This window comes from Kogia breviceps, chromosome 2 (genome assembly GCF_026419965.1).
Source record: "Kogia breviceps isolate mKogBre1 chromosome 2, mKogBre1 haplotype 1, whole genome shotgun sequence".
Lineage (NCBI taxonomy): Eukaryota > Metazoa > Chordata > Mammalia > Artiodactyla > Physeteridae > Kogia > Kogia breviceps.
In genome coordinates, this window is record NC_081311.1 from 197,910,824 (window position 1) to 198,035,000 (window position 124,177).

At 48.6% G+C, this 124,177-nt stretch overlaps 1 long non-coding RNA gene and 1 pseudogene across 2 annotated transcripts; both read left to right on the forward strand.

Annotated features, from left to right (window-relative positions):
- The first annotated feature begins 14,475 nt into the window (after window positions 1-14,475).
- Window positions 14,476-39,680, forward strand: LOC131750107 (uncharacterized). 2 transcript variants are annotated; one of them, XR_010839255.1, is made up of 5 exons: window positions 14,476-14,547; window positions 14,825-15,028; window positions 38,214-38,312; window positions 38,815-38,952; window positions 39,408-39,680. It is a non-coding gene; the product is annotated as an uncharacterized lncRNA (long non-coding RNA). The 2 variants fall into 2 exon arrangements; XR_010839254.1 differs by lacking the exon at window positions 14,476-14,547 and having other exon boundaries at window positions 14,561-15,028.
- A 52,950-nt stretch (window positions 39,681-92,630) lies between these two features.
- On the forward strand, window positions 92,631-93,345 carry LOC131750461 (disks large homolog 3 pseudogene; annotated as a pseudogene).
- Window positions 93,346-124,177: the final 30,832 nt, after the last annotated feature.

Below are 124,177 nucleotides of genomic sequence, written 5' to 3' on the forward strand. Positions count from 1 at the left end.
GTGTGTCTCTTCTCTATGTATAAGGACACTGATTGTCTTTGTGCACGTGGCTGTAACAAAGTACCAAAGACTGGCTGGCTTATGAACAGCAGATTTACCTCAGTTGTGGCGGCTGGAATCCTGAAATCAGGATGCCAGCAGGGTTGGTTGGGTTCTGGGGAGCACCCACTCCCGGCTTACAGATGGCCAGCTTCGCATTGTATCTTCGTGTGGCAGGAAGAGAGCCACCTAGTTTCCCACCTCTTCTTATAAGGGCACTAATCCCATTCATAGAGGCTCCACCCTCATGACCTCTTTCCCTCCCAAAGCCCCCACCTCCAAATACCATCACCTTGGGATCAGGATTTCAGCATATGAATTTTGGGGGGACAAATCATTCAGTCCATAACACCAGCCATATTGGATTGGGGGCTCACCCTAATGTAACATGACCTCAACTTAACCTGATTACATCTGCAAAGACTCTTATTTACAAATAAGGTCACATTCAGAGGTTCTGGGTGGACATGAATTTTTGAGGGACACTGTTCAGCCCAGTACACATGGACCTGGCCATCCAGGACCTTTGGTCACTCCTGGATGAGACTGGGTGAGATGATGCCTAGAGAGCTCTGAGCTCTGCCTGGCACACGGGGAGTTCAGTAAACTCCCTCTGATTCCGACAGCACCACCAAGAGCTTCACCTGGAAGAACATAGCCATTCATTGGTTAAATGGCCTTGGCATTGAGGGGTGGCCGATAACGACAAAGGAAACACAAACGTGTAGACCCCAAAGAGGTCTACCACAAGGAGATGAGCATTGTCTGTGGGTGGGTGCGAAGCCAGTGAATGCATTCTTACACCCACTCAACAATACTTACTGAATGCCTGCTGTATTCCAGGCACGGTGTCAGGGGCTGGGATGCAAAATGAGGGTGATACGGTGAGTGTCCTACAAACGGGGAGCAGTGCATTCTGCCTGGCAGACCCGGGACGGTCTCAGCAGAGGTCTCCAGGGAGCCGAGAGTGCAGGAAGGGGAGGCAGGCCAGGTGGATGACCAAGAGGCTGCGCAGAGACCTTCCGTCCAGGTCGCTGTGTGACCACGGCGAGGGGGTGCCTCAGGGTGCGTTCAGGCTGTGGCACGTGCTTTCCTGTGCTGCTCATGGAGGAACGGTGGAAGCAGACTCAGGGCCCGGAGCTGGGACACCAGCCCCAACAGAGGATGACCGAGGTGGCAGGTTGACAAAGACGTCAGCGACAGAAAATCGCTGGAAGCAGCCCAAACGTTCAACATGGAAGGAACGGTGAGGCAATCTCGGATGTGTCCCTACAGGGAAGCGCTCGGCTGCCGTGAAGAAGAGTGAGTGAATTTATACGTGCAGACACGACAGGAACCCCAACCCATACTGTTGCCCGGAAACAGCGAGTGGCAAAGCATAACCCGTGGGTGACACGTATGCAGAGAAGAAGCAAACAAACCGCATGTATAGTTCAAAGGCACTAGCATGTGTCCAGCGTAGTTTTTGGTGTTTCTATGCTCAGAGCTGGAAAGATCTGGAAAGACAAAACAAAAAATAAAGGTAACACAGAAAGATAAAACAAAACATGAAGCACTAAAGGTATTAGTGCTTCTTTCTGGGCAGTGGAAGGATTGTGGCTGGCATGGCTTTGGGAACTTACTCTATTGTCTACAGAGAGGCTGTCTTCATCTCTTTATTCCTATGCTATGACCAGCGTGTGAGCAAAGTACAGCACAAACCCAAGGCTCGAGAATATGCTTTGCTGAGGGGTTGGCAAGGGTGCACAGAGGCTGTCACCCCCCCCAATTACATTTTGATTGTGCCCTTTCAGTCCTCCCAAACTCAGCTTTCTGGTGATACTCTTCTTTGTCTCTAGTAAATGGCATGCCCTTAATTACCGGTGTCTGTTTTCTGCTGGCAGGGCTGGTGAGTGTGCTGGGCGGCCGGCTGCAGCTCCCAGGACTGATAAGGCAGGCTTCACCGATCTTTGTTGGAAGCCAGCATCCTGATTAGCATGCTCTTTGCCTCCATGCATCTTCCATGGAATCCGCCTGGGAGGGTTTTGCCTGGTACCCTAATGCTCATGGAATGTGCACGCCAGAGGGCTGCTGTCTGGGTCTCCAGATAGAGGAAGGCGAGGAGATGCATTAACCACTTCTTGCTTGGCAAGAAGCTGGCGCTGCCTTGGGAGGACAGACGAGGAGGGTGGTAGGCATCCGATTGCAGGACCTTTGAATGCACGTCTCTGCAGGACATTCCTGCGAGACGGGAGACCTGGGCTTGGAATGATCTGCGTGGAGATCTTGTTGAAGTTTCTACTTTCACACACACACACAAAATAGAAGAAATACTTTTCCGATGACAGATAGCTAAGGAGTCTGTGAATGTGCTGGATGTATAGTCAGGGAGGAATACTGGAGCATATCTAAAAAGATGGAGTTTCATAAGCACAATTAACTTGGCTTCAAGAAAACCAGTTGCGTAGGTACAGAGATGTGTCTGAATGAGGGCAGGTGTGTGAGAGGCTGGTGATTTGGGAGGATGATGTAATGAAGTCAAGGGGTGAGCGATTCAGCTTCCGTCTGCATTCACACACCTGTAGATCGTGGAATAAAGACACAGAACAAGCCCCTGGGACAGTGCGTTCATCCCCGGGCAGCAGCCTTTCTCCAAACTGGTTGAAAGAAGTAGTATAATTTCCAAGGAGTCCTTAAAACTTTCTAAGAGTGAGCTGTCCAAGGATAAATGGGCTTCCTTGGGTCAGAGTGAGGTCCCTGTGTCTGGACGCTGCAGGGAGCCTCATGGCCGGAGCTCCACAAGGCCAGGCAGTAGGGCTGTCCTTGTCACCTCTGTCCCCTGCATCAGCACCATGCCCCGCTGAGATATGCTGTGTAACATTTGCCCAATTAGTGAATTAATGAATATTAGCAATCCGGTGGCGTATTAGATAGCCCACGTTGTGCCTTCCAGGCCTGGATACTCTGGCTCCCTGAAATCCGCACTTGAGGGAAAAGGTATGTATTAGTTTCCAGTAGCTGCTGTAACACACTCCGCAAACTTAGTGAGTTAAAACAACACGCACTTATTTGCTTATAGTTTGAGAAGTCAGAAGTCCGAAATTGATTTCACTGGGCTAAAGGCAGGGTACTGGTAGGACTGGTTCCTTCTGGAGGCTTTTAGGGGAGGATCGGTCTCCTTGCCTTTCCCGTTTCTAGAGGCCGCCTGTGTTTCTTGGCTTGTGGTGCCTTCTGCCACCTTCGGAGTACGTGCGACCTCTGCTTCAGTCATCACACTGCCTTCTCTCTCCTGTGGTCAGACCTCCCTCTGACGCCTTCTCTTTTTTTTTGAAATATATTTAGCTTATTGTGTGTATGTTGAAGAAAATCATGTGCGTACATGCAATTTGCTTTTTCTCCTTTTAAGCTTGTATTAAAATAACATCTCTTGTTTCTTCCTTTGAGCCTTTGTTGACATATTTCGTGTTCTAGATAGCCAATAAATAGCAAAGAAAACGTGGTCTTTCCTCCTAGGATTATAGAATCCTCTGTTCTCAGTTAGGACGTGTGGATAGATTTGGGTTTTTTTTTTTTTTTTTTAGGTTTTATTGTGAGGTTGGAGTAATCAGAGAATTTTTTAACAGACTTATTATAAGAATATCTGTGATTAAGTTTAGGACCCAACCCAGATAATCCAGGAGAATCTCTGCATCTCAGGAGACATCTCTCCGACTTACTCATATCCACAAGGTCCCTTCTGCTACATAAGGAAACGGCAACAGCTTACAGGGATTTGGACGTGGGCATCTTTCTTGACTTTTTCACTGTAGTATCCTCAGCGCCTAGAACCGTGCCTGGCATAGAGTCGGTGCCCAGTAAGGGTTTGTTGAATGGATGAATAAATGAGGACATTGTTAGTGACGGGGCAGGAGCTGTGTGGGTAGTCTTGGGTCAGCATCTCCCCGAGGCTGGGCTCTGTAAATCCCTGTGGGAAGCTGAGATGCGGGCTTGCTGTGACCTGTGCCAGGAATGAGAACGGGGCCCAAAGAGCCGGCCACTCCACCTGCTGTGTTTCAGGGGCTCGGGGCCGCCGTCAGAGTGTGAGCTTTGTGTAAGGTGGCATTGAACCCAGAGAAAAGGTGCAGGCACGTGGGCTAGAATACTGATGGAGATTCGGCCTGCCGAGCTGAGAGCACAGCGAAGTTCAAGGCTTTGGGTTTTGTCCCACTTTCTGAAGGAGACAAAGTGAGACTTAGAAAGCAGCGTGCATTCATTTCTAGAATCCAAGGAATAGATTTCACGCCAACAAACAAGCTCTTCATTATTCAGAAAATTTCTCCTTTTTCCCAAACTTTCCGGCTTCTGAGACAGAACCAAAATGTTCCAGCTTTCCAGCTGTAACCCAAGACTTGCAGCTGATGAAAGGCACGACCTGTCCTGCTTGCTGCCTCCGGCAGACGGAGGCCGGCTTTCCTTGCTGTTTGCTCGCTGGAGCTGCTGGAACGCTCCACGTGTAATTATGCACACCTGCAAACTCACGTGGAGTGAAGCGGTTGGCATTGCCTTAAGTGGACGCCACGGCGGGCAGGATGCACGTTCTCCCCGAAGAACATTCAAGGGCTTTGAGGCTCGCGCAGACCAGAGGATGCTGTGAAGCCCAGACCTCCTTAAATTCCTCTGCTGGGTCTGTAACATGCACATGTCAGCTTCCTGTTAGGGGCTTTGATGTTGGATTTCTTAGAATTCAGAGACAGTGATTCATTTTTCAGAGACTGCAAGTTAGGGCACAATAAGCTCTCTGCAAGGCTCTGTGTTTACTCTGAGGGTAGGAGCCCCCAGGCTGTAGGTTCATTCCCTGAATTAATCATTTGTTCGTTTATCCAGGAGCTAGGGGTGTCTGCCCCGTGCCAGGCACAGTGAATACAGAGGCGGAAAGGGCTTGTTCTCTGTTGGCTGGAGTGGGTGACAGAGAGGCAAACAGCCTCCCTCGGGCTCCGCGCAGGAGACAGGTCTGCATAACGCACTCGGGTGCACAGAGGATGGAGTGACCGTCAACTGGGGGTGAGGGCAGGATGCCGCCTTGGTGGGGTCTCGGAGGAGGAAGAGGAGTGGTCTGGTTTTCCAGGTAAAGAAGTAAGGAACAAGAGGAGCAGTGGGTCCAGGGGGAGGGAAAGAGCAGTTCTGACCCCTGCCTGAGAGTTTGTTCATGTGTCAATTGAGGGCGCCAGATGGGCAGGGCAGAGGGTGGGGAGGAGAAACAGCTGGGACAGAGGGTGAAGAGACATAAATCTTTTTCTCCTGCAAGTAACAGGGTTACGACAGTGATGTTTAAACACAAGAGCAGCATGGCACCGGGGCGGGGTGGCAGGTGGATTAGGGAGCTGAGGGCGGGGGGCCTGGGAGGTGGGGAATTGTTCCTGCTGCCGGGAGCTACTGCAAAAAGGACCATTGTTGAACAGAGGGGCTGGGGGCAGAGAAGCGTTTTGTGGGGTGCTCAGTGAGGGGGTATGTTCTGGGCTGAACCGGGCCCCTCATAATTTGTATGCCGAAGTCCTAACCCCAGTACCTTAGACCGTATGTGGAGACGATCCTTAAAGAGGCAATTAAGTTACAGCGAGGTCTTTATGGTGGTCCTGATCCAATCTGACTGGTGTCCTTATAAGAAGAGGAGGTTAGGACACAGACATCCAGAGGGAAGAATGCGAGGTCCCAGGGAGAAGGTGGCTGTCTGTGGGTCAAGGAGGGAGGCCCCGGAGGGATTCAACCCTGCGGACACTTTGACCGGGGCCTCCTGCAGTCCAGGACTGTGAGAAAGTAAATTTCTGTTTAAGCTGCCTGGGCCGTGGTGCTGTGCTACAGCAGCCCGAGCAGACGGGGACGGGGTCGGAGGGTGGAAGTGGGCTCTGCCTGGAGGCCCTGGGCTGCCTCTGCAACGTCATTCAGACGGCGAAGGGCTTTGTCATTGTCCCAGGGACACAGGGGGGAAAGAGTAGGGTTTAGCGGGGATTCGGGGAGGCGGTGAAAGACCGGAGAAATGAACCAAGGAGGAAAAATCTAAGCGGTTAGGAGAGACTCCAGAAGAGGAGGGGTTGCAGAGGGGATGGGGAATCATGGAGGCAGGTGGGGGGGGTGGCGCCCGTCGTGTCAGAGGCCGTGAGTCTCGCTGCTTGAGGATAGAGAACGGCTGTGAATTGTCAGGGACATGGAGTGACCCGCTGAGGACGGCAGATCCAGGAGTGGAGGGGAGAAGTGCGGCCAGGGGAGCATCCTCCTCTTTTCAAAGAAGAGAAAGGGGAGGAACAAGAGCTTTGGAGGCTACTGGTCTGGGCGAGAGTCAGGCCGAGATGTGTGTCTCCGCCCATTTGCGGCTGGTGCCTCTACTTTGTCCGCAGGGTTGCAGGGTTGCTCAGCTTGGGGCCCTCCCACCCCCAGCCTGTGCAGGTGCTGTTACCTCTTCCTCCACCATCACCCCGTCCTCTCTTCTATGCGGCACATGGGGCCGAGTAGAGTCGACGTGAATCTTGAATCCCTTCTCTGTCTGGATGCAGAATCGACCCGAAGAGAACGGAGTCGCACCTCTGGCTGGGGTACGGGGTACGGGGCGTGCGTTTTCCCAGGCATAGGTCTGAGGTCTGTCTGCTTCCCCTGAGACACTGGCAGTCACCCAGCACAGGTCACACTCCCAGGGATGCACCTGCTCCTCCCCTGGACGCCGCCAGTTTTATATTCCTAACCGTAACGGCCCACATCACCTCTCACGTCTGACACAGGATAGGCCTTGCGGCGGGAAGTTCACGAGCGGGCTCTCACTCTGCAGAGTGACCGCGGACGGATATGGCAACGCCAGCCCCGTTCAACACACGCGCCGAGTGGGTGCGGGGCGGTTGGGCGGGGTGGCCCCAGGGCGCACGGGGGGTGGGGGGACTGGAGAGCTGCTGTGGGAATCCACACCCGAACTCCGGCCCCTCCCACTGAGTCACGCAGCCTCAGGAGATTCCGCTATTTAGCACCTAGTGGGTGCTCACCACACATGGACAAGATGGGTGGATGGATTTGGAGACGGGACAGATCCTGGCTGAACGAGCCGCGGGCACCCGACTGGCTCACAAGGCGCGCCTGGTGTCCGCAAGCTCACAGGCAGAGACCAGGGTTAAGTCGGTTCCTTCTCAGAGACCAGGTAGCTCAGGGTCAAGGGAGGGGGCAGCACCTCTGCCCCAGCAGGACCCAGTGCTACCTTTGGGCAAAGTCTTTGTTGGCCTGGAAGGGATTTCATCTCATAGGGATTCGCCACCGAAGGTGCTGGGAGCTTTGTCCTGCGAGGTGGGAGTCCTGGGGGGTGGCAGTGGGCCACCTGGCAGGGCCGTCCAGGGGCTCCTGGAAGAAGAAGAGCTGAGGGTACAGACCCTCCTTCCCCGGTTTCCTCCTGACCTTGCCTTTAAACTTAGTATGAAAACAATAAGTAGAAAATAGTATGCACAAAAACAGAAGGGAAAAATAAACTAAAAAGGAAAACCATGGTTGAGGCCGAGTGAAAGCTAGGAAGAAAGGATGAACTTCAATCATCTAAGATGATCTAAGGGCAGCACTTAGCTTTTGGGGCCCCGAGGCCTCAGCCTGGGGTCGAGGGCTTACAACTGGGTCTCCAGGGCCCCAGAGCTGTGCGCTCAGCCTCGGCTCCTTTCCAGTCGTGGGACAGGCAGCCAGGACTCAGCCTCCGCTCTTGGCCCCTCAGGGGCCCTCCTCCTCCCTGGTGGCTGGTGGGTCTGATGGCTCTGGCTGGGATGCAAAGCCAGCACCCTCTGGCCCAAGTGCCCCAGGGCAGGGCCTGCTGACCCTGCCCTCTTCCTAGCTGCCCAGCCAGTGATCAGGGACATGGATGCAAATTTGGATGACGTGTTGAATAAAACTGCAAATGACAAGAGGCTGTGTGTCACCTTAAGTTTGCTGGAAACAAACTCCGGATCCGAAAAGACACCATGGGCTGGACTCAGCAGTGAACAGAGCTGAGGGTGCCGAGATGTGGCCCTGACGGGCCTGCCTCTGCACCCCAGTGCGAGTGCCAGACGGGTTAGACCCCTTCACGTGCTTTCGGAGGGGGGCCTGGCACGAGCGTCCACTCTGCGGGCAGCAGGACAGAACGCCGCTCCCCGCTTTTGTCGTTTCCTAGCTCGGGGCCCTCATGGCATCCTGCCCGTTTGTTAACAATCGGGAAACCAATCACCAGCGGGACCAGGCTTCCTGACCTTGATTTCCCTCTAATAATTTCCAGCTTTTTAATCCAATTCACCAGCCACTCTAGAGTGAGCACTTAATGCAGCCCAGGGAAAGAGCTGGCGAGAATAATGAAAGTGAGAGGAAGGAGAGAGGAGCGGAGACAGAGAGTTCTAAAGCGCAAGGCTTTAGAGAATTCAAGCAAACCAGGAATGAACAGAAGTGGTGGGGAGGGCCCGGGGATGGGGGCGGGGAGAAAGGTGAACTTGGGGCACTTCCCCCCGGCCCCCACCCTCATTTCAGCATGCCCTCCTCGTCCAGCCTCCAGCTGAAACGCAGTCAGAGGCTTCTCTTAAGTCCCCGGGGAACCTGCCGTCCACAGCTCAGAAACCAGCCGCCTACCTCGCTGGCCCCTTGGCTGGATCCGTCTCCCCTGCGGAAAGAGTGCGGGCCTGTGAATAAAGGCCTGTGGGAGGGGCGGCCCCCTGTTCTCAGGACCCACTAATGTGGCATGGCCTGGGTGCCCACCGTTACAGACATCTGAGCCTTTTAGACAACAGGGTCATTTGTCACCGTCATCGATTTCCAGGAAAGCACCCTCGAGGCGGGGGCCCCCTTCTCTATGGGGGTGCCAGGCTCTCAGCGCCTCTGTCTCAATAAGGAAGCACCCAGAGTGGGCAGGACGGGGGCGGGGGGCAGCCCCGGGGCGTCACTCAGGGAATCTGGCCCGCTCCCGAAAACGGGGCCTGCCCGGTGGAGGGTCTTGGTACAGCCAGCCTCCCAGCTGAAGTCAGGGCCGCGAGGCCCGCGGAGTAAAACGAGATCCCAGCCGTTGGACTGAATTTCCCGCTGGGGCCCACAGACCCCGATGTTTCCCAGACGGGCCTCAGGGATCGCGGGAAGGCTGGGCTGGGGTACAGGGTCCCACCCCACCCAGAGAGAGCCCCTTGGGTCAGCTTTACTCGTGGCAATTCAATGTAAGATTTTGGGGGGGCGGTCAGGGAAAGGCTTTCTTTTGCTTAAGAAACATTGTGACCATCCGTGTAGCAGATAGGCATTGAAGGCCCGTCCTGGATGTGCCCTGCTTTGGGCTTCTTTACCGAGGACCAGTGGGCACCTGTGTGTTTATTCAGGGCCCGTCCCCCCACCGGACTCAAGCTTCCAAGGGTAGGAGCTTCTGTGCATTTGCTCATTGCCTTACCCCATCCCTAAGCTGTGCTGGCTCCCGTCAGCCCTCGATAAATGTTTGTTAAATGAATGCGTGAGCACAGGGGCAGGAGTCAGGAGACCCAGGCACAGAGCTGACCCTGCCGCGTGACCCGGGTAAAATGGTTCGTCTTTGAGCCTCAGCTTTCTTATTTGTAAAATGAGTGCAGCAGGAGCGCCAACGACCTTCACGTGCGAACAGTATGTCCCCAGTGCCCTGGATCCCCAAACACTCGGGTGTGAACTTCTCCCTCAAGTTCAGTTCAGTGTCACGGAAGAAGAACCACATAACTAAGTAATCAACATGGGAGAGATATCATGGGCAGGGCCAGTAAGTTTCTCCTGTCCCTTTGTTTCCCAGGAGCGTCCTTAGGAGCCAGGCCGGTCCCTGTGCCTGTAGGGTCACTGCCTGCCCAGTGAACCGGGAGGGAACTGAGCCGTAAGGGGTGCATGGGGGTAAAGTGAAGCTTAGCATGTGGCCGTGCTCTTTGGGGGAGGTGAAATTGGGGTGTGCAGAGCGGGAGCTGGAGCTGGGGTGAGCTCTTCTGGGGATCAGCTTGCGATGCCAGGATCGGAGGGAAGGGATGATTCAGGTCTGCCTGACCTCTGCCCCCGTGAGCGTGGCTTTCACATGCTCTTCCGGCATGGCCCCACCCCTCCACCTTGAGGTCGGTCCTCCCCTCCCTGCGGGGAGGCAGGGTCACAGAGCATCAGTGGCCAGTGTTGGGTTCGGGGGGTGAAGAGCTTGCACTGCAGTGACATCAGTGGGACCAAGGCGTCAGATCAGCAGCTATGGCCCGAGGCTTTCCCTGTGCTGATGGGCGGCTGCTGGGTCTCAAGGGGCCAGCTGTCAATTAGAAGAGATATGGTGACCGGGTGAGACCCCAGAAAGCAAAGACCTCCAGAGTAGTGTTGAGGAAATATTTGCTGACTTCCTCACCAAACGAGAAATTCCCCTGAGGCTGCTTATTCTGGCCTGTGGCTTCCTGGGGAGATGGGAGAAGGGGGTCCTCAGGAAGGGTTTGTATGATGTGGGCAGGGGGCTGTGACCCAGGCCAATTGACTCACCTAGGACTCTGGGATCAGGGCAGACTTTCTACCAGACTCCGGGGCCCGGCAGGGCTGGAGGGGAGTGTAAACAGCTCGTCCTGATCTGCTGTGACGGTGCTAGTTTAGCACTGGAGTCCTGCGTCCTGGGAGGCCCCGCGATCCTGGGCAGAGACCGGGAGGTTGGTCCTGCCCGGAGGAGGATGGCGAGTGCTGAACACCAGGCTTCTGGATCCAGCGGAGGGGCCTGGGCGAGGGGCTGAGATGGAGTCTCCTACCTGGAGGAAAGCACTTAGGGAAAGAGGCCCCATCCCCACCGGCTGGCCGTGCTGAAGACGGCCTTCGGGCAGCCGGGGCAGTGGGCCGTGCTGGAGGCTGGGCGGTGGAAGGGAGTAAAGAAGATGCGGCCGTGGGATGGGAAAGTTCCAGGAGGGAGTCAGCTGCCCCCGCCCCGAGCCCAGATGCAGAGGGGCCGAAGGGAGCGACAGCAAGACGTCGGCGGCGGGTTCCAGTGCCCTGGGGTTCCCCGGGGACTCCCTGGGGAGGGTCTGTGAGCCCAGAGCGGGGGAGCAGAGCAGGTGATGCACGTGGACAGAGTGTCTGGTGTGTGTAGGACCCACACGGTCCCCGAGGCCTTACAGATCGTGACCTCCTGTACTCTTTTTTTTTTTTTTTTTAAATTGAAGTATAGTTGATTTACAGTGTCATGTTAGTTTCAGGTTACAGCAAAGTGATTCAGTTTTATATATGTATGTATAGATTTTCCTTTTTCAGATTCATTTCTCATATGGGTTATTACAAAATATTGAATATAGTTCCCCATGCTATACAATAGGTCCTTGTGGCTTGTCTAGTTGATATATAGTAGTGTGTATCTGTTAATCCCAAATCCCTAATCTATCCCTCCCCCCCCGCTTCCCCTTTGGTAACCATAGGTTTGTTTTCTATGTCTGTGGGTCTGTTTCTATTTTGTAAATACGTTCATTTGTATTGTTTTTTTAGAGTCCACATGTAAGTGATACCACATGATAATTGTCTTTCTCTGTCTGACTTGCTCATAGTATGACCATCTCTAGGTCCATCCACGTGGCTGCAAATGGCATTATTTCATCCTTTTTTATGGCTGAGTGACATTCCCCTGTATATATGTGCCACACCTTCTTTACGCATGTGTCTATCGATGGACACTTAGGCTACTTCCACGTCTTGGCTACTGTGAATAGTACTGCTGTGAACATTGGGGTGCGTGTCTCTTTTCGAATTATGGTTTTCTCTTCCTCGCCCAGTGGGGCGTCATTATGTCATTTCACAGACGGGGAAATGGAGGAGGCAGGGCAGGCGACATTCCCGGGGCCACGGGGCCAGGGAGCGGTGAAGGCAGTGACAAGGAGGCAGGGCCCCCCCCGGCACCCCCACAGGGTCACACGGCACGGGGGGAGGGTACGCACGGTGCTTGCTTCCTGTGGCCGCCGTGACATGGTACCGGGGGCTTAAAGACAACAGACATTCATTCTCCCAGAGTTCTGGCCAGAAACCGTGAAATCAAGGTGACAGCACACTCCCTCCGAAGGCTCTAGTGCATGGTCCGTCCTGGCCGCTCCCAGCTTCCAGTGGCTCCAGGCTTCCTTAGCTTGTGGCTGCGTGACTCCCGTCTCTGTCTCCGTGGTCCCATGGCCTCCCCCTGTAAGTTTGTCTCCTTTTTATGAGAACACCAGTCCCACTGGATCAGGGCCCACAACGATCCCATATGTCCTCATCTCAGTTGAACTAATTACAGCTGCAAAAAGGCCCTATTTCCAAATAACATCACATTCTGAGGTTCTGGGTGGATGTGAATTTGGCCGGTGCAGGCGGGGGGGCGGTCCCTGTTCGGCCCGGTGCACCCACCCTGCTCCCTCATGACAGGCTCCGTGGTCCTTAGCTCGCTCGGAGGACTCAGGTAAGAAACAAACCTGTTTGACTTAATTCCTCCCCGAGTTTTCCAGACTTTTCGTGGAAACGGAGCCCTTTATTTGTGCAAGTTCTGCCCGTGCCTGCACGGCCAGCCTTTGAGCACCGCACAGACCCAAGCTCTGTAAACGGGACAGTCTCCTGCGACAATCATAGTCTGGGAGAGAGCCAGGGGTGGGGCGGGGCAGCGATGCCGGCCTGCAGTGCCGCCAGGGGAGGCCTGGGACAGCTGTGCTCAGGGACCACGGTGGAGGTGGTGGGGAGGGCCCAGTGCCATCTCTGGAGACTTGACCTTGATGTTTCCAGAGTGACCTGGGAGGAAAGGACCTTGTTCGGACATGAGATTTCTTCGGTCCCTCACACCACTGTCCTCTGATCCCCGCAGGTGGCTGCTGGGGGCGGAGCCACCTTTTGAGTCTGGCTGGACTTAAAGAAACCGAGTGCATTTGTTCCCTGGGGCTGCCATAATGAATCACCACAAACTGGGCGGCTCAGACGACAGGTGTTTGTCTGCTTGCACTTCTGGAGGCCGCAAGTCCGAAATCAAGGTGTCCGCACGGCTGTGCTCCCTCCAGAGGCCCTGGGCCCGATTCCCGTGGCAGCGTCTTGCGGCTTCCAGCGGCGCCCGGCGTTCCTTGGCTTGTGGCTGCCCTCCCCAGCCTCTGCTCTGTCTTCACGTGCCTTTCTCCTCCTCCTCCTGTGTCTCCTCTCCTGTCCCTTCTAAGGACACTTGTAGTTGGATTTAGGGCCACCCGGCTCATCCAGGGTGATCTTATCTCAAGATCCGTAATTTGATGAAATATGCAAAGGCGTGTTTCCCTATCAGGTCACATTTACAGGTTCCGGGATGTGGAGTATCTTTTGGGGGAGGCCACCATTCAACCACCACACTTACCCTGACATGCGCGGATATGGCCTCTGCCGAGCCGCCTGAGCTGGGATTTGTTCCAATGAGCCGGCGGACGTGGCGGCAACTCCGTATCCGGTGCTGCCCTGCCTACCGTTTCCAGAATCCAGGCTGGAGGGATCCCCAGCTGAGCCTCAGCCTGGCAGTGGTGTGTTTTCCGGTGACTCAGAGCCCAGCACAGGGAAGTCATTCTGCGGAGGTCTGAGACTGGCTGTTTGTCTGGTGACGCCACGATCTTAGGTACTTTCCTAAACCAGCATCGCTGGGCAGGGGGGACGATTCTTGCTTCGAACCTCGGAGTTCAGCAGTCAGGCCGTGTGGTGTGTGCAAGGGGGCCTGCCCATGTGTTCAGGGGCCAGAGGTTTGGGCCCTGAGCTCCCCCTCCTCAGCTGCAGCGTACGGGGTGGCGAGCAGGGCCCCCGAGGTCACCTCTGTTGCTGCAGTCTGCAGCCTCACCCTGCTCAGGGAACACCGTCAGGGCGACGAGCCAGCCGTCCACGGGGCCCTTTGGCGGGAAGGAGGCCTCGTGCACCACGGGTCCCAGTCTCTCGGAGAGGGAATTCGCCAGATGTCTCTTGACTGCCGTGTACAATGCCCCTCACTTCACAGAGATCCATCAAGCGCAGTCCAGCACCCCAACACGAGGCTGTGACACGTCTCCGGCGGGAGCAGGTCCTCGCCACTTTCACGTGTCCTCTTTTGGGGCAAACAGCTGTGCGATGCTACTTTTATTCCTGGGCGCGGTGGTGCCAGGCCTGGTGTCCCCATTCAAGTCTCCCACAGCCGCTATTGTTTCGGGGGGTGTTTCTCTCGCCCTTTTTGTGCAATGTCTTCCTTGACAGATATTTGTCTTTACTCCAATAAATTATGCTTTTCCCACCATTTTTTACCTTTTTTGATAAGTGCTCTAATTATCACCAAGAAAGGGATTTTTTTCTTTTTATAATTGGACGAGAGGGATGTTTCAGAGCAAAGATGGGACTGAGGGCTGAGTGCCATTGTCTTATTTTCTCCCTTTCTGTTTCCTATTCAGAGTCTTTTTCTCTCTGGATTCTTCCTTCGACTGCAGCTTCCACCCACAAAGGCACAGAACTCACCATCCTTCACCTCCGCGTGGAGCTTTCAAATTCACCTTTTATTTTCTACCAGCAGCAGAAAAAGAAACATTTGCTTCAAAACGTATTCTTAGAATCTTTCTGGAACTCAGGATACGTGAGAAGGGTAGAAAGGTGCCTTTTTTTTTTTTTTTTTAATGGGCTATCTCGGCTGACTTACGGTGGAGCTAAAACCTGAGCCCTTTTTGCAGGTTGGAAGAATGACAGCCATGTGGTTGGTTTGGGAAAGGACTGAAACACGTACGCTGTTGGCTTAACCATATCTTTAAGAAATGAGGGGATAACGAGCGTCTTGCCCCGTGCCAGACGCAGCGCTTGGCTCTTCAAAGCCCTTATCTTACTTAATCCCTGCAACCCTGTGACATGGCGTCTTTTATCTGGGGTTTTACAGGGAAGGAGGCTCTGCTGTAGGTACGTTTTCTGGAAGTCCTGTTTCAGATCCCCGTCTAGCTGGCCCCGGAACTCACCGTCTTTCCCTGATGTTTAACTACGGACAACATCATTCCTTCATCCCTTCAGTAAATGTTAATGAGCTTCTGGGCCCTGGATCTACTGGATGAGGCACATGTGATCCCCGCTGACTAGGGGCTGACAGGTGAGTGGGGACGTGGCCAGCAAGCAGGACCTCTCAAGTGAGAAGGACGACTAGGGCTGCGACAAAACCCCGCGTTGGAGGGGGCACCTGCTCCCCACGTGGGCAGGGCAGCCCGCTCTGAGGAGGGGACGGTTTAGAGGAGACTTGAAGGGTCAGGTATATCGGGGTCGGGGGAGGGCAGGCAGCAAAGGTGGAGTTTGGGGTGTCCGGGGGACGGAAGGGGTCCAGTGTGGCTGGTCCGCGGCGAGAGGAAGGAGGGAGGGGAGTGAAATAAATTTGGGGGCAGGCAGGGCCAGACCCAGCAGGGTCTTTTAGATCAGGGTGAGGACTCTGGGTTTCTTTCCAAGGGCAAGGAGAAGCATGGGACAGTTTGGGGGGCCCTTGTGCCTGCAGGGCTGGGATCAGTGAGGCAGAGGAAGCTGGGTGAGAGCAACTGCATCTCTACCGCTCAACCTCACAACCAAGAGGCCCTGGTGATGCTGGAATCTGATCTTGGCCGGGAGACCAGGTTTCAGACTACGGAGAAGTTCTCTCTGTGCTTTGCCCTTCTGAGTGTGTGGGGATTTTAAGGAGTCTCATCAGCTGTTTGGTAGGACAGCCCTCACTCGGGGCTTGTCTGTCCTTGTGTCTCATGGCTGGACTGGGGTTGTGGGTTTGGGGTGGTGCAGCCCACAGAGCTGAAGGTCCCTTCATCACATCATATCAGAGGTACAGGCTGTCAACAGGATGTGTCCCTGGGGAGGGGCAGGAGGCTTTGCCCCTAAATCTGTGCCATATAGAGTGATGGGCTCTGGGGATTTGGAAAGGCACGAGACAGGTCTCTCTCAAGGAGCTCCCAGCCATGGTGCAGAGGGGTGGAGGCCTGCAAAAAGTGAACGAGCCCGACATGCGTGGTGTGAGACCGCCCCAGCAGGCGAGGGCAGCGTAGATGAGCTGACCTTGTGGGGCAGGGGGCGTTCAGAGAAGGCTCCATAGCTACGATCCACGAAAGCATTTTTCAAGGATGCAGTTGATCAGGAAGATGATGGGGAGAAGGGCGGTGCTGGCCGGGGGCCAGCAGATGAACAGGTGCAGAGCCTTGAGGCAGCGTGGAGGGCAGGAATGCGGCGGTTTGCATTTCTAGGATGTGGTGTGGGTAAGACAGCGGGCGATGGGCTTGCAGACGGCCTATGGGTCACGCCGAGGGTCCTCCTCCTGTGGGCTTAGAGGCTGGGAAGGCGTTCAGGTGGGTCCCTGACCACCTGGGTGCACCGTGGATGGGGGACTCAGTGGAGACGTGGGCGGTGAGACAGTGGTCAAGGGCTTCCTGTGAAAGGCTCCAAAGAGGGGAGGACCTCAGCTAGGGTGGGGAGATGGGGAGAAAAGGATCAAATGAGTTAAGACATTAGGAGGGGAAGACAAAGAGGGGATTAAGTGGAGACCGCGGGCCAGCCTGACACCCCAGGGAAGGTGACATCCTCCTTACGTCAGGCTGAAAGGATGGCGGGGTTGATATCCCCGCCAGGAGCTGAGGCTGGAAGAGGAGGTTTGCAGCTGAGGGGGAACAGAAGGGGATCTGCTCTGTTTGGACAGCTGAGGGAGTTGGGATGGAGATTAGGATGTGCAAGTCATCAGTCTGGACATGGTGAGGGCTGGGTGAGACGCCTGGAAAATGGCCCCATGGCATGAGCAGAGGAGATTGTCAGGAGCAGGATCCATGGGGCATCAGTGGTGGAAACCTAACCAGATCTATAAATGTGGACTCACACCAGCAATATTAGAGTATTTTGGGTAAATATCATTACCATGTCTGTGAAATTCTGGAGCGTTTATTTCATAGTATTAGAAGCTCACTCCAACCAGTTGCAAACCAATTTCTGGGCTCTGCTTTTTCACGCTGGGGCATCTTTGCAGAAGAAGCTGCACCATGAACCCCGAGTTCTGTGTGACACCACTCAGCCCGAGCATCTCTAACCTGACACCCATGCTAGGATCTGCACCAGCACATTCGGAGACCAGCTACTGGTTTTGGGAGAAAGCAAAATCCTCAGCTGGTGTTGATTAAAGCCAGAGGGAAACTTGGCAACTCTCTTAGTGGGAAACCCATTTTGGGGGTGTATTGGGGTGATCTGAGTCAGGAGCGCGGCTTCTACCAGCAGCCTGGCCTGAGGAGCAGGATGACTTCCGCTGTCTCCTGATTTCTCTGGCCTGTGTCCTCATGTCCAGTATCGGGATCGGACGGTCAACTACTGAGTGCTCTTTGCACACGAGAAATGCCTCTCCTTCTTTGTTTCCCTGTCATTCTCATTCTAGCTCTAAATTACAGGTGAAGGATTATGAATTTGGCAGGTTAATTAACTTTCCATATTTTCGTCTCTCTCTCACTTCCCTCTTCCTCTACGTGGCAAGTGTACTCTGATGAATCTGTCCTGCTAGTGTCACATTTTCTACTTTAATTCCTTCAGTCTTGGATCAGTGATCTGGAGATCTCGGATGTCTCTTCCTAGATTTCTGTAATTTTTTCAGAGGCTGGTTCGGGTGCCTTCTCTCCAAGCATCAGGCGCACCTCACCGGGGGCAGCGAAGCACAGCCCCGGGGCGCTTGTGACAGCTGACATATTCCCCACAAGCTGCGGAATGATTCGCATTAAATGAGGATTTATGATCAATCCTCATAAATTAAGGCTGCCTTGTGAGCCCCAGGTGAGACCCTCGCCTGTGAGTCTTGGTTAATTAACACGGGAAGCGTCCTTGCTTATTCAGGGATAAAAGCCAGTGAGTGTGTTCGCTAAAATGGCATCTTTCTATTTCATGGTACTGTCACTGGGGCCAATGTCACAGACCCTGGCTGTGAGGGTGGGTGCCTGCCGGAGGCCATGCCACGGATGGGTGGTCTACAGTCTATGGATAGACAGAGACTATTCAAGCGCCCTGGTTCTAGAAGGATCAAAACCAATGCCATCTGGCGACTAAACTTTGCCTTGCGTGTCATCACCCAAAGGAGTTCTCTTTCTCCTTCTTTAGAACAAACACTCAGACTCACGCCCGCGCATAACAGCTCTGTGTTCTGCTTTTTGCCAATTTTGTACCCTTACCAGTTACTGCACTTTTCCTCCTATATCCTCATCTCTGAAATAGGGGCAACGTGGTGATCCCCTTGTAGTGGGTATAATAGTGACCCCCCAAGCCCGGGTACCTGTGAAGGTGACCTTATTTGGAAATAGAGCCTTTGAAGATGTAATTAGCTAAGAATCTTGAGAAGAGATTATTCTGGGTTCATGTGGACCCTGCCGACTGAAAAAAAAAAAAAAAAAAAGCACAACCTAAAAGTTGAGAGTTATGTTTTATTTGGTGGGCTTGCTGAGGACTTAAGCCCAGGAGGCAGCCTCTCAGAAAAGTGCTGAGGGACTCCTCCAAAGAGGAATGGGAGGAGCCAGGATCTATAGGAATTTTTGCAACAAAACCCAGGTAGTTGAAATATCAAAAGATTACTGTTAATGAAAGAAAAACCAGACATCTCAAGTTAATAAATTTAGCACTTTTCTATATGGGAAAATGCGAGTCTGGGCTTCTTAGGTACAAATTACTGTACATAAAATAAACAAGGTCCTACTGTAGAGCACGGGGAACTGGATTCAATAACCTGTAATAAAGTATAGTGGAAAAGAATCTGCAAAAGAACATATATTTATGTATAACTGAATCACTTTGCTGTACAGCAGAAATAAACACAACATTGTAAATCAACTATACTTCAATTAAAAAAATTTAAAAATTTGAAATCATTCCTTTGATATGCACCTTAACTCTCTACGGCTAGTATCCTGTTTTTCTCCATCCTGACTCCCCTCAGGGTGCACAGCTGGGGAAGGCTACAGTGGCTGCCGTCTCGATGGCCGCAGCATCCTTTATTTACGGATATGGCAGGTGACATTTTTCGTCCACAACCGTCAATTGTGGTCCTCCTGAGAAGAGCAGAGGACAAAGGGACAACTGGTGTCCTTCTGAGAAGAGAAGAGGACAAAAGGGAGACACGCAGAGAAGACGGCCATGCGAGGACACAGGCAGAGACTGAGTGACGCTGCCATAAGCTGGGGAACACCCGGAGCCCCCAGCCGCTGGGAGACCCAGGAAGGAGCCTCCCTCAGCACCTGTAGAGAGAGCGTGTGTGGCCCTGCCTTGATTTTGGACTTCTGGCCTCTACAACTGGGTGAGAAAATTACTGTGGTTTTAATCCATCCAGTTTGTGGTACTTTGGGGCAACAGGCACGGGAAGCTGGCATACACGGTCCCCTCCCCCCATGGGGATGATGAGAAGGTAAAGTGAGACAGTAGGTCTGGCTCGGTGCCTGGACCAGATATTATTCTTTTTTTTTTTTTTTGCGGTACGCGGGCCTCTCGCGGCTGCGGCCCCTCCCGTTGCGGAGCACAGGCTCCGGACGCGCAGGCCCAGCGGCCACGGCTCACGGGCCCAGCCGCTCCGCGGCACGTGGGATCCTCCCGGACCGGGGCACGAACCCGCGTCCCCTGCATCGGCAGGCGGACTCTCAACCACTGCGCCACCAGGGAAGCCCACCAGATATTATTCTCTATCTTCCCTCCCCTCCCCTCCCAATCAGTGCTTTCCCCCTTCCGGGGGCTTTATGGAGGACACCTCAAGACCCAGGCTGGGGGCCGCTTTCCGGTATTTGCCACGGGGACCTCGCTCGCTCAGACTCGCCTGCAGCCAGTCTTCCCCTGACCCTCTGAGCCAGGAAGGAGAAAACCATTTGCAATTCTTGAGTATTTTAACGTTCTATTACAAAAAAATCTGGGAGGAGGGTGACAAGCCACGCTGACTCTTTGTGGGCTGCACTGGGTGTACATAGATTCATAGGGTGATGAATTCAGCCCCAAGACTAGCAGGCGGTTTAAAACAACACACCACAGGCACCTTGACCTCAGCCCCTGTCCTGCTGATGTGACACAGTGACATGGCTCCAAGGAAGGCCAGAAGACCCCCTGGAGGTTGGCACAATCTTTCCTGGCACCTTTTATCACAGGATGGCCTGGGGTTCCCATCCCCGGTTGGACAACGGGACATTTTAAAAACTGTGGACTCCTGAGTCCCACCACACCAAGTGAATCAGAGTCTTCTGGAAAGGGCCTTTCAAACGCTTTCTGGGGCTGTTTGAGAGCTACTGGAGTGGCCTAGGTGAAGTTCACAATGAAATCAGTTCACAGGAGCTCTCTAGGGCTGCCGCGGCCAAGGGCCCCGACATGGATTGGTAGTTAATGTCCCGACGTGCAAAGGGGCATCCACGTGCCCACGTTTCCGCCGCCCGGGGGACCCTGGTTCAGCGGGGGCTCCAGCGCGGGGAGTGCAGTGCTTCCCACGTGGCAGGGCAGACGCTGACTAATGTCAAAATAGAGAAGGGGGCTGCAGGCCTGCTTGGTCACTTCCTAATCTACTGGTCATGTGCGAGCCTGCAGGGCAGGAGGGAGACTTCCGCTGTGAAAAGTTCTTTGGCAAACTGGAGCCTCGTAGAGAAACCTTCAAGTAAAAAATGAATGTAAGTGGGGATCTGAGCAGTTTCGGATCAAAGTCCGCCCGATTTTTTTCAGATAGTCGCCAGGTTTTAAACAGAATGATTTCAGCTCAGTGGCCTGGGATCATCGGAGCCTAGAAGAGGGAGCATCCAGGTCAGAATAACATAGAGTCCACCGCTGGTGCCTTGGTGAGGAGTCACAAGGAGGTCCTGCGTGTGTACACACGTGCACGCACGTGTGCGTGTGTGATGGCTACATTATCGATCTCGTGTAAGCACACACATTTATCCTTCTCATGTGATGGCTCGTTCTTTCTCAACAGATCCTTCTGTAAGCCCCAGAAAATCCTGCGTTCAAAAAGGGCCCCCAGAAAGCATTTTCTGGGAGTGTGTTTGGAGAAGATTCTCAGGCTGTGCAAAATGCCGTCTGTAAGATGTTTCTTTACGACATGAGCCACGGGGCCACGCCAGGCCTCTGCTCCGGGCCCTCCTCCAGGGCCTGAATCCGAAGCACAGACTCGGCCCAGGAAAGCATCTTCTCCGCGAAGTGGGCGGCATGAGAGGAGGAAGCGTGTCAGGAGGGCAGCGTGCCCCTGGCCCCTGGCCCCAGGCCCAGAGTTCGACAGGCCGCCGAGTCTGTCTCAGCTGCATCCTTTCCACGGAGGAAGCACGGGGACTAGCGCTTTCGCCAGGAGCAATCGTGATGCGTGTGGGCCAGTGATCCGGTCTCGGCACTGGGGACGGTGCCCGTCTTAGCTGAGGCCCTGTCCATCCACCATCGCATCCGCAGTGCATCCTGGAGCCCTGCATCCTTGGTGTCCACCGTCCTCGCGGCCCCGCCCCCTGGAGTGCTCCACCTCTTTTCCCCACCCGGCCGCGTACATTCCTCCTCTCTCCATCTCCTTTGTGAGGTCCCCTCTCCTCCTCGCCCCCGGTGGCTCCATCCTTACCCTCTTCCCTTCTCCCCTGCCCTCGCTGCCACAGCCTCCGTGCTCACAGACATGCCAAGCCCGCTCTTGCTGTCGAGGATGCCCTGTCCCCTGAGCTCCATCCCACGTTGTCCCTACGATGTCTTCACTGGCAAGACCCACAGTCGCCTCAAACCCACCTTTTCCAACGTGAGACTCCTGTCGCGAAGCCAGAAGCCCCGGGAGTGATGTGGACAGAATCCTTTCCAGCTGCACCTCCTTCCCTCCTCGCCAGGGCCAGTGTCGGCCCCTCCAGCGGGGTTCTCAGATTCACAGCGCACCCTCCTTTTTCACCTTCTTAAAGCCGATTGCGGGGTCCCCTTCTCAGCATGTGTTTTAGTTGCACCAAGTGTGCAAGGTCACTCCCGAGCCCAGTTCTCCAGTGCACCCTCTAATCATCCTTCGATACCCTGTGCAAATGGACTTTGGAGAGCTTTCCTGAGGCCCTAGTAGAACCCATTGCCCCCGCCACTCCCAGCTTGACCTTCTATCGCAGCAGCTGCCCCTGGGCCAGCATCGTCTCCCTCCCTGCGTTTCTCCTCCCGAAGGCTGCGTGTACCTCCTGCAAAGACTCTTTTCACGTGTCTGCTTGTGCATGGCCTCTCCCCGCTGTCTCACTCTAGCACCAGGAACGTCCAGCCAGCCCGGCTTGGTAGCCACCTGGACAACGTTGCTGAAACCAAACCAATGGCTACAAGGCAGGGCTTCAAGCCAGCGACGAGGAGGATTCTTCTCAGAGCCAAAAGTAGTTTTCCACCCCGAAGTGGGGACGGCCGCCCCGGTTACTCTTGCAGTACCGTTATATTTTCTTTTCTTTCTTTCTTCAATTTGACTGTTTCCTTTCTCTCCATCTGAGTCGCAGGCAAAAGGGGAAAAAGTCATGGTCGGTGTGGTGCCTGGTTGGTTGGAACATGAGAAGGAGGAAGAGAATGGTTGATGTTCTTGTCTTCTTACCTTGTTAAGTTAAAAAAAATTGAGCTACAATTCACATACTATAAAATTTACCCTTTCAAAACATACCATTTGGTCTTTTCTTTTCTTTTTTAATATTCACAGAGTTGTGCGAATATCACCACTCTGATTCCAGAACATTCTCATCACACCAAAAAAGAAAGCCATTAGCAATCACTCTTCAATTACTTCTCTTTCACTCTAACTTCTAATTATAGCATCTTTAAAATTTTGGGGGGTTGAGATGGCATAAAATTAAAAAGGAATTTTACTTCTAGTGAATTTTAAATTACAGGGAGAAGCCCAGGTTCACACTTACCACTTCCATGGTTAAGCTTCTGTAACTCGGGGACATGTATATCACATGAGTTAATGTTTGTAGTGTTCAGAACAGTACCTGGCACAGAGTAAACATGTACTATAAACATGTTTGCTAACCGACTAAATAAATGGCAGTGTTATTGGGGGAGGTAGGATTTCACAGTTGATGCCAGACACACAGAATTTTTCTCTAAAAAGAGCTAATGGAAAATCCCATCTGTTCAACTGAGGTCAAGTACCAGGTTTGAAACACAAGGATGTCCTTAACAAGGAGATGATTCCTATTAAATGCTGAAAAATATTCCTAACTTCCCTCCAGAGAGAAGCCATGGAAAAAGACCAGTTTCCAGAAAAATGCAGTCAACTAAAAGTGGAGTTACAAAGTTTTGCTGTAATAATTTCAAGTAATTCTTTACATTTGTTATTAATTGTATTCCCATCGGACGCCTCAATATAGATGGTGTTTTTTTCCTTATTGGAGTCAGTATTCATGAGGAACTCTGGACCTGCTTGGCAGTCCTGCAGTGGCAGGGATGCCCCACCCTCTCCTCTTCAGGATGGAGAAGTTATAACCCTGAAGGCATTTCATAAAAAGTATTTAGAATAAATTTTAAAATTAATAAACTCTAATTTGGCTTTTGGCATTCATTTCTTGATTGCTAACATGATGCATTTTGTAAGAAGAGTTCGCTTTACAGACACTAAGGACATTAGCAAGAGACAGACCATCAGGTGCTGTTGGAAAGCGATGCTGTGTTCAGATGGCAGGGTGGTCTGGCAGAGTCAGTGTTGGGAGGGGGAACATGTACAATAGGAGGCTCTGGACCCAGGTGGGAATCTGGGCCAGTAGGTGGAGAGGCTGAGGCTTCCTGGAAGAGAGCCAGCAGGCAGGAGAAAGGTCCAGGTGCAGGGCAGAGCACCGAAAAGATTCTAGTACCAAGGAACTCACAATGCAGACCAATCTTGGGGGGGGGGGGGTCCAGTTTCCAGGGGCGGGTAAAGTGATGACTTGGCCAGAACAGGGAGGAAGCAGCATCCTTCCTGGGGTCCAGGTAGGCGGAAGACCTTCAGCCTTCTCTGCATCCTGCAGCTCCGTGATGTAGGAGCTGGGAGGATGAGGCTGCAGGGGGCGCTGCCTGTGGAGGAGAGTCTGGGAAGGGCACCTGACTGGTCTTTGCAGTGACGAGATTGTGAGTTTCACATCCCTGGACCACTCCTCTCTGGGTATGTTACCATTTGGTTTCTAAGGAAGGTACACAGGACTGGGTGTGGTGCATCAGCAGTGACTAGACTGGTAAGAAGTCGTTTGATGCTGACTTCAGCATGTGGCACTTGGGATGAGGAAGCTGTGGGTTCAAATCCCAGCTTTACCACTAGCCAATAGCATGGCCTTGGGGTTGTTACTAACCCCTCTGGGACAGGGTTAATAATAAACACATTATAGGGATGCATGAACTAATGTCTGCAAAACATATCTATGGTTATAATGGAGGAAGCGTGGGAAAGTCATTCTCACTGCCCGCATTGGCTGGTACAATCCACTCAGTGCCCGTGACAATCTGCTCATCCATTAGTTTCCCGGCCCTCACATTAGGGTTCCTAACTTAACAAAAATTTTGAGTCACAAACTCCTTTCAAAATCTGCTGAAAGTTCTGTATGCTCCCCTCCTCAAAAAGTCCACTCAGACATTTTGCAAGAAATTTCAGAGTGTTTCCAGACACCCCAGTTGAGAATCTCTGCTCCTGTGACTGTCATTTTTTCCATCACTGTGCCATCTGCAAGGTAATCCTACACAAATGCTTTAAAATTCTAATTTGCGAAGCTGACTTTATTCACCAGATCTGCACTGCATCCTATCTGTTGATTAAGCCGCTGTGTAGGACCTTGTCCTCCACTCACTTCTGGCAGCTATCTGGGACCCCTTCTGAGCCTGCAAGGAACCTCACTGCTTGGACATTATGGGAACCCTTTCTCCTATTTGTCCTATAGAAGCCTCTCCTTCCACACGGAGGGCATGCTGTATTGGATTCTATCACAGGTAGGCCTCAAGTTACTCTTCTGGACCTGACCTACCCCTATTTACCACCTTCTCTTGTCTCTCTTCTAACCTCTGCTTTTCTCAACTTCGTCAACCCCCATTTTCTCCTTCTCAGCTGATGTGTGTGAGGCAATGAAATGGGATGGATTGACAATCAATGAAATAATGTGAATCAGTAAAATTAATAATAAGGAGATTGTTAAGAATTGATATAATATGATTTCCAGGATATATGGTTAAGTGGGGATGTTAAGGTCCAAAAAACTGTTAAAGGGAACAAATAAAAATATAGGATTATGTTTGCATATTTATGAAAAAAAGAGACACAGAAAAGATAAAGTAGAATGTAGTAAAAGTGCCGACCTACAGGGACTGGATAAAAATAAGGTAGAGAGTAAGGAGGGAAGAAAGGATTGTTTGAGTACAATTTTCTTATAGAATTGTGATCATTGTGCCATATATATTTTATTACTCAAAACAAGGTTTAAAACAGGAGAACCAAATACTAGTATTGAATAAAAACTTAAAGAAATAAATGTAGCTGTGTGTCAAATTGATAATCTTAATTGTACAGGAGAAAAGAATTAATTCAAGTAACTTTGAACTTTGCTAAGTAGATTTGTTATTGAGAGTGGCATGGCTGCTATATAGAATTCTGCAATTTTAAAATTACTTTCTGAATATTGTAGGAGAGGTCAAGTAAGTAAATGTGTTCATCTTGTTGGGCTCCAGGGCTCTCACTGTGGGAGAAGAGAGACACAAATATGGAATGGTGGAGGTGAGGAAGAACCCCTGGTGTTGGCTTTGACTTAGAGATATCAGACAGGAACACAAATGTATTTATTACCCGTCACCAACAGTACCAAGAGGCGATGGCATCGCAGGTCCAATGAGCACACCTAGCACCCACACCTTGGTCTCTAAATACCGTTCTCCACTAAAGGGAATCAGGGATCTTTGGAGGCATGACTGATGCAGGTAGGGCGGCACAATTTGCACCTGGATCACTGGATTTCAGAACCAAGGGAGCATTCTTGGGCTGATGGGAAAAATGCAAACTGACATAGGAGCTGCCTTGAAGGGCCTCCCAGAAGACATACTGTCCATCAAAAAGAATAATTATGTGCTGCAACCAGTTCACCCATGTGGCATTCTTCCCCAGAATGTTAATAACAGGAGACAATCAGGCAGATGCAGAATGCCACATGTTCTTCAAGACAACTAGCCTAGACTGTTCTGTGTCGTGAAAAAAAAAAAAAAACCCACAAAAAGTGGGCAACTGTTCTAAAATAAAATAAAGTAAAAAAATATAAAAACAATAAAATGCAGTGAAAGAAGTTTAACTGGACCCTGGGGTAAAAACTGAAACCTCTATAAAAGGCATGTGGGACAACTGAGGAAGTGTGAAAATGGGCAGTAAAGTAGAAGAGATGTTTACATCCAAGTCTCTGTGCTTAGGTACCATCATGGCACTGCGGGCACCTCAGGAATACTGGGCCTCTACCCACCGTAGTTGAGTGGCTCCCCATCCCCACTAGCTGGGGGGCCTGGGGGCTAGTGAGGAGGGGTCTCATTCGCTGTGTTTACATCCAACTTATTGAAGGGGGAACAGGTCATTTCCCTGGCCTGGCTCCCATGGATGTGATCCATCAATTTTCCCTGTAACATGTGCCCCTCAGATTCCTGGAATTTATGCAAGAAGATTTTACTGGTGTCTTTGAGCCCTCCTGGCCCGGCCACAGCTATTTTCCGAACATGTGGGTTTCTGGCTCATAAACTGCCTTCACAAATGATTGAGTTGTTTTTCTTTTCTCCAAACTAAGCATCCTTTGTTTCTTTGCTTCCTCTGCAGGGACTGGATCAGGTGTGCCAGGACGAGGCGGTGATTCTGAATTCCCATCTTTTTTTTTTTTTTTAAACATCTTTATTGGAGTATAATTGCTTTACAATGGTGTGTTAGTTTCTGCTGTATAACAAAGCGAATCAGTTATACATATACATACGTTCCCATATCTCTTCCCTCTTGCGTCACCCTCCCTCCCACCCTCCCTATCCCACCCCTCTAGGTGGTCACAAACCACCTAGCTGATCTCCCTGTGCTACGCGGCTGCTTCCCACTAGCTATCTATTTTACGTTTGGTAGTGTATATATGTCCCTGCCACTCTCTCACTTTGTCACAGCTTACCCTTCCTCTTCCCCATACCCTCAAGTCCATGCTCTAGTAGGTCTGTGTCTTTATTCCCGTCTTACTCCTAGGTTCTTCATGACATTTTTTTTTCTCAGATTCCATATATATGTGTTACCATACAGTATTTGTTTTTCTCCTTCTGACTTACTTCACTCTGTATGACAGACTCTAGGTCTATCCACCTCACTACAAATAACTCAATTTCGTTTCTTTTTATGGCTGAGTAATATTCCATTGTATATATGTGCCATATCTTCTTTATCCATTCATCTGTTGATGGACACTTAGCTTGCTTCCATGTCCTGGCTATTGTAAATAGAGCTGCAGTGAACATTTTGGTACATGACTCTGTTTGAATTATGGTTTACTCAGGGTATATGCCCAGTAGTGGGATTGCTGGGTCGTATGGTAGTTCTACTTGTAGTTTTTTAAGGAACCTCCATACTGTTCTCCATAGTGGCTGTATCAATTTACATTCCCAGTAACAGTGCAAGAGTGTTCCCTTTTCTCCACACCCTCTCCAGCATTTATTGTTTCTAGATTTTTTGATGATGGTCATTCTGACCAGTGTGAGATGCTATCTCATTGTAGTTTTGATTTGCATTTCTCTAATGATTAATGATTGTTGAGCCTTCTTTCATGTGTTCGTTGGCAATCTGTATATCTTCTTTGGAGAAATGTCTGTTTAGGTCTTCTGCCCATTTTTGGATGGGGTTGTTTGTTTTTTTGTTATTGAGCTGCATAAGCTGCTTATAAATTTTGGAGATTAATCCTTTGTCAGTTGCTTCATTTGCAAATATTTTCTCCCATTCTGAGGGTTGTCTTTTCGTCTTGTTTATGGTTTCCTTTGCTGTGAAAAAGTTTTTAGTTTCATTAGGTCCCATTTGTTTTTATTTCCATTTCTCTAGGAGGTGGGTCAAAAAGGATCTTGCTGTGATTTATGTCATACAGTGTTCTGCCTATGTTTTCCTCTAAGAGTTTGATAGTGTCTGGCCTTACATTTAGGTCTTTAATCCATTTGGAGTTTATTTTTGTGTAGGGTGTGAGGGAGTATTCTAATTTCATACTTTTACATGTAGCTGTCCAGTTTTCCCAGCATGACTTATTGAAGAGGCTGTCTTTTCTCCACTGTATATTCTTGCCTCCTTTATCAAAGATAGGGTGACCATATGTGCGTGGGTTTATCTCTGGGCTTTCTATCCTGTTCCATTGATCTATATTTCTGTTTTTGTGCCAGTATCATACTGTCTTGATTACTGTAGCTTTGTAGTATAGTCTGAAGTCAGGGAGCCTGATTCCTCCAGCTCCATTTTTCATTCTCCAGATTGCTTTGGCTATTCGGGGTCTTTTGTGTTTCCATACAAATTGTGAAATTTTAGGTTCTAGTTCTGTGAAAAATGCCAGTGGTAGTTTGATAGGGATTGCATTGAATCTGTAGATTGCTTTGGGTAGTACAGTCATTTTCACAATATTGATTTTTCCAATCGAAGAACATGGTATATCTCTCCATCTCTTTGTATCATCTTTAATTTCTTTCATCAGTGTCTTATAATTTTCTACATACAGATCTTTTGTCTCCTTAGATAGGTTTAGTCCTAGATATTTTATTCTTTTTGTGGCAGTGGTAAACGGGAGTGTTTTCTTAATTTCACTGTCTGATTTTTCATCACTAGTATATAAGAATGCCAGAGATTTCTGTGCATTAATTTTGTATCCTGCTATGTTACCAAATTCATTGATTAGCTCTAGTGGTTTTCTGGTAGCATCTTTAGGATTCTCTACGTATAATATCATGTCATCTGCAAACAGTGACAGCTTTACTTCTTTTCTGATTTGGATTCCTTTTATTTCTTTTTCTTCTCTGATTGCTGTGGCTAAAACTTCCAAAACTATGTTGAATAAGAGTGGTGAGAGTGGGCAACCTTGTCTTGTTCCTGATCTTAGTGGGAATGATTTCAATTTTTCACCATTGAGGACAATGTTGGCTGTGGGTTTGTCATATATGGCCTTTATTATGTTGAGGAAATTTCCCTCTATGCCTACTTTCTGCAGGGTTTTTATCATAAATGGGTGTTGAATTTTGTTGAAAGCTTTCTCTGCATCCATTGAGATGATCACATGTTTTTTCTCCTTCAATTTGTTAATATGGTGTATCACGTTGATTGATTTGCTTATATTGAAGAATCCTTGCATTCCTGATATAAACCCCGGTTGATCATGGTGTATGATCCTTTTAACGTGCTGTTGGATTCTGTTTGCTAGTATTTTGTTGAGGATTTTTGCATCTATGTTCATCAGTGATATTCGCCTGTAGTTTTCTTTCTTTGTGACATCTTTGCCTGGTTTTGGTATCAGGGTGATGGTGGCCTTGTACAATGAGTTTGGGAGTGTTCCTCCCTCTGCTATATTTTGGAAGAGTTTGAGAAGGATAGGTGTTAACTCTTCTCTAAATGTTGGGTAGAATTTGCCTGTGAATCCATCTGCTCTTGGACTTTTGTTTGTTGGAAGATTTAAAATCACAGTTTCAATTTCAGTGCTTGTGATTGGTCTGTTCATATTTTCTCTTTCTTCTTGGTTCAGTCTCGGCAGGTTGTGCATTTCTAAGAGTTTGTCCATTTCTTCCAGGTTGTCCATTTTATTGGCATAGGGTTGCTTGTAGTAATCTCTCATGATCCTTTGTATTTCTGCAGTGTCAGTTGTTACTTCTCCTTTTTCATTTCTAATTCTATTGATTTGAGTCTTCCCCCTTTTTTTCTTGATGAGTCTAGCTAATCATTTATCAGTTTCGTTTATCTTTTCAAAGAGCCAGCTTTTAGTTTTATTGATCTTTGCTATCGTTTCCTTCATTTCTTTTTCATTTATTTCTGATCTGGTCTTTATGATTTCTTTCCTTCTTCTAACTTTGGGGGTTTTTTGTTTTTCTTTCTCTAATTGCTTTAGGTGCAAGGTTAGGTTGTTTATTTGAGATGTTTCCTGTTTCTTAAGGTATGATTGTATTGCTATAAACTTCCCTCTTAGAACTGCTTTTGCTGTATCCCATAGGGTTTGGGTCGTCGTGTCCCCATTGTCATTTATTTCTAGGTATTTTTTGATTTCCTCTTTGATTTCTTCAGTGATCACTTCATTATTAAGTAGTTTATTGTTCAGCCTCCATATGTTTGTATTTTTTACAGATATTTTCCTGTAATTGATATCCAATCTCATAGCGTTGTCAGAAAACATACTTGATATGATTTCAATTTTCTTAAATTTACCAAGGCTAGATTTGTGACTCAAGATATGATCTATCCTGGAGAATGTTTTATGAGCACTTGAGAAAAATGTGTATTCTATTGTTTTTCGTTCGAATGTCTGATAAATATCAATTAAGTCCATCTTGTTTAATGTATCATTTAAAGCTTGTGTTTCCTTATGTATTTTCATTTTGGATGATTTGTCCATTGGTGAAAGTGGGGTGTTAAAGTCCCCTACTATGATTGTGTTACTGTCGATTTCCCCTTTTATGGCTGTTAGTATTTGCCTTATGTATTGAGGTGCTCCTAATTTGGATGCATAAATATTTAAAATTGTTATATCTTCTTCTTGGATTGGTCCCTTGATCATTATGTAGTGTCCTTCTTTGTCTCTCGTCATAGACTTTAACGTCTATTTTGTTTGATATGAGAATTGCTACTCCAGCTTCCTTCTGATTTCCATTTGCATGGAATATCTTTTTCCATCCCCTCTCTTTCAGTCTGTATGTGTCCCTAGGTGAAGGGGGTCTCTTTTAGACAGCATATATACGGGTCTTGTTTTTGTATCCATTCAGCCAGTCTGTGTCTTTTGGTGGGAGCATTTAATCTATTTACATTGAAGGTAATTATCGATATGTATGTTCCTATTCAATTTTCTTAATTGTTTTGGGTTTGTCATTGTAGGTCTTTTGCTTCTCTTGTGTTTCTTGCCTAGAGAAGTTCCTTTAGCATTTGTTGTAAAGCTGCTTTTGTGGTGCTGAACTCTCTCAGCTTTTGCCTGTCTGTAAAGGTTTTAATTTCTCCATCAAATCTGAGTGAGATCCTTGCTGGGTAGAGTAATCTTGGTTGTAGGTTTTTCTCCTTCATCACTTTAAATATGTCCTGCCACTCCCTTCTGGCTTGCAGAGTTTCTGCTGAAAGATCAGCTGTTAACCTTATGGGGATTCCTTTGCGTGTTATTTGTTGTTTTTCCCTTGCTGCTTTTAATATGTTTTCTTTGTATTGATTTTTTTATAGTTTGATTAATATGTGTCTTGGCATGTTTCTCCTTGGATCTATCCTGTATGGGACTCTCTGTGCTTCCTGGACTTGATTAACTATTTCCTTTCCCATATTAGGGAAGTTTTCAACTATAATCTCTTCAAATATTTTCTCAGTCCCTTTCTTTTTCTCTTCTTCTTCTGGGACCCCTATAATTCGAATGTTGGTGCGTTTAATGTTGTCCCAGAAGTCTCTGAGACTGTCTTCAGTTCTTTTCATTCTTTTTTCTTTATTCTGCTCTGCAGCAGTTATTTCCACTATTTTATCTTCCAGGTCACTTATCCATTCTTCTGCCTCAGTTATTCTGCTATTGATTCCTTCTAGAGTATTTTTAATTTCATTTATTGTGTTGTTCATCATTGCTTGTTTCGTCTTTAGTTCTTCTAGGTCCTTGTTAAATGTTTCTTGCATTTTCTCTATCCTATTTCCAAGATTTTGGATCATCTTTACTATCATTATTCTGAATTCTTTTTCAGGTAGACTGCCTATTTCCTCTTCATTTGTTAGGTCTGGTGTGTTTTTATCTCTTGGCGGTAGCAGCAGCCTGAGTGTCCCATGCCCGTCTCTGGGGTCCGCGCTGATAGCCGTGGCTCGCGCCCGTCTCTGGAGCTCATTTTGGCGGTGCTCTGAATCCCCTCTCCTCGTGCACCCTGAAACAATGGTCTCTTGCCTCTTCGGCAGCTCCAGACTTCTCCCGGCCTCCCTCCCGGCCAGCCGTGGCGCACTAGCCCCTTCAGGCTGTGTTCATGCCGCCAACCCCAGTCCTCTCCCGGCTTCCGTCCGAAGCCCGAGCCTCAGCTCCCGGCCCCCGCCCGCTCTGGTGGGGGAGCAGACAAGCCTCTCGGGCTGGTGAGTGCCGGTCGGTACAGATCCTCTGCGGGAATCTCTCTGCTTTGCCCTCCGCACCCTGTGGCTGCGCTCTCCTCCGCGGCTCTGGAGCTTCCCTCTCCGCCACCCGCAGTCTCCGCCCGCGAAGGGGCTTCTAGTGTGTGGGAACCTTTCCTCCTTCACGGCTCCCTCCCGCTGGTGCAGGGCCCGTCCCTCTTCTTTGTCTCTGTTTTTCCGTTTTTCTTTTGCCCTCCCCAGGTACGTGGGGAGTTTCTTGCCTTTTGGGAGGCCTGAGGTCTTCTGCCAGCGTTCGGTGGGTGTTCTGTAGGAGAAGTTCCACGTGTAGATGTAGTTCTGATGTATCTGTGGGGAGGAAGGTGATCTCCGCGTCTTACTCTTCCGCCATCTTCTCCTGTCTCTGAATTCCCATTTTGGGGTAGATTCTCCCCTAAAACGCTGTGTGCGCGTGTGAGGAGAAATACCTGGGCGTGAGGAGTAGGAGTCTTAGTGAGCTCATTTGGTGACCTGGGCAGAGGATTGAACTCCTGGAGGCAGGTAGGGGGAGGTTGCTTGTCCTGGATGGTCACGCTGGCCCAGTGGACTTAGTGCTTTGCCTGGCAAACCTCCGAGTCACTTGGGGAACACTAAAACAATGAAAACCAAAACCACGCAGACAAAACCATGGCTGCTGTCATTCCTGGCGGCTCTCTGGCAGGTCTGGGTGGGGCCTGAACACACACGTCCTGTTTAGAAAGTTCGCAGAGTCTTCTGACATGTGTGTCTGTTGGAGAATCACTGGACCAGAACGACGTCCAGCAGAGCTCTTTCCAGAGAAGGGGCAGTTAAGTGGCTTCCAAAACATCCCTGAGGTTCAGAAAAACAACGCTGCAGAAACGGGCTCAGTTCTTGGGTCAGGCCCATTCTTCCCGCGTGAGGCTGAGTCACACCAGAGCTTCTGTTCTCCCCCACTCACATCTGGTCCTCCCAGATGTGGCCACCTCCTCCCCCCTGGGGAAAGAATGTTTTCATGTTCGCTGGCTGGCCCTGTGCCTTTCAAAGGGTCAGTTGAACCGGAGTGGAGCACTGAAGGAAAAATAGCCGGTGAGTTGACAAGTGGGTTTGATTTCAGAGAAATCTGTTTTCAGACGAGGAAGGGTGGGCTGAGTTGTGACAGCTCCAGCCACTCGGATTTCACAATCAGCCTCTGGGTTTTCTTGAATCACACCCTTTCCAAGGAAAAGCCTAACCCTGACCTAGCAACGTGGTTTTTGCATCAAACACAAAGCTGATTCTGTTCAAAATATGGGAGTGAACAGCCTTGGACGTGTCACAGGCTGGATTCCCTAAGAATTCCTCAGATGTTAGACCTCAATTCTTCTATGGCTCCATCAGTTTAAAATTCTGTAGCCCAAACAGTTAAAGGCCTCAGAATACATTAATTAAGTACCTAGTTGTCCCCTCCCCAGCGTCTCAAGCAAACACTTAGCACCTTCTCTCTGGGCTCTTTTTTGAGGAGCCCAGGTCAAGGTCAACAGGAAGGGACTCGACACTTGCCTGGGGTCCTGTGTCCTGATGCTCCCATGCCCCTCTAGCCCTCACTGGCTCCCAGGGCCCCTAGAGGGCATATTTCTGGCTACTTGGTCTCCTGAATGATACCACCCAGCCCACCTGGGCCCTCCAGGCACCATCTTTCCACCTCACTCACCCCGAAGACTCAGTCCTCCCAGATCAACCCACAGCCTCTGTTCACCGCCCTGAGAGAGTAGAGAAAAAGTCTTCATTAAAACACTGACAAAGCAGGTGTAGTGTGTTGAACAGGGGTTCTCAGAAAGGTATGCCCACACCAGAATCCCTGGGACCTGTGAATGTTAAGTTAATTAAAATAACAATTTAAAAGTTCATAACAGGTCTTTGTAGTGTCATTAATAAGGGACTCTGAGGTGAGGAAATCATCTAAGATTACCCTGTGAGCCCTAAAGCCAATGACAAGTTTCCTTATAAGAGACACGGAAGAAGAGGCAGAGATTGGAGTGATTCGGCCACAAGCCAAGCAACGCCAGGAGCCCCCCGAGGCTGGAGGAGGCATGGAAGGATCTGTCTCTGGAGCCTTTGTATGGGTCCTTGAACACCTTGATTTCAGGGATCTGGCCTCCAGAACGGTGAGTTTCTGTAGTTAAAAGCCACCCAGTTTGTGGTAATTTTTAATGGCAGGCACAGGAAACTAAGACAGCACACACACACACACACACACACACACACACCCCAGTGAGGGCGCTATAAACACAGAGGCAGAGCTCAGCAGAGGGGCCAGAGGGCAGCTGAAGAGACCTGAGACTTCTGGCCGCAGCACAGAGGCCAGGACCATCTCCTCCAAGCACCCCCCACCTCACTTCCATCTAGGCACTCCGTGTCTGCCCCTCAGGTGCCCACCATCCAGCCTCGGACTCCAGGCCATTGACCTGGAACGTCCTGCTCTCAGTTCTGTGGCTCCACAGACTCCCTTGGCGGGAGCGCTGCTCAGCTGACCTGCCCAGATTCCATCGCCCCGCAGGCAGGCTAGCTCTGTCCTCCCAGCCGTCAGCCACCCCTTCATCTGGCCCCTCCCGTTGCTCCAGGACGTGTCTGCTTCTGGAGCCAGTTCCGCGGGTCTGTTCCGTCCACCCCTTAGCATCCGGGCCGCCCTGAGTGCCTGGACTCCGGCTCAGCGTCACTGATCACACTGTCTCATTGACTGCTCGTCCCCGTCACGCAGCCACGGACTGAGACTTTTTATTTCTTCTCCTTGAAATATATTCTGTGAATCCTTTCTTTACCATTTGGATTAAAAATGTTTTTTAAAAAATTGAAGTATAGTTGAGTTACAAAATTGTGTTAGTTTCAGGTGTACAGCAAAAGTGATTCAGTTATATATATAAATACACATATTCTCTTTTTACATTTTCTTCCATTACATTAGATTATTACAAGATATTGAATATAGTTCCCTGTGCTATACAGTAGGACCTTGTTGTTCTTCTATTTTATATACAGTAGTGTGTACCTGTTAATCCCAAACTCCTAATTTATCCCTCCCCCATTTGGATTTTAAAGATGATTTGAGCCATTTTGGATTTTAATGAAGAAAATCCTGATGGTTTTTTTCTCATCCCCCTTTTGTGTGAGTGTGTTAATTTCGAGACATTGGTTATCTTACAGCATAGGCTGCTGCCGGTTTTTCCTTTCTCACATAAAGGCTTTCAGCACATTAATACTGCTAATAATACAGTATTAACCTTGTTCTGAGAGCAAAAAGTCTAAACTTATTCTGTGTCACTTTTCACTGTGACTGTTAATGTGATCTAGAATACAGATCTAACGTCTAGTTCATGCATTTTTATCAGCATTTTATTTCTTAACCTATAGAATTTGATATTTCCTGAAATGGTGTTTTCTTTCAGTTTGACTTTTTAAAAAAAATAATTAATTTTTTTTTGTTTTTTGGCTGCGTTGGGTCTTTGTTGCTGTGCGCAGGTTTTCTCTAGTTGCGGCAAGCGGGGGCTACTCTTCTTTACTGTGTGCAGACTTATTTTTGTGGCTTCTTTTATTGCAGCATGTGGGCTCAGTAGTTGTGGCTCGTGAGCTCTAGAGTGCAGGCTCAGTAGTTGTGGCACACGGGCTTAGTTGCTCCGCGGCACGTGGGATCTTCCCGGACCAGGGCTCAAACCAGTGTCCCCTGCACTGGCAGGCGGATTCTTAACCACTGAGCCACCAGGGAAGCCCCAGTTCGACTTTTGATAAGACAGTTCAGAGAAAACAAATCTTGACAAAGAATAGAAAGAAGTAGGTAACTCACGACTTCACGAGGGCCCAGGTAACCCATAACTACCTCTTTTCTTCTTTCACGTCAACTCCTGCCATGATGGTTAATTGAGAAGAGCATCCTAGAGTTTTCACTTTTGCTGCTTTTTTGTAGCAGTGAATGAAGTCTAATTTTCCGCAGATTAAATCAGTGTTGGCCTCTTGATGCCCCTACTGTCTGTGGAGCAATGGGGACGCCTTTCATTCCAGCCATTAGAGTATCTTCTGATTTTCTGTGTACATTACATGCATGCCCTTCCTCTCCTTCCCATCCGTCATGGTGGAATGCTTCAGTCACAGACTCTGATGAGAAGGGCCAGATGGGACACCTGTTAGACACACTGCTTTTGTCAAACCATAACCAGAAAGAAAATAATTGAAAGAAGACAGACAACAATTCATTACTAATTATACAGCAGGGCCATCTTGGCCTCAGAGGTACAGTTCCAACTAAGTATATTTGGAAACTGAGTAGTATTAAAAAAAGTTTATGTTTACACATTGGACATAGCTCATATGTTCTGCGAGACTTCAGAATTATAAGCCACCAAGGAGGCACTACAAGGGACCCAAAATAATTTCACTTTCCACCATGGGTAGCTTCACTTTCAAAATAAAATCTCCCTAGTCATGATGTCACTTAACTACTAACTAAAGCAATCATAGTCCCATCTTGTGATGCTCTAAAATCTTTATTATTAGAACCCTAAATCTGACAGAATTCACTGCATGCCTTTGGGCTGATGGCAGAGTCCTGAAATGACCACCAAATCTGTCCTCGGAGGCAAACAGAGGTCCACTAATGACAGATCCCCTTTTTGGGGTGGCCTCTGGGACAGGCTGATAGGTACAACCCCCCAAAACAAATACTTCCTCTCCTCCAGACCCTCCCCCATTCTCTAACCCATCCCTGCCCATGGTTAGGGCGCTTTGCTGATACAAGTAGTTTGTGATTTGTTTACTTATGTTTTCACTGCAGCTTTTCGGAAACTCAGAGCTAAGTGTAGTGTTCGCGGGTAATAATTACTTCACAACAGCTTCCTCTGCTCCTTGAAGATGGTCTCTCTTCTGCCTTGATATTTAATTCTGTGTTACATTCTGCAAGCATTGGGGGGCTGCCTGGGCCTGGTTAGGAATTGGCCTCCGTGCTTGGAAAGAAGAGAAGGGAAGCAGGACAAGCTGGTGGCGGAAGGTCTAGAGGGGTGAGGGAGCTGTGCAATGAACGCTATTTCCAAGTCTCCCCAGGACTATCTCCAGTTCTTCCAATATGCCCTCCCTGTTCCCACGGCACCCCTTCAACTCCCCTACACAACTGCCCGCGCTCCTGCCCTCCGGGATTACATATGGAGACAGCTATCACCCTCCCTGCTGAGGGGCTGTCTTGTGTCCCTGATGAATCCTGTCTGGGCTGGACTGGGGTTGAAACCTAAAAAAATGTGTGGTTTCATTATCGAGTTCTTCAACAGTTTTATATGTATTCAGAATGGGAGATAAGGTGAGTAAAATAACCCCTTGCCCATAATTCTTCTGAAACAACTGTTTTCAAAATATTGTTTTACCCAGAGGGTGCCACCTTCAAATAGTTGAAGCAACTTCTAAAAGGGCCAGGCTGTCAACCTCGAATTTAATGCATGAATTGTACTTTAACCCTGCAAACAAGATTCCCTCAATCGCAATTTTTTGCTTCATGTCTGTGTCTCTTAGCTTTTCCCAAGTGTGGTCCAGAACTACTCGCTTTAGAATCATCTAGAAATCTGTGGACTTGCTCCAGAACTACTCACTTAGAAATTCTCCTGGTAGAACCTGAGTTTAACAGGCTCCAAAAAGATACTTAGGCAACATAAAGTTTGAGACCTGCTACATTAGGAGTTGGCAAACGCTTTCTAAGAAGGGCTAGACAGTAAATATTTTAGGATTTGTGGGCCATACATCTCTGTGACAACTACCCAACTCTGCTACAGGCAATGCATAAATTGGATGGCCATTGGCTGCGTTCCAATAAAATTTTATTTAAATAAATAAGTGGTGGGGTGTGTTTGGCCCTCAGGCTATAGTTTGCCAACCCTGGCACTAGATAGTGAGTTTAGACAGGGGAGACTGTATTTACCTTGTTTGCCACTGCGAGAAATAAGCTCAGTCTGTATCATAAAATAGTCACTTGGTAAACACTGATTGAGTACATAAATGAATGGATGCTTACAAAGGACATTGACTTTTAAGGTTATTGTAAAATTTACATAGAGTAAAATGTATTCTTTGTTATTGAACTCAGGTTTGGCTGCTCCTTGCTCAAGAATCCAATACTAAGAGATGAGTGTTCCCTAAAAGGAAAGAAAGCTTTATTGAGGAAGCTGGCACTCCTGGAGAGAAGGTAAACTCATGTCCCAAAGAACCATTTCCCCGCTGCCCGTCAGGGGGCAGGAGCTTTTAATGGGGAGTTTCAGGGGTGTATAGGTGGAGGGAGGGGGCTATATGCAGAGCAGCTCTGACAGTCATCTTGAAATTGATTATGCGTTGTCTGATCAGTATCATCTTGATTGTTTTAAGTACAGTTAATCTTCAACTCTGGGGCTGGTTTGTTCCCATTTCCTTGAGGCCAGTTCTCGGAATTGTGCAAGATGGAGCAGTTACGTCATGCCTACTGTCTGGTCATCATGTAGTTGACTTCTTCCACATGGTGGGGGCTTCAGTATCTGCAAAACAGCTCAAAGGATGTGGCTCAGAATATTATCTATAGTGTAGCCCGTGGAAGGAACTAAAATCCTTGACTTTGTTTAATGGCTGAACTTATTATTTTGTCTTGTTTGATTGCTTTCCTTTGTCTCTGTATCTTCTCATTTCTCTGATTAAATTCTTTGGCTCTTTTCTTATAGACAAGAGGCAGACGGAGGACATGGGGAGCGGTCTGTCATGGGAAGGTCCCACAGAGTCCTGTTCCACTACATTTTTGTTGTACAGTTCTATGGGTTTTGGCAAATGCATAGAGTCATGTGACCACAATTGAAATCAAGGTACAGAGCAGTTCCACCCCACCCCAAAGTCCCTCTAGCTGCCCTTTGTAGTCAAATTGATCTGTTCTCTGTCCCTATATTTGGCCTTCGTCAGAAGGTGAAATTAATAGCATAGTATAGATGGTAGCTTTCTGAGTCTGGCTTCTTTCACTTTGCACAGAGCTTTTGAGATTACTTATGTGGCTTCTTGAATCAGTGGTCTGTCCCTTTTAGTGCTGAGCAGTATCCATTGAACATTTGTGCCACAGTTTATCCATTCCCCAGCTGAGGGAAATTTTGGTTGTTTCCAGTTTTTGGCAATCAGGAATAAAGCTGTTATAAACACTCCTGTGGACATAACATTATCATTTCTCTAGGAGACAATTGCTGAGCTACAAGGAAGTGTATGTTTAACTTTATTAGAAACTGTCAAACTGTTCTTTGTTTTTTTTGTTTTTGTTTTTGTTTTTTTGCAGTATGCGGGCCTCTCACTGCTGTGGCCTCTCCCGTTGCGGAGCACAGGCTCCAGACGCGCAGGCTCAGCGGCCACGGCTCATGGGCCCAGACGCTCCGTGACATGTGAGATCTTCCCGGACCGGGGCACAAACCCGTGTCCCCTGCATCGGTAGGCGGACTCTCAACCACTGAGCCACCAGGGAAGCCCCAAACTGCTCTTTGAAAGCTGTCCTATTTGCATTTCTACAAGCAACGTATTCCAGTTATTCCATATTTGTGCAAACACTTGGTATTGTTGGGTTTTTTTTTTAAAAATTGAAATCATTCCACTAAGCATTTAATAGTATCTCATTGTGGTTTTAATTTGCAGTTTCTTAGTGAGTAATGATGTTGAGCATTTTTTCACGTGCTTATTTGACACCTGTGTATGTCTTTTGTCCATTTCTTAAAAATTAGGTTTTTGTTTTTTGTTGAATTTTGAGAGTTGTTTATATATTCTTAATACAAGTTCATTGTCAGTTATATGATTTGCAAATATTTTCTGTCAGTTGGTGGTTTGTCTTCTCATTCTCTGTCGCAGAACAGATGTTTTGAAGTTTTGATGGTGTCCAATTGATCTATTTTTTCTTTTATGAATTGTGCTTTCATTATCCTATCTTCATCTAACATAAGGTCACAGATATTTTTCCTATGCTTTCTCTAAAAACTTTATAGGTTTACATGCTACAGTCAGGTCTATGATTCACTGAGTTAAATTTCATACAAGAGGGGAGGTATAAGTCAAGGTTTATTTTTTGCATATAGGTGTCTAATTTTTCCAATACCATTTGTTGAAAAGACCATCCTTTCTTCATTGAATTGCCTTTGCACTTTTGTTGAAAATCAATTGACCATATTTGTAGGGGTCTATTTTCAGACTCTCTGTTCTGTTCCATTGATCCATGTGTCTGTATTTACCCCTCTTCCATTCCTGATATTAATAATCGGTGTCTGCCCTCTTTTTTCCTTGATTAGTCTCACTAGAAGTCTATTAACTTTATTGGTATTCCCAAAGAACCAGCTTTTAGTTTCTTCATTTCCTCTATTATTATTTTCCTATTTTAAATTTCATTGATTTACATTCTATTTTTTTTTTTTTTTTTTTTTTTTTTTGCGGTATGCGGGCCTCTCACTGTTGTGGCCTCTCCCGTTGCAGAGCACAGGCTCCGGATGCGCAGGCTCAGCGGCCATGGCTCACGGGCCCAGCCGCTCCACGGCACGTGGGATCTTCCCGGACTGGGGCACAAACCCGCGTCCCCTGCATCGGCAGGCGGACTCTCAACCACTGCACCACCAGGGAAGCCCTACATTCTAATTTTAATTCTTTCCTCTGCTTGCATTTAAGTTTAATTTGCTTTTCTTATTTTCCTAGGTGAAAGTTTAGATTGCTGATTTTAAATATTTCTCTAAATGTGTATTTAATGCTGTAAATTTACCTCTAAGCACTGATTTCACTGCATCCAACATTTTTGTTTTATTTTCATTTTCACTTAGTTAAAAATTATTATTTTAACTTCCTTGAGAGTTCTTCTTTAACTCATGGGTTACTCAGAAGTATATTGTACCATTTCTAAATATTTGGGGATTTTCCAGCTATCTTTCTTATTAATTTCCAACTTAATTTTGTTATGGTCTGAGAATGTACTTTGTATAATTTCTATGAAAAAAAATTGTTAAGATGTGTTTTATGCCCCAGAATGTAGTTTACCTTAGTGAATGTTCCATGTGCCATTGAAAAGAATGTATATTCTGCTATTGTTGGGTGTCAGTTAGGGTATAAATTCATTGATACTGCTCTTCAGGTCATCTATTCCCTTACTCATTTTCTTTCTGCTTTGTCAATTACTTACAGAGGAATGTCGAAATCTCCAACTATACTTGTGGATTTATCTATTTCTCCTTTCAGTTCTACAAGTTTTTGCTCGTGTATTTTGGCATCCTGTTGTCAGGTGCCTGCATGTTTAGGATTGCTGTCCTCTATAAGAATTGACTACTTAATCATTATGTAATGACCCTCTTTATTTTTTTAAACTTTTTATTTTATATTGGAATATAGCCAATTAATAATGTTGTGATAGTTTCAGGTGCACAACAAAGGGACGCAGCCATATATATACATGTATCCATTCTCCCCCAGACTCCCCTCCCATCCAGGCTGCCATGTAACATTGAGCAGAGTTCCCTGTGCTATACAGTAGGTCCTTGTTGGTTACCCTTTTTAAATATAGCAGTGTGTATATGTCAGTCCCAAACCCCCTAACTATCCCTTCCCCCATGTTTCCCCCAAGTAACCATAAGGTCATTCTCTAAGTCTGTGAATCTGTTTCTGTTTTGTAAATAAGTTCGTTTGTATCATTTCTTTTTAGATTCTGCATATAAGGGATATCATACGATATTTCTCTTTCTCTGTCTGACTTACTTCACTCTGTATGACAATCTCTAGGTCCATCCATGTTGCCTCAAATGGCGTTATTTCATTCTTTTTAATGTCTGAGTAATATTCCATTGTATATATGTACCACATCTTCTTTATCCATTCATCTGTTGATGGACATTTGGGTTGCTTCCATGTCTTGGCTATTGTAAACAGTGCTGCAATACAAACTGGGGTGCATGTATCCTTTTGGCCCATGTTTTTCTCCAGATATATGCCCAGGAGTGGGATTGCAGGGTCAGTAAATGATCTTCTTTATCCCTGATAATCTTCCTTGTTCTGAATTCTGCTTTGTACGGGGTTAATATGGCTCCTCCAGCTTCCTTTAGATGAGTATTTGCATAATACCTTCCTTCATCCCTTAACTCAACATATCTGAGTCTTTATATTTAAAATGAGTTCTTATGAATAGCATACAGTTGAGTCTTTTCCTTTTAATCCAATTTGACAATCTCTGTCTTTTAGCTGTTGTGCTTAGACCATTTGTGTTGAAAGTGATTGTTCATATACAGGCAGACCTACAGTAGTGTAGACTGTGGAAGTGAATATGGAAGATGAAACCACACAAAGTGATCTTAATAACCAAAGGGAAAAATTATGATGGTTTCATAACTTTTAACCTTTCATAACAGTTTCCTGCTGTTGGTTTCAGCAGTATAGGAAAATAAAAAAATTGTAAAACGATTATTTATTTAGAAGACTATAATTTAAAACATTAGCAACACTGAGAATTAAAATGTTTCATTCTTGGTAAAAACTACCAAGAGTGTGTGAACAGTGCTTACCTTCTGTTCATTTATATAACTTATAATATGTAGTGAACATCTTTCCTATGCTTCTGCAACTTGTCCTACTCCTTCCTAAATTTGATCAGCCTCCAACATTTTATCCTTTGCTCTCATAATGTCATGAAATATCTCTGAGAGTTCCTTTAATAGGAAGTTTTATCTCACATCACTGGCACTGGAAAACTTCATCGTTTGTCAGAACCACTTTCCTCATTTATGTTGATAAATTTGCCTTCTGTATGTTCCTCTGACTGCTTATGTAGTGTCTTTTGAAAGGTGATAGTGGCATTCTCAGGGTCATCTATTTCTTCTATAAATCCATTTCTGTCCAACTGGAATTTTCCTTGAACGTTATCACTTTTCATTTACTTGATGCACTTTCACGTATCTCGGCCAGTTTCCTCTTCAGTTATCCATTCTTTGTAAACATCACATGGTTTTATCACTGGGAGGCAAGGAGGCAACAAAACTACATGCTTTCCTGTCTGTGAGGGGACTGAATAACAGATGTACAGTGACCAACCACCAGCAGACTTTGAAAGGAGTGATGGAATTGGTGACTGGTCTGATACACATGCATCAGATGTGGACCAAAGAGCCAGCAGTGGAATCTGGGCTTTCTGCAATTCCTCACAGTCAGTGTTCCATGGTACCTGAATGTTGAATGGTGTCGTTGGGGGCATCATTTAACTGGATTGTTCTTGTCTCCCTTCTTGGCTTTGCCCTTCTCAGTCTGCTCTGACAGCAACCCAGCTGTAACCGGGGACCTCATCAACTGGAAAGGAGTGGGGAAGGATCACGTCACACAGCGGTTCTCTTTCACTAGCAGGATGGGATATCTCTGTGCTCTCTGGAAACGTCCTTCCCAGGAGGCAGGCTTTCGTTCTGTAAGCAGGAAGTTCCTGGTTGGGTTATGCAATGGTTACCGCTTTCTTCCTCCTGTAGGGACAGTGGGACGAGGAGGTGTCCCCTCTGCATCCACCCCACTTTTCTCTGTGGGAGTATCTTAGGGCTCCCAGAGGAAAAGCCTGCAGAGGTGGGGGGTCCCTCCAGGTCTACAGCCCCCAGGACCTTCTCACACGACACCCCACACTCAGATTTCAGCAATTCGTCAGAATTCCTACCTTGATGTTCCTGCTGGCTTGTGGCGTCTGGTGGTTTCTACTCCAAGTTAGCAAATTTCAGGTTCTGAATCTCCCCTGTGAACACACACTTCTTCAGATTTGGGGATGATGGGTTGCCCTGAGAACTCAGTTCTCTGATGGATCCAAGAAAAGTTGTTAATATTCAGTTCATCCAGCTTTTCTTACTATATACAAGGATGACAGTGCTGCCTTCCAAGCTCTTCATGTGTCTGAGCTAAAACTAGAAGTCCAGCAAAGCCGTGTTGGAGTTTCCTTCTCGACTTTCTGGCTGTGAGGCCCCCAGAGGGGGGGGAGGCCACCAGCGGAAAGACATTTACTGCAGGTCAGAGCAGCCTGGCTCCCATCAGACCCAGACGGTTTAGGAGTCATTCCATGGGCATGGTCTTGGCATCTTTCACCAAGAGGGCCGGTAGCATCCATAGGACACTTGAGCCAGAGGACAAAATCTTCGGGGACAGAGCAGACCCGTCCTCCAAGTTACTGGGCTTTTTCTGAGTGCCAGACACTGCTCTGTCCTCCACATGGACGAGGCATGTATAATGATCCCAAATCCGAGTTCATCTGCCCTGTTAAACCCCTACAATGACCCAGCCTCTTTGCACCTCACCACATCCACTTTTCCCAAAGTGTACTCTGAAGTGCTGGCTCTGGGAGATGTTAATCAGAGTCATGGGGGATTGGGGCAGAGGGGCTACCATAGGGAAACCAGTTTGGGGAACTGGGCTGTAACTTGAAGAGGACTCTGATTCCAAGGTGCTAATCCTTGTACAGAGCTGGATTCTGGGACTGAAAGAGGAAGGTGGTAAAGTTCATGGGGGCCGGTCTCCTCCAAGCTGTTCACAGGGACGGAAGGGAACAAATTGATTAGAACTAGACCCCCTGGGAGGTGATTCAAAGGGGTTCTGAAGACCGGATTCGTGCAGCCCAGCTAAATACCTGTTTAAAAATCTTGGTGGAGAAAGAATCTAAATTTACACAAGACTGACTGAAACAGATGAAATAATCGATGCCCTTAGAGATCACACAAGAAGCCTCCACCTCGGGAAAGCTTCCCCACAGTCAGAAGGAGGAGGCCACGGCCCCCTGGGAAACGACATGTCCTCCCAGCCGGCATCAGGGAAGAGAAAGCACGTTCACCAAATATCTGGCTTAGAGACAGCCTACCCTGTCATTGTTCAGGAGACTCTTCCAAAGCAAGACAAGATCAGTCACACATGTGGAGGTGTCTCATCTGACACCTGTATCATACAAGCCAAAGTTCTTTCAGGAAAATTCCAAAGAGGCGCTGGCTGTTGTCCAAGGCAGCTTATTCTCCAGGAAAGAAAAGCTCACGATAATGAGCTGAGTGTTCTCTTGGCTGAGAGACACCTGCACAAATGAGTGCTTATCTGAGACCAAAAGTATCAAGGAAGACTTTTAAAGGTTTACAAAATATCCTTACGTTTCAGATTTTGCACATAGACCGTTTGACAGACGTCCGCGAGGGTGACCACCCCGAGGAAGCAGGGGCACCGGGCTGTGGGGGGTGGGTGTCCAGGGTGCAGGGCCCAGAGCCCCTGCAGGCTCAGCCCCTCACTGAGCATGAGAATTTGGGGCCAGCTTTTGATCCAACCCTCCCGCCTCCAGACGAAGTGTCTGGCCTGGGCTCCATCCTCCCCTGTCTGATGTCCCTGGGGCAGCTCCTGGGAAGAGGACTCTCGTCCCCCTCACCCCTCAGATTCCAGAACCCTGGGAAGAGACTGACTTCCCCCCGGGGAGTCTTCCTCATCAGGGGCTCCCCCTCCAGGCACAGCCTCCACCGAGCGCAGGAAAAAGTGTCTCCACCGAGCGCAGGAAAAAGTGTCTCCACCGAGCGCAGGAAAAAGTGTCGTCTCCACCGAGCGCAGGAAAAAGTGTCGTCTCCACTGAGCGCAGGAAAAAGCGTCTCCACCGAGCGCTGTCCACACAGCAGAAAGTGCAGGCAGAAGTGAGTCGCCTTCCTTCCAATGAGGCTGGTTCTGAGGATCCAGAACCACAGCAAGCTGCTTTTCTCTCTACTCAAATGATTTTGTTTTTTCCCTCTTCCTTTTATTGCTGTTAGTTTTTATTGGCCCAGATGGAAACTTGATAGGGTTTTATTATTCTTAGATAATTTTTATAACTGTAGTTTATATAAATCTGACTCATATAAATTAACTGATTTGATTTTATTATATTTGTAAGGAGTGTATTATAGTGTCTTTATTGTTGTTCACAAATCATCCCAAAAGACAGCAAACATTTTATTTTGTCTTTTTCCTAGAATAATTTTGAAATTTTTCTATTTTGGTTTTACCACTATTATTTAAGTAAATATATACATTAACTCCAACGGGGACTTGATAGGAAAATTTTTAGGGCAGTGTTTTATAAATCCACACTTGTAAATGTGAGTCTTATGCATTTGTTGTTTCCACCTTATTTGGTGCAATAGTATATTTGTTATTACTTTTTTTTTTTAGAAATTTATTTATTTATTTTTGGCTTGTTGGGTCTTGGTTGCTGCGCATGGGCTTTCTCTAGTTACGGTGAGCGGGGGCTACTCTTTGTTGCGGTGCACGGGCTTGTCATTGTGGTGGCTTCTCTTGTTGTGGAGCACAGGCTCTAGCGCGGGCTTCAGCAGTTGTGGCACTTGGGCTCAATAGTTGTGGCTTGTGGGCTCAGTAGTTGTGACTCACAGGCTTCATTTCTCTGCGGCATGTGGGATCTTCCTGGACCAGGACTCAAACCCGTGACCATTCCGCCACCAGGGAAGCCCTGGTATTACTATTTACCAGTATCTTCTACTGGTAAATAGTAGACCAAACAGTAAATTTTGGTCTCTCTTCTGAAGTCATATTGAATTTCCTCTCCTTTGATGTCACTGCTGGAGTTAAGTGATTCCACAGATGTTTGGATGGCAGCTCAATACAATTATAATTCTTAGGAGACTATTTTATAAATGTGGCTTATTTAAAAGTGCCTCTCCTGTGTGCATGGTTCCCTTCCCTCTGTCTCTGCTTGGAGGAAGGACAGCATTTCTCTCGTTGCTGTTCAATAAAGCCCATGCATGGGCATCAGGCAGAGGTTTACGTGAGCTGTCTCACAATCACAGGTATTTGGAACTCAAAGTTTATTTCTGTTTACCAAGGGGTGAATTTACTCTAGTTATGAGGTTAACTAAATAAAGTTTGGTCTTAACAAATAGTTTTGGAAACAATGAATATGGCCAAAGACCCCTTACCTCAACGTTCATTCTCAATGTTGACCTGTGGGAAGAGGGGGCTGGGAGGGCTTACGGAGGACCCGACAGAGGATTTCGGCTCACTTCACCAATTTCACCACTAAAACTGAGGAAGAACCACCTGAAAGAGCCCCCAGTGGTCAAAGCTAGAACAATTTTGGCAACAGAAGAGATAACATAATACTGGATTATAACCCAGAGTACAAAATAAACACACATGACTCCATACTGGTTTAAATAAATGATGGAATGAATAAAGGAAGGGGAGAAAAGAATTCCAAATTACATAGGTAGGACTCCCCTCTCCAGGAAGTGGAGCTTAAAATCCTCTACCCTTACGTGTGAGTGGATTTAATGACTAGCTTCCAAGAAACAAAGTACGAAAAAGGAAAAATCCTCATACCACAGTGGAGAGGCCTCACAGATACCACTTTAACCAACTGATGGAGGTTAAGATCTACCAGGATAAGTCGCTCTGATATCTTGTCCCCCTGATATGAGAAGGTCACTGCATCTCTGTGGTTTCTTTCCCCAAATCCATAACCCCAGTCTAATCACAAATAAACATCAGACCAATCCAGATGAAGGGGCACAGTGAGATCTCTGACCAGTACCTGCAATCTATGAGATCGTGAAAATAAGGACACACTGAGAAACTGTCACAAATCAGAGACGACTAAGGAGATGTCATGCCTGAATACAAATGTTGGGTCCTGGAACGGGAAAAGGATATTAGTTGGAAAACCCGTGAAATCCAGTAAGGTCTGGAGTTCGGTGGACAGTAACACACCATGTTAATTTCTTAGTTTTGAGAAATGCACCCTAGTTATGTAAGATGTTAACATTGGGCGAAATTGGACAAAGGGGATACAGGAACTCTCAGCCCTGCCTTTGCAACTTTTCCGTAAATCTAAAATTATTCCAAAATTAAAATTTTATGAAGCTTCCAAGTCATCCTCTCCCTACTTCTCCTGCTAAATTCAACAAAACCCTGGACATAAGACAACAGATAATCCTAAGACAACTCTTAACAGGAAAAGGACTGGCTGGGGACCTCAGGACTGAGGAACAACAGGGCAGTAAGTTCCCTGGCTCTTCTTTTTATGTTCCATATTTTCTAGAGTAGATGCTGGAGGAGGCTGAAACCCAGAACTTCCAACAGAAGCAGACAAGAAAAGCCCCAAGAAAATCCCAGTTTTACTGGCCAAAAGACCGGGAAGGGGACATCCCCGTAGGACAGAAAGGTTTTGACAGCACCCGCGCCCCAACCCAACCCAATGCCACAACACCTCCTCCTCGCCCCACCCCGAGCTGTTGTCAGCGCAGCCTGAGCGGAGAGCGTGGACACCCACCCTGCTCCCCAGCCCTCGGTATATTGAGGACCCAGAGAAGTGCCCCCCTTCCCTGCTGATTCAGTGTCAAGGAAGACAGAGGGGGGACTCTGAGCTTCCCCCCTCCCCACTTGGAGAGCGAGGGAGACTGTCAGATCAGAGGGAGCTGAAGAAAGGGGTTCTCTCCATTTCCATGGAAAGTCCTAGGCAAACTCCAGACCACCTAACTCTGAAACTGACCTGAACGAACGTGCCAGGACTCAGAGCTGGACCGCAGTGTGGAAAACCAGCCGGGCTTTCAGAGTGACCTCTGAGCTGCACACAAAGTTGACAGAATGGCCCGGCGAGGGCCCCAATCCAAATTGTTGTTGGAACTACAGCCCACAAAGATCAGCCAGACGCCGTACATCAAACTTAGACTGAGTGACTGCTGCTAAAATAGATTCATAAAGGATCTGATCACCTGATATACCACCCAGATGTCCGGGGTGCAGTAGAAAATCACTGGTCACATCAAGGGGGTCTCTGGAATGATGCGCCTGGGGTTGTGCACTGCACCGTCTTTCGTGGTGACACAAGTGGCCCTGAGAAAGGGCATCTGTACCTCAGTGCTTCTAAAGTTTCTAGTATTTCTAAAGAACGTTTCTTTGGGCACTTGCTTTGGGTGGGTGTGGAGTAGAGACCCTTAGTGACTTCCTCCCGAAAAGCCTTGAGAGTTGCAGGGGGTCGAGGACTGGGAAGGGGGAGGAGAGGCAGCATGTGTAGGGATGGGGGGTTTGGACCCACTCTCCTGCTGTGTTTGGACCACCACTTTTCCAACAGTATTGAAATAAGAATAGGGCCTTTCCCTGGATCCATCGCATAATTGACTATTTCCCATTGAAAATGCTCTTGACTTGTGTTCGTGGCCAAGAACAATAAACAGACACTTTATCATTACCTGGATGTCTCTTCTGAATTGGAGGAAGGATGAATGATTAGCTATTGCTAAAGAACTAAATTTATAGAGCGCCATATTACGGTTTTAAACTTTACAACAGAATGAAGCCAGGACGCTTTCCTCTCTTGTGTAAAAGCTACAGCTCTTGCTTCTCTGGCTTGGAACACCCATTCTGTGCTGCTGGTTAGCCCCTGCCTAAGCTTTGCCCAAGAAAGGGGCTGTTTGAGAGTCAAAATCTTGTCTATCCTTTCTTTTCAAATGAGCAAACCAGCCAAACGCTTGTAGATCATTAGAAAGCAAAATACCTTGATCACATGACGTCACATATGCACCGCCCCCCCATCCCACCCCCTATGTTTCCAATCAGCTATGAGAACAGAGGGGGCAGTACAAACAGTGGAAATGGAAGACACCTTTCAGTTTAGATCGCCTAAGGTTGGTTAACACCCTTTACAGTTTGCAAAGCCTTTCTCGCTTTAGCAGCATTTGTTTGAACCTTTCGTTAGTCATATGGTGCCCTTTGGATTTGCAGAGAGGTTCATTATCACACCCCTCGTAGGAAGTGGTTTTCCTTCCTTAGACAAGAGTTAAGTCCTTGGGCTTAATGTCAGGAGGTCTTTCTAGATGTATTTGCATGGCACCTTTTGTTTAAAAAGGCCAATCAGGGCTTCCCTGGTGGCGCAGTGGTTGAGAGTCCGCCTGCCGATGCAGGAGACACAGGTTCGTGCCCCGGTCCGGGAAGATCCCACGTGCCGCGGAGCGGCTGGGCCCATGAGCCATGGCCGCTGAGCCTGCGCGTCCGGAGCCTGTGCTCCGCAATGGGAGAGGCCACAACAGTGAGAGGCCCGCGTACAGCAAAAAAAAAAAAGAAAAAGTAAAAAGGCCAATCAGGCACCAAAGTATTTCACTTTTGACTGGCCTTTAGGAAACTCGTTGCTAAATTTAATATTAACTTGTAATAATAAGCTCGTATCGGGATGTTGTAGCATTCACTCCTTCTGCATGTTTAAGATGGTCTCCAATTGTACTACGTTTCATTATGTTCTGTCATACAGTGTCTTTTAGGCAGGTCAGGGATATTGGATTTTATCCAAAGGGCTGTAGGAAGCCATAAAGGGGTTTTGGCGGGGAGTTGACATGACTGAATAAGTTTAAACAGATCATTCTGGCTGTCGTATGTGGAACGGAGTTGAGTGGGGCGAGGAGGGGAGGAGAGAGACCGAACAGGAGATGATTTCACAGGCCTGGAGCAGGGTGGTCACAGAGCAGAAGGAAAGGGGTGGACGGACTCAAGATCATTTTGGAAGTAGAATTGACGGGACTTAGTGATGGTCTGGCAGTGGGGGTGAGTCCAGGGACAGTGGCTGATGGATGTGGCAGGTCAGTAGGGAGGGAGCAGGCTGCAGGAGGAAGTTTGGGGGGAAAAGGGGAGGAACAGTCACGCATGTCCCACTTCACGCAGATATATTAGACTTCTGTTATCTGTGAAGTTGCAGGAAGATCAGGACAGTGACTCAGAATGGGACGGGAGCTTGCATTTCTCAAGGGAATGGGGACACATGCACAGACTGGTGGCCCTTGTCAAGCTTCTCTGGTTACCAGCGTGCACCCCTCTGTGAGGGACAGGGTTTCCTGTCTGCTGAGTCACGGCTGGGCATTCTCCTACTCGTGACCCAGAAAGAAAAGCCTTTCGTGGTGGTGGCAGAGGTGGGGGGCAGGGGTTGCCCTCTGAGGTCGATCTTGGTTGTCACTCACCACTCCCTTCCTTGACCCTCTTGGTGTGAGAAGAGAAGGGGGCCTGTTGATCAGCCTCTTGAACCTCGCCTCCTCCGGCTTATCCCATTTCCCCAGCTTGTGGCCCCTCCCCTGTGACTGGGTCCCCCTCTAATTGTGTAGTAGGACATGGCTTTTTGCTGGAGTTATAGAGTCACCTTCATGATGCTCTGATGTCAGGAGGGCTGCTTCTCTCTGCTTCTCTTTTCTCTACGACCATGCTGCCCATGCCAGTGTCCTTCTGTGGAAGATCCCATCCTGTCTCTTGCCTGGTGTTTGAGTCCAAGGCAGGTGTGTGCCGTCTCATGCCACATCTGGCTGGTTCCCGGGGCAGTGAGGTTGGCTTCCATTAAACAGAGACTCAGAGATACAACGAGGCATAGAGGAAAAGGATATGCTCCAGACTCGAGCATCTCCAGGACGAGGCCACGTGGCACTCACCCAACCGCATTAGTTGGATAAATGTCTGTTTCTATAAGATTCTGTCTTCAGTTTTATGTAGAGAGCTTTTCTAACCTCATTATGTGTGTCAGCTCCATGGCTGTAATCAGTGCTCTTAGGTTAACCTTCACGAACAGGCACATTTCGATGGCTTTATGGGCTGTCTCAGGGAGTCCTTGGGTTACACTAGACAGGACTGATTGCTGCGTGATGGAATTGCACCCAGCAGCCCCGCTGACCCCTAATAGGCACGTTAATGGTGATTGAGCCCTTGGCACCACCTTGCCGTTTGACTCTTGTGTTGCCTGTGTCCATTAAAGTATGGGTAATCGCGGACACGTCTAGCAAATTACAGAGTGACCTGAACTGGTTCCAAGTTATGAGGACTTGGTGAGTTTGCTTAAGAGGGAGTCCAGCAATTAGCGCCGAAGTCATTCTCATATTCCGCCGCTCACCCCTCACCTCCCCACTCCCCAGCCCAGCCCTGGGTTAAGTGAAGGGATTACAAATTAACCCAGTTAGGTTGGCCATCAAGATAAAATCATGCACGATGTCTCCTTGGAAATCCTGAAACATGAAAAGGCACTTGTTCCTTTTATTCACTGTTCTCAGCTGTTTCTCATCTGGGATAAACATAAAGGTGCAACACAAGCGTGAAGGGAGTTTCAAGTCGATTTCATGTTTATATCAAGTTATTTGATGTGTTTAAATATTAAAGGTCTCTTCGGAGCCCGTCTAGGTCATTATGGCTTTTCTTTTATGTTTATGAAGCCCTTTCTCCTCCTGATGGGTCCGGGAGATGCCATTTGCTCAACTTCTCTCTCTCTCTTTGCCCTGGGGAATTCTAGTGGAGGCTATACTTGCAAACCTGGGGTTATCTTTCATCAAAAGTGGTCGTTTATTTTTCAATGTTAAGGAAGCAGTGACCCGAATGTCTCAAGTCAAGCTATGGAGCTTCTTTATTGTTGTTCTTCCTGTTACTAAAGATAAATTATAAGCTCATTTCATGGAGGGAGGTAAAGTAGAACCGGTTGTTTTGGGGAGACATTATCAATATTCAACCACAATAAAACATTAATGGGTAAAAGCAATCCTGATAGACAGTAAAGATTAGCCTCATAGTTTAAGGCAGGATACTCTCTAGTTGAGAAGACTTGAAGAAAAATAAATCACCTTTCCCCCTTCTGGGAGATAAAATCTGGTGGTGTTTGATGTTAGGTACAGTGTGTATTCTTTAGAGTTCAGTGTTTAGAACATTAAGGTTTCCTGCGCTACTTTGTAGCTACACTGTCTCTCTTACAAAAAAAGCAAACTCAGAATTCACTCAGACTCCCCTTCGCCTTGCCCAGAGTCAGATTGTCTGGTTGTCTTGCCAAAAATGTTTTAACCCTTTGGCATTTATGGGACAAGAGTAAATAAGTTTCATCAGAGTCTAAGCCAGGTGGTGTGGCACGGGAGAAGCGGGGGAGGGGGGGGGACTGGTGGTGGCTTGAGCTTGCTTGCCAGAGCTGATGGTTACATTTTCAGGTGCTGGGAGAGCTAGATGACTTCACAATGGTAACTTGAAATTGGTCATGGTGGGAGCATTTACACCATGGCAGTTGGCAAGTGCTGCAAATCAGGGTTGCCCCACCCCGATCACTTGGGAAATTGTTAACATGTATCAGCTCACCACTGCCGAGTCTAGAATACTGCAGATCACAACCTGGTGCAGAGGCCACCTCCACCATCCGACTCACACAGGGAAATGGGTCATTCCTAAGGGAGTGCTTTGGAAAACACTAGGGCTCTGGGGGGTCAGGGACTGAAGGGAGCTGGGTTGTTTTATTAGCAGCCTTTGCATCTGGGATTCTGTCACTCACACCCTGCTTCTGTTAAGTTCTGGGACCAGAGAAGCTTCTCTGCTCTGGGTTGCTTTCCTGGCCTCAGGGTCACCCAGCGTTTCAAATAGAGATGGATGAACTCCTGAGACAGCAGGATGTCCCGAGGGGCAGCAGGTGGTGAGGCGGGTTTGCACTCCTCAGTCCTGACACCCGGACTGGTGTGGCTCTCACAAAGAAGGTCCAGGTAGAAAAGTTGTAGGAATAAAAACAGTTCAGGAATTTGTTTAAAATCTCTCTTTTTAATCCTAGCCACTGACTTTTCCGTATAAAAGACAATCAAGCTAAAAAGATGTTTTTGAGAGGCCTCAGGCAGGCAGTGAGGAAATCATCTCCTTGGCTTTATGTCCAATCTTCCGGGCTCGGAGAAAGAAATTTTACAATGTGTTGGATGTGAATGTCATGTCTCTTCTTCCTGTGGGGTTCCAAGTTAATTGCAAACCAGAATCAGATGCTTTGAAATCTCAGGTCAGGCTTTCCCCTCCATTCTTAACCCAATCCACAATTCTGGCTGTACTACAGCCAGCAATGAGGCATCTGAAAGCTGGCTGTCAATTTTTTAAAAACGTTTCTTGTTTTCACCAGCCAGCCATTTATTTGAGGACGTCTGAGCACCCACTATCTTATTCCATTTAAATTAAACCTTGGCTCTTTTATTTCCTCTTTCTTCCCGCCAGCTGAAATTATAGGAAACCACAATTTGCAGGTGGAAAGAACATTTTGTGAAGTTCAGTTGCTGAGCTGTCTGCTATGAATGCGCTCAGCCAGAAAGGGCAAATCCTCAAGGAATAAGGTTTCAGGAATCTTACCCTCTGCTCTGTTCACCCACTCCCGCTACTCCTTTCATTTCAACATTTTTGCAATTTCATCTTCGCCATCATAACCCTTTCAGGGTTGATTTTATTACTCACTGAGAACTTTCAAAATACCAAGTTGTATTGTTGGCTTGTTTGTTAAATTAGTCTTAGGCTCTTAGTGGTTTCACAATCTGAATTAAGCAGACTATCTGGGAAAAGGTAGGACATTCATGGAATTATTAAGGTTTGAACCTTGCTATTGGAAGCACCCTAATCCAACATTCTACCCTAGTGGGCCTCACCCAAGGTGCCTTTGCCTCTCAAGGGACATTAGCAATGTCTGGGGACATTTTTAGTTGTCACTACCAGGAACAGAGTGCTACTGGCATCTGGTGGGCAGAGGCCAGGGATGCTGCTAAACGTCCTACGAGGCACAGGACAGCCCTAAGGGACAAATTATCAGCTGGCCCATAGTCTGAGATTGAGATACCCAGGTCTACCAATGAATGTATCCCTTCCAGCCTTAGATGGGCAGCTCCAGGGATGGAGCAGTTCAAGAAACTATTCACAGGAGCGTCTCCCACCTGGACCCTCCCCACAGCTTACCTAGCAGGTGGCCAGCTGGGAGAGCAAGAAAGGCCTGGAGACCCTGGCTCTGGGGACAGACCTCTGGGGACCAGGAAGCCTCAGGTGGCTGGCGGCTGTCTTCTGCGCTTGGAAGGGCATATGCAGATTTACGGAAAGAGATTGGACTTGGTCTGTGTGACTTCAGAGGCAGGTTTAGAAACGTTAGGTCGTAGTTATGGTGAGGTCAGATTTGGCTCGGTGAGGATGGGCTTACTAAGTCTACTAAGTCCCAGCTCCCTACTGTTAGTTTCTGTGAAGTTCACGGTTAAGAAAATCTTGAGGTTTCCTTCATGTGCTGCGTTTACTAATGTCTCCAGCCCCCTGCTTCACCTTGTTCTTGTGTAGTTGATATATTGGCCCGGGTGAAGTCCTCATCAGGCTGGGGGGGTGGCGGTGGGAGGACTTGGAGTGATGAAATTCCAGGAGCAGGCCTGCGAGACACTTCAAGTTCACAAGCACAGTCTCCCTGGCTTTCCTCCCGCTGGAACGGCTTCAGTGTCCCATCAGTGGGACAGGCTATCGGGGCCAGACCTGTGAATCTTGCCCAAAAGGGAAAGAGAAAAAGCCAGACATGAAGTTAAAGTTTAGGACACGTGTGGGGAATGAGCGTGTGTGGACGGCTCATAGCATATCACTGGCTCTTCAGCAACTCTGGATCGCCCTGCAATACAAACACCCAGCATCCTGCGCTGGGCTGAGAAGGGCTTTGAGCGTCTCCTGGGGGCGTCTTTGAAAGGCTGCCCAGACCGCAGGCCTGATGGCGGAGGCGCGTGGCTGACAGTTTAGCAGGACTGCTCTCGGTCCTGAGCTCACAGAGTGGAAACCTGGGAATCATTTCCCTCTGGAGGACCGCACTTCCCTCCTTTCCACCTCCTGCCCCACCCCTGCGCAGATGCTGCCTCATCGGGCTAGAGGTTTGTTTGTACAGCAGCCGCAGAGGCTGAATGTCAAGGGCAGAGCTGAGTCTGCTTCTCCGAGGGGTGGGACCCGGGAATGTTGGCACAGGGTGATTGTTGCTGCACTAATACTGTTCGAGATGAATACTGCTGCTTTCATGCAGATCGATTCTTAAGCACTCTACAAGCTTTATCGAGTCATTCAAACAAAGTTTAACTTGTCTATCGTTGAGCGTGGCTTCTGGGTGATTCATGGGGCTTTTCTGAACGCACACAGTAACAGGATATTGATCGTGGACGGCATAGAACCAGGGGTTTCAGCCGAGCTTAAAAGAAGCCAGGCCTTGGTCTGCATTGGAAAAGCACTGACACCGGCATCGTCCTGTTGTACGTGGGGTGAGCCTGTGATGAACAAGGTGAACTTGAAGATAAAGAGGCTGCTGGAGCATCTTACGTGTCCGTGGGTTATTCTTTAAAAAACTGTCTACACAGCCACGTGGGAAGCCAATTTAAAGACAGAAAAACCCTCACAGGAGCGACTGTGGGTCTGGAGAGCAGGGACCTAAGGGGTCCTACAGACAAAGGGGCCTCCAGGACCATCTGAGGGGTTTCTGCTTGGGAGCTGAAAGGTCAGGGGAGGCTGTACCCCTGGTCCCTGCCACCTGCTTCTCACTGGTTTCACATACTGTAATTCTATACGGGGTTTCAGCTGGAGGAAAGGTTCCACTGCTTTTTTTTTTTATACAAATAAAATTTGTATACCTGATGTATTCAGTGCCTGATATTATAGGTGATGAACAGAGAGGTTGTGTGAGTGGTTTGAAGTCACACAGCTAATAATTGGCCAAGCTGAAGCAGGACAGAGCTCTCTGTGCTGCCAGCCCAAGGGGCCACCAATGACAGCACCGATTTCAGAAGGAGGGGCAACCCTCTCAGGCTGCTGGACTGGCCTCGGGTGGGTTTCTAAGGAAGAGCCACTCTTCTTTTCCTTTGAGTTAAAGGATGGCAGATGGGTCATGAGCCATGGGGGAGGGAGGGAGGGCGGGCTTGGTGCCTCTGCTGAGGAACATGCAATGAAGGGGCCTCTGAATTGAATTGGTTGCACCCTCTTTGCCCTGGGACACGGACCTCAGCTGGCCGCACTGGTTGAACGTAGCCTGTGATCGCATTTGCTCAGAGGGGTCTTCACGCGAATGAAAGTTCCCGCAGTCAGGATTTCTGTGTCATCTCATCCCTCCCTGAGAATATGCCTGTGGTGGTGGAATAATTGCCCCCCAAAGATGCCCCTGTCCTTGTCCCTGGAACCAGTGAATGTGTTAGGTTACATGGCAAAGGGCAATTGAGGTTGCTAATCCGTTGACCTTAAAATAGGGAGATTATCTGGCTCGTACGGGTGGGCCTGGTGTCATCCCGGGCCTTGAAAGTGGGAGAGGAGGGCAGAAGAGTCAGCCGGCAGAAAAGCAGACGTGGGAACAGAAGCAGAGGCCAGAACTATACAGCTGTTGGCCACGAGCAAAGGAATGTGGGTGGCCTCTGGAAGCCGGCAACGGCAAGGGAACATGTGACAGGGAAGGCAGCCGTGCTGCCACTTGCCTTCCGTCCAGTGGACCCCGTGTCGGACCTCCAGCCTCCAGAACTGTAAGGTGAGAAGTTGGCGCTGTTGTAAAAGCCACCGAGTGGTCACGTGTTGCAGCAGCGCAAGGAAACTAACAAGATGCCCGCGGCGCCCTTAGGCTGTTGCCGGTTTTCCCCGTGTGTGCAGGCGGCTGAGGGAGTGTAGCTCCTACTGTCTTCGACGGCGTGAGTTTCGCCACGGTGCCCACCTGAACACAGGTGCCCTTGCCTTTGAGAGGCCCCAGGCGTGCGGACTAGACCGGTTCTGGTCGCTGCCACAGCTGACCTCAAGGACGGGCTGGGACGGAGGGAAACCCCTATTCACCACACAACGGGAAGGACCCTGCTGTTCGCTACGCGGGACACGGTCACCTGTGAGTTTCAACCATTCTCCCAACAGATTTGAAGTTTTATAGGTGAATGGCCCAAACGCCAGTGACTGAGGGCTGAGCTGAGGGGTTAGCTCAGGCGCCTGACTCAAAGGCCTGGTGTATTTCTCTATTCAATATCCATTCATTCAGTTGTTTATTCAACAGGTATCGTGTCCCCTACCATGGGCAGGGTATGACACTAGGGGCCAGGGGCCAGGATGCAGAGCACAGCTGCATTCCTACATCTTATAACACACACCCTCTCTCCAAGGGCCACACCTTAGCCAGGCAGGTAACAGGAAGGACTGAATGGCGTAGGAGGGGACTGAGATGTGGACAATGGAGATGTGGCCACCTGTGCCGTGGCTCCTCTGACGAGATCACCATGTAAGGATGCAGGTGCAGGGTTTTTTTTTTTAATCACTTGGCTTTTCAGAGGAAGCCAGATATATGGATTTTTTTAAATGTGAAATATTTAACAAATATTTAAAATTAAAATACATAAAAAATATTGACAACTAATTGAACTTTCAAATAGTGGAACTAATAAGAACCTGCTGTATAAAAAAATAAATAAATTCAAAAAAAATTTAATTTATTAAAAAAAATAGTGGAGACCAACAGAACACTTCTGGGGGCTGGATTCAAACTGTCAGCCTCTAGGTCCAAGCCTCTGGACGGGTCAGAGCTGGTTTTGCTCAAATTGGAGCAAATGACAAATGTGACACGGGCAGGAAGGAGTGAGGGTCTGGAACAATTTGAGGCCACTCAGCACCGGCCCTGATGGAATCCACAGACTGCCCTCTGCAGCTCCTATTTGATGGTGGGAAGTAATTACGTGCAGACAGTGCTGGGTGGCCGAGAAGAGCGCTTCCAGGAGGAATTTCTACATTAACTGATAGAATTGTGTCGCTGTCCTCAGCGGAGAGAAAACAATAACAGGTTAAGACGAAGGCACTCTTCCTCTGATTCTTCACTTCAGCGCTTCTCCTTAGGAAATCAAAGCTGAATCTTCAGTTAACATTAGAGGGCAAGTTTTGCGTGACCTGTGGGTCGCATCCCCGTTTTGAATAAATCTGCAGACTCCAGGACGTGGGCAGCGGGGCTGTGTTCTGGCCCCGCCAACCACATAGGTCAGCATACCTATATTCCCATGCTCTTGGCAGGACCGTAACCCTGCCCACCTGGGGAGACTGCCACTGTCACTCAGATGGAGCCAGCAGCCGGAGGGGAGGCGTGGGCTTGGCTTCCCCTTCTCCATCTACGAGGAGAGGGCGGGGGAAGCTGGGGCTCCTCGGCACAATGCCAAGGGCAGCTCCTCGCGGGGACTCAGGAAGGCTGTGGGGTCGATCGCTGGTGTCCCCTGCCCCCTGCCAAGGTCTGATAGGATTGAACAGGGCGTGTGCTTAGCCCTGACTTGTGTGCAGAAGTTCATCGTGTCCACGTGGGGCATTTATTTGCCCCGGCTTTCTTCCTTGAGCCCAGTTTGAGGTGGTGGCCAGATTCCATCAGCCAGATTCCCTGGGTAACTGAGAGCTTCCAGCTGCCTTTCAGTGGACGTGAGTATAAGTGAGAAATGACTTTGTTATTTAGGCACTGAGATGTGGGGATTGTTTGTTACGTAGCATAACCTAGTTTCTCCTGACAGATACACGGGCCAGCTCTGTCATCCACTGCCCCTCCCTCTTGCTGGTCAATGGTCCATATGATGATAGCCAAGGTCTCACCATTTCCTGGAGCTCCCGACCCTGAACCACTTGTTCAGGCCACCCAGGTGACCTCTTAATAACGAAATCTCAGGAACTCACTCTTTGTCTAGGCTCCTGGCTGCATTCTGGTGGTCCCTGGGGATACGTGTTCCAAGACCACCGTGGAAGTCATTTGCACGGCAGCTGTCAGTCACCCCGAATCAAGTTCAGTGCCTTTGCAGGTCACCTCTGCACATCTTAAGTCCGCTTCTCTCAGGCTTCCTGCCACCCCTGCACCTGGCTTCTCCCCGGCGTGGACATGGCCCCTTCCACAATTACCCAAAGGACAGCAAAGATGGAGCTGTCGCAGCTCATATAACTTGACTGAAGCCCAGGCCAGCAGGGAGATTATGACGTAGAAAAGTCAACTTAACGTGGACTTGCAGCCATTCCTTTCCCAGCGGGGTGCCCCCCGGCTCCACCTGCCCTTAGTTCACCCCCTGTCGCCATGTTTCCGGCACCTTCCTCCTACCTCCTGGCCCGGGGCTGCCAATGTCCGTGCCCTCTTTTTCCAAGTTCCACACCACGCCCCGCCCCGCCCCGCACTCTGATGGGGGACCGGACTTCCTCCTCCCCAAGGTCCCGCTGGTCTCCCCATCACAACAGTTTTCCAAATTACAAATCTGCCAGCAACCAAAACAGCTTTTGATACTCTTGACTGCACACAGCTGAGCTCTTTCTTGAATTTCTCCAACATTCCTATCCTGGAAGAGGATATTGGCTTTCCCTTGCAAAGTGATTATTAGAGTGTTTGATATTATTTGTTTTTTCCAAAACAGAGTAGCAATCCGTCTTCTAGGACAAATCCAAATGGCCAGCTAGAGAGACAGGGACCCTGCCGCCACTTTACATGGCGTCCCCCAATTTTTCCAGCAAGTGAGGCTTCCGAAGCTTGGTACTCAGCCTGACTCAGAGCAGTGTGTTACCTGAGATCTCCACGTGCTCCTTGGCCTCACCACACGTCTGAGCCTGGGACCCATGGTGGATCATCGCACCAGGGTCCCCGTCCCCCAGTGGAGTCCCCTGACCACCAGGAAGGCCGCCCCGCCAGGGAGATGCTGATGGCTTCATAGCACTATTCACTCTCCCTTGCACCAGACTGGTGGCCCTTTGGAGGGCCTGGGTCTTCATGGCATGGGATTCTACCAGCCTGGAGGGGATGTGCAGTGTCATTCCCTATTTCCTTCAGCTCATCCTATTCCATGGCCTGTGAGAGGAATCTTCTGGAGCAGGGATGGAGATGCCCAGAGAGCATCACATTAGACCACCCAGATCTCCTTTCGCAGGCACCTGGGTTGTAGAAAGGCCTGACACCTCTGCTGTCCCAGCACCTGTCTGGACCTGAGGTGGAGCTTCTGACCATTGACAAGGCACCTGCTATACCAAGGCCAGGAGCTTTGCAGAGGGGGTGGTCCCACGGACTCCTGGTTGGATTTTGCTTCCACCCTGCTACACTCACAGCTTCTCAAGAACCTAAAGAAATGTTTGTATCAGCCCTGACCCTGGCCTCCCAATGCAAGGGAGAGGGTGGGGCTTATGGCTGCTAATACAAGGCAGCAATGTACTTTATAAATGTGATGGAACCACAGCAAACAACGCTTAGGAAAAAAAAAAGGACTGAGATTACTGATGAATCTTTGACCTGAGCACACCCATTGTTTTCACTTGTCTGTATTCTCTTCCCATCTATTTTCTTTCTATCATTATATCATTTCACATCACAACCCAAGCACTTTCCATATTAACATAGAGTGTCCCTAACCAGCTTTTTAATGGTTTACAACTTACCACTATTCAACTAATCATTGCAGGTTAAATTGTGTTTCCCCCAGATTCATATATCGGGGCCCTAACCCCCAGGATGTGACCTTATTTGGAGATAGAGTCTTTTTTTTTTTTTTTTTTTTTTTCCGGGCCACGCCGTGCGGCATGCGGGATCTTAGTTCCTTGACCAGGGATTGAACCCATGCCCCCTGCCTTGGGAGCGCAGAGTCTGAACCACTGGACGGCCAGGGAAGTCTAAGATAGGGTCTTTATATTGGAAATCAAGTTAAAATAAGGTCATCAGGGGGACCCTAATCCAATTGTTACCCTCCAGGGTTCTTGGCCTCCCCAAACAATAGAAATTGACTAGAGGCTAGACAAGCAATTCAGGCAAGGCTTTATTGGGGCCCCTGCTGCAACAGGGGAATCGAGAACAAATGGCAGGTTCCCTTGCTTGCTAGCTCCCCGAGGTGGGGCGAGCTTGTTCCTTATATGGGGTGAGGGTGGGGGCGTGTCCAGGGGTCGGGCGGGAGGCGTGGCTTAGGTGTTTTGCCCGCCCCTTTCGTGGAGTGGTGTGCAGGGGCCATGCTCAGCACCCTGCTTTTACTCTCAACACCCTGTTCTTGCTCCGGGCTCCTTCAAAAGTGGGAGTTGGGTTTTTTGGTCTCTTTGAATTTTGGGGTCCAGAATTTGCCCCAACTGCACATGCACACAGTTATTTTTGGTCCCATATAGTTTCTTTGTATTTTGTTGCCGGAGGAGAAGTTTATCCAGATGCAAGCACTGCAGCAAAGGGTCCCAGGTCCCAGTAAGAGGTCCCAGGTCCCAGCCTGTCTCACAATGACTGGTATCCTTATAAAAAGTGGGAAATCTGGACACAGAGACAGAAATGCACAGAGGGAAGATGACATGAAGAGACACAGGGAGAAGACACAGGCCAAGGAGAGAGGCAGGAACAGAGGCCCTGCGGACACCATGATCTCGGACTTCCAGGCTCCAGGGCTGAGAGACAATGAATTTCTGTCGCTTCAAGCCACCTAGTCTATGGTCCTTTGTTACAGCAGCCCTAGCAAACTAACTTTTCACGTGTTTGGCTGTCATACATAATCTATGAGTTATACTCAATATCTTGTAATAACTATAATGGAAAAGAATCTGAAAAAGAATATATATGTGTGTAACTGATTCACTTTGCAGTACACTTGAAACTAGTACACTGTAACTTAATTAGACTGCAATTTCAAAAAGTAATCCATGAGAGAATCTTGTGTAAACAGGAGCGATGCTTCCGCCCCCTGGCAGGACTCCGCTCACGTGTCCCCCCTGCCCCGTAGCCCCTCCACACCCTGTTTGAGGAGGAGCCCGTCTCCGTGCGTCCGGGCCCGCGCACCCCATCACAGAGCTTCTCCAGGGTGCTGTGCCCGCACCGCCCACTTCCTCACCCTCTGCATCCCTCGGTCCCAGCCCCGCTCAGGCGGATGCTCTCAGGTCTCCGCTGACCCAGGGTGTGGGTGGCTGTGATGAGAGTGCTTCCGGGCAGTGGCTGCACTTGGAGGCTGGTGGGGACAGTTTTGGGTTCCAGCTGGTCTTCCCCATGGCACGTGAGCCCTCAAGTGTGTGACCGGATGGGAAGCCGGCAATGCCGGCATCCACTCTGGCCGAAGTGGAGGCTCCAAGGGATAATGGCCGTGAGATGGGACATTCAGCAGGGACTGGATCCAGGGCTACCGGGGGTGGCCAGCAGGGGAGGGCAGAAGACACACGACAAACACGAAGCCCGGCCTGAGTGTGACGGCCCGCCTGGGGCAGGTGCTGCTTTGCTGACAAGGAAGAGTTTAACCGCCTGTTTGTGACAGCAAAGTGGAATTCATGAGCATTGGAGAAATGCTGAAAACCTGCTGCTTCAAATTTTTCGATGTCAGTTTTTGAAATCAACATGGCCGTTTTCTACAAATAATAAAAGGAACAAATGCTTGCTGGGTTGTTAAGTTTCCTCTTAAAAAAAAAAAAAAGAGGTTCATTGAGCAGCAGGGAATTCGAGCCTCTTCCAAGTGGACTAGAGGACTAGAGCTCGCGGTGGGCCCCAGGGTCTAGCTGGACTCTGAAGGCCAAGGTCCAGGCCTGGCGGTTGAACGAGCCTGGCCGAGAACCTCCGGTGTGAGGGTGTGTGTGTGGGTGTGTGTGTGGGTGTGTGTGTGTGTGTGTGTGTGGAGGGGCTCTGCCTGGTGGGGACTCAGGTCTCGGGTCGGGGAGGGCTCACTCAGGGGAAAATTCAGCAGCAGCAATGGTTCAAGGCCCCGTCTGCTAGTGGGAAGAGGTGCCCTGGCCTGCTCTGCGGCTGGGCCAGGCCCACCTCTCCTATCCCCGCACAACCTACAGACACAGGGAAAGGGGAGCAAAAGCAGGGAGAGTAGATGCTTCTTGCCTAATAACCTGAGTACTCTGGACCTGACGGCATCCCGTAAACAAGCCCCTCTGTGCCCCGAGGCCCCAGAGGGCTCAGCTAGTGACGCCCCTGCTGCCTTGGAGATTCGGGCAGTGACCCCGTCTGTCAGCGTGCCATTTTCCAGGCTGTGTGTAGGGCGAGTTTGTGTGTGCACGTGTGTGTGTACGAGTGTGTGTGAGTGTATGCATTTGAGCACGAGTGTGCCCGGTGTGTGTGCAGACACATATGGGCGTGCACACACGTTTGATTAAGTGCATGAGCCTGTGAGCGTTTGGGTGTGTGTGAACCCGTGTATGCGTCTGTGTAAGTGAATGTGAGTGTGAACATGTGAGTCCATGAGATTGTGCACACGAGTTGAGTGTGTGTGTGTGACCCACGTCCTCCCACCTCCCTTCCACAAGAAGAAAAAGCTTTCCTGACTTGACTCGTACACATTCCTTAAAAGTCCAGATGAGGCTAGAGATCACTGCGCCTTGGCTTTGAAGCCAGAAAGCTCTGACCTTTCTGGAAAAGGATGTGGAAAGAGGGTTGCCTGCTGGGAACAATGAGGTGGTCCCGGTACATTCCTCCGGTAGCCAGGAAACTGGGGATACAGGTTGCTCTGCAGAGCACTTAGTTCTCACAGGGAAATGAAACTAACAACGTCCCGGGAGTAGTTCATCGGTATTCCTGCTGTTGCATCATTGCAAAGCTGATGAGGGATTCGGGTTGGTTATTTAACAGTAAGTGTGATGACACACTAGCTAACGTGCCGAAGAGCAGGCATTCCAAATTGTTCTGTGACCCCTGCCTGGCGTGTACTGGGCGAGTCCCACCAGATGTGATGATGCAGAATACTCAGGAGGGCAGGACCACAGAGGGGGCGTGGGAATCGGCATCTCTAATGAGAGACATTCATCCACAGCCTCTTTAGGGCCGGGTGCCCCGTGCTTGGGGAGCAAAGTCTCCCTCCACCTTACGTCGGTCCCCATGGCAATCCCCTACTTGAGGAGCTGCTGGGATGATCTCGGACAAGTGCCTCAGGAAATCAGGAGAGCTGGGCGTGCTCCCACCCTGCACAGACCTCGGGCAGGTGCCCGGCACTGAGAGGCCCCTCTTCCTCATCCTGACCCTGGGTGGGACTCGGCCCTCTCCTCTCTCCTCTAGCAGGAGGCTGATGCATGCTGACACTAGTAGCTCCGCAGACCTTGTAATCCAGTGGCCTCGGTTCACTGCCTGGTGAGCCGGTAGCTTCACAAATATTCAAGCATCCAACGTTTGTTTTCTCTTGAAGGACAGTGGGGGTCTGCAGACTTCAGAGAGCAGACTGGCCCAAGCCTCGCAGCATGACCCTCGCTCAGACCCCGGTTAAAGCTCAGACTTGCTGTCACAGCCTCTGTCACTTGAGCCTGGAAGAAAAGGAGCTGGTGAAAAGTTGGGTGGAGGCACCGCAGGTCTGGTTGCGTGCCTGGCAATGCACGTGCCAATTCGCACATTTTCCTTGAGGCCATGTTAGTGGGCATTTATTTTCCGTCCTAAGTTTAGTTAGAACATTCGTTACGTCTGCTCATTTGCCAAAAGCACATGTTCAAGGCAAAAGCCCCAAGTGAACTGCTTTGTTGAAATCGTTTTTTGGACCTTTTAGGTTTCCCCATTTACACATCCAGAAAATATGTGACCTATTTTCAATCCAGAGCTTGCTCTCAGGTGATCCCTGCCATCCATCACGGGGAATTTAATCTCCCGGTAAGCGTATCTGGAAACACACCTCAAACTATTTGTTAGGAGTCAAAAATTAAATTAAGTGCTGAATTTAAACACAGGGACACACAAGGGCTGAGCTTTGCTGCGGAACATAGCTGATGGCATTTGCGAACATAAAGGCATTTTCTTTTTCCTGTAAGCAGGTGATGGGGAAAAAACTTCAGACATCGGGTTTGATTAAAAAATGTTGTTCCAAAAACATTTATTCTTGGGTATGAGCGAGGGCTTAAGCAGCAATTTGGGGCTATTTCCTTCCAGGAAGCTGTTCCTTTGGCCCCATCCTCACTTGGAATGCTTTGGAGAAGAGTTGCTATTTGAAGAGGTGTTCGCTGGATCTGTCATTTTACAGATAAGGAAACTGATGTTCACGGAGTGGATTGACTCCCATACAATTGCTAGTTCACGACAGAAATGAGACCAGACTCCAGAAATCCCACTGCAACCTTGGTGGGGATTTTCTCTGCACTCTGCTATCTCCCCTGATTGATATCCTGAAATAGACACAATATTCTGCCTCTTAGTAATGGTAATTCTTCATGTTGTATCTTTATAAAAGCTCCAAATCATAATGCATGCTTCGAGGCCGTGCAAAAGTTTTGAATTTGCAATTCTAAACTTCCTTCTAACTCAAGGAAAATCAGGATTATTTTATAAGAGGTTAGACTTTAAAATACGTCTGATTTGATTGAAGGCAGAGCTTTTTCTGTGATCAACTCATAGAAAGTAGTTATTGTTACCATGCAAAGGCAGTTTAGTCCTGCTGTAATATTTGCTGTGAGAACTTAGAAAAGGGAATCTTGGTTTTTATCCATCTTAGTCAATCGATGTGGGGTTGATTTTGTGGTCTTTAAACCAATTTACGTTCAGTTATATTCACTGCAGGAAAATGCAAACAGGCTGATGGACCTTTATTTTTATTTTGTACTTTCGCTTTCCTCTACAATGCAGCAATTTAAAGAGTAGAACAAATAAATGGAAGATATGGAAATTTAGCTAAAGAGTTGGCTCCAAAGAATAGAACCCTTTCATGTTCTCTTCGGAGTTCTCTATTCATGTATCATGATGCCAAGTTTGGATTAAGTTACAGCCAAGTATGTTGCCTTTGCCCATTCAATTTATTCTTGGCAAACGTCAGAGAGTATTTATAATAAAGTCCCATTTTGAACATTCTATTGCCCCAATGGAATTCTAATAAAACTGGGTATTTATTTAATGTCTAACTCTAGGAGTTCAAAGCACTTTACAGACATTCCTTGACTGATCTTAATATTTCTGCAAGATTTTCCAGATTGGAAAAGTCAGCTGAGGCAGGGAAACTTGCGTGAGATCACCCAGGAAGACTACGGGATACTCCAAGTTAATGTCACCTCCTGACATTTAGAAGTTTCTGTTCCTCAGATGGTGATGCATTCCTAACCTCTTATCTAAATGTTGTCGAATAGACAGTATTTGTTTGTTTCTCCATGGTGATCTTTAACTAAGGAAAGTAGAACCCCCACAGACACTTCTGTTTGTATGTCATAGCATCAATTGGGCAAAGTATCTTTCAAACACTTTGATTCTTTGGAAATGGAGCTGGCATTTGGTAGCAAGAGAATAGACAGTTGGGAGGTGTCCCAATCGGACAACGAAATGGTAGTGATTTTTCCCTGGTCTCCAGAGTAATTCACATTTGTGTGGGGTGTGTATGGGCAGGTGGGTGGATGGCTGGTGGAGAAGCCAGCAAAGAGAGGTGTTCAAATACCTCTGTGGCATCTTCACCTACCTGAAGGGCATCAACCTGAATGTTATTACCACCCAGTGCCCTGCTATCCTAGGGCACTGGCTATAAGATGGTTGTTTAGCATTTTCTTGGCATATTTTATGTTTGCCGAGTTAGACTTCTGTTAAACTTTGTATTTGCCCGAGATGGAGAACGTGCCAGGTGGAGCTTGGAAGTTGAAGATGATTAAAAGGAGGAGTCAATGGCCAAAAAGCACATGAAAAGCTGCTCAGCATCACTAATCATTAGAGAAATGCAAATCAAAACCACAATGAGGTATCACCTCACACCAGTCAGTATGGCCATCATCAGAAAATCTACAAACAACAAATGCTGGAGAGGGTGTGGAGAAAAGGGAACCATCTTGCACTGTTGACGGGAATGTAAATTGATACAGCCACTATGGAGAACAGTATGGAGGTTCCTTAAAAAACTAAAAATAGAACTACCATATGACCCAGCAGTCCCACTGTTGTACATATATCCAGAGAAAACCATAATTCAAAAAGACACATGCACCCCAGTGTTCACTGCAGCACTGTTTACAATAGCTGGGTCATGGAAGCAACCTAAATGTCCATCAACAGACGAATGGATAAAGAAGATTTGGTAAATATATTCAATGGAATATTACTCAGCCATAAAAAGGAATGAAATTGGGTCATTTGTAGAGATGTGGATGGATCTAGAGACTGTCATACAGAGTGAAGTAATCAGAAAGAGAAAAACAAATATCGTATATTAACGCATATATGTGGATTCTAGAAAAATGGTACAGAGGAGCCAGTTTGCAAGGCAGAAATAGAGACACAGATGTAGAGGACAAATGTATGGACACCAAGGGGGGAAAGGGGCAGGGGGGTGGTGGTGTGGGATGGACTGGGAGATTGGGATTGACCTGTACACACTAATATGTATAAAATAGATAACTAATAAGAACCTGCTGCATAAAATGAATAAATAAAATAAAATTTTTTTAAAAAAAAGGGGGAAAAAAACACCCCTTACATGTAAACTGAAAAAAAAGAAAAAGAGAAGTCAAGTTTGGAGTCCAAGCTCTGGACAGCCCTGTGTGCCAGCAGAAAGTGTTCCTGTGTTTTTATGTGCAATGAAGCAGTTATTTTGCCAAATGCTTCTCTGAAGCACCATGTGGAAAGGCCACTTCAGGGACTTTTCCTGATCACTATGGAGGTGGCGTCTCTCCACCAGCCCTAGCACAGAGCTGGAGGGGGTGGGCTCTTACAGAAAAGGCTCTTGTCTCTACAACCTGCTTATCTTATACCCGACAAATGATCCATTCTAAGATTGTTCGTTTGGGCCAGAATTTAAGCTCATGGTACCATTTCCCATGTTCCTCCTACTCAGTCACATGGTGAATCCAGTGCTGGAACATAGAGCAGCTGGGGCCACTTACATACATTGGATTAAAGGCATAAAGGGTGTATTAAGATGCAGACTTGGGCTGGACTGAATTTGATCTGTTGGAGCCCCTCAGCAGCTGTGTGACTGGGAACAGGTCACTTAGCATCTGTGTGCCTTAGCTTCCTCCTCTGTAAAAGGGGAAAAGCCATAATAGTACCAGCCTCATGAAGATTAAATGGATTGATGTATATTAGACACTTAGATAGTTCTTGACACATAATTATTGCCTGATGAGTTTACTAGCTGTTATTATTATTATTCCTATGAACGTCGTGGAGTAAGATTCACTGCTCAGCTTCTCTCTCTCTCTCTCCTTGAAACTGATGGCAAAGATCAACTGTAAGACAGAAATAGTTGGGGGTAAATGTCATCAGCACTGAGAGTAGAGGCTGGAGGCTCCATGGCCAAGAATGCTGGGGACTTCCTGCCAGATGAGGGGGTAGAGATGAGACAAGATGGCAGAGGTCACAGAGGGCCCCTCATCTTTCCCCAGAAAACAGTGAGGGTTGTGGGAATCAGTGGGGGCTATTTTGGGGAGACTCACTGAGCCTCGGGAGGTAGGAGTCAGGAGAGGGAGGGCCAAGGTGGAGACGCCGCTGGGCCTTCCTTTGCCCCTTCCCACAGTGACCTTCAGGGAGGCCAGACGGAAACCTGCTGATGAGGGACTTGTGTCTAAGTCTGACCTCAGCAGGATCATCTGATTTCACCAAGCATGTTTGTGACCCACAGGCTCATTCGAGATGGCAGGACGCCCTCATCCCACTTGGCAGGAGAGGGCCAGCCAAAGCCACTCTGGGTGCTGGAGTGGTGACCTGGTGGACACACAGCCAGACGCGAGCAACTGGGTATCGATGTGAGGGTTTTGCCGATGAGAGAAGATGTCAAGGGCTCACCAAGGTCACACTCACAGCTGTGCCCCTGAGACCCAGCACTGTCGGTGTAAATCTGCAGGGGCTCGCTCTCCAGCTGCAAGTCTGGCAGGGGAGGGAGGGGGTGGCCGTGCCTGGACGGGGGAGCCCAGAGAGCTGTTTTCAGTCAGACAACATCCTGTGATGTGCCAGACCAGCACATGCACCGTGAGAAGATTCTTGGACAAGGAGAAGTAGGCAAACTCATGTTGCAACCAACAGCGAGAAAACAGATTTAAAAAAATTTACTACAGGAAATAAGAGGAACATTTAGACGTCAACCTCTTTCCCCTTTTACAGACTCTGCACAGTAAGATATGAACCAGGAGATGCTAAGACAGAAATGAGAAAGGAAATGCCCCCTTAAGAAGAAATGGTTAGAGAAAAAAATAAAGTGTCACAGAATTTAAAATGGGATTTGGTGAGTTGGAATTAAAAAAATTGAATCAGGTAATTTTTAGCATCTCTTTTAGGATGAAGTAGAAAAAAACTGATTGAAGAGATGAAGAATATTAGAAAAAATACAATAGCTGTGGATGAGAGGTAGTGGTGTTTCCATCAACTATGGTTCTGTTACTAAGCCAAAGCTCATACTTCTCACCGCACAACAGGCCAATAAATCAAGAGATGAGTTTTGGGGGCAAGGAATAGTGACTTTAGTCAGAAAGGCAGCAGACTGAGATGGTGGACTGGTGTCCCAAAGAACTGCCTTCCCTGAATTAGAATTCAGGCTTCTTTTGTACTAAAAGGAGAGGAGGTGTGGTTGGTGTCGGCATCCTCTGTTCTTTCAGCTGTCCAGGTAGGTCAGGTCACGATGTTCCTGTAAACCTCCAACAGGACCAATGTTATTCTCTGTTCTGCAACGTTTTTATCTCTATAGGAATGGAAAAGTGTTATACCTTTAAAGGTCAGAGCCTTGAGAGTGGGCTATCCTGTATATTTCAGGCTCTAGGCAACATTCTTAACTGGAACCCAAAGCAATAGGATACCAAGGTTAAAGTAAAAGAAACAGACCCAATATGGAGTCAGATTTCTTCTTCCTTATTACAATTTTGTTTCTGAAGGAAAATATCTAACACATGAAGAATGCTCTTCAAGCAGATTGTAGAAGACATCTGCCCTGGACCTTCAGGCCAAACTAAACAGCAGCAACAGCAAAACACTCTGACTTGGCGTTAGTGAAAGAGCTTGCCAGAAATAAATTGTAGGGGGATCATTCTTTGGTTTTTAAGAGATCACTTAAGGGAAAAAAAATGAGAGTGAGGGTTTGAATACTATAATTAATAACTTAGGTTTGAGAGGTGAGAGTCCATTGGTATGCTCTCCAACGGGACAATCCAGCACCGTCTTAACCACCCAACAGGACACCTACAAAAATGGACTATATATTTAACTATATTTTTAAAACTCAATAAATTTTAAAGAGAGGAAATAGCGCTATCCACATTCTTTGACCACGATGCAGTAAAACAAGCAAAATGACAAAGATATGTAAACAGGAAACTGTAGCCATCAGAAAAGTAAAACAAACAACGACAAAACAAAACACTTTTACATAATGATTGGGTCAAAGATGAAATCAAACCCCCAATTATAAACTACTAAAGTGTATCATACTGTACAAAAATTCAGCCTAAGGAGGAATGCTGCATATTACAGCCTTGATTACAACAGTGAAAAAGTGGAACGTCAAAATATGCAACAACGAGGAGCCAGTGAAAAACACGATGGCGCGCCCTTGCTCTGACGGTGGAATACCCCGTGGGCACTAAAAGATCTTTATTGACATGGAAGTGTGCCCATGATATGTTGTAAGGAAGAAAGCTAGGTGTACAGAATCACTCCACTTTTAAAAACTGTGGTTATGTTTCATCTGTGGGTGGTGGGGTAATTCACATATTTTTTTTTTTTGCTCATGACTATTTTCTACTTTGTCTCCATGGGCATGTATCAACTAGACTAGGGTGAGGATATGACACGTGATCAGTGAGAGAAGCATCCCATGACTTCATGTGGGTACTTGTGGGTATGGAATTCACCCTGTGGAGCTTTGCCTGTATACAATCTCCAGAGAGTTTACACTTACCACATGCTCATTTAGATACATTCTCATTAGCAACTTTGTGAATTTCCTTGGGACAGGCCCAGTTGATGATTTCCACTATTTGCATAATAACTGAAACCCACTTACTAACTGGTAATGGTTTAAAGATCCTGAAATGAGTTGGTAATGTTTAACTTTATTTCCAGAAATGCAGTGGCATGTGTCAACAAGATGAGTTTCTCTGAGCTGTGTTCTGAATGATGGCTGCAGGGTACGAACCCCCAAATACACCTCGGTCCGGAATCTAATTGCCAGAGATGGTAACTGGTAGAGTAGATGATTCAGATACAGGGAGTTGGAAGCTCTCCTCCAACCGTATTATAATAATCCTTGTCTTGCCCTAGAGTATATCCAAGATGAGAGTGGTGAACACATCATTGAATTCACCCGTAATTCAGCATCCTCTCCCAGATAGCCCGCTTCCACTCTTCCTGGGACCCAGCACCTCGAGCCATGAATGCATGAATGACTGTACCCGGGCTGGCCCCAACCCAGCGGGGCCAGTCAGAGGCTCTCCCCATCATTTGGACCTGGAACCCAGTGAATCTAATTAGTGTTTGGGAGAAGAAGTCACTAAATTTGGAGCTGGGAAAGCCATGAGGTCATTGGAACTGGACTGTGAAGGAGATAATTCTACAGGAATGCAGAGGACCAGTGGTCAGAGAGGACGGGGCCAGCAGGCACGGGAGGAAGTCGGCTGGGCTCCTGTCAAAGCCCCCGTGTACTTGCTGCTGAGTTCCATGAGGCAAACCCGTGCCTCCCAGCAAACCTCCATTTAGGGCAGTTGGGATTCTGTTACATGCAACCAGACAGTTTACAACCAAGCCAAGTATTTTGTGCTTGAAATTTAACAAGCTCAATTTCCACATTAGGAAACACAAAGCAATGTGAAACAGCCTGAATGGGGAAGTGGCACTTTAACCACTCTCAAGTTTTCTCCTTAAAAATATAGCAGCAAACCTGCTGGAAGATTGAAAAACAATTTGTATAAAACAAACAAAAAAACCCAATAATGGCATAAGTCTGTGGGTTTATACCATTCAAAAATGATTTGGACTTGATCACAATTCCAGTTGCGGAAAAGTGATGTCATGAACTAGAAATAGTGAACAACAACAAAACATCCAGGTAGGAAACCATAACACACATGAGGCAGCAGCTGTGAAATGATTCGTCAGTCCTGAAAAGGAGTCATAAAGTGACTGGGTATAGCTCCTCCATCTAGCATTGTCAGATTTAGCAAATAAACATACAGGAAACTCAGTTAAATTTGATTTTCAGATAAACACTGACCAACATTTTTAGTGTAAGTATATCCTAAATATTGCATGAGATATACGAAAAAAAAAATCCATTGATGACCTGAAATTAAAATTGAACTGGGTGTCCTGTATTTTATCTGGTAACCCTACCCCAATCCCAAGAAGCTTAGTTAGTCTTCAAAGGTAATATTCACTGAATTGCCTTTGACTTTCTCTCCACTGAAGACATTCTTGACCTTCATAACTCTGTTTCATGTAATCCCTTTCGTCAAAGAGGCATCATCCTCAGCAATGGGCTTCGTATGGAGAGAAATGCAACTCTATTTGTGTAGAGTGACTTGGCACTGCAAATGACTCTGGTCTGTTGAATGCAAAACACCTGCAATCCAGTTCCCAAATGTTTGGTGTCACCTGTAAATTTCCTTCGGAAGCAGCCTGTGAAGGCATCTTAGGAAGGTGGGTAAGCCAAGGGGAAATTTTGCGGAATACTCTGCCATCCCAACACCAAGTGTTTAAGAACTTCAAACCCAAAAGAGCCTACCCCCTCCAGGAAGGGTATTTATTGAATTTATGTATTTATAGCGTGACCTAAGCCATCTTTAAATTCTCCATTGCTGTTTGGTCCCACGTGGTGGGAAGCCATCACCTTAGTATCTGGCTCCTTTATGAGCCGTTTCAGGGACGGTGAGAAGACTTATCATGTATTTTCCTACTGGAGCCTTGGTCCCCAGGCCCATCATGTGCTGGAAAATCCTAGTAGTGTTAACATTTCTAAGTGGTTCTAGGCTTATTTTATGCAAAGACCTTGTTTCACCTTATTTTCTTGACTGTACCCAAGCTGGCTGAAGGCACGGAGGTGCCAGCTAGGACAGTCAGGGGGGACTGAAAGAACTGTATTCCTGCTGCTTGGCTGAAGGGCAGCAATAAGATGCCCATCTCTAAGCATGGAAGTCCAGTGAAGGAGGTGCTTGGTTTAGGGGATCAGGATACATTGTGTCCCTTCTGTACCTGTGCGTCTATCTAACAGTAGGAGGGGCATAACTTCCCCCGACCTCGGGCTTGCTTACACCTGGGCTGCAGCAAAGATGCCCATAACCCCACCCCCCCAAACCCCACCCCCTGCCAGCCCCTGATGCAGCTCCTTCTCAGGCCTTCCTCCCATCTGAGGTCACCCTTCCATCCGTCAAAGCCCAGCAAAGTAGAACTTAGTCATAAAAAGAAAATGCAAGTTCCCTTTTACTGGGACTCAGCCCACTGCTGCCTCAGGCTGGCAGGAGGGTCTAGGAGGGGGACAGGATGGAGGGTGAAGCTGGCCAGGCAGTGCTGTCCATTTACAGGAGGCTCAAGCTGGATGCTCCTCCCCCAGCACCTTGTCGGTCCTGTACTTGCAATGCAGATGCTGGGCTGGGGGGTGGACTGCGTAGGGCACACCACGGACCTGCATCATCAGGATGGAAATCCATCGCCTGGCTTCTGGGCCGGGGTCTCTTCCAGAGGGAGAAAACCGAGGCTCAGAGGTACAGGGAATACAGCTCCTCACGGGCAGCCCCACTTCTTTCTCTTCCTGTTTCAATCAGCTGGAAGAATCACATATTCCCAGCGATCCCAGGTGTATAGAGCAGGCTGGGACTAAGAAAAAGTGGTCCCTTCCACAGGGTGACACTGCTCAGAGGGTTCGGGTCCAAGGGCAGCCAGCTGTGTTCCCAGAACTCTGCTTTCCAGCTCCATGAGATTTGGGGATTTTCAGTCCAGAAATTTTGTAACTACTGAGCTCATCACAGGATACCGATTAGCTGGAAATTGTTTTTCCCATGCAGTTTGTAGCTAAGAAAATAGATAATCTCTGAGCTGCAGGGCCCACGTTCTCTGATCCCCGAGAGCAGTCACAAGGAGGGTGCTCACTCGTGGGACACCCCGCTCTGGTCCCTCACCTGATCCTGGCGCCAACCCCACGGGCAGCGGTGTTACCTCACTTCACAGGTGAGGACTTGGGTGAGGTGAGCCAAGCAGCTTATCAAGCTTGTATCTGTTGGTGAGAGGATTTGAATCCCATCCCTGTGGCTCTCCACCCTGAGTCAGCTGTACTACTTGATGGAATTTCCAACACCGTCGGGACCCCAGAAACCTGCAAATGGTGCAGTTTTGTTACCGAATGCAAGTTGTATGCCTGACGCACAGTGAGGCCAAACAAACTGAAATGTCGCAGTTTGGAGCAGACCAGGGGCCAAGCGTGGAGACGGGTGGCTCATGCCCCCAAAACCCGGAGCTCCTCAAAGGGTCTCAGCAAAACACTTTCAAAGGCGAGTTGAGGGTGAGGCATGATTGGTTGTTGCAGACTTTTCTTAATGTTGTTATCCTTTGTTCTTGCAGCTGTCCAAGTAGGTCAGGTCATGGGATTCCTGTAAACCTCCAACAGGACAAATGTTATTCTCTGTTCTGCAACTTTTTATCTCTCTATGAATGGATTCTTAAAGGTCAGAGCCCTGAGAATAGGCTATCCTGTATATTTCAGGCTATTTCAGGCTCTAGGCAACATTCTTTTACAAACGGTGCAGAGCCAGCCTGACTCAGCACAGGAAAAGGAGCAGATCTGATATGGAGTCAGATTTCTTCTTCCTTTTTACAGTTTCTGCAAGAGGAAAGTTCTGAGAACAAGCAACTAGAAGACATCAGTGACAGAAATAACCGGGCAAAAGTGTGTTTTTGTGCTGTTCTACTTCTAAAGCTGGCAGACCCTGTTATTTTGGGTTCTCTGATTATCTGGTTTTGATTTACTAGACTTGACTAAGAATAAAGAGGGTGTGGATCCTTTTTGGAAGGGGATCTTATTCTTGTCTCTGTGAACTTGAGAAAGAAAGGAAAGTGAATGCAGAGACACCTTGATTTGCCAATTTCTGAGAAGCCAGCATCTATAAAATAAGTTGGGCTTGCTTCAAAAAGAAAATAAAGCGACTTCGTAAATCCTGGAGCTCCAGGCGGGTGCTTGTCATTGGAGGAACCACTCCGTTCCCTATAAGCCACTTGACGAGCCAGGATGCTCTACTCAGGGAAAATTCTACCTCTCATCGTCCTGTGAGGTGCGTAAGGTTTATCACCCACCTTGGTCTTGCATAAGAGCAAATTAAGACAGAGAAGACCAGCCGAAGGTCGGTCCTGTGTGCCACGACGGGTGGCGCTGGTATGTAACTTTCAGAGTGTTTATCTTCAAAAAAAGTCTCTTTGCCTACAATTAGAGACAAAATGGAAAGCCATTGTGCCGTGCACACTGTACCGGTCTCCGGTTTCTAAACCTTTCGTCATAGTCGTGAAGCTTGTCCATTTCGAGCACCCAAGAGCCCACCTCTCTCTCCCCAGGAGAATAGAATGAGGGTCCTCCCCTGCTGTCATTTCCCTGCTGCGGGGACCACGGTGGCCTGATGACTCAATCTTGTGCTTGTCGTGCTGATGAAAGACCTGGAACTAGGTTTCTAGCATCCGAGGCAGACAGCCTTCTGGTCCCTCCATCTTATAAGAGGCACAAACGTGGGGGCTGCCCTCAGGGAAACACCACGGGCTGTCCACGAGGCTGACTTGTGGGCTGGACCCAGGCTTCTTATCTGGCTGGAATGTACCAGGACTGCCTACCATCCAGCTGCTATTACGTCAGGGCCGTGCCAGGACTGGGCTAGGCAGCCTTTCAGCATCGCCATGGAGCCAGTCTTATTCATGGGTGACAGTGGGGCTCCCCTGCCCACAGTGCTTGCTGGTGTCTGCAGGTCACATACAGAAGTTCTTCTAATCCCATACAGAAGTTTCTTTTCCCTCGGGAGAAAGGCTCAAAATGCAAATGTCTGGTTGAGGCAAAACAATGGCTGCAATACACAAACGTTATGAATCTAGTAGTGGTATTAATAGCTATTAAAAATTGAATTCCTTCTACGTGTCAGACACCATGCCAAAAACCTACAGAATTTTCTCATTTAATCCTTACAGATATCCCAAGAGGCAGACACTGTGATTCTGCTTGACAGAGGAGGAAGACAGAGGTGCTCAGAGAGTTTAGACACCATCCTATGAAGGGAAAGACCTGGGCTCCAAACCCTGGCCCTGAGCTTATCCCAGACCAAGCCACCGGAGCTGGAATTCCCTGCGTGTGGATGGTCTCAGCGTCTTCCTCGTGCTTCCGGCTCTGAGCGAGCCCCGGGGCAGCGAGCGTTTGCAGAGGCTTCCTGCCCATGTCCCCAGGCTGCCGTCCACCCAGCTGCTCCAGCCAAAAACCTCAGACCCTACAACTTCCTCTACTCTCCCACCCCGTGCCCACTCCCAGGTGGATCTGGCACCCTCCACCCTTCTGCCTTCTCCACATGCCCAGGGTGCCTGCAAGAGGCAGTGCTCCCTGCCCCACCCTGGCCCGCCACGTCCTGTCTCTACAAAATAGCTAGGGTGATGCTTTACAAAAATTCCTGTTTTCCTCCTCCTTAAAGCCCTCTAAAATGCCAATGTATATTTAGAATAAAATCCCAACTCCTCACCATGGCCAGTCCCTGCCCCATCAGGCCCTGTCCCCGTTTCTGAGCACCCCATCCTTTCTGTGTCTCTTTTAATCATTGATCATGAAAGCTCTTTCCTGCCCCAGGACCTTTGCACATGTGACTGGTGCTCTGTCTGTATCATTTCCCCCCACTCTATTAGCAGGGCTCACTCCTTATCCTTCAGTTGTCTGCATAAATGTCACCCCTCAGCTGTGGCTGATCAAACGACCTCAGCTGGGCTCCCTGCCCCTTGAGGTTTCTACCATGTGGCTCCTGTCTTTTTTTTTTTTTTTTTTTTTGGCGGTACACGGCCTCTCACTGATGTGGCCTCTCCCGTTGCGGAGCACAGGCTCCGGATGCGCAGGCTCAGCGGCCATGGCTCACGGGCGCAGCCGCTCCACGGCATGTGGGATCTTCCCAGACCGGGGCACGAACCCGCGTCCCCTGCATCAGCAGGCAGACTCTCAACCACTGCGCCACCAGGGAATCCCAACTCCTGTCTTTCTAGCAGATTTGGTCAGTACCTCTCCAGTGAGAGTGGAAGGGCCATGAGGGCAGGGCAGACTGTTCCTGTTCACCACTGTGTCCCAGCCTGCACAGAGCCTGGCACAGAGCAGCAGCTGGTCATTACCTGTAGAGTGATGGGTGTGGCTGAAGCTCACCTTTTCAGCAGGTGGGGTGAGGGCAGCGCTGTGTCCACACTCTGTGTCCGTGGCCCCTTTCCCACCACAGAGACAGTTCTCACCGCCTCACCTCCCCAATCCAGCACCGTTTCCTCTCTCAGCCCCAGTTACTCTTTTATAATTATTTCCAAAATGTCACGCAAAGTGGTCGCCAGGCAGAGGCTGAAACACATGGGTCCTGTGGAAGCAGTGTCCCCACTTTCACTCCACGTGTGTCTGTGTGTGTGTGTGCACGTGCCTGCCACTCTCAGCTGCTAGCTCAGAGTGAGTGTCCCGTTTGGATGATCAGACCAGAGCTTCTTGCGCTAATCCTTATATGAGGCCTGGGCTGGAATGCTGGGCCCCCAGAGGAGGCTGGCCTGAGTGTCGTGGGTGGACATGAACCTGAGATGTGAGCCTCGGGCTGTCTGATGACCTTCCTGGGCCCCACGGCTGCCCTGCTCCATGCTGGCCTTCCTTGACCTGCTGTGGAAGCTCCTCCCCTCCCTCCAGACTCAGATGGGAAGCCGCTTCCAGACAGGAAGAGGGGAAAGGGGGGTCTCTGTGGTCACTCTGGCTTTTCTGGGTGTGTGGGGCTTATCAGCGCTTGGACAGGGGTCCAGGCAACTGGGGTGAACTCACAGGAACTGAGAGTCTCGGGGCAGTGGCCAGAACTGGAAATCAGGGCAGAGGAGGACAGGGTCACGTGGAAGCCTGGTCAGAGCCAGGGCTGGTCCCACGGGGATCCTTGTGGAGAAGGAGAGGAGGGTAAAGTCAGGTTTCCGATGCGGAGTGTCTGGGCTAAAAGGCAGAGAGCACAGAGGACTCGGATGGAAGATTCTGGAACAGAGGGCAGGGAGTCAAGGGTCTGGGTCCCGGTATCCCTTGCCTGGGCAGCAGGCTCGAGCAGGGACGGCCCTGGAGGTTCCAGCCTGCGCCTGGACAGAGATGACATTCTGCTGGTCACTACACACCTGGGAAGTTTAGTGAAAGAAAAACACGGATCTTGCCCTGGACTAGGACGCCTCTCTTTGGGCCTTTGTGTCAGCAAAGCATCAGAGTCTGCACGTCGCGTGTGGATATATACGCAAAGGGGACTGGCGATTTTTTGTTTCTTTCTTGTTGCCGATCTCATGGCATCAGCGCTGTGGGTTTATCGGGGGCCCCGGGCCCTCCCTCTCCTCTTAGCTCCCCCTCTGCAGGCCGATATCTGACCGGATATCTGACTGCTGCTGCCGGCTGCCGCCTGCCCCCTCCTTATCTGGCCTGTTGTCCAGAACACGAGGCCCAGGGGTTGCGGGTGTGTCCCCCACCCCTGTCGCCAGGGCCGGAAGGCTGAGCTTGGCCCTGTCATGAGCACAAGGGAAGCCATCCACGGAGATGAAGCCGCTGGTGGTTCCTTTTGCAAAACGATCAATAAACCTCGAATTTGTCCTGCGATTTGGAGTTTTACTCTTCTCGGGTTTTTCAAGGAGTCAGAGCTGTAATTCGGTTTCTTACAGAGATGACCACAGAAAATACATGCACGCTTTCTCTCCTCCTGTTCCTTCTTCTGTAAAAACAATCACAAGGTCTCCACCTATTTCCAGAGAGTTCCTGAACGCCGTGGGAATAGGGTGATGTTTGGGGAAGTGGTTTCCAGGGCGATGTCTGGGAGGGGAGAGGCTGTGAAATGTTCCTGGAGCGAGGGAGGGCGGGGGGCTGTAGGAAGGACTACACACTGCAGGAGGAAGGAGCCACACCTGATAAGGGGCTGTGTTGCGTTTCTCCTGATGCCACAAGGTGCGTCTCTTGGGTCCGCACAGCTATCCGGCAATGCACCTTCCCCTCCCCCTGCATGACGGGGCCCCAGGGGACTCAGGAGACCTGGGGGTGGACACCAGGGCGGGAGAAGCTCCCTGCCCTGCCCCAGGACCTCGGGTGCTAGGGATGCTCCTCTAGGGGGTCCGTGGGGTCTCCAGGATGAAGGCATGTCATGTTCCCGAGTGGAGAGGGCCCAGGAATGCTGATTTGGGGTCGAACCATTTTGAACTGGTTTGAATTCAAAGGAATGCATTTCCAAAAATGTGACACGCATTCTTGTTCTAAAAATAAACACGAGGAAACCAAGTAGCTCGGGACCACCCGGTAGACAAGCTAAGCTGACAATAGACACTCGGTTCGCTTCCTGATTGGTGCCTCCAATTCTGGGACTGGGGTGGGGGACATTACTTAGAATATTCTACTAAGTAAACTTATTCATCACGAGCCATAAACAATCGTGTGGCCGCTTTACCATCACACGTGTCAGGTGTAATGCGACTAGCTGTGTGCTTGGCCACCTCTGCTGGTCACCTGCCTCTTGGACGTGACATCTCTCAGGTTCCACTCCCCGCTCCCCAGCTGTCGGGGTCACTGTTGACTTGGATCTTGGGTGCTTAGTTTGGAATCTTGAGACCTTGGTGTAGCATCTCGCTGCTTTGGTCAAAACTTCTAATTTAATCTTTTTACACCTGAACCATAAGCAATGCCTAGGAGTTAAAGGAAGGTTTGGAGACGTCCTTGAATCGGGGGATTTCGGGGCAAGTGCTGCTTCCACCACTGAGAGTTTGAGGTGGTCCCATCCCATGTTTCCTCGTGTGTCAAATGTCAGGCTGGAGTAAGTCATTTCCAAGATGGGTTCAGCTGCAAAATGATCTTAGCATCTGTGATCTTTCGCTAACAAGTAGGCCGGTAAGAAGTGGAGGACCTGCCCACCGGAGAGGAGCGCGTGGTATCATGGGAAGCGAATACCCTCCACCTCTCCGAAAGCAAGGAGGTCTCCGGGGTTAGGGGAGGGGCTGACCATGCATTCACTCCTGGAGCGGAAGCCAAATGATACTTTGGGAGGTACTTACAAGGTGGTTAATTACCTGCGGTTTTTTTTCTTTCTTTTTTTTTTTTAGGCAAACATTTATTGAAGGCTGTTGCATGTGAAATGAGACTTCAGTTCAAGACCTTGAAACTCACAAATGCAGGGGCTGGCTATTGCGGGTGAGCACGCCGTCCCTCGGAGCCCAGAGCCCTGGCCAGAGAGAATCCTGTGTGTGTCCTGCCACCCGCTCAGGAGAGCCCAGCAACTCACACGTTCACCACCACCAGTGGACGTTCATTGGACGGTGCTCTCCTCAGGCCACGTTCCTCACTTTCCCCAGTGGCTCTCTGTCCTGGGCTCCTGCAGCTACCACCTGAGGTCTGCTGTGCACTTTCTGTCTTCAGATGGGAAGACAGTGGACCTTATGGGTCGGGGAGCTGGGCTTCTCTCTAAATCGAGTTTTGCACGATGCTTAGGCCTGCCCCTTATGGGTAGATATTATCGTCGGCTCTTAGGGGACCATTTGTTTTCCTTTTTTAATTCCAAGTTTCAAGGGAATGTTCTGCCTCCTTAATTGGCTCTGTGGTTGGAAAAGAGGTTCCTTCCAATTTTGAATCCACTCATCTGTGAACTGTTGTAAGATATATCCTATAGGATTTTTGTCTGAGTTGTAGAAGAGAGTTGAAGATAAACACCACATTAAGATGTAGGGAATCTCTACTTTATATTTGGAGCTTTGGACGGCATAAAGGCAACTTTCGGATTTCATTTGGTCGGACTGCATGCATGCCCCATCAACATTCCCTTCTTCAGCATCTCTTGAAGGAAAAGGAGCCTCAGGGCTGAGGCGTCACGCTGTTGGACTCACTTAGCAGGGGAAGACTTCTCCGTTGTTGACGGCTGGGTTTCAGAACGCCTTGCATGTCTGCCTGCCACCCGGCACAGTGATCCCTGCAGAACTTGTCAGTCAGGACAGTGATTGAAAAAGAGGAATGTTCTCTCTTATCTTGGATTTGAGCCAAGACACAGGAATCCAGCCGTGCCAACCGCATTCACAGGCCATCTTCTGGGGGACTCGTCCCCTCCCCCCGACCATGTACTCCCTCCCCAGTCTCTGCATCCACTTAGGATCCTGGAATGCCATCGGAAAGAGGTCTCAGAAACATCTAGTCCTATAGCCTGTGTTTCCAGATGAGGAAGACGAGCCCCAGGAAAGGAAGAGAGGGCAGGCAGGCCGTGAAACCCTGAACTGGGGTGGGTTTGTTTTTGACATTTGCCCTCGTCCCCACAACCTGTGGAACTATTATTTGCCATTTATAGATAAACCACAGCAACAAAAATGGCAGGGAGCTGGAGCGACTTGCCCACGTTGAAAGGTCGTTATTTTTGGCGTAGGATTCAGAGGAGGTCCCTCCGGTGTGGGCATGCATTCAATCACTCATTCACTCATTCATTCATTCATTTATGTATTCCCTGAGGTCCTTCTCAGGGACAGTGAAATAGACTGTGAGGAAACCTGGGAATTCCCTTCCCTTGAGGACACAGACGGCTGGCCGCTCTCCTGTTCTGAAGGCCCCTGCATGGCAAGGTTTCCTGCAGTTGTGAACTACACTTGTGTTTTTCTTTCTTGCTTTACAGAGTCATCTTCTCTGAGGGACCAGCTCTCAGCCCAGCACAGAACGATGCCCAAAGCCCCACCTTCTTGTACGTTTACCTGATGCGGGAGGGGCCCCCCGGCATGTTGAAACTGAGCTTGTTGGCGCCTCCCCTGTCACACACAGAAAGCATCTGGCCCAGAGTGGAGCATTTAGCAGCATTCTCCTCGCTCCCGTCTCCCCATCTCCGGTCCTGTGCTCACCAGGGACAATGGCATCGCCACGCACCTGCCTCCCTCACCTGGGGTCGGGCTCTGCATCCATCCTCCTTGGTCTCTACTCTTGATCCCACTGATGTCACAGCTCAGAAACGTCCCCTGTCCCAGCCTGTGGTCCCCACTCCCGGGACCGCCGCCCAGTCCTTGCCTCAGGGCTTCCTGGTGGGGAGTGGACCCATCAGCCCTGTGTGGGGAGGATAATCCAGCCCACCTGGACACCTAAGGGATGTCACCAGCCAGGTGAGGCCTCAATCCAGAGATGACCTTTCTTCCTGAGCTCATCCTGGCCTTGTTCAAAAGGAAGGGTTTCCTCTTTTATTGTGTTTGTTCACAGGGGAGGTCTGAAGACTTGAATTTTCCCCTCCTCCATCCCCAAAGCCTGCCCTTCTGAGCCTTGGCATGCCCCTGCTTGAATGAGGCGGGCATGGGACTTCTGCAGCAGCCTCCTGAGCGAGCCGTGGGCCCCGGTGACCCACCGGGCTGGAGGTGGGGAGGCCTCAGCAGAAGGTGAGTGGTGATGACTGCGGCCAGACGGTGGCTGGACGGCCTCTGCCCCGCACGCTGGACGGTCCCTCCAGCGGCCTGAATGCCACCACCGGGCAGCTTCAAACGCGGCAGGTGGAGGAGGGGTTGGAGGCATAGGAGATGCCGGAAAACGATCTCCTGAAGGTGTCAAGTTGCCAGGCAGGGAAGAGGTTGAGAGGGGAACTTGCCGGACAGGAAGGCAGGACTGCGGGAGAGGTAGACACTGTCACCCCGCGTGGACCGGCCGTCCCGTCAGGGCTCCGAGGGTGGCGTTCGGGTGGGCCTGCCGCACGGGCTGACCCGGGATGGGCAGTTACTTCTTGCCTGTGGGAACCTTTGATTCCCCTCCCCCCCGCCATCTCTGCCAGGACACCTGACATTGCGGGGTCTGGAGCAGCAGGTGGCTCAGTGCCCCCAGGGTGTACTCAACCACCAGCCCGGTGCTGCTCCAGGGCCCCTCCGGTGAGGATTTTAGGTCAAGGAAGGCAGTCAGTTTTGAAGAGGGCCGAGAAAAGAAGATCTCATCCTCCTGATGTGAGCTTCATGATCAAGGCAAGGAAAGAGAAAAGGGACGCTCCTAAATGTGAAAAGCATCTTGGGGGAGCATCTCTTTGGGAGGCCCCTGAGGGATCCAGTTCCCCTGCACAGGAGCCCCACAAAGTGCTTGGAGTCCAGAGGGCTCTGAAGGCCCAGAACTGCAGGGGCCGCTGAGAGGCCTGGGGAGGAGGGCTCCGCTCCCTGGCGCTCCGCAGCATCTGACCCCAGCCTTCCTCCCCGAGTCTCCTCCACCCGGACGTCCGGGCACCATCCCGACGTCCCTCAGGCAGAGCAGAGAGCCTACTGGTACCCAGGCCCCACACACCACTGCGGTCACATCTGGGCGCTTAATTCTCTGCATCGTTCACCCGGGCAAACGGCATGGCCAGTGCGAGGAAGGCATGAGATGAAAGTGCATTAACAACTTGCGGAGCTTGGGTACAGGTGGGTCGGTGTCCTCCCTCCCCCAGCCCCTCCCCACACCCCGCCCCTGTGCCGCGTGGCTCCAGCTTAATGGCCTTGACGCCTCTTCTCAACCTCTAAGCCAGGGGTCCTCAAACTATGGCCCTCAGGCCAAGTCTTGCCCTGGCCTCTTTTGTTAATAAAGTTTTATTGGGTCACAGCCATGCCCGTTGTGCATGCTTGTGCATTGTCTGCAGACGTAGGTCTGCTTCCACGCCACACAGCAGAGTTGAGTAGTTGTGACAGAGACAGATGGCCCACAAAGCCTAAAATATGTACTATATGGCCCTTCACAGAGGAAGTTTGCTGATCCCTGCTCTATACCCATAGCATCTGGTATGCCTCCAAATTTGCCATCTTGGCTTTTCTTTCTTTCTTCCTTTCTTTCTTTCTTCCTTCCTTCCTTCCTTCCTTCTTCTCTCTTGGTGGGTGATCTCTTTAACATTATGACACCTTGTTTTTTTTTACCATGTTAATTGCCCCCAAATCTAAACTCTAGTCTTTCTCTCAAAGCCCAGACTTACCTTTATAAGAACTCATTGACTACATTCCACATGTCTAAACTCAAACCCTTTGTCATTTTCCCTGTATCTCCTCGTCTGAATTACCCTATTTTGGATAACAGCAGATCCCGTTCCCAGAGCTCAAACCCTGTAGTCAGTCACCTTTGCTGAGTCCCTTATACTCTCCTGCTTTTTCTGTCTAATCTGATAAAGTCCTCGTCACTGTCTATTCCTGCAGGAGAGGAGATATGTCCTCCTCACAGGGTTGGGAAGTGGAGAGAGAATGGTTTAATGCTTGTAAAATACTCAGCACTAGGTGGGCACAGAGAAAGGACTCTGTTATCCATCTGGATGGACAGATGGATGGATGGATGGATGGGTGGGTGGATGTGTGTGTGGATGGATGGATGTATGGATGGATGGGTGGGTGGATGGGTGGATGGATGGATGGATGGGTGGATGGATGGATGGATGGATGGGTGGGTGGATGGGTGGATGGATGGATGGATGGGTGGATGGATGGGTGGGTGGGTGGGTGAGTGGATGGGTGGGTGGATGGGTGGATGGATGGGTGGATGGGACATGTACACCAGCTACATGGGGTTTGCTATGGGTGGGGATGTCATGAGAACTCTGCTTTGGGAACTCATTTTGGCAGCAGAGTATACAATAGTGTAGAGAGAGACAGTGGGTGGGGAGGAGGATTGGAAGAGTATTTCCATATCCCAGATTAATAACATCCTATCTACTAACCCAGGATGGCAAACGTGTGAATGGAAACAAGAAAAATGAGGCAGGAAGATATCTGGAGCCATGGGCAGTGACCAATGCTTTATCAGGCAGAGTAGAAAAACAAAGCAGGGAGTGAATGCACGACTCAGCAAAGGTGACTCCAGGGTTTCAGCTCTGGAACTGGAGCTGCCATTCACCGGAAGAGGGTAATCCAGAAGAGAAGTAGGTTTGGGGAAAATGATAGAGCTTGAGTTCAGACACGCTGAGTTTAGTAAACGCATTCTTATAAAAGTATCCCATGTTCTACAAAGTGATTTAAGGCAGTTTACAAAACTGCAGGCCATGCAAGTAAAGGAGGTCAGGAAACTGGGCTATTGGGAAACAAGATGAAACTTGTGAGGTTTCTGGAAGTCAGCCTAGGAGCCTCTCCTAGTTTTTCAATAGTCAGAACAAAGGGGAGACCCATCCACCCCACGGGGCTTGCAGGAGCGGGAAGGCATGGGTTCATGCTTGGAGCAGCCCTGGGAGGGCAGAGAAGGCCCATAAACGCTCACTCTTCCTTTACTATTAAATTCTCTTTATTTATTTTTTTTATACATGCATTATCCACCTGATAGAGGGTTAAGATTCTTGAGGGGAGGGGCTGTGTCTCATTGCAAGTGCTCTCTCTCTCTCTCTGTGTCTCCTCCTCCCATCCATCTCCCACCAGGTCTAGCACACACACTGTCACACTTCACTGAATGGAGTAGTTGAGGCTGGAGGATAATTGAAGAAATGACCTGTAACCTCTGAGGTTGGATCCTTCCTGCACATCTGCTTCTGGCACGAAAGGGAAGTCTCTGATGTGATGAGAACCCAGCAACAGTTCGGCTCCAGGCCTAGTCCCCACCCCCATTCATCTCCACCACGCCCCCTCCCCAGTGCAGATGTGCAAACCTCGACACATTGCTGGAAACAGAAATGAATGGGTGTTCTGGGGGCAGAGCAAAGATTTATAAAGTCTGTTGAAGGTTTTATGTAGTGCAAGATAATCTCTCACTTTATTTACTCGAGCTTTTCCTTAGCAGTGAGCACCCAAAGCCATGCTTAATTTAATAATGTATTTGCTTATCAGATGCTGTGAATTCCAATCCTAAAATCTCCTAGAATTGGTACTGCAAGTTGGCAGATGTAAACACATCCTGTGTCATCCCTTCAAAACCAGCAATTCTGGATGTCAGATAGTGGATGTGACGTGAATTTTTAAATTATTACTCTTGCTATCCATGTGGGCATTTTATAATTGAAGATTAGTAAATTTTTTATTTAAAAAGATTTTTAGGTCTTTATACATGCATCTAGTTCTATTTTTAGGTTACTTGAAGACTGATTTTTGAATAGTAAGTACCCGCAATAATTACTAATACTTTTCCAACATTTTTTGAGAGGGTCACAACTTTTGCTGGGGATTCAGCGGAACTGTATTTAACCAGGGTTCTGTTTGTAGATGGAGAGAGTCATCTGCCACCCCAGGAATGAGGCCTGGGTATTCTTACTTGCTCCGCAATGTCCAATTTGGCCTTTGAACTTTTGGGCCACTGTTAATTTTATGGTTTACACAATTCAAAGTGTCAGACAAGTGTGGAGTGCTCGCTCAGGAAAGAAAACCACAGCAGAACTGCCTCTGCTGCCCAGCTGCCCTCCTTAACAAGCCTCTCTAGGGATACAAATATTTGCACAGCAAATTGCACAGCAAATTCTAAGGCTGTGTAATCAACTGAAGTTCTCCTTCTGGGTGCCGGAGACACTCAGGCATCCTGGCTACCTGCCTGGAAAGGCAGAGGTGGGCGATCCATCCTCTTTGACTGGCCTTGAGGTGCTCTGTACAGACCAGGGCAAAAGCACAAAAATATTCTGCTCTCTGTGAGAAGCAGGTAGATCAGTGTCCTTCCTGGGATAATTGGTAGAAGATCTCTAGGGTGATTTGTTGCAGATATATTCCTCGTGTTGTGTGTGTGTGTGTGTGTGTGTGTGTGTGTGTGTGTGTGTAAAATGCACTGCTTCTGCTTTGACCCGAGTTTATTGTGTGTCTAATCTTAAGGGTGGGTCCCTAGAGTCTCAAGGTCCAGGAGGGTACCCACAAGTCCACTAAGGGTTGCTGTTATTATGGTCCTTGTTGTTGTTATTAGAATTTAAAAAAATTTCTTTTTACATTCTCTTTCATTGTAAGTTTTTACAAAGTCCCTGTCTCTTGTGCAGTGTTACGGTGTGGCTGTGACTTTCCCCGGCAACAGACAGTGGATTCCCCACACAGTCTAGGCTGCCCTGCCCTTCAACTTGATAACGATTCTTGCACAGAAGTGGACTGATTCGCTACTCCTTGTCTCTAGTGGTGGTGGGGTCCCACTGGCTTGTGTCCAGATCATTACGGCAAACTGGCTACTCTGGGCGGGCCCAGTGATGGACTAAGGAGCCTGACAGGAGTCCTAAAGACAAATAGAGGGCAGCCTCCATCTAGGCTGTACTTGGACATCTGTCCTCGGGGTAACTCCTGCTGGGGGACCGGTGTGTGATTTGGATAGAAAAACATGTGAGTTGTCAGCAGCGTATAAATTTCCATGCCTTTGATGGGATCATGAATGATTTTGTTGCAGAAGTCTCACGATCTGTGCTGCAAGACAGACACTGTGCGGCCAGCAGGCTATGGACCATGGAATATTAAAGTCCCGGGGGAAGGGCATCTTTTACATTTAATTTTATCTTATTTTTAATTTGATTGAAATATAGTTGATTTACAATGTTGTGTCAGTTTCAGGTATACAGCAAAGTGATTCAGTTATATATATATGTGTGTGTATATATATATATGTATATAGACACACACACATATATATATTCTTTTTTAGATTCTTTTCCATTATAGGTTATTACAAGATAGTGAGGAGAGTTCCCTGTGCGATGCAGTAGGTCCTTGTTGGTGATCGATTTTAGATATAGTGGTGTGTATCTATTAATCCCATACTCCTAATTTATCCCTCCCCCTCCCCCTTCCCCTTTGGTAACTGTAAGTTTGTTTTCTATGTCTGTGAGTCTATTTCTGTTTTGTAAATAAGTTCATCTGCATCATTTTATTTAGATTCCACATATAAGCAATATGGGAAGGGCATCTTTTAAAGCCACAGAGCAGGGGACCACATGCACTTTTCAGGCCAACAGGTGTTCCAGTTGCTGGAATGTAACTCATGAGTGCTTGGGTTCAAGTTCCAGGCACAGAGGAACTCGGAAAGCTGTAGGGAGGGGCTTGGTTGACTGAGGTGAGAGGTAGGCTGGAGCTTCAGAGTGCAGAGGAGGGGAGGGCATGCAAGGACAGAGTAAAAGTGCAGGCATCAAGGCCCGGGACCCTCCCCAGGGGGTTGTCACAGTGCTGGGCTCAGGCAGGGATGGGTGGTCCATGGCAGAGCATCTGTTGAGAGCTTCAAGGCGAGAAGAGATTCAGACACACACTCAGGCTCCAGGGACCCAGGATCCAGGAAGACAGAACCGCTGGTAACTGAGACTGTGGCCCAGGCCATAGACTCGAACTCTGAGGGCTAGTTCTCTGTTCTCTTGCTTAATAGCAAGGGGTTTGATTGCTCTTTGGATCTACTTTAATAATCTAGACTACAAGTCATCTTTCTTTGGAACTCCATGAATGATCCAAATCGTCCCATGCTGTTTCTGTTAGGATATCAATCTTTGGAGCATGGATAATAGAATATGGTTAGAGTTATCTGGGCTTTTTAAGCACTCATTGGCTTTTTGGCTAATATCAGATATGTATTTCTTACTTGAAGCTGCAAGGAGCCTGGCTTTATGAGGACATTTTTAACTGACATTTCACTGGACACCTTCAGGTGTCAAAATGAAACAGAATTAACCTTTCTGTCCTATTCACACATTATAATTACTACCACATTCCAATATTTATGTACATTGCTGGGTTACCATTTCCAGAAGGTCTGAATCCGAAGAAAAAAATACATTTTGCCTCAGGTCTATCAACTGGCCAGTATTTTCCTATTATGCATAGTAATGACATGTACCATTATTAAAGCAAACCTGACCTTTTAAAGGAAGGCCCAATCAAATGTCATATCCAGTATTCCAACATGGCCTTGTAAAAACGCATTCTCACAATGAAAGCAATCTTGGGAGAAGCCATTTCCCAAGACAAGCCAACTCAGGATCCTGTGAAACCTTGATGGGTTTTAGTTTCCTCTATCAGATTACACCCTGGGTTTCCAAGGGGATTACAGATTACAAACCAAAGGGAAGGCCTTTTCTTAGTTGGAAGAAAAACAAATAAAATATGCAAGATGTTTATATTTCCAATAGCTCAAGTATGTATACACATACACACATCCCCACACACCCCCAAGAATGTAAATTTTTAATGAGTGCCTGCAGCCCTCTCTGTTTTCTGTGCACCAGTCCTCAGCATAAAAATCCAGTTGCATCAGGAGCAGTTCAGCAGTGCAGGAGCACAAAGGTCCCTGAAGTCTCTCTGCTTCCTTGAAGCCTGTCCCAGCTCCCTGGGAGTGACCGTGACCTCTTTCCATGCCTGGCCACCCACCTCTTCCTCACTTACCTACCCCAGAAATGCATTTACCTCCTGGTGGTTATACCACGTGAATGCAGGTTTGCCTAGGAAAACAGAAGAAGGAGATGCTTTCCAAAGCTGTGGCCTCAACAGTCCTCAAAGGACAGTGACCCTAACGGACATTTGCATTACACGCTCAGCTTTACAGAGTGACCTCAGGTCCACTGTCGTCTTCCAGTCCTTACTGAAGTCTGAGCTCTTAAGGATACTGAGACGAGTTGTCCTCAGAGTTGGATACAAAGGGAAATGTGACCTCAACCTGTGGACCCCGGCAGATGAGAACCAAGGACCTGTTTCCTAAAACTTCTTCCCTATGGATCTGAGTTGCCGCCCATCTGCCCCCAGCCGGCCATCTTCCTCGGGGATTCTGGATCACGTGGCACTACTGTTCCTGTCCCTATCTTCTGTAGGGCTGACCCTCCTTCCTGCCCCGCACCTCTCTGGTTATTCTGTTCTGCTGATGCCCTGGCTAATGTGAACCTATTTCCTGATTCCCCAGTCAAAACTGATCTCACCCAGGTGAGGGCTGCCTCCTACACCCTCCTCCCTCCCTGCCCAACCAGCCCCTCCCAGCAGAACTCCCCTGCTCCGCAACACCCCACCCCGCGTACTCAATTTTGAGTCACAAGAACATCGATGACTTGAATGCACTCAAACGTTAGGTCCCCGTCTTCCCACACTAGACCGTGAACATCTTGAGGGCATATAATTGTTTAATATTTTGTATCTTGCCTAGACAGCGTGTGATTATAATATTTGCTTGACCTTTATCTGTTGGATAAATAAAGGAAGGTATCAGGCATGCGTGAATCTATGAATCTTGTTCCCATCTCTTAAAAATGTGGGGCAATTTCCATCTCATTAGTTGTAGGTGTAACAACACTCAGACTGTGAGATTCTTCTGATGATGAAATGAAACCACAGGGGCAAAGACCTTGCATAGTAAGTGCTCAGAAAATATCAGTTCCTTCTCCCTGCTTTCTTTAGCATCACGGTGTCTTTATATACAGTGTTTCACTAGCAACTGCAGGTGAGTCTGTATCTTACCTGCAGGAGAGGTATTATGTCCTCTGTGTCTTGGTGTCTTCTTCCTCCCCAGCAAGGACTTCCAGCATAATTTCAGGTGCGTGCAGAAGCACGTGGTTTTTCTGAGCCCGTTTCACCTCTTTCCTCGAGGGCAGTGGGTGCAGCAGGAAGGGGCCCACCTTGTCACTCCTGAGCCACATCTTCCAAGGTTTCACACTGGGACCTGGACCGTGACATGCCTCTGTCCAGCTGCCTAGGGGCTGAGTTTCATGTCCAGGTCTGACTCTCCAACTGGGCTGGGCTGTGGCCATGACCGTGGCCAGGGGCCGTGGAGGTGAGGTCCGGTAGATCATTGCCATTCCCCAGAGGCTGGCTGCTGAGGACTTGAACCTCCACAGGGGAGGAGAGCACGCATAACACCCTGCATGTTGACCTGCCAGACACAGCATCGGTCTGTGGGAACGAGAGCCGTCGCATGCCTGGGAATGGGCTGGGATGCGATAGGGACCCGCCAGGTGCGGAACAGCAGGTTAGAGGGAGCAGGTATGTCTTCAGCTGTGGTTAAGAATAATGTTTATATCCCAACTCAGTACACACACACACACACACACACACACACACACACGAGTGCACACACCTGAAACAAATGTCTTATGAAAAAACATATAAGATGCATTCTGATATTTTCAATTCTTTTTTATTCCACTCCAGGCTAGTCAAGACTGTTCCAGTTTTTTAGATGTTGGCCCAGGGTCTCTCCATTGATTTCACATCAGTTTATATTAGTGGGTTGAGACCTTCATTTGCAAAACAATGTCTTGGGCAATTACCTCCAGGACCAGAGAGAGACTTCAGCCCGGCTTGATGGGCGTGAAGTGAGGGTACACAGGTGGTTGGGCTCATATGGCACAGTGGCCACAGCGGGGCTGGGTCTAGGCTGAGGCAAGGTAGGTGCCTCGTGGAAAAAGGCACAGCATCTAAAGAGGCACCCGCTCTCCATGCCTGCAGGTAGCTCTTTAAATTCTGTGCCCCAGGCACCTGACTCAGCTCCCCTAGCCCAGCCCTAGTCCCTACGTAGCATTTCACAGGTGAGGACTCTGTCACTAAGGGGACAGAAACTGTCGCGGAGGCCACCATGGCTGAGGCGGGATTCCAGCCCAGACCTGGCTGACCTGAGCCGGAGCCGCTTCCCAGGTGTGGTGGGTCCCCTTCCGAGCCCTGTGGGGAGGGTGCAGGCCCAGCCACATCAAAGGGACAGTCGGCCTGTGTGGAGACTCGACTTTCATGCAACCAAATGGGACGGCGTCTGAACAACGCAGCGGTGTGAAGTCGAGAATCCTGGGGAATGTGTTAAGTTTCTGAGCACGGGATTGCATGTCCTGGGTTGGTGGTTTCTTAAACCACACAGCCTATTGCACAGCCTTCGGCTGGGCTGGCTTAGCCCTTCCTGCTTATTACTGGGTCCTTTTCCAGCCACCAAGACATATGAAAGAAAACATGGCCCAGGAGAGCAGCGTACAGGAACAGGGAGTGACATCCAGCACCAGTGACAGTGAAAGCAGTTCCAAAGGACAAGAGGATGCTATTTTGTCCTATGAGCCAGTGACACGGCAAGAAATCCACTACGCAAGGCCTGTCATCATCCTGGGCCCAGTGAAGGACGGAGTCAACGCTGACCTGATCTCGGAGTTCCCGCATAAATTTGGACCCTGTGTACCACGTACTACCCGGCCTCGGCGTGATAGTGAAGTGGATGGACAAGACGACCACTCTGTGGTCTCCCGAGAACAGATGGAGAAGGATATTCAGGACAACAAGTTCGTCGAGGCAGGCCAGTCCAACGATCATCTCTACGGGGCCAGCGTCCAGTCAGTGAGGGCACTTGCAGAGAGGGGCAAGCACTGCATCTTAGATGTTTCTGGCGACGCTATCAAGAGGCTGCAGCAGTCACAACTTTACCCCATTGCCACTTTCATCACGCCCAAGTCCATTGGAGCGCTTATGGAAATAAACCGACGGCAGACATATGAACAAGCAAATAGGATCTGTGACAAAGCCGTGAAACTGGAGCAGGAGTTTGGAGAACCCTTCACAGCCATTGTACAGGGTGACTCACTGGAAGAGATTTATAACAAAATCAAACAAATCATTGAGGACCAGTCTGGGCGCTACATTTGGGTCCCAATCCCCTGAAAAACTCTGAAGAATCCCCTCCAACCAGTCTTTTGTGAACAGAAGAAATCAAGCCCCTTTTCCCTCCTCCCTCTTCATTCCTGTCCCCATGCGGAGAACAGATGACCACTGTTCTTGTCCCCTTTTTTAGATATGTCCAAAAAATTGAGTTTGCTAGTCTTGTTCTGTTTTTTTAAATTTTTGTTTTGTTTTAGTTTATTTTGGGGGATGATGCCATCTCCCTCATCATGTGACTGTGCCCATTCCCGCATGGACCTTTCCCAAGCGCTAGCACAGGTGCAAATCCACCAGAGTCATTGTTTTCATAAAACCAAGTAGAAGCGAAGAGAAGAGAGGAGGACTGATGGAAAGACAGACTGGACAGCTGCGCGGCTTATGAAGCGAGCCCCGCGCACCCCGCGAGGAGAGGCTCCCAGGCTTTGCTACGATCTGTACGCAGATCGTATATGTATGTATATATGATCTGTGTATATATAGATATATATATGTAATTTATATATAGATATATATAGATATATATGGAATTTATATAGATATAGATATAGATGTAATATATATATAGATATATATGTAATTTATATAAAATAAATAGAAATTATTATATATATTATACACTCTCATATTATATATATATATTCACACGCATTTGGACTAGAAAATCTATGGAGACTTCATCAGTGGTACTGTGCTATTAGAGAAATGCTTTAATTTTCATATTCCAATCAGATAGCATCTTATATCCCACCTGGTTGGGGAGGGAGTGAAAGTGGTAGTAAGTGCTGTACCGAGGGCACCGGCATTGGTCATTCGCTTGAGAGCTGGGCTTTTCTTTAGGAGGGGTCAGCCAGAGAACGGTGAGAAAGGGCTTTGGCCCGGGGGCCAGAGGCTTGGAGCTGTGACCCTAGAGCCGATGCTGCCCTTGGGGCATAGTCAGGCCCGCGTGTGGGGAGCAAGAGAATGGCTAACGGTGCTCCCACGGTATTAAATGGCCGATTGTTTTATGCCACCTGATGTGTCTGCATGAGAGGTTTCCTTTCTGTTCATTTTTAAGCTGCTGTTAAACCAAAACCATGCTGTGCTAAAAATATATATATATATTTTATTTAGTATAGTTGATTTACAATGTTGTGTTAATTTCTACTGTACAGTGAAGTGATTCAGTTATACTTATATATTCTTCTTCATATTCTTTTCCATTATGGTTTATCACAAGATATTGAATTTAGTTCCCTGTGCTATACAGTAGGACCTTGTTTTTCCATTCTTTTTTTTAAAAAAAAAGAGAATTTATGTATTTAATTATTTATTTATTATTTATTTTTGGCTGTGTTGGGTCTTTATTGCTGTGCACAGTAGTTGTGGCTCACAGGCTCAGTAGTTGTGGCTCGTGGGCTCTAGAGCGCAGGCTCAGTAGTTGTGGCACAAGGGCTTATTTGCTCCGCGGTATGTGGGGTCTTCCCTGACCAGGGCTCGAACCCGTGTCCCCTGCATTGGCAGGCGGATTCTTAACCACTACGCCACCAGGGAAGCCCCGTTTTTCCATTCTATATCTAATATTTTTTTAATGTATTCGAACTTGCTCGATCTCCTTTGATCACCAATGTCATACTTGCTTTGGGTAAAAAATTTGGAAAATACAGAAAAGTGAACACACACACATATTCACAGACACATACACAACACATGTAGGTACACACAGAGACATCAGCCATAATTCACTGACCAGAGGAAGACACTGTTCATATCTTGTTTTATTACAATTTGTCTCCTTGAATACATTTTTCCTGATGTAAATGAGATCCCGACATAGGTAATTTTAAATATTTGGTTGTTGAAAATTATAATATAAACATTTTTTTTCTGATCTTAAAGATGTTTCATAAACAAACTATTTAAAGTCTGGATAACAGGCCACTGGCTGTTTGCATCATGATCTATTTACCCTGCCCCCTAACGCTGGACATATAGATAGATTTCAGAATTTTAAATACTGACGTGGTTGACATTAGGAGTATATTTTACATCAAATTCTCCCAATATGTTCCTTGAGAAACATTTTAATTAGATCTGATGCTGCTAATAAGAAGGGAGAAATAGGACATTTACAATCTTTCCAGAGAAAATACTTGTTCACACATTGGCCTTTGTCATCTGATGATACGTGGTGACTTCCTGGGCTCTTCCGCTGTTTGCCGTAACGTTTCCACATCTAGGTGAAATGCCAATGTACTAAATCATGGGAAGTAGTGTACTTTTAATAACAACCGTGGTCTGGCACCGTAGGTTGCTGTGTTAATCATCACAACAGCCCTGTGAGATGAGTGCGGTTATCACTTTCACAGATGAGCAAAGAAGATCAGAGACACCTAACAACCCAGCCCAAGTTGCAGAGCTGGTGAGTGGAAGTAAAGTCAGAACAGTTCTCACACACTCCCCGGGGAAATCACCTCCAAAGAAAAGGACCCAAAGCTGGTCACATTGATCCAGCTGCCTTGTCTGATGAGGGAGCTGGGAAGGAGAAAAGTAAGAATGTGTGCAGAGTTTTGTTGCTGGGACTTGGTAAGCTCAAGGGTGCAAGCTTTTCCTATAGCTTTTATGCATTCGCTCACTCTTCTCAGCAGTGACTCATCTAGTTGTTAATGCGATGGACGATTCAGCCTCCTCAAGGTACCAGGCTGGGAAAAGAATGCGGAGCAAAGCAGGCTGTCCCTGGGGACTCCTGGAGAGGCAGACTTTGGATCATGTCACACACACGGCCACACACACACGCACAATCGGGATAACTGCTCTAAGACGCAGAATCTTTCCTGAGGACTCGGAAGATTTCCCTGGGAAAGGAATATTTACTGAAACCTAAGGGAAGAGCATGAATGAGCCAGACAAGAAGAAAGAGGCCACACCAGCAGCAGGAGAGTGCACGGGGCCCAGAGCCGGGAGAGCGGGGTCTGTGCAAGCCCCAGCCGGTAGCCGGCCGTCTGTTTTTGTCCATAAAGTTTTATTGGAACGCAGCCTCACTCATGTGCTTATGTATTATCTGCGGCTGCTTTTGTGCTCCAACAGCAGAGTTGAACAGTTAGGAGAGAGACCCTGTGGGCCACTGAAACGAAAGTGTGTATTATCTGGCCCTTTATAGACTAGGCCTGGCAACCCAGCTCTGGGCACGTGGGACGGGGCGCTGGGGGCCTGGTGAGTGAGGGGCCGCTAATGCTAGAAGGACGGCAGAGGAAGGGCCTGAGGCCTGAGCCTCAGAGTGCATACACGAGGGAGTCTGGTCCTTACCTGAGCCCCAAGAGGGAGACAGTGAAGGTTTTGAGCAGGCCAGGGAGAGAATTAGCTTTATGATTTTAGAAGATTACACTTTCCACGTAACAGTCACTCTAGGCTTGCTTTTCTTGGTTTATAATAGTTGTATAATGAATGCGTGTGTGTGTATGTGTGTGTGTGTGTGTGTGTGTGTGTGTGTGTGTGTGTGTGTGTGTGTGTGTGTATACACAGGATACAGGTTCTGTGTCTCTGAGAATCCTGACTAATAACTGAGTATTTTCATCGATTGTCACTTCCCTCAGCTGACTCTGCATTATTATTTTCTTAATGATTTCCTTTAAATTGACTTATTTTTGTAATACTTTCTGTTCTAAAGGGAACTTGGTATCACTGCTTGAAATTGCAAAGCACTGTCACTTACCCCAGATGAAAGCCAAGAACACTGCCAGCCTTGGGCGTGATGCCTTTGGCAGCCAGCTTGCTTCCTCTGTTGAACAGGGAGATGAGAGAGCACCGGGTGTTAAGGACAGATGAGCGAAAGGAAAAACACAGAGGCAGTAAGGTGTCCACCGCCTGGTGATGATTTGCTGCCTTCTGCTTGCTTCCCACTTGTAGAAGCAGTGCTGACCCCCGCCCTATGAGCTGACCCTCAAGGACGGAGGCCGAGAGACCCTCAAGGACGGAGGCCAAGAGACCCTCAAGGATGGAGGCCGAGAGACCCTCAAGGATGGAGGCCGAGAGAAGGCCAGGCAGTGGTTCTTAAACTTTCTCTTAATAAAAATAACAGGGAAGTTTGCTAGAAAGGCAGTTCCTGGGACTCCCAGCCTCAGAGGTCCTGATCTGGGGAGAGGTTGGGAGCTGACAGAGTTCACAGGCGTTCAGCGTGTTCTGGGCCGTGTGGCCGGTGGCTGCAGTCTGAAAAGCAAGGCTGAGGGTTGATCCATGAAGGTAGTGCTTTGACCACAGTCCTGGATGAAGGGCCTCCAACCAAACAACAATAAATTGCTCTCCACCTACCTGAGACAACATCTGGCTTTGTTCATAAGGACGTGGTTTGGAAAAGTGATCTATACGCTGGAAATGTGCACACAATTCTGTCTACTTGTAACAGTAATTTTGGTTTATTGCCAGATCCTGAGAATGAGACATGGTTAGACATTTGCTTAGAAAAAAGAAGAGATCGGTAAAATATAAAATGCGTTTAAAGCTACTCGTGGGTAAGAGGAGTATATGCCATCGGACTTCTGGATACCCACTCAATTCAGGCAATAAGAACTTAGCAGTTCCTCGGGGGGCCTGACCTATGGTTCATTTCTCCCCCTGCAGTGGGCTGGATGGTGGCCCCAGGAAGATGGGTCCATGTCCTGATTCCAGGAACCTGTGAATATTACCATGTATGCAAAAGGTATGATGAAATTGAGGAGTTTGTCCTAGATCATCCAGCTGGGCCGTAAGTCCAATGACACGTGTCCTTATGCGAGTGAAGCAGAGGGAGGCTACACAGCAGAGAAAAAGCGGCCACGTGAAGACAGAGGCGGAGACTGGGTGACGCTACACAAGGCGTGGAAGGCCCAGGGCCACCGGAAGCTGGAAGAGGCAAAAGGAAGGGTTCTTGGAGGGAGCAGGGCCCTGCCCACCCCTTCAGCACAGGCTTCTGGCCTCCAGAACTGTGAGAGAAGACATTTCTGCTGTGTAAGCCGTCAGAGTTGTGGTCATGGGTTACAGCAGCCTCAGACAACTCATACCGTCCCCAGCGCAGAACTCAGGACTGAAACTCAAAGGGCTGTCTCTCTGGCTCTCTGTGAACAAGGCAGAGCTCTCGGTTTCCCACAAGGAGACTTAGGTGGGTTTGGCGGGGCTGGTAACCCCATCCTGTGGCTTCTTCGTGGCCAGCCCTCCACGGACCCCTCTCCTCTGCCCCCACCTCCCCCCGGGGGAGCCCTCAAACATGCAGGCCCCATTCATACTGGACTCTGAGAGGCTTTGGGGGGGCCAGGAGATGGGCACAGGAAAGGTCCAGAGTGGCGCTGCTCAACAGAAATGCCGCCTGAGCCACACACAGAACCTTAAGCTCAATAGCATCTCTATTTAAAACCTTTTTCTAAAGGTGTAATTAATTTCAATGTTGTATTTTATTTAAGTCAGTATATCCCAAATATTATTATTTCGACATGGACTCAATCTAAAAATTACCAGTGAAATATTTTGCATTCTTTTTTTTTTTTTTTTTTAATATTAAGTCTTCGAAATTTGGTGTGGACTTTATACTGAGAGCGTGTCTCAGTTTGCACCGGGCACATTTTAAGCACTCAATACCCACGTGACTGGTGGTTTCTGTACTGAACAGTGCACGGTTAGGGCTCAGGCAGCTGCGAAGGTGGACCAGAGGCTGCTCTGATCCCTCAGCTCTGCTGTTTCATCCGCGTGACCCCTGACGGCAATCCCTTGCAAGTGTTTCCGCAGAGGCTCATCTGCTCATCTGTGCGTTTACGGGGGGTTGTGGTTTGTGGCTGGGACCACGCAAAGGCAAAGGAAGGAAGACTTCTGAGAAGTCAGAGTCTGAACGAGAGAGCAAAGTAGACACTCAAGTTAAAATGATGACGGTGGTCCAGAGATCCGAAAGTCTCTTCTCTGAGTGAATCCCTGGAGCTACAGGATTGGATCTGGCTTGAAGTCCTGAGTTCTTAAATCATGAAATCTTCGAGACAAGATTCTGTCATGTGGCATCAGTTCTTGAAAGCACTGGGTATCCCAGATCGAAGTATCTTTAGAAAGAAGATAGGAGGGGAAATTGGTTTACTTCATTTTGAAAGGAAAGTTAATTACTTTTTGGAAAGCAAGCTGTTTTCAGCCAGATGAGGACCACAGAGAGAGGAAAAAAAAAAAAAATAGCGTTGCCCTCGGATGGGAGTTTAGCCAAGAGTGACAATAGCCGTTTGCTTTCCTGAGTCTGATGGACATTGAGGGCAACCCAAGTCGGTACCATTGTTTATACTGACAGCTTAACAACAGGCCCAAAAGGAAGAAGAGGTTACGATGGCAGTGGGAGGCCGTAAACACTTAATCCGTCACAGAAACTTCGAGGGAATCAGGCGCCGCAGAGGCCAGACCAAACCCTTAATTTCTGGGTAATTTGCCGTCCCGGGCTGCCCACGCCTCTGCTCCTTTGATGCCAGCACAGCAGTGGGTGTGGGCAAGGGCCGCCTGCCGGAGGGTATGGTGGCATCGCATCAGTCCCCCCGGAGAGACGGGAAATATGACAGATATTCACCTGTCCACAGTGCTTGTCTCATTTATTCCAATTAACCAGTGCCCAGAGCTGGAAAGAAATGGACTCAGACAAAGACGGATTGCAGTAAAAATGGAAATTACAACCTAGAAAACTAATATCATCAGGCCACTGGGATTTTATTAGCTAATCATGGCTGTGACATGAAACTTCTGAAAGTGTTGCTCTGATTGAATTTTCACCTTGTAACCGTAAGGACTTGTCAGGATGCGTGTTTGGTGATGCGAGGGAGGGCCATGGACCGGAATGCGCTGTTTCACACCCTTCTCCTCCCCTGAGGCGTTCGCTCTGTTACTCAGGTACCACAGATTTCTCACAGTTGACGATGCTTAAGGTCATGATAGTAGGCCCAAGCGGCAAGGCAGCAAGTCACCACCCAGGACTTATTCAGATAAGTCAAGCGTTATTCAGATCTCTCAGGGTCTCATACCAGGTGTGAGATGCTGGTGCTTTTTGCATGTCAGGCAGTGAGTACCAGCCTAGGAAAGGAAGCGGCCTGATCATTAACTAGGGATGCTCTAGCAACAGCTGCCAGCATCCTTATCTTGTGAATGCCCTGGACTGCTGGGATTTGGCTTTTCCCCTTGGCTACATCGTTAGGGGTGGCTCAGAGCATCCACCACTGACTATTTTCATTCTCAGCACCGCCATATGCTGTCAGAACCGATCCTAAGCCCCGCCCCCCGCCCCACGGTGCCTCCAGCCCCGGCTTCTGCCAAATGCCTGATTGTCAAGCTAGTAATGCAGAGTGTGGGGAGTTAGTGTCCCCGGGACACCTCTCCGGCCGTGAGGGACCCTTCGCCTGAATCTCTGGAGGGATGATTCCAAGAGACATTCTACGCCCTTCTCAGAGGGTCCCACACAGGACCAAGGCCTCCTTCTCCCTTCTGAGTGGATATCTTAGCAACACACCCTTTATGCTGGCTTTCCTTCCGTCCCTCACCCTCTCCCTGGTCCTTTGCTCCAGTTCCTTCCCGTCATTTCCCTGAAAAGCTTGCTGCCCAAGAGCACTTTTAACAGGTCTCTGCTTTTTGAGGGAAATAGGGGAGATGGGGACCCAGGTCAAAAGCACCTGCCAAATTCCAAGTCTCACCAAAGGCATGAAAAGGACCACAGCTCATAATCATGGCAAACTGCCAAGCTGCCAGGGGCTGTGCAAAGTGCTTGTGTGAATATACCGTCTTTCATTCTCACCAGGATTTTACACGGTAGGACTATCTTTGTGCTCATTTTACAGATGAAGACTGAGCCACAGAGAGGCAACAGAACCTGCCCGGCTGAGTGACGCAGCTTAGACCGGGTAAGACAGAGTTTTTCATTCAGGCAGGCAGAATTCAGTTCCGCTACAGAAAATGCGAAAATAAATGAATTTGCCTGGTGCCCCATGAACCTAGGACTGTGCTTCACCGAATGCTGAGTGGGTCTCTGAGAGCTGCTGTTCTGCCTCTGCCCGGAGATAACAAGGGCCGGAAACGAGGAGCCAGGGATGGACCAAAATTAATATGGAGGAAGGAGTGGTTCATTTGATGCCCTTAGTCCTGTAATTTTTTAGGATAATTGGAAACGGATTGAAAGCCAGACAGCCCAGACTCCCTGCAGGATGTGGCTTCCTCCGCAGGCAGCATGTGAAAGGCCCTCCTGCATTTTCTCCGTGTGATTTGATGATGCGTATACAATCATTTGTCATTGTGTGAGCTGTGCTATCTTATTAGAGAAGAGGACTGCAGGCTCTGAATTTGGTTGATCCTGAGAGGCCTTAATTAGGGCTTCAGAATCTGGGCCTGGGCTTCTGCTGTGAGGTGGGATGGGACTCCATGAGCCTTTTACCCCTCCCTCCCCTTACACCATCAAAAAAATACCAAAAAAAAAAAGGAAAAACTCTGTATCTTCCCTGGAAATTAGAAAGGTGGCCACCAACAGGCTGGGACTCAGAGGACTTTCTGCAGATTGGCTGCACTGAGGCCTCTACAACCTAACCAAGCAGAATTCCCTCCAGGCATGCCCTGAACGCTGGAAATACTGCGTTTACTTCAGAGTCTATATTCATCCCGCAATGTTTCTCCAAGTTTAGCCCGAGGACCACTGCAGCAGAGTCATCTGATTAGAATTGTGACTAATTTCAGGGGTGCTGCACTGAATGCCAGCGTCCTGGCAGGGTGGGGCAGGGGGTGTGCCAGGAATCAGCATTTTCCATCAGCTCCCACGGGTTCTCTGCACACACAGGAAAAGCCTGAGGAACGCGAGGGCACAGATTTTCTCACCCCGCGCTGATGTACAACGTGGGGCGTGGGATCCCCGTATTTGGAGAATGCAGGCTGCCCAAGGCCAGCACTTTGAGCTTCTCTGTTTCACTGACCAGGGCACTGTGGTGACTTAAAACATTTCTGGGCTTCTCCACGATTTTGTTTCTCTCTTGCTGAGGTTCTTGGACCACCAGCATTTGACAGGGGCGTGTGTAGCTGAGATCCCTTTGGCTGGGGTTTACCAGACCAGCCCTGTTGATTTTCAGAACCTCTGGACCAGGTTGCAGGCAGTGGGTGGCTGCGTGCGCCAGGTCCCTCTTGGGGCCTGGTGCTTCTCAGCTGTGAAGCGGGACATGTACAAATATTCCTGGAGGTAAAGGTTTAATCAGAACGGCCTCGGTTGTTGGCATTAATAAGCAAAACCCCACGTTTTCCAAAAAGGGACTATACATTCCACCAGGCCCTTCTCTGCCCCAGTTCCCAGCAAACTTAAAGTTGGGGCTTAAAGTGGGAGGCAATGTCTTACTTGACAAAGAAGGGTCTTCTCAGTGGTCAGGGTCAGGTCAGAGTCAAGGTCATCAGGGCCCAGATTTACAACGCACAGGTGAAGAGGGGCTGTGAGAAGGAGACCTGGTTGGCCCGAGTCTGGAACCAGAGGTCCGGCCTTCGGCCCAGGGCAGTGGGGGCAAGTCAGGGTCAAGGTCAGACCCCTGGCTGGTACCAGGGACACTGAGGGTGAAGTGGGGAGCTGTGTGAGGGGCAAGAGCGCGGGCGGCCTGGGCTAGTCAGACTCTTGGGCCGCAGGAAAAGACCAGTTTGAGCTGGCTGAAAGGAAAGACACATTTTCACTAGGATAGAGTGATGTCCCCAGGACCCCGAGGGTAGGATGCCTCCGGGTCTCGTGGGGAGGGTGAGAGCCAGGAGCAGGAAGACTCTCCCGCTGTCTCTTCTGGCTGCCTCTGTGTCTGTCTGTCTGTGTCTGTCTGTCTCCGTGTGTCTCTGCCTAGATCTCTGTATGTCTCTATGTTTCTGTCTGCCTCTGTCTGTCTGTTTCTGTTTCTGTCTCTGTCTGCGTCTGTGTCTGTCTGTCTGATTCTGACTGTATCTGTCTGTCTGCCTGTGTCTGTCTATCTCTGTGTATGTCTGTCTCAGTGTGTCTCTACCTGTCTGTCTCCGTCTCTGCCTGTCTGACTCTGTGTCTGTCTGTCTATCTCTGTCCATGTCTGTCTCTGTGTGTCTCCCTGCCTGTCCGTCTGTCTGTCTTCCCTCCCCCGCCCCTCTGTCTCTCGGCTCTCCCAGGCTCTCTCAGCTTCTCTGGCCTGCACAGCACAATGTGCTCCTCCTCCGTGGCTGGCTGCTGCACCTGACGCACTTGGACGAGGGGTGACTCTGAAGCAGGGGGTTCTGAGAGCTGGCACACCCCCCAAGGTATCTACCGCCAAGATAGGCTAGGGAGGGACCCCAAGGACATGAAAAGATAAAGCAGCAAAGCTCGTTAGCCCCTGCTCCCACGAGGAATATTTTCCACTGAAACCCAGGAAGTGTCTAGGTGCTATGTCATGGGGGAGGGGGTCCAGTTTCCGCTCAGATGCCCACCCAACAAAGAGCTTTAACGTGCTGTTGCTTCCCCGCAGCCTGAAGGGGGTGGTTTATCCCTCAGAGCGGGTGCAACACCAAGCCAGCGAAGGTAAACACGACAAGTTGGTGGGTGGGAGACAGGTGCAGTGTTTCCCAGACGGTGGGTCACTCATCACCGTTCACAGGTGTGTCTCATTCCTTCCAGCCTTCAGGGTGGCTGGGGGCCGAGGGCTGCAGGAGGGCACCCAGGTCCCCTGTCCCCGCCCCGGGTTTGCAGGACTGACACGTTAGGGGCATTTTAGATAAAAGCACCGTGACCTGGGAATCACTGGGAACGCCCAGTTCTGCTGGAGAACAGGCACGGCGGCGCCATCGGGTCTCGTAACGTGGGGAACCCGGCCGGCAGGCGAGGGGCCCTCACGGGAGAGGCACCGCAGTGCAGAGAAATGCCTGATCCGAGCTTGGAAACGAGGGTTCTTGGAGCAAAAGGGCCAGGGCACAGACCGTGAGCTCCCTGAGAGCAGCCCGGGACCCTGAGTTTCCCAGGGCTGCTGGAGGATATGAGCTCACTATCTCCTGGGCAGAAGGGGTCTCTAGGCCAGAACTTTCCCACACTGGCCCTGGGCAAGCCTGACTCTCAAAGCCAGTGGGTGCTGGTGTTCGATAGGGAAACTTGCCGTCCGCCCTTTACGGTTTGCTTTAAGGGACGCATGTAAGTTCTCAGGATGTCCACAGTTATTACAGAGAAGACTCATCCATCAGTCTCAAAGAGGAACCGCAGCATCAGCAACATTTGGAGACTTGTTACAAATGCAGATTCTCGGGCCCTGCTGGACTTGCTGATGCAGACACCCTGGGGTGCCTGGTCCCCTCCCCAGGTGACCTGGATGCATGGTAGAGACTGAACACCACGGAGGGAGGCCGGGAGACTCCTCTTCTCTCCCGCCACCTCCGCTTCTCCCATACTCAGCCAGCCGCCAGGTTCTACTGGGTCCCATCCTCTTCCTCCAGGCTCCAGGCCACCCGTCCACCGGCGTGCTTGGCGCCTCAATCCTGGCACCACCTCCCTGGGCTGGTCGACTGTCCTCCCTGAAGCGGGCCAGGTCCTCTGGAAAGGAAGGTCTCTCGCCGCCCAAGGGGAGCCAGCAGAAGAGAGGCAGGAAGAAAACACCTCACCACATGTGCCCCCAGTAGATCCCTCCTCAGTGCGCTCTGCTGATTTGTTCCTCGGTGAATTCTGGGGAAAGTCTACAGGTTTTTTTTCCATACATAGGTCAATCCCAGGTATTACAAGTGGTCCAGGGGGAATTCCCTGGTGGTCCAGTGGTTATGACTTCGAGCTTTTACTGCTGAGGGCCTGGCTTCAATCCCAAGCCGCGTGGTGAGGCCAAGAAAAAAAAAAAAGTAAGGGTTGTCCAGTCACCTACCCTTCCGAGAGAGACTCATTTTGATCATTAAAAAAAATCCCAGGGCTTCCCTGGTGGCGCAGTGGTTGAGAATCCGCCTGCGGATGCAGGGGACACGGGTTCGTGCCCCGGTCCGGGAAGATCCCACGTGCCGCGGAGCGGCTGGGCCCGTGAGCCGTGGCCGCTGAGCCTGCGCCTCCGGAGCCTGTGCTCCGCAACGGGAGAGGCCACAATAGTGAGAGGCCTGCGTAACGCAAAAAAAAAAAAAAAAAAAAAAAAAAAAAATCCCATGAGGTGTCAAGTCAAAACTTTGAAATAAATCCAGTTGAAAACTTCTTCCCTCTCTCTAGCTTCCAGCCTCAGGCTTCCTGAGCCAGAGATAGAAAGTGTCAGGGTTGCGCCTTCGCTCCTGCGGCCTGGGTGGGTGATAGGACGTCCCCAGGGGAGGGAAGGGCTGTCTGGGCAGGGATTTGGTGCTCACCGGCTGGTTCACAGCCTTTGGCAATTCTCAGAGGCGGTCTCTACACTCAGGTTTGAGATCAAGTCACGGGCGTTCTTTGCTGAGACCCTCAGGATAGACCCAGTGTGCCCTCCAGGGCCTAGGACACTGACCCTACCTGGCCTCTCAGGCCGTGTCCTTGCCCTGGCCCTGCCCCTGCCAGAGCCAAAGCCAACTCCTTCAGGCCCTCTTTCTCTCACCTGTTACCCTCTCACTTGCTGTTCCTGATGGCTGGAGCACTGCCTGCCCGCATTTTCCTCATCTTCTGGGTGAGACAGCCCATCCCTTCCTGAGGAACCTGCTCACCAGGGCGAGCGGTCTCCTGGGGGCTCCAGCAGCACCCGTGCAACTGCAGCTGCTGTCTGTCCTACCGAACTGGAGGATGTTCGCAGAACCCTGCCAGACACGTCATCACGACAGGAGCCTAAAAAATAGCTGTGGCTTGAATGAGTGAATGAGTGCCGAGATGCTGCAGCCTCCAGCAGCCAGAAGCAGGCAAGCAAGCAGCCGTGCAGAGCTCTGTGCTGATAGGCCTGTGTCTAGCTTGGTCGGCTGCCTTGCAATAGCACCTGCAGTCCTTGATGGCCAGGGTTTGTTGATGCACGTATTCGCCTTCCCAAAAGTCAGTGGGTTCTTTGGAAAAGGTTCATGTCGTGTTTGTCTTAGCAGAGGCAGCCCTTAGGCTAGGGTCCTGGGGCCTCTAAGCTTTCGCTGAAAGAATGAATGGGTGAACGGATGACGGATGGATGGACGGACAGATGATGGAAGGGTAGAAGGATGGTTGGAAGGTGAATGAATGGATGATTAATTAAGTGCAGATAGAAATCCGATCGGGGAACATTCAGCCCATACTTTGGTGTTTGTTAGAACTCAAGTTCTGCTTTGGGTGGAAGGTTATGTATCTTTAATAGATTATATTTTATGTTGGTTTCTTCTGTATTAACCCTCATTCTAAATATAAAGCTATGCATGATTTTTCTTAATCATCCACTTTTTTATTCATTCCACAAATGTTTGTTGAGGGATGCATCTAATCCTTCTATTATTTAATTGAAGAAACCGAACATTTACCTTAAGAAAGATTGGCTCTCATTTGATTGTGTGTTAGGCTTTCTCTATGGAATAAAATTCAGGGGAGGACTCATGGTGCCTTGTAGATCCTCAGAAAAGCACTGCTTTTTGAAAGAGAGTAACTGTCACTCTGATATAACACATTAGATAAGAGAACAAATTTAATTGTTATTTTACTTTTTAAAAAGCATAATGTACCTTTCTCCTTTTATATTTTCCAGGTGTGTATGTGAGTCTATTTATCCATCCGTCCATCTACCTATCTTTCTATCATCTATCCATCCGTCCATCCATCTGACTGCTTGTTCTCCCATTTATATACACAAGTCTTAATCTTTTATACGCTGCATAAAATATTCAAACATATATAATCGTTCTCTATAGGGTACAATACTTAAATGTATAAAATGTATGTATAAAGCATACCGTGTATATACCTTGCATGTTCAAATGTGAATAATGATCTTTTACCAGCGAACCAGTTCTGCTGGATTTAGATGTGTCTCTTCTGAGTGTTTTACTTTGAGCTCACATTTAAGTTTTCAGATGCACATGCACGTGCTCCGGGAGGGCGTGAAGAGTCGTCAGACACCCTGTCAAATTGGATCTGATCCCAGGATGGCAGAAAGCCCCCTCCTGGCCTGGCAGTGCCTCTGCTGTGACTCGTGATGATGTATGGCTGTGCCATGGCTGGTTATGTCACGTCCGTTGATACCTCTGTATAATTAATTTGATGCCATCTGACGCAGCAGCAGGTTAGACGTTTAAGAAATAAAAAGTTGTCCACGCCCCATGGAGCACATCTGTTTAATAGCATAATTCAAATTAATTTCCAACAATTCCGTGAGAGCGCCTGGAACTGTTCTGCATCTCTCTCTGACGTCCCCCAAATACCATGACACAGGCTCTGAAGAGCTGCTCCTGACTCTATTCACATAAAGCACATTTAAACATTTCTTTTCTTTTTAAAAAATTTTAAAACAACAAAATTGTAGAAGGAGTACTCAGAGTTCCTGAACACCCTGCCCCCAACTTCCCCAAATGGCCAGGCCTTATATAATCACACTGCAGTGATCAAAACCAGGAACTTACTGGGGCTACAACCCTGTGAACTAATATATAAACCTGATTAACATCTTCCTGATTGTCCCTTTGTATCCTCTTTCTGGCCCAGGATTTAGTTGTCATGTTCCTCGGTCACCTCTAATCTGGAATATTTCTTTTTATCTTTGTCTTTTATGACCTCATCCCTATTTTTTTTTTTTTTTTTTTTTTTTTTTTTTGCCGTACGCGGGCCTCTCACTGTTGTGGCCTCTCCCGTTGCGGAGCACAGGCTCCGGACGCACAGGCCCAGCGGCCATGGCTCACGGGCTTAGTTGCTCCGCGGCATGTGGGATCCTCCCGGACCAGGGCACGAACCCGTGTCTCCTGCATCGGCAGGCGGATTCTCAACCACTGCGCCACCAGGGAAGCCCGCTCATCCCTATTTTTAAAAGTATTAGCTTATCTTTGTCGTTGTTGCTGGTGTTTGTTTCTTGTAGAGCGTCCTTCAAATCTGGGTTTGTCTAGGTTTCCTCATGATCAGATTAAGATTACGCATTTGGGCAAGAATACCATGAAAGTGCCGTCGTGTCCTTCCCAGTAAATCAGGGCAGGGGTATGTGTCCTGAAAGAGCCTCATGACTGGTGCGGCTAATCTGGACCCCCTGCCCGGTTAAGGGGGTGCCTCCAGCTTTCCCTACTGTCAAGTTATCACTTTTTTCTTTATGGTTCGTAGGGGTCTTGTGGGAAGAGAATTCAAGACTATTCAAAATCCCTTTCTCATTATCCTCTTGCCCATGAATGTCAGCATCCACCAGTGACTCGTGTGTAGAACGAACATCACTGAGGGGCTGCAGATGGTGATTCCTTCCATTTCTGTTCCTCCTACATTTGTTAACTGGAACCCGACTGTAAGGAAGAGCTGTTCCTTCTCCTACTTAATTACTTATTCAATGAGTTCTTCTTTTTCAAATAACGTTTTCAGATAATTATGGCTATTCATCTTTCATACTACACTAAAACTACACAAGTGGTCGTTTCTTAAAGGTCATTTGCAATGTGGAAACTAAAACTTTATCATTAAATATTTTCAGATCGGTTGCTTTAGAATCCATAGGCCCATCTTGTGCATTGGATGAATCTTGTACTAATGCATGATTTTTCAAAGCAATGCATTATTTCACCTAGTTATACAGATCTTAGAGTGTTGACATATTTAATTAAGATGATCAAATAGTAATGTTTGTTAGTATTACCACAGATCCCACTAGAAAAGTTTGTCAGTACTGGGAAGCTATTAAGATTAATTTTCTCTTGAGAGCTTACAGTATATCATGGGCAATAAGTACTGTCTGTTGGTTTTCTAGAAGGGAGCAACTCACATTCATTTTTGAGAAAGTGTATGCCAAACAACTAAGTCTAAATAATCATAGTGTCTCTGTCATTCATTCTAAAGTAAAAATGGCATCCCACAAAAAAGAGGCTAGGTTGGCTCACAAAAATTATTTTCCTTGGGACAGAGTACTTTGGAATGTAACGGAAGTACTCTGTGTCTACTTCCCTTTTCATCCTATAGGATATTCTAAAATGTGGGCTCAAGAATGGTGATTTAATAAACCTAATAATTTTTGATACTACAACCAGGATATTTGTCAGTGAAACTTGATCTCTTATTCTTCAACCAAAAGGTAGTGAAGAGTACAATAACTACTACCGCTGTTGGGTTCAATAGCCTCTATTCCAGCTAAGTTTTCCCGCAGTGCAAATGTCAACAGGGTGAAAGAGGTAAACAAATTCTTGGTAACGTTATGAAAATAGTTTTGACCCCATGGGTCCCGTGAAAGGGTCTCAGCGACTTCAAGGGTTCCACAGACCACCGTTTGAGAACCATTGTTTTAAGTAAACCGGGGAGATTCTACAAACTGGCCCCTACATCTGAGCCTCCTTTCACTGCCCAGAATCCCTCTCCCTGATTTCCTGCTCCATCTCAATTGCTTCTTTATATCAGTATGAACTGACATATTTGCTTTATTCTGGGTGTTATAATGCATTGACATCATTATTTATTTTTTTGCTCCAACTGTTCCAGATTTGGCTACTGAAAGTGCCATCAAGATGGCTACCCTGGTGTTTTGTGTTTCTTTTTGGACAAACTCCCATCATTTTTTCAGCAGTCACATGAAGCCTATGTTGACAGATGAATGGATAAAGGAGATGTGGCACATATATACCATGGAATATTACTCAGCCATAAAAAGAAACAAAATTGAGTGATTTGTAGTGAGGTGGATGGACCTAGAGTCTGTCATACAGAGTGAAGTAAGTCAGAAAGAGAAAAACAAATACCGTGTGCTAACACATATATATGGAATGTAAAGCTGAGACAAAGTGAGAGAGTGGCATGGACATATATACGCTACCAAACGTAAAACAGAGAGCTAGTGGGAAGCAGCCGCATAGCACAGGGGGATCTTCTCGGAGCTTTGTGACCACCTAGAGGGGTGGGATAGGGAGGGAGGGAGGGAGACACAAGAGGGAGGAGATGTGGAGATACATGTTTATGTATAGCTGATTCACTTTGTTATACAGCAGAAACTAACACACCATTGCAAAGCAATCATACTTCAATAAAGTTGTTAAAAAAAAAATCCAAAATCTGTGAAGAGTGCTGCTGTAGGTCTACAATCAATCAAGCTGTGACAATATGGCATTTTTCTTGGACTTTAAACTAAGTTAGATAAAAGTGTTTCTAAATAGCACGTCACTGTGCCTTCTCATTAGGTAATTACTTTTTCGTAGCTGAGAAGCTTTTTTATTGTTGCCCCACTTTGAGTGAAATGGATTCTAGGCTTAGGGTTGTTTTCATATCATTTGTATTCCCGGGATCTAGTGGAGCATCTTACGCGTGGTGGTACCCCATGCTCGTGTATTGAGGGGAGATAAACCAGGGGATCAAGCAGGGCATTGGCACGTGGATGCCCACGTGTAAGAGGGAGCCCAGGGTGGGGTGGCCGAGACTGTAGCTCCTGGGGCACCTCCTCTGCCTTCAGCCTGAACACAAATCACCTGGGGTCTTATTAAAGGACAAACTCTGGTTCGGCGGGCCGGGGTGAGGACCAACACTCTGCTTTCCCAACAAAGTCCCGTGAGACGTGGATTCTGTTGGTGGAGAATCAGACTTTGAGTGGCGAGGTGCCCGGGTTCAGATCTAACATGTCTACTGCCTGCTAACTAGGCAACCTTGTGTGGGTCATTTGATCTTTTTGACCTTAGTTTCATCAACACTAAAGTGGGAACAACCATGATAGTACCTCCCTCAAAGGCTTTTACAAGAATTAAGAAAGATTGTGAACATACCAGCATAGAGTAAGAGCTGATTGATAACTATTGATGCCTATTTATTAGCAACAATAAACAACTGTTATTTCTGCTGTTGTCTGCTTCTCTAAACAGTGGCTTTGATGAGCCCTTTCCCTTCTCCTTCCTTTGGATACTTCTCATGGCCCTGGAATCTGGGGGCTCACAGCTGAGTCCTGGAAAGCAGCTGACCGGCCCTGGGTTCCCGATCCCCGCCAGGTGAGCATGCGTGAAACCATTGAGTCATATCGTCCGGCCCGGTTGCCCACAACACCCAGGGTACAGGCTGCAGAGGCGAGGCAGAGGCCGACCACGCCGCCGGGACCTTGGGGGACGTCAGCGCGGAAGGCACATGCACTTGTCGTGCTTGCTTGGGGGACAGGCTGGAGACCCCTGGGGTTGCAAAGCAGCCAGCTTCCAACTGTTCCTTCCGTGGGCGCGGGGGCTTGGGTATGTGAGGCGGTTCTCTCTGCTGGAGGCTCGCGGGGAAGGAGCGGTCACTGGCTGTCACCTGGCCCGGCAGCTGGGCCCCTTCTCTCTGATGGAGCACAAGCCGCTTACCTGGAAGACCAGGGGAGCCAGAGTACCCGGTTGCTACTTGTGGACCTGCTTCTACCTGGCTTTTCTGAAGGTGGTTTACCCCTGGGGGAGGATGTGGATTGGGTGGCTGTGTCTCGGACCCTAGGCCCTGCGTGGCGTGATCTTCACACACTTCCCCCTGTGGTCCTTACCGTGCCTCTAGGAGGGAGTAATTCCATCACCCACTTAGCAGAGGGGGGAAGTTCCGGCTCTGAGAAGGCGAGGACAGTGTCTGGAGTCACACCCCCTCGAGAGGCAAAGTCAAGATACCTCCAGTGTCACCAGGTGCCCAAAGTCTGCTCTTTCCGCCCCACCCGCTGCCATAGGAAGCAAGTCGCCACACCTGTACCTGTCCTCCAGGTGCTGGGAGACACCCTGGGATATAGCAGGGATTCAGCGCAGTTAGTGCACGACACCCAGAGACGCTACATGAACATCACGGGTAGTAGATCCAATCCTCGGAATGCCCCCGGGCGCCAACGTGAGCTCAGTGTTTTGGGAAACGTGAACTGCCCCATCCAGGCTGCTCGGCATGTGTTGCCCGAATGTCTGTGGTACTTAATCACCAACACTTGTGCAAGGCAGACACGAGGACTAAGGCACCACTCTCGCTCTCGGGGACATGCGTCTGCGTGGGAGCAGCCCCTCCATCTCATTCGGTATGAAATGATTAGAAGCAGGATATTCCCTTACTCTAGGCACGGTCTTCACTGCCAGCATCTCACTGTGCACATTTACTGGGGGGAAACACAGAGTGCCCCAAATGCTGGACCCAAGATCCATGTAGGGGGCACATGGCCTGAATTAGTGCTGCCTCAACTACAGGGGCCCAAGGACCACGGGGAGGGGTGCCTGTAGGTTATACCTCAAAGCCTCAAACACAGAGTAGGAAGCTTGGGAGAGACCAACCTGACCCCCATTTATTTATTGAATAAATATTTAGGTTTCATGGGTTTAACTGTAAACGAGACAAATAAGGCCCAGACCTCCTGTGTGTTTTAGGGTGGGTCAGACAATCGTTAAATAGACATACAGCGGTGATGAAGGAAAAAGAAAAGTGTGATGTGATAGAGAAGTTGGGAGGATTAGACCGGGGCTCAGAGAGGCATCTCTTAGGATGTGACATTTGAGCTTGACCAGCGATGAGAGGACCGGCCACGCAGAGGCCAGGGAGCAGTAGCTTCCCAGCAACGGAGTCAGAGGCCCAGCTCTGTGCACAGCCTGCTGAGCTAAGACCCTGGCTGGTGCCTTCTCTCTGATGGTGCATTTACTTCCATCTATCGACACTCTGTCTGTCTGTCTGATATACTGACCATGTGTTATGCACAGGCAATGTGCCTATGGGCACATGGAGGGATGTCCACTTACTATCTCCATCACTAATGTTTCTGGGTGACTTTGGACAAGTTACTTAATTTCTCAGAGCCTCAACATTCTCATCTCTCAAATGGGAATAATATCATCTTTCTGGCAGAATTTTGAGGAATATAATGATATACGTCCTCAAGCACAACGCCTGCTACACAAAAGATGCTGAACAAATGAAATACCATCCTATCCGCGTATGCTCATTACATATGCATTTATGTATATGTTATGTATACATTAAATATGCATACATTAAATATGTATTATTAAATATGCAGGTGTGTCTAATGCCTTATGCACACATGTGCACACACATCCCTGCTGCTGATAACACCATCAAACCGCAGATTCGACTAGGGTTTACGAAGGAAAAAGGCAAAAGAAGCAAACATTCATTAAAATCTGATCATTCCTAGTTTTCTGCTTAATGCTGTTTCCCTGAGCCATCTGGGAACAATTTACTGAAAACCATAATTGTGCGTTAAATATTGCAATTTGTTCCAGACTCCGTCTACGGAATAAACGATACAGAGGTTGACTGTATAGCCAGCACATTGCGCAGACCGGCAACTTCCCCACTAGACATATTTCTCGGTGTCCACGGGTCCCTCCACCTTTCAGGATCCCATCAGGAAAATAAACGCTGCTTTCAATCAACATAGTGTTCAAGAGGAAACGAACAGCATGAGGAAGACATCTCTGGGTTCAGCGTCAGCGGGGACAGCTCAGGAAGACGTCTGCTGGGAAAGGCATTTTCTCTCTACTCAGGTGGAGGGTCCCGGGGACCCCCAAGAACGCTGCAGCGCCATCCCGGGCAAGGAGAGGTGTGTCTAAATGGCACAGGCATTTGGCCCCCAATTTCCGACCTGATGTTAGGAGAGGGCTTCCCTAGGATGGCTTGTCTGCAGGAGATCTGGTAACTGTCCCTGTTACCCTGTGGGTCCCCAGAATTGGGTGTCCATGGACATGACGGTGGAACAGAAGCAAGGCTGCTGGACTTTGGTTTTCTGTGCTGGATGGACCTGACTGCTGTTGGCCATGTACCCCGGGTTCAGCAGAAGGGAAGTGTTTTTTCAGCCCTGAACTAGCAAAAGGAAATCATCAACACGGAAAACCTGGATTAAAAATAGGGAGAGTAGCTGAAGCTTTGGGGAGACAGGACACAGAGAAGGAAACTAGCAGGGCTTTAAATTACATTAGTTTAGAACCCCCATTTCCATGTGTAGATGCCGGGGTCTTGAGGACGTAAGGAACTTGCTCTAGTTTCCCCACTGGCAAGTCTCAGGGTGGGATTCAAGTTCAGCATCCTGGTTTCAGACGTGGGGTCTCTGGGGTGGGGAGTGGTCTCTCGGGTCCCCTCTCTCTGCTGGCACCCACCTGCCCAGGGTCCCCAGACCCCCTGAGAGCAGGCCTGCTCCTCTCCCCCGCAGCTCCACTCAAAGCCCTAAACACACTCGGATGAGTGAGTAACGGCTGAGCAGTTGTGAGAGCGAGCGAACGAGGGGATGAAGGAACCCAGCCCCCAACATCCACGCCGTCCTTACCGTGGTCCTGTTTGGTGTCAGTGGTCTAGCCAAGCGCGTAGCAGTAAGCAGCTTGTCCCCTCCCCTCTCCTCTCCCATCCTTCCCTTCCCATCACCCTACTTTCCTGGGGTCTACCTTCAACTTGGCATCAGCAAGCAGCGACTTCTGGAATAGAAGACGCAGGAATCTGAACTTGTCTGGTTCCTCTCCGACGCTCCACGTTGCTGTTGTTCTGCTGTGACCTTTGGCCCGTGAACACAGGGCTGAGGACAAACGAAAGGGCAGTTTCTGTGACCTTGGTGGGAAGCCCTTTGGGGAAAGACAAGGCGGTTGTGAGCCGCTTGTTCCGGAGCCACTTCTGTGAGTCCTACTAGCCCTGGAGAAGGAGGATGTGAGGGTCAGTGGACCGAGTGCGCAGCAGGCTTGGACCCCCAGCCTGTGTCCTGGGCGAGGTGTTGGGGAGGGAGCTAAAGGTGGCACCTGCTTCCGCTTGTCGAGGCTGGAGAAAGCCTCAGAGCTGAAGGAAACAGAATCCTGCGGCTGGGGAGGAAACGTGTCCGGAGAGGAGGGGCCAGCTGGGTGGGGATGTGGCAGCATGCAGGGTGTGGGAGCTGGGACGGCACGGTCCCTGCGGAATATGAAGGACCTGGTGAGGCATGGGAGAGGGGCTTGCACCTGGACGAGCTTAGCAGACCCCGGGAGCCCCGCTTCCTGCTCCTCCCACACCCGCTGGCACCACAGATTCTGGAGCCGGTGGGATTCCAGTCGGTGGGGTGGGCGGATGCATCTCCACTGCACTTACCCTGAAGTGCATGTAAATCCTGCCCCGATGCTGTTAGGGTTTCCAGACCTTCCCTGAGCTCGAGGTCTTCACCTCGTGCAAGTGTGTAGTCACTGTGTGCTGGACCTGAAGGACAGCAGGGTCGAGGGAGATGTCTCTATTTTGTAAAATGTACATATTTAGGGCTTCCTTGGTGGCGCAGTGGTTAAGAATCCGCCTGCCAATGCAAGGGACACGGGTTCGAGCCCTGGTCCGGGAAGATCCCACATGCTGCGGAGCAACTAATCCAGTGCGTCACAACTACTGAGCCTGCGCTCTAGAGCCCGTGAGCCACAACTACTGAGCCCACGTGCCACAACTACTGAAGCCCGCGCGCCTAGAGCCTGTGCTCCGCAACAAGAGAAGCCACCGCAGTGAGAAGCCCGCGCACCACAACGAAGAGTAGCCCCCGCTCACCGCAACTAGAGAAAGCCCACGCGCAGCAACGAAGACCTAGTGCAGCCAAAAAATAAAATAAAAAAATTTATTTTTTAAAGTATATATTTAAGGGACACACACACACTTGTACATAGAAACTAGTCTAAAAAGCAATAAAAGTAATAAAGTAATAAACCACAGAGTTAAAAGTTATTATATTTTGTTGGTATTTTTTCCCTTTATTTTACATTAAAAATTTTCTATAATAATCAGAAAGAAACAAACGCCATGGTTAAAACAGACGATTAGGAAGAGGATGCTTAAAACTAGAAACATGTTTAAGTGACTTTTGAGGGGGTATAGCATGGCTTCAGTGGGCTCAGGTGTCAGATTCCGTGGGCCTCCTCCACTGACTGTGTCCGCCTGGTCAGGATCGCTAATTTCCCAGTGCCTCGGTTTCCCTAACTGGAAAATTAATAATAATAATAATAATAATATCTTCCTGACAAGGTTGTCCTGACAGTCAAGAAGTTACTTTTTACACTTAGGAATGTATCATTGCCCATTCAATCTACTTATTAACATATAATGTATTAGGTTTTAACCAGTACGTTTTCATCCACTAACACAGCACATTTCAATACTTAAATTGAACACTAACGGGGAAGAATGGGGTAAAGGATGAGAGTGTTCATGAAAGCATTTTATTTTTTTCTTACAAAGAGCAAAGGGTGAAGTTGTTATGACAAGGAGTCAGGTGCATCCCTGAGATTAAAACCTGTAGCGTCAGAAATTGCTGCTCCAGTCCCAGCTCTGCTCTCCCACGTGGATGCTTCTTCCTTTCCACTTTTTAGTCTTTGCCAAATCTATGATGGGGCTCTGCGGGACAGAACTAGTCCAGGGTAATCAGGAGAAAGATTTCTGCATCTATGCTTACGCTGGTTACATGCTGCTTCCCAAGTCAAAGTTTCATGCACCTGGATTGGTAGACTGAGCAAACAAAATTAGAGTATCTCTAGTTAAATGTGACTTCAGATAAACAAGTTTTCCTTAGTGTCAGTATATCCCGTGCAATATGTGGGATACAAACTGAAACCAACTAGTGGTTGCTTCTCTGAAATTCAGTTTTATCTGGGCATCTGTACATCATCTGGCAGTCTTACACGCACCGCAGATCAACGTTCCCACTAGGAGGTGTATTTAGATAGACTGCAGGACACGCGGTTAGAAGGCGAAGGGAATAAATATCCAGTTCGGGGGGAGGTGGAGAAATAACTTAAGCTCAGCAAATGACAGCCCATGGAACAAACCTGGCCCATCCCTTGTTTTTATAAATAAAGTTTTATTGGAATGCAGCCATGCCTATGTGTTTACAAATTGTCTATGGCTGCAATCACACTGCAGTGGCAGAGTGGAATAATCGTGATGGAGGCTATAGGGTCCATAAAGCCCCAAATATCTACTGTCTGCCCTTCACAGCAACAAGTGTGCTGAGCCCTGATTTGAGGTGTGGATGAGAGGAAGGGAGGACGGCTGCCAGGAGCCGGCCGTGTTCCAGACGCCGCCAGGGCTGCATTATCCCATGCACTTCTCAAACTGACCCGCTCTGATAGGGCAGGACTGCAGCTCAAGGAGTTCAGTGTTGGAGTGCAGGCTGTTTAGGACTTAAGACACAGGGCTTTTTAAGGGTGAAGGCCTCAGAGAACCAGCATCCAGAAACGTCTAGCCCGGACATCGGGAGCTGGTGCCAGCAGGACTGAGGCCCTCCCCTCTGCCTCTTTGGATGGCATGGCCCCACGTGTCTGGCTGTCCCGGAGGCCAGGCTTCTGCTCTCTGGAGCCTCTTCTCGGAATCACTTGTGATTCAAATAACAGCCTCAGCCCCCGAGAGGAAGGATGCTCAGGCCCAGTGCAATGTACTTCGTCTCGCTGTGTCTTGCTCCAGGGCCCCTAAGAGAGAAAAGGAGTCTCATCTGAGCATCCAAGACTCCCAGGCTGGAGGCACGGGCAGAGCAGCTTTTGCTGGCAAGTGGCGTGGGTGCATATGGGACAAACTGGTTCATGGTCCGGGACCGTCGTGCTGCCTGTGAGTAATCGGGATGGTCTTCCAGGTCCAGATGCCAAGCATTTACCTCCTCACTAAGGGCTGAGTGATGGAGTAACATCTGCCAGCGTGCCCTCCCTTGTGAATAATGCTGTGGAGAAGAGAGCTTCGCTGTGCGACAGGGTCTTGGCAATCTATCCTTTGAATCCAGCTTGATCTCAGGAGAAACAGCAGCCAGTCACACAGGACAGACCATCACAATGTGCCCTTGTCTGGAGAGGCTCCTCTGGTCAGATTGCAGGAGCCAGATCACTGGGACAAAGAGCAGGGCTGTTTCAGGCCAAGGCACGTCGCTTGCAGAAGGCCCTATGACCATTTAGTGCATCCGCCCAGGAAAGCGCTGGGTCTGTATCTCCTCAACCTGAGGTCATGAGTATTCTCTCTCTTCCTTCTGTGATCCAAAGGCCATGTAAATAGGAACTGGGGGAAGCAAATGGGACCTGATGCCCACCCCGTGTCCACCCGGGAGAGCCCTCGGTTCCTTAGGAGCAGCTCAGCTGACGGAAGCAGTTGATTCCTACCTGAGGCTCCTGGAGGCCAACAGGTAGAAAAGCTCTGTTGCCTAAACCTGGAAGAGATTCTGTGAAAGGGAAAACAACAACAATTTTAAAAGACAGAGAAAGGAACAAGTAAATGAGGACATTAAAAATAGGAGAACACGTGAATGTAAATTCTCTGCCTGAAATCCACTGAAGGCCACCCACGGGTGCCTTATTTGACAGGAAGTGATGAACACTGGCCAGCCAGCTTCCTGTTGGTTACTCTCCTGTCCTCCCTTCCTGCGTGTCCAGGTGTCTAAGCCAGAGGTCACTGGAGGGGACGTTTTAGCCCTGGGTGACCATGAGCCGGTTCTACGTGAGCCCAGAGATTCAACCTACGCTTTTCCTCTTTAGTCCAAATCTTCTGCCGCACCTGCACCATTTACAGCCTGTGGAGCTGGAGATTCACTCACTCACCTTCCTGCTCATTCCTGCCTTCACTCATTTTTTTTCCCATCACATATTTAGTATCCTACTGTGTTTCATAGGGTTCGATTTAGTCCACTTCTCTAGGACTAAATCATTTTTAAAATTTTTTATTTATTTATTTATGGCTATGTTGGGTCTTCGTTTCTGCGCGAGGGCTTTCTGTAGTTGCGGCGAGCGGGGGCCATTCTTCATCGCGGTGCGTGGGCCTCTCACTGTCGCGGCCTCTCTCGTTGCGGAGCACAGGCTCCAGACGTGCAGGCTCAGTAGTTGTGGCTCACGGGCTTAGTTGCTCCTCGGCATGTGGGATCTTCCCGGACCAGGGCTCGAACCCATGTCCCCTGCATTGGCAGGCAGATTCTCAACCACTGCACCACCGGGGAAGCCCTAAATCATTTTTTAAACCTTAAGCACCAAACTAAAATAGTATCCAAAACCCTAATGTGTAAAGTAGGTAAGAGCAAGGTGATAACCTCCAGGCAGATACAACTGATCATGTATGTATGTATGTATGTACATATTTGGAAATCTTCATAGTTTGCAGAACTGTGGGCGCCTGACCATCTATGAAGGTGCGACTGGAAATCTCCCCATCTCCACTGCACCCCTATCTGCACCCCTATCTCCTCCATCCTAACACCCTCCTAAACCATCTCTTGGGCTGAGGGGAGGGTGGCCTGATTTTTTCAGCCGTATTTGCAGCACCGAGTCCTGGGGATTCAGCCTTGAGGGGTGCTTGGTTGATCTTAACAAGATTCAGCTAAATTTCCTGGCAGCCACAGGTACTAAAAGTGGATTGTTGGAACATCAGTCCCTGACCCCATTTTGGCTGATAAAAGACTTCGAGATAAATTGGAGACCTGCTCTCTAGCTAAATTATGCTGGCTCTCCCTGGTTCCTGTGACCATCACCCTGGCATCTAAGAGGTTCCTCTGGGGGAGGCCAGCAGTGTGACAACAGAATCAAGAGCCTCTTTGGGCAAAGTTGGAAGGGCATCTCAACTCCACTCAATGTTTTATTCTTTCCTGAAACCGAGAAGGACAGGATCTTTGGGATGGAGGTCCTCTTTACATGAATCCCATGGGAGGGCTCACCCACCTTCCACCTGAAAGTTCCTCCATGTCAACAGCCCCCAAGTTGGGCTGTATATTAAACTCACACCCCCTCCCTATTACCACTGACCCGAAAGATTTTGGACATGAGTCCAAAGTCGCTCTACATCTCTGTCCTTCAAGGATTTGAAGATGGTTCTCTTGTTCTCCTGAAGTCTTTTTTCCATCATCATCCATTTTTCTTATCGTTTCACATATATCCTGGGATTTGGACTTCCCTGGAGATGACCTTTGAACCCCCTCCAGCCTGCAGTCTCCTTCTTGAGGTCTTGTGTTCATCACTAAACCTGGCACTTTGGGTTTGTACTTTCTGGGGTAGGACCGAGGTGACCCTGGCCTTTGATCTAGATGCCATACTCGTGTCCTGCTGGTATTTTAACTAGCACATTGCAGACTTAACTCAGAGGAACTTTGCAATTGACCAAAATAGCTAAGATTTTTTTCACATACATGTTTCTTCCAGTCAAATCTCTTTCACTGTATACATGTTTAGGTGTATGTTTGAACCCAAGTGCAAATTTTTTAATGATCACTTTTAACTTTCTTCCTGTATATTCACTCTTTTGCTCTAGTTATCAAGACTTTTATAGGCTTTCTCTTGATCATGGTACTGAATTGGTTTATGTCCCCACAAAAATATCTTTGAATCCTAACCACCTGTACAGGCAAATGTGACCTGATTCGGAAACAGGGTCTTTGCAGGTATGACCAAGCTAAGATGAGGTCACAGTGGAGAAGGTTGGGCCCCAATCTCATGACCAGAAGAGGAACAGACACAGGGAGATGCCGCCTGGGACTGGAGTGAGGTACCTGCAGGCCTAAGGTGAGGGCCGCCGCCAGGAGCTAAGCAGAGGCAGGGAGGATCCTCCCTGGAGCCTTCAGAGGGAGCGTGGCCCTGCCAACGCCTTGATTTTGGAACTCAGGCCTCCAGAAATGCGGGAGAAGAAATTTCTGCTGTTTTGAGCCCCTCGGTTGGCAGTACTTTGCTATGGCAGCCCCAGGAAACTGAGACACTTATATCTATTATATTGGATAGTAAATGTTCTTTGCAGTTTTGTGTCATCTCTCAGTTTCATCCATTTCACAAAATTCCGCGTTTCTTCACGTGGAATCCTCTGGGTTGATCTGAATGGAAGCATTCCTGGCGGGCTGGAACCCACTGGAGTTAGTCTGATGTCGCCACACGGGCGGTGAGCAGTAACCTCCACGCACTAGCTATTGGTGCTGAGATCACAGCTTCAGCCCCTGCTCTTCATGAAGGAAAATAAAGCCTGCCTTGTGTGTTAACAGTTGTCCAGCACGCCTTCCCGGGAACGCCACCTCATGGCCCCAGTGGCCGCGTCGCTGGGCTCACTCAGTTACAGTGTCCCTTTCCAGTGTTCCAGCTCTCTGAAGGGCCCTGCAGAAAGCCCAGGGCGGGGAAGAATACTCCGAAATTCAGAAAAAAACACATGTTTCTTTATGAAACATGGTATTGGAACGAACAAACAAACAAACGCACATTAGTTCAATGATGCCATGTGAAGTTTACGAAATCAGCGAATCGCTGTTCTTCAAACAGTAGAATGGTAGGAAATGTGTTATATGATTATGTGATTGAGGGAGAATAAAAGAGCTGGACTGTGATTTTAGCACAAGGCCTATGGTCTTTCATCCTTTCACTTGGAAAGCGTCGTGAACTTTGGTCCAACTCTGGTTTTTACATCCTGGTGTATGATATAGTGGTGAAGTCTGCTCTGTGGAAACACCGTCCCCTGGATGTGCTTGAAAATACAGTTTCTGTGGTCACATGACTTTGGGAAATATTGAATATTACATTCTCCTCCTGGAGATTCATTATTCACATTGCAGTATTAAAAACTACCCCTCAAAATGCTGCAGCAAATAAAGCTATTTAAACTGGGTTTAACTGGTGATTTATATGCTTGTTTGAGCCCAGGGCTCTTTTGTTATTTAATATCTATTACTGTCCTATGCTATTACCACTCTAAATGATATTCCTTGGGAAAAGCTGTGATAAAATTTTCTCATGGATTAAGACCGTTTGCTTTGTTTCCAGATTCCTCACTTTCTTTAGTGCAGCTTTGTGGCAGGTGGCTTTGGTCACGGTGGGACCACAAGGAGGGTGCCAGGCAGCGTTCCTTTGTAACTTTTGTTCATGCCAAGAGACTAGTGGAACCAGAGGTCAATTATAAAATGATGATTCCAAAAAATTTTTATCACTGGTAATGGGTTTTAAAAGAGGAAATATGATCCAGTTTGTGTTGGTATTCAAATCCTGAAAGTTTGAATTTCTTTTGCAAAATAATTCGTTCAGCAATGGGCTAAAGCAGAATACGTGATTCTGAGGGTGCCTGCTGGCCCGCAACCTCCTCTCCCTCACATTGACTTCAGGGATGGATGGAGGCCCTCACAGTTCCCGTCAGTAGGTACGTGTAATTCTTCTTCCTATAACTCTCACTCTTCTTGGATCCTCTCAGAGCTCATCCTGGTAAGGAGCTGTCATTCGCTGCATGTTCAGATGAGAACATTCGCTGATTTTCAGTATTGCTCATTCATTCTCCATGAGTGGTTGCGTACGTGGCACGGGGGTTGGGTTGGTGTGGCTCAGGTGGGGAGATCCACCTTGCCGGTGAATCGGGTGGAGCTGGGCACTGCGCCTGTGTGTCGGTGCTTTGCCCGTGTCCTTAGTGGGCCTGTCGGGGCAGTGCCTGGGCTGCCCCAGCCCTGTGTACACAATACGAGGTTTCAAAAGCAGAAAGCCTTGAAGTGTAAACTGAAATCCAAGGAAAGAGGATGAAGAGAGGTCATAAAATGAGGGATGGTGAAGTTGAGCAAAGTCTGGCACATTCGCAACATGGAGACCAATGCACAGGGGAAAGCTGATGAGTTCTCACTTTGACACGGCCAACCTGGGTCTGCGCGGAAGGCTAAGAATCACGGAGAATGATTCCCGCCTTAGAGTCTGAACCGATTTCTTATATCTTGCGGGAGTCTCAGCCTCAAGACACATCTTGTTGAGTGTCAACCTCATATGAGTCTCAACCTCAGTCATCACTCAAGACACATCTATGTGTCAGTCACTAACCAGTGCTGGTGAAGGTGTGGCGAGAGCAGAACCCTCATACACTGTTGGTGGGAATGTAAAATGGTGCAGCTACTTTGGAACCCAAAGGTTACAGTTCAACATAGAGACACTTGAAAAGGTGAAACAGAGTTACCATATGACCCAGCAATTCCACTCCTGGGTATATACTCAAGAGAAATGAAAACATACGTCCACATAAAAATTTGCACCTTAATTTTGCAGCAACATTACTCACAATGACCAGAAGGTGGAAAAATCCCAAATGCTCATCAGTTGATAAATGGATAAACAAAATGTGGTCTAGCCATACAATGGGATGCTATTCAACCATAAAAAGGAATAAGTACCAACCCAGGCTACAACTTGGATGAACCTTGAAAACACTCTCAGTGAAAGAAGGCAGTGACAAAAAAACCACACATTCCGATTCCATTTATATAAGATGTCCAGGATAGGCATATCCATAGAGAAAGAGAGTAGATTAATGATTGCTAAGGGCTGGAGCAATAAGAGGATGGGGTGTTGATAACGAAGGATACAGGACTTCTTTTTGAGATGATGAAAATGTTCTAAAATGAACTGTGGTGATGGTTGCACAGATCTGTAAATCTGCTAAAAGACATTCAATTGTACACCTTCAATGGATGAATTGTATGGCATGTAAATCTCAACAAAGCTGTTTTAAACACACACACACACACACACACACCACACACACACACACACACACACACACACACACACACACATCTATAGCATGCCCTCTAAGGACAGGGGTCCTAAGATGAGCGTATCAAGACTCCAACCCTGAAGGAAACCTGAGTCTGAACTGCAGGGAAAATATCTAAACACATTCTCTATCATTCTTATTGCAAAAGAATGATAAAATGTCTGCACCAAAGAAAGTGAGACTAATGTTACAAACCCCAAGGTACTCTTTCAGCAGGATCTGATGGTCACTTGGTGAAAGGTTGAAAAACAAATGAGCTAGAATCCCAGCAAATGCACTTTGAAGCCCAGGGCATGGGGTAGACGCTGGGCTCCTGCGCGAGCGCCAGGGCCCCTGGTCCAGGGCAGTTCTCAGCGCCACAGGCCTGCGCTTAAGTTCACTGGATGAGGATGCAGTGGGAGGCGCTCCTCCCACGCCCTGGCCT